We start from the raw sequence: 106,119 nt of genomic DNA on the forward strand, positions 1-106,119 counted from the left end.
CTTTCATTCGTCTTAATATCGACAGACTAGTTCGCTGATTAGTAGGCATAAATTTTAAAAATAATAAATTAAAGATAATTTGATATTAATTTGTTTATGGCGAAAGCATGTGTCGGCAATAAAAATGTTATGTAGCTTAATGCTGTAACCTAAACGTCAGTCTAGAGGTAAAACCAGTGTTATTAATAATTCAGAGCTTCATTTCATTCACATTATAGTTAAGCTTTCACTCATTATTAAGCCTTAACTTAGTTTATCTTCCTATTTAATAATATTTTGGGATCGTGATCGAATCAGTGAAGTTTTTTCTCAAGATCCTGAATTGGAATACGTTATAAAATTTAAGCTTCATCAAAATTGTTAAAGCAGTTTATGAGACAGCCGAATAAGATTGATTTAAAAAGCTGTGGATATAGTTTTGCTATAAATATTCACTTAGAACTCACGTAAAAAATAAACATGTTATTAACTATTAATATATCGGCTCACATATCTAAGAAACATCTAAACAGTACCGTTTACCCAATTGCAATAAAATCGCGTCATGAGAATAGAGAAAACGTTAATGGTTTACGTTGGCCATCGAAAGCGTACAACGTTGTTGTGGAACGGCTTCCAGCTTCACGGTGCAAGACGCGGTCAATGTACGGCAAACTGCCGGACTTACAGGTTGGACATGGGGCAATGGAATCCACGCCCAACAAAAAAGCAACTCGCACTGCCGAGTCCACTGAGAAGTGCGAGCCAACTGCTAAACGGCATAACATCGCCCATATCCCTTCTATACTGCTTTAACTCATGCTTTTACTCACAATTCTCACTTTTTTAATATCCTCGAAACGGAGATTCTTACTATCGGAGACAATTTTGTTTGATACGCCACTATAACTAGTTGAGTTAGTAAATAGCGAACGGACTTCATTGTAGGTAGGTTTATTCCCAAGATGAAAGAAGTTTAGAAAGGAAAGCTTCTTTAATACCAAAAGCTCCTTTGATGTTATTGATGTATATGAAGGGCTATGAGTAATTGGAGTCGGGTGGAAATTTTCTAATGATTTTTTTATCCTTTTCGTTTTAATATTAATCGAAATTTAATTTAATATGCTATAACTTAAATACCTTGTTCTACATCTATGACCTAAAGAGGGGACAAAGAATTTAATATTGGCCAAAACTTGATATGAATCTAAATTCCTCTAATTGTGAAAAGAAAGTAAGAATTACTAAGTAAAGTTTTAACATTTGCTTTGTTATAAAGTAAAATCTTACTTCTTACTAATATTATAAATGCGAATGTTTGGATGGATCGATGTTTGAAGGTATCTCTAGAACGGCTAAACGGATCTTGATTAAACTTGGCACAGATGTATAACATAGTCTGGAGGGACACATAGGCTTCCCTTTGACCTTTTTTTTAAATCCTCGAGGACGGAGTCGCGGGCGAAAGCTAGTCACTTAATAAAGAACTAGATAAAAACAACTAAAAATCGCGAGAAATTTTGTGACCGTTCGTAAAAATTCAAAAATAAAACTTACATAACATTGACCTTCACTCTGATATTAGTGAAATCAAAGCAAATTTAAAACATTTATTCACTGGAGGCTGTAAACGATTTAGTTCCTTTAACATAATATAGACTCAGATGGCCACTTTAAAATTTTACATTAGTTATTCTAATTTATACATGCTAGTTTTGAAACATGAACGTTTATATGAATGTTTTGTTTATAAATAACTAGCTTTTACACGCGACTACGTCCGCGCGGAATAAAAAAGAAAAAAAAAGAAAACTGGGTAAAAATTATCCTATGTCCGTTTCCTGGTTCTAAGCTACCTGCCCACCAATTTTCAGTCAAATCGATTCAGCCGTTCATGAGTTATAAATAGTGTAACTAACACGACTTTCTTTTATATATATAGATGAATAGCAATTTTTAATAATCGTTAAAGGCCGCTGTACACGGGCAGCTTAGCCGCCGTTAAAACATGATGCCAAGAGCACCGCCGGCTTGAAACTATCAATAGCTGCTTGAAGGTAGACTTGTCACTGGCAGCTATAGACTAAAAATTACACTAGTCACATCTAATATGTACTTATTGTAAGACAAATAATTATATTCATATATATAATTTAAAAAAAACTTTAATCAATAGAACATTAACTTGGTAAGGAACTTTGTATTTGTATTCCTTTACCACCATTTCAAAAGAACGATATACAAAAAATATTACGTACTCGTTAATGAAATGAAATACCTACCTAATTAAAATTTGAAATAAAAAGCTAGCTCATTATGACGCTGAAAGCAAAACTTTACAAAATGTTTCTTCTTTCTTTGAAAATGTATTTCTCTCCAGTCCATAGCACGCGCAAACATCCGTTGTGAAAGAAAAGCTACCTGAGTCTCAGAACTTTTCCACTGGTTGTTTTTATAAAATAGCTCCACTTAGTAGCCCATTGGGCGACAGTTAGACTCGCTGAAGAAGCTTTAAGACTTTTGAGCGTTGAAATTTTTAAACGAAATACAATTTTGTAAGACTAAATAATTAGTACAACGACCTGCTTGTAGTTTTCAATAATTGGTGTCGCGTTTACGTTATTCGATTTGTCGCAATAAAATTAAATTACACATTAATAAAAAAAAAATCAGTCCAATTGATAACCTCCTTCTTTTTGAAGTCGGCTAAAAATGGAGTGTCTGTATGTTATATCGGAAAAAATCATATTTCGCACACGTGATGTGTGAACTGTAGAATAACTAAAACCATTTTTTTAATGTATATCAGTCTGTCTGTCTGAATGTTCCGGATAATTATCGGAACGGCTGGACGGATTTTGACGGGAAGATAGCTAATAGCTACTTTTTTAATTCTGCTCTGACGAAGTCTGTGGCAATCGCTAGTTATAACAAAATTAAGAAACCGAAGATTTTTAACGCAAGCACACTTAAGTTAAAACCCCATACAATAATTTCAGCAAACTTCTCCCACAATATTGATAGCTTTGTTGAAACCATATTGATTTAGAGGAATTTTTACTCTTTTTTTTAAACATTTCTAAAAAAGTAAAACTTGAAATAGACCAACAAAAGTTGACTAATCAAATAGTAAGTAAGTACTCTATATAGTATAAATTCCATTTTAAATTGGAAATGTTTTATAGAAATGAACTGAGTTCTCTAGGAATGCATTTTGAATGGATCCGATTGCAAGTAATAAAAGCATCGTTGAGGCTTAAGTGTTTGCTTTGCGCGTCGGTTGACGACAGTACGACAATAGTTCGATTGCGGTTCCGATTCTATCAATTACGGTTGCGTGCCTTTTCCACACTCATTAAGCATTTCACTCTGCTTTGGAATAACAATTATTAACATCTCGATACTTCAAGTGATAGAGATTCAATTTAAATAATTTATCTTCATAATTCTTTCACCAGTGTGTTGTATTTTTTTTTTATGATGACCTCTTGTTCCTTAAGCTGCCTGACTGATTTTTAAGAGTAAGATGTTTTCTATCAATTTTGCCACATTACATAAAAATTTTAAAAATAACAACAAAAGATTTAATTACACGACAAAAAAGATAAAAAAATCTATTGTGGTGAATATTTAAAGAACACTAAAAGGAAACTTTAGAACTAAAAGTTTAATTAAAAATACATTTTCCAACCGGACTGGCCGCAAACCGCACAATTCAGCTTTACACGCCGATTTCATAAAGAAACTTTTATGCTTTGAAATTGAAAGAGTAATTAACAAAATTCGTATCTTTTGAATGAATTATTTTGAACAAATTTTAAAATGTAAATTTGTTGTTTGTTCTATTACAAAATAAAAAAGGAATTATGGACAATAAAAAAAACTAACAAAAAACTGAAAATATATTTTTAGATTTTTTGTATTTGCTTGATTAGGTCCCTGCTATGAACTGTTTCAAATTTCTTTGAAGTCTGGAATAATTTAAGTTTCCTGAATAAAAAAAATACTTACTCGTATAAAAAATAGAAATACTCGAATATCTACAAACATCCTTTCAACATCGATAATGCTACGTGACTGTGATACGACTACGATTGAAAATATCTGTGCAGTATTTAACACAACCACAGGGAAATGCGTCGTCTGTTATAAAGCTCTTTCACAGCCACCTGAAATAATTATTTAATTGCTAAGATACAGTTAACGAAGAAATTAAAATAAGTATAAAGTAGCCAGGAATTTATTTAGTACTAGCTGTACCCGCGACTTCCTTCGTGTGAAATACTGTCTTTAGGTAGCATTTTCATTAATAACGCTAACTATTATACTCTTCCAACCCCTTACAAGCCTATTTACGGATTCAAATGTAACCTATAATTTTTCTCAGGCTCTAGGATATCAGTGTGACAATTTTTATTTAAATCGGTTCAGTAGTTTTGGCATGAAAGCGCGACAAACAGACAGATAGAGTATTAAGGATAAATAACAAGTCAAAGACGAATTTTAACAGACCTAAATTGTTAGAATTCAATAAACTTGAATCACTACAGCGGTAGCTAGTTAATCTGTCGAAACGGCTCATTATATTCAATACACAAAAAATTATAAGACGATTACTACTCAATATTTGCATTCAGGAACCAGTTTAACATACTAGGTATTACTACTAGCTTAACTACTAGGCAGCTACTGTATTGTATTTTACCTAATTTGGTATGTTGATGTTCTAGATATCGATTTTGTAATTATTTAAAAATGAAAAACAAGAGCAAAATAAGCGATGTATATATAGGGTGTCTCAGTAAGAGTGCACTTTTTAAAATTGGAATTTTTTTTTTTCGTACAAGTGGCGAGTCTGAAATTTTACAGTTGTCACCTCTGTTTATTCCGATTATTAAAAAGGTGCGCTTTTCGAAAGAACAACGCGTTATAATTGTGAAAACTTATTACAAAAATGGGAAAAATTACAGTCGAGAAAGTGCACCTAATGCGTCAACCATTCGAAGAGTGATCAAAAAAATGATATGATAATAAGAATCCTTTGCGTCAACGTACCGGTCGGTCTCTGAAAACATTGCTGCTGTAAACGAGAGTGTCGCCGAAAATCCGAAAACATCGTTCTCAACAACTTTAAATTTCACAATTTTTCGAAAAAAGTCATTTTCTCCGATGATCCATATGGATCCATGAATGGCTTTGTGAATACACAAAATGGTCGAATTTGGGACTCATAAAATTCTCATGCAATCCATGAGAAACAAATGCACCCCACAACGAGTAACTGTCTGGTGCAGATTTTGGTCAGGTGGCGTGATTGGACCTTACTTTTTTGAAAATGATGCCGAAATTGCAGTGACTGTGAACGGCATTCGTTACAGGAATATGATAACGGACTCCTTGTGGCCTCAACTGAACGGTATGAATCTGGACAACATGTGGTTTCAGCAGGACGGCGCAACCTGCCACACCGCGAATGAAACAATCGACTTATTGCAGCAACGATTTCCAGAAAACATTATTTCTCGAAATTCTGATGTCAACTGGCCACCAAGATCATGCGATTTTTTTCTTTGGGGTTTTGTGAAATCTCGCGTTTATGCGAATAAACCCCAAACAATTCCTGAACTCTGATCGGAAATCCAACGCGTCATCGGTGAGATACAGCCACATATCTGTGCAAAAGTCATGAAAAGAGTAATGGCCTGTCATCGGAGCCGTGGGGGTCATTTGCCAGATTTTTAATTCCATACTTAATCGGAACATGTCTTCTTTACAATACAATAAAAATATCACAACTCTGTCATAAAATACTTGTTTTTATTTTAAAATGAAAAAGTGCACTCTTACTGAGACACCCTTTAGTTAGGTTGAAAACCCTATTGAAAACAATACATGTGGATTTTAAATGAAAATTGTTGCTCTCCAGGGCGAGGTATGGAGTCAACAAATTTTCGGATATCATTTATTTATTAAAATTAATTTCTTGTCATAGATAAATTTTTACTACGGTATGATATTTTTTCTAATATCAAGTTAATGTTTAGCTTGCTGCTTTAGCAGTGGCACTGGCACGCTACGCTCCAGATTTATTATTAGGCTCGATAGTATAGAGTATCGGTTGTATAATATATTTTGCTTGCAAGCCTCCGTTGGATCGTTAAGCGATAAGAGGGAAAAAGATGCATGGACTCGCCCGCTCCTTCGCGGAAGAGTTTTTTGTGCCACGAATTCCTGGAATGGCGGTCGGCTTTTTTCGCGCCATACTCTTATTACAATGAGATACGCATGCTATTATCGAGCGGTTCCCGAAACGACAATCATTATTATGATCAATCAAATAAAATCTTCCTTTTTTCTTTCTTTTCATCTTTGATTCATGCCCTCTTTAGTTTATTTTGTTTTTAATTTAAGTTCATCTGTATTTTAAATTCGTATTTTCTTAAAATACTGCTATTTCACTGCACAAGCTGTCCTTCAAATTTTCGTATTTTTACGAAATATCTATTTTCATTATTTATTCTTTCATTCCTTTTTAAATAATCTTTCTTAGACTATGTCAATAATATAAACATACTAAATGCATATTAGAATAGGGTACTTTTCTGGGTTATAATATCGGTTACAGTAAGCCTAACCTGCATTTGTGTTAATCGTCATGGTATCGTCATCGTCAATTATGTTCAAATTAGTAGGAGGTTTTTGGTGTACGTTAAGTTCGATACGGCGCTGTCCATATTTTCATACAGATTTTTTCGATGACTATACGATGGCGATTATCACAAATATTCGTGCTAGGCCCATAGTTTCGGAATGTCGGAAGTAGGAAATCTCGACATTGTTCATTAGGCCGAAAATAGGTTAATAACGTTCGAAGTATTCACGTATAAAATTATTATTCATTCGATTTAACAAGCAAATAAATTTACCGTGACAAAATTCACTTATGTAGGACTAGTTGATGCCCGCGACTCCGTCCGCGCGGAATTAAAAAATAAGCTTATTAAGTAGCTTATTTGTTCTTCCAGGCTACGTTTTACATCTGTGCTAAATTTCATCAAGATCTAATGAGCCGTACCGGAGATACCTTTAAACAAACATCCATCCATCCATCACAACATTCTTCGTATTTATAATATTACGGGTAGTAAGATTAAAACCTTAAATATGTCTTTATTATCTTTGAAAAAAAAATGTTACTAATGTAGTTTGTTTAATTTCAGGAATGGTAATGTACGGTAAAATTAAATTAAACAGGAAAATTCTTGATTCTAAATTTTATTTTCAAGAAAAGAACATTTCTACCAAATAATATATCGCCTCACTTCATTATTCTTTTTACTTGTTACGGAGTTTTATTGATTATTAGAGTGTATTTTCCTATGAGTTTATTGGCAATTGTTGCCAGCACCCTACGTGATCGTTCAACTTTGGTTCCGTATCGGTGTCATTGACCTACCACCGTCTGAAATAGATACGCCCTCATAATGTATCGCTGGCCCTCCTTAATACATTAAATATGTTATCTTTGCTAAATTATCTTTATCTAATAAGTATCAAAAATATTTATGTCATATCATAACCCTTAAGACTACAAAATTAAAGGCAAATCTGAGATCACAATGTTTAAAGCAGGTGAAAAACATTTAAATACTGGTTTATTGGAATCAAATCAATCAATATTATATTTCAAATGAATTAAGATATATTTAAATACATTAATTAATTATTTATATTTATATTTAGTACAAAAAACAAAATAAAACCGTTAAGTAAAGTCTCGGGAAATAGTATTAAGAACTCATTTATAGCTATACAAAGCTATTAACATATAATATAGATTGTTCCTAAATCTAAAATCCTAAAAATCCTAAAAAAAAATTTTCAATATCAGTCGCTTAACAAAATTAGTTAGGATTGCTCTTTGATAGCCGGCTGTAATTGGAAATAGATTGGCTAAATTGCGTCTGCATCGACACTTGCGATCGGACCAGGTCTAAACTAATTCGTCAATTAACCCTCGCCTGAGAATATGGACTGTGGCGAGCCGAGAGCCGCGTATTCTCGTACATCGGCAGTGGCCGTCATATCGCGGCTACAACGCGGTCGTGGAGTTCCGCCAGAAGGTGGGTCGCTTGATCTCTCCCGCGGTATTGCAATGCACATCCGGGGCGGTCGATACGGGCGCCGACTTGCGCGGTGCCGTTTCCCCGCGCCGACATCGCACTCCCCTCGCGTCTTGAAAACCCCTGCGAAGCGGCTCTCACATCGATTTGTTCGCTTGATAATTATTTAGCGCGCTTGCGAAAATATATCATCCCGTAGTAAGAAAATGCCTGTAAGAAAATGCTCTACTTACAAGGAATTGCCTCTCCTGCATTAACAAGTCGGCTTTTGCTTGTAACCAGACACTAATGACACAATATACTGTGTTAGTTATAACTACTGTGTTACATGATGCTAATTGAAATATGAAGAAAAATAAAAGTGTTAGATTTAACCCAGTTACCTGAATATGACCTTTTAACCTATGTAACTACTTCCATTTCCATGAAACACTTATAAATACACAAATACGTGTGTGCATCTTTCTCCTAATATTGTAATACTTTACCTTCTACCTCTATTTAAATATTCAAAGACTATATTAATAATTAAATAACTGATGATATGAATCCTCGTATGTGTCATATCTAAGATATACCTAAGTTACATGTTTAGAAAGTACATAAAAAATAAAAAGTGTGAAGAGAAAAATTACACGTGCTGGTAAATTTATTTTATTCATATGCAAAAAAAAAAATTCGCAACGCTAGAGTAGAGCACTACAGTTCACATTAATCCCGCAAACCCACTTTCGAGTCCACTTTTCTCGTAAACCACTAGCGCGCAGCAAACATACAGTAATCCACTTGTAGCTGTATTTAAAAAAAATGTATAACTCTAATTTTACTAAAAACAATCATATACTTTCAACCAGTGGACGCTGATTAAATATTATCAGTCTAATTTCAATAACAGTACTTACGTTATAAATCCCTACTAATAAATCTAATTACATGAAATTTTAATTCAAATAAAGGTTTGAAATATAATTTTCAGACATACATTAGTATCTTTTTAAAGCATAGTCCTTTACGATAGAATTATTAAAACAACATTCCAAGATCATCTCGTATTTAATTTCCCAGGTGACTAAAATCATAGTAATTTCTGATGAATATAAGGCAATTAAAGGCGCGATAGTTTCTGATGAATGCATGACTAATTCGTTAAAATGTACGTCCGTGATGACTGCCACATTTAGAATCCGGAGGTCTCTCGCATAGAAATTAGTTAAGAAAAGGCTTTAAATTGATCACTACCGCGAATTATTATTATTAGTAGTATAAAAAAAAACGTTGAATAAAGTGCGCAAAATGAAGCGCAAGACAACAGTAAAGAGGAAAACAAAAATATTTACATTTCAGTTTATTCTGAGTAATGACATTTTCTAAAACCTTCACAAGTCATTGGAATATTCGGTTAGAAGTGCGCAAAATCAGAAGTTTCTCCTAAATCCCCGGGCGCGGAGGAGCCGACTAATTTTAGACTCTCCAGTGTGGACGGTAAATCGATAACAGTAATATTTAATTAAAATGTAGAACAGTAATATAGTAAACGACACATTCAAAATCAAATTATAATTCATTTCTTATTTCAATCTTACTACAGATTACATGGATGAAATTATTATTTTTTTACAACCTTTGAGTATGTAAAAAATTGTTGTAAAAAGTTTGAGTAATTGCTTTCGAAATTATCGAAATATTTCGAAAAAAGAATTAAAGACGATATAAGTAATAATTTTCTTCTTCTGACGTTATCAATTAATGTAAAACACAGTTTAATAGTTGAGTAAATTTTTGTATTGAATGAAAGCGTTGATATTCCGGTGTGCAATATAAACAATTGGTTTTATTTTCTCTTATAAATACCATCAGCTAAGTGATTGGATGTTTTCAGCTAAAAGCCAATTACTATTCGATAAAATCGTTTGTAAAAGCCGTTCATTCAGCGACTAAAAAAATAAAATAGAACACGACGACAGTTAACGCGATTTAACGCAATGGTGCTTGTTTGCAAACGAGTAAAAGCGAATAAAAATTGACCAAATAGAAGAAGTATAAAGTGCAAACGTTTTAAATTCTCTCCATCTTCAAATATGTATTTAAAAATATTTTGAAATTAATGAAATTATACTGCTTTATTTTACAGTAATATTAACAGAATATACTCGTAGATGACGCTTGTCAACGAAGCTTACAAAACAAATAATTTCATTTAACATAATGTCCAAACGCCTAGAAATATTACGTTAATTACTTTATTCTAAAGATTATTTATCGTACAAACATTTTAGTAGTAGCCAAATTTTAAACGTAAATTTTAAGTACATCACACAAAAGACGTAGGTATGCTAGAATTTTAAAAGCCTCCTTAGAAATTACAAGCATCCTTGAAGAATTAACGAAAGAACGCTTGTAATGTCACGAAAAGGTTAGCGGACAGAGAATCTCTTTTAGACGTTTTCGCTAAAGATGAGACAAACATTTTTTTTAATTTTTTCTCAACCTTACAAAATTAGCTTGTTCAAAAAAACTAATTAATCTAATAATCAGATAGTAGCAATGATAATCGCTACATGTTATAAGGACATTTGTTATTGTAAGTAAAGGACAAATAACAGAAAAGGTCACTTTGAACATTTGTTGCGTCAAAGGACCTGAAAATATTGTTACGAACGTGGGGTACTGGATAGAGACAAATATGGAACCAAAAATCCATAGTCGGTCTCAGTACTAGAATTGTCACCATTTCGCACAATATACGAATGTAGCCCCTCGGCTTTATTTTACGAATGTATTTAAAAATGTTCTTCCGTTGACAGACAGTCAGACACTGTCAGTTCCGCTGCGTCGCCACATTCTTACTTTTCATTAATCTTAATTCTTACTAATATTATGAATGCGATTGTTTAGATGAATGGATGGATTGACGGATGGATGGATGTTATTTTGAAGGTATCTCCGGAACGGCTCAACGGATCTTGATGAAATTTGGCACAGGTATAGAACATAATCTGGAAGAACACATACACATAGGCTACTTATTACGATTTTTAATTCTGTGTGAATGAAACTATTTAAATACGAAGTGCAAGTATTAAGCTCGAACCAACACAAACAATTCATTAACTACGTCTAGACACAAAACCAAATCTCATTTAAGCCGAAATTGAAATTGCGAAATTAATTAGCGTCGATTTTGAAGTCTATAATGGAATTTGCAGTTGAATGGCATTTTTGAAGGGGAACAATGTATTCGTTTAAACTAATACAGGTTCGAGAGGTCGATATGCGGGGAAATGATCATCGAGTGGCGGATTGTAAAATTGAGTTAAATCCGATCATTTGAGTACAATTTTCCGAGTGCTTTCCAATTTAGGTATTGCTTTATTACCAAATGCTTTGAATTCCATTACTGGTCGAGTTTTAATGAACGAAATCAAAAACAAAAATGAATTAAAAAGACCTATTATCAAATAAATACTTCAAAAATAAAATTAATCAATAAAGTTCCATATCATAACATTACAAGAAATTTGAAAACCAAAATACATACACATTCTCTGAACAAAAATTTCAATGACACTAATCTGAGCGAGATTTTGTTTACCTTTTTTTGTAGAAAAACAACGGAGTTGGAGATTGTTCAGCGAATAAAAGAAATAACGTAGTATTTTGATTGTGTTTTATTTTCTGCTTAATTTCAACGCATTAATAAAACACTAGCTTTTACCCGCGACTCCGTCCGCGCGGAATAAAAAATAGAAAACGGGGTAAAAATTATCCTATGTCCGTTTCCTGGTTCTAAGCTACCTGCCCACCAATTTTCAGTCAAATCGATTCAGCCGTTCTTGAGTTATAAATGGTGTAACTAACACGACTTTCTTTTATATACATAGATAAGATTAGCAGGTTATTCAAAATAATCTCAAGCTTTCATGTATTGAAAAGTTGAAGGAGGTTGGAGATTGCGGCAGTGAAAAAGTGATAAGCAATTTTATATCTATGTCCGTTTTATGGTACCTACATGAAATTAATCTATTTATATAAAGTAAATGTATTAATTTAGAAGAGCCAACACATATAAATAACGATATTAAACTCGTCTATTTACGTTACATGTGGTCTGAACTTTGCTTCATATTGTTGGAATTTAAATTTTGCGAGAAATATTCAACATTCACTTGTTTGTGTCGTTTTTAATATCACGAACAAAGAAGTAGAATAACTTGGTTATTATAAAAAAAAAACAACTCAACTCACTTTATTAACACAAAGACGGAGATTTCTGAATGGAAAATGTTTAAATGTACGTAGAAGAGCAGAGAGGCGTGTCAAGACTGATAATAATAATAAGTACACAAAAATGTTATCCCTTAGTTTTTTTTAAAGGAATACGAATACCTCAAATAATTTTAATTGTAGACGGTAAGCAAATATTTTTGGGAAAAAATTACACTATACAAAAATGGTGACGTCTTTATTTTGAACAGGGACAGCGATATTTGACTCATCGTTCGAAAGCAGCAATAACTTTAACCCACAAGAAATGCAGTAAAACTATGCGTCACCCTTCAAATTTGTGGAGCATGTAAGTATCCACCTTTTAAGACTAATATTTGATAGAAAAAAGATACTATACCCAAAACGTAGCAGGTAAAAATGTTGCACATAATATTAAGTTGTTTATGATCATGTTCTTTAGAAAAGCACATTCATCGATTCAGTAGTTAATGATGATGTTGAAGAATCTATGTTATTTAACTTGCCAATACGAAACAGCAAACCCGTATTTTGCTTTTAAATAATGTAACATTTAAATTGTACACTCACAATAATGTAAGTAGGTCATGCCATCGTTACCATGACAACTTAGAACCAGGAAAATAAAACGGTCACGGATGATTTGAATTCGGGGTGATTTTATGTACTGTTTAGTTTCTTTTTTAAATGATTTATACCAAAATGTCGCCTATATGTTGGAATTAATAATCGCTATTTTGGCGAATTCAGATGGTCGCTTGCTACGTTTCACCTTGGGATATAAAAAGAAATAAATAATATTATTAAACAAAATATGAGTATTATTTATCGATGTATACCAAATCATCTTACTGATATTATAAATGCTAATGTATGGATGGATGTTTGTTTCAAGGTATCTCCAAAACAGCTCACTGAATCTTGATGAAATTTGGCATGAATATACATAATATATAACTTAGTCTGGTAGAACACATAGGCTACTAAATAAACTTTATTTTTAATTCCGCACGGACGGTGTCGTGGGCGACAGCTAGTTATTACATGTTTTTGTTTCATTTGGGTTAGACCTATGACTAATGAATTTTTGAAATTGAATTCTCCATTTCACTGATAAAATAAAACTTTGTATGTTTCATGGAATATTTTCTTCACGGACATTTTATATTCGCAAGACAAGGTAAGCCGATTAAAATGAAATTCTCGGAAGAATAGATTGAGAGGATCTCGAGAAATCTTTTTCACATTTAATGCGAAAATTGAATCTAGGAACTCTATAGACTATTAGTTCTGCGATCGAGGCGTAAATGGAAAGTACTTAGAATCTGCATTAAAAGACTAATAGAGCTTTTGCTAAATTATTCTCTAGATCTGAGGGAGCTTGAAAGAAGGGTGCATTGAGTTTTGCTTTTAACCAATAACTTTTTTTTATTGGACTTTAGCAACAGTGGCAAACGAGCAAGTTGATCGCTGATCACCAACCTCTGTATTTTCATTTGCGACCACTACTTTTAATAGAAAAACACTACGAAAAACGCGGATTTCACTTCAAGCCTGTCTTATTTAATATTTTATTTCACCTGTCAAATCGAAAAAAACTATTGCACGAATACCTATTCGTGCAATAGTTTTTTTTATGGGTTCTTACAATGTTTTTAAACTTTAAATATATACTTACGTCAGAAGTCATACTTTTTATTCGTTATCAAACATATAAGCCGCAACCATGCTTCAGAACACTTTCAACAGACTGTATCCTAAACTAGCGGTCGCCTGCGACTTCAACTGTGCAGGAGTAAAATGAAGCCTATATACCATCGACGCGCATTTATCAGAAACCTTTCCGTCAAAATCGATCCAGCCGTTAAAGACCATCCCGGTCACACGGTACACTAGTAGACAACACTTAAAACAATTGATTTTTCGTTGTCAGCAACGAATATACATAATGTAAAAAAAACAAGGTTATTTTAGACTAAAAATAAGTATATCATGGATGATATCGCACTAAAGGGTGTGGATTCAGGATTATGATTTGGGATGGATCGCTTGACCCTTTTTTAGAAGTGTGGTTGTGTATTGTTTTAACAAGGCAAGAAATGTAATACCTGTGTTACGGAATTTCCAAAGAGTAAAATATTGTTGTTTTAAATAAAACGGCTTAACAAGTTACAACCCCTTTATTTCTGTTTACGCCGACAAAGTAGAAAGTAATTATTTTAATATGTACGGTGTGGGTCGTTCAGAAGATTTCGAAACCGGTTTAATGCCCGCTATTGAAAAATACACACGGTCATCGATTAGTAAAACGCCACCAACAACTTAATGCGTTCTTGTGAAGAACACCTATTTTGTAAGTATTATTCACGAGATCACATACAACGGAATATGCGTAAAAAAGGAGACAGCAAAATTTTATTTATTGCATAATAGGTATATTGTAGAAGAAAACGGTTTTCTTCATTATTTTTTATTCACAAACCTATGTTCTAATGTTCTAATCTCAATATTGTAATTGTTTAAAAAGCATATTTTTGCAGTGATTATTCAAGGTAAAAAAAAGTAAAAAAATCTCAACTTACACGTTAACTTTATTTACTCTTTAATTATGATGAAAAAAGGTTTGGATTTTTTTGTGTAATAACCTTTGTTATTTTTTTTTGAAGAGATTTCCATATGTTGCTATCTAACGCTCCTTTAAACATGTTAAAGCTGTAATTTTTTTACCCTTTGACTGTGGGAGTAGGATTACGGGATAATTTACGAAGTCACAAATTAATGAGTTTTTATTTTACATTTTCAATTTAATTCACAAAAATGTATATATTCCATATTTTTATAATTGACGACCAAATCCCAAAGTATTATTTCCACAGTTAAAGCATGGGAGATGACAACTTATAACATGTTGTCATCCCTCTCATTAGATTTGAAAAAAAAAAAAACAAAGACGACAAAACATTATAATACTACATATTTCGGCAGTGGAATTTCATTGTATTCCTAATCCCTTTTTCTTCACGTTCATACTATGTCTATGATTACGTTGGACAACATGGTTCCATCCTTATTTGTTAAAAGAAGACATATAAAGTGTAAACGGTGTAAACGAATTCGCAAATGTTTCACAAGGCAATAGATAAGCGACGAGTGTGGCCAGATTTAAATGGAGTTTCTACTAGTAACTTTTTTAAACACTTCATAATTGACGACGAAATTTGCTTGTGTGGTCAGGTCTAGGTCAACAAAAAAAAAGATGTTTTTTTCTTAATTAATCTTAATTATTTTGATTTTTTTTTTAAATGAAAACTGCTAATTTTCTGTGATGATTGTTTAATTTAAAGCTTAATGGATTTGATCAACCTAAATCTAATTCTTGATGGAGTCAGACATACATAAAGTACTACATTATTGTGTACATTTAGGGAGAATACCAACACCAAAGCGAAAAATAAGAGTATGAGTACTTCATTCTACTAAAATAGTAGAAATTGACCTAGTGTGGCCATACTGTTGTAAGACACGAACCACAGATGCCGTTATTTTATGACAAAGATCGTAAAAACTTTAATCTATTGTTTATTCAGATAGCAATTTTTATGACCTAGTTTTAGAGCGTTATTATAAAATAGAACGATTAATTAATAGTAGTAGTAATAAGAATTAATAACAACCACAATAATATTTCTTCCTTATATTGACAGAAAAAAATAAAAAAGAAAACGTTCATATACATTGTTGGTCGTTTTAACAACATGAGTTTTGAAGATTCTTTAGGTTCCAATCAAAATCCAGCCCTTCTTTAAGTTCTTATAGTCTAAATACGATTCGAACCGGTGAGAGGCGCTGCTGTCGTGGTTGGTTTAGTCAGAATAAATATATAAAACTTAACAAAACGCTAAAATTCAGTTTATAGAGTTTGGTTTATGGTTTTAGTTGTCCCCCGATGTTTTAGGTATGGTTTGGGCTCTTATTTGTTGGATGGGCTTCGTGATTACACAAGGTCCCATCAATTATAATTATTATTATCAAAGCAATCGACTGTTTTTGACGTTGACAGGGGGCGTTAGCGAACTGTCATAATTTAGTTTCAGCTAAGCCCACGGTGCAGATAGCCTTGTCGGTCTGATCAGACTATACCAGACAATACTTGCTATACTCTTTGGTCAATACTGTAACCGTGAAATGTGAACGAAAGTTGGACGGATCGTGCACAGATAAATTATGAAACGCTTATAAATATTTGCGATTTATTGTTTATCTATGACATTTACTCCACTTCGCTGGGAAGCCCATCCGTATTTTGATTTCAAGCAATTTCAAGTGTCTTATTTTATTTAATTTTAGTAATTTAATATAATAGCTTGCTTTATTTACATATTTGAATATGACTTGGGGCTTTGTAACGTGTGGCCCTAACGAGGCACTAGTTGTTTCAGGTAAGTTTTCAAAGACCGCCTAAAAGTAGTTTGTTGTGCTGAGTGCTGGGCATGAGTTTAGTAAAAAATCTTTGTGTAAAAACATATAAATGTTACTAAATTATACACAATTATTGTTTTAATGTTATTTGTAAAATTTACTGTAGCGCATAAGAATGCTTAGGCGAATTTATTAAATTCGAGTAAATTGATACTGCTGTGCACTACATAATATTTTGTATGAAATAACATGATAAATCGTGCTGTATAAACCTTTGCTTTTTTATAATTTTAATTAATAAAGAACAAAAAGTTGATGGTATTAGAAATCAACATCTATCATTAGATTTTTATTAGGCTATGAATATATGATCTGTAATAATTTGCACAATAGTTAATTCAGTTGATGACATAGGGAATTAGTACAATTTATATCACATATTTTTATAGAGATGCTAGGCATAAAACTAATAATGGTTGGGTGTTGACTGTCGCTGGATCTGTTTAAAATTATGCAAGAGCCAATTTTTTATTAGGATGCTGTTACTCCAAGCCACTTCTTGTTCCTGGTGGGCGTGCTTTTGTATGGCCAGCTATACAGCGTGTCCAGAAAATATCACTCAATACAATGACACTTCAAGTTGAGTCACCGACTGTCTACACTAGTCAAGGGGTGCCAATTTCAGTCACCGGAATAGCACAGGTATATTGAAATATTAGATAAAACAACCATAAATACCTAATAATATGTTAAAAGAAAAGCTTTGCAACTGACAGTAAATCTTTAATGATAATACAAACTTAATTATTTAATTAATAAACTTTCAGGTGAAGATTCAAGGTCAGAATGCTGAAATGCTGCTCTCAGCTTGCGAACAATTTCTTGGCAAATCCGAGCAAGAGATTCAACATATAGCCCTCGTAACACTCGAAGGTCACCAGCGCGCTATTATGGGATCTATGACTGTGGAAGAAATTTACAAAGATAGAAAGATATTCTCTAAAAAAGTGAGTTGTTTTCTTAATGTTAATGGTCTTAGTTCAATGTGAACCCCTACGTATTAAATTTATTTTCCACTAGCTTTTACCCGCGACTTCATCCGCGCGGAATAAAAAAATGCACACAAGATAAAAAAGTTCCTATGTCCCATCAATTTTCAGCTAAATCAGTTCGACCGATCTTGAGTTATAAATAGTGTCACTAACACGACTTTCTTTTATATATATATATAGATTTAGGTAGTTTAAAACAGTAACACTATTATTGCATACATTTTTTTCAACATATAAATAATAATTATAAAAACCAAACATACTTCTTAATTATAAAGTATGGCTTAACTTCTTGAAAGACCATATTTTGTTTTATATTGCCAAGATTTTGTTTTTCATTGTTTATATTTGAATAAATTATCTGTATTCAAGGTGTTTGAAGTGGCATCCAGTGATCTGATCAATATGGGAATTACAGTTGTGTCGTATACATTGAAAGACATCAGGGATGAAGAGGTAAATAATGAATTTCTAATACATTGTTGAGAAATGTAGTTACTTTTAAAAATTGTTAAAGTATTGTGATCAGAAAGATATATTTCATAGTTGTAGCCATCATTTATACTGTTTACTAACACTATTAATAATTTAATGTTCATTAATTATTTATGTATATAGACTGTACTTTATTCAATTTTGCACTATGTTATAGATATAGTAAAACACTTTATTCTTCACAATGGTGGCTACTTCTAATTATGATCATATTTTAAGTATTTCAGTAGATTTATTTTTCTTTTAACATGGCCTCAGGGAGCAAAGGTATGTCCCTTTTAAAGAACTAGTGTGTAAATTCATATGTTTTGATGTAACTATGTTTGGTAGATGTTAGTTATCATTCATTTAATTTCATTATAATATTATTCTACTAGTTGGATATAAATCGGAGGTAATATATGATATGACAGGAAAATATTGTAGTTATTTATAGTAGTTGATTGATTTATACTTCAAGTTCATTAAATATTAACACCGCTAGAAGCTAGGCCATCGATTATTACTGTTCTTTACAATGTCGTTTTGTGGTTTAAATCTAATAGTGTATATATTCGTTAATAATATTACACTCTGCTATTTGTATTAATTAACAGTATTGATTTTCGAATATCGCGTATATCACAAAATCAATTTAAGTAGTACTAATAGTAAAAACAATGTGTTATCAAGCATATTTAAAAGTAATTAAAGTTGAAAATTCACTTTTAGAATCATATAAATTGTAAGATAAAATCCCCTGTAACATTGTTTGTGTTATAAATATATTCGAGTTATTTTTTCCCTACTCCTAATATAAAGTATGAATTCATGTAGCTCTATTATCAAACGACATTGAGGCCGAAATGGATCCGGTCGTTAGCTCATCACGTTGTTTAACGCTTAATTGGAACTTACGTCATAATGCGTGTTGTCACACCTTAGACACTTTGACAAAATAAACTACCGTATAAGGGAGTTTTTTACAACTGTGTTCTAGTTGTGACATAAATAATATTAATCTCTGGTATATATTATGCCAGTACAGTAGGACAGTATTGATGGGCTAGCATGGTCTGTATGGGCTTACTGGTACCAGGTGTTTGCATTATATCAATTCTCCCCCAGCAATGATTTTGAGAGCTACTGTACTTGCACAATGTAAACTATAATTCATAAAGCTCATCATCTCAGAGCTTGTATGCATGTATTGCATCGGTGTGCTTATCTCATGCCTTATGTTTGAAATAATAGGTTTTTAATGAAATGTTTGACTAATTCTAAGTTACTTTTTGACTTATCATTTCTTAAACCCACATCTTTTAATATTGTTAATTTTTGTCTTCTCTTGTCAGTGACATCTTTAAATTATTTTATTTATTATTTTAAACATATTCATAGTGTTTTAATTTTAGCTAAGCGCTTCATGAATCTGATCTTAATCCATTTCTAGCTATAATTGAACATGAACGAATAATTATCATTCATCTCTCTTTTCCTTGAAGGCCTCAGGTGATGATGTGAATCCATTCAATATAACATTTCTACATGTTACAGTACCTTAAAATTATTTAGGTAGAGACATCTCTTCTCTTCCTTTGCCTTCTTGCACATATTTGTTAGAATGTAGGCTTTTCCTACAGTCAAATAAATAAGTATTCTGCTCTCATCCATCAATCTTCAAGTAACTCTAAATTTTAAAATACAAGAAATTTTGAATTGTATGAATAAGACAGCACATGGCATGATTTTTAAACTGTGGACTTGTTTGACACACATGTTTGACTTCATTATACAACTTTAGTATTTTTCATATAAGTCGAATAATAGAATAATCAAAGTTTTATTATTGTTATTGTTGTTATAAATAAGTTTTTTTATTGATCTGTTTTATACATATAACGGGAAGTCACAATATGTAAAATTTAGGCTACTTCAGTCCTACCTCATATGATGCTCATTCATTGTGAAAAATACTAAAGATGTGCTAACAATAAACATGTTGAATAAATAATAATAATAATATGGCTGTCGTAAAATAAAATATAATTTGATACAGGGTTACTTAAAAGCGCTGGGTATGGCGAGAACTGCGGAGGTGAAACGAGACGCTCGTATCGGTGAGGCTGAAGCCCAAGCTGAGGCTAAGATAAAAGAAGCAATGGCGGAAGAACAACGGATGGCGGCTCGCTTCCTCAACGACACTGAGATAGCTAAGGCTCAACGAGATTTCGAATTGAAAAAAGCCGCTTACGATGTTGAAGTACAAACTAAAAAGGTAATATATAAAAAAACTATATGACTGATTTTCAATCAGAACATCTCGACAGAATACTAAACGAGTGACACTTAACTCATCACAGATTAGAATGGAATACATACAAACCCACGTACAAAAAACATATATTTTAGTGAATTATATTAGTCTACAACAAACAAGATATTGCTTGGTCATTATCTAAGTAGACTACTTAATTGTATGCCATATTAAATTGTTTATATTAATATTTATTACAGGCTGAAGCTGAAATGGCATACGAACTGCAAGCGGCTAAAACGAAGCAACGCATCAAAGAGGAACAAATGCAAATAGCAGTTGTTGAACGCACCCAAGAGATTAATGTTCAAAAGTGGGAGGTACAGAGACGAGAAAAGGAATTAGAGGCAACTGTGCGCAGGTTAGTTATTCCAAAATCTTTTGGATTAAGGGACTGGTGAAAATTTGAATTTTTTTTTAAATAGCAACAGATATTGACGTCTTTGCCTTTAGTAATCTGATATAATTTGATAAAACTGATAGAAGCTTAGATAAAATACCAGGGAAATTACATTTGTTTAAGTTATCTTGTATTCTTATATCTTTAATATATCTACTATGTTTTATACTGATCAAATTGTTACTTAGAAATTTCGGTATTAAGAGTAACCGAATTTATTGTATTGATTATAAAAGATAAAGATGTTTCCAACTCAATAGTATAATTTTACAGACCTGCGGAGGCAGAGAAGTTTAAACTGGAAAAATTGGCTGAAGCTCATCGTTTGAAGACTGTTCTTGAGGCTGAAGCAGAAGCTGAGGCGGTGAAAGTTCGCGGAGAGGTAATTATTAAGACATAATTAGAGCAACTTAATTCCCGTGGTCCTATTGCACAGATGTCTAGTTTAAGATGAACTATATCTTATATAGTTGATCTAACGATTTGAGGACAACTTACATTGGTAATTAAAACTAACTTCATTTTACCTTAAGGTACCTTAGTAAAGTAGTAATTGAGCCGCTTATTTTGAAAGTGGCCTAACTCCATTTATCTTCAAATCGAGATATTGAAAGTTTTGCGTTTCAATGAATTTAAAAATATACGTATAAGATACTAAGGAGTCATACTGCTTAAGCGTATCTAAGGATGTTAAATTTAAAGTTCCTGTTAAAATAGTGGCAATTATTAAGTAAATAACGTGCGTTTTCTTATCAAGAATGGAGTTGGGCAACTTTCAAAATTAACAGCCAGATTCATTATAAAATTTGAAGGTGCCCAAGTCCATTCAACATAATTTAAGATGTTTCAAATAAAAAAAAAGAATACGGAATTTGTTTTGCATATGTTGAAAACACTTCAGAAACATAATTTATGCGATTCTAAACATTTTCTAATTACATAACATAGAAAATTACAAACATAAATTTATTACAAAACAATTTACTATTCATCTACATTTTGTGCGTGTGAAAGGGATTTGAAAAAATCATGATGTTCTGGTGGTATGTATCGTAATAGGTCAATCATGTCCTTAAATTTTGCTGATGTAACTTGCCTAATATTTTTATACAATGGTGCCTATACAACATTTTCGAACCTTTTTGGTCTACCCCGACGTGGTAATAAATTCAGAACTTTAAAATTTTCATTTTCATTCATGGATGTCTTATAAATAATTTCATATGGTTCATTTCTGACAAAACGCATCCAACATATTTTACTGATTCTCCATCAGAATTTTTTACTCTTTTAAAAATTGCGTCTTCTAATAATTTTGTCGATACAAAATCTTCCTGTCTCATTTCATTTAGAGTAAAGTTATTACCCTTCCGGCACTTTTTAATAATCTTGGGGAACGTACAGTAAATTATTTTTTTTAATGCCATTTCAAAATCTCTATCATTTGGTAAAAACGAATGTCCTGATATTAAAAATTTATGATCTATAATTTCTACATTATTATCCAAAACTTGGACAATTTTCAACCACATTAAAGCTACTTTAATGTTTCTATTTTGCCCGGTGCACATGTCACTGTAAGCTATGATGTGTTTTTCACTTCTTAATTTTTTAATATGTTTTAAGATGCATGAAACAATAACTTGATGTAACTATAAATGGAGTTGGGCCACTTTCAAACTACACGGCTCAGTTATTCAATTAACTCGGAAAACTTATGTGTAAAAAATGTATCTTATTTTTTCTGAATATAAGCAATCTGAAGTGCTTCACTGATAAATAACATGAAGTTGTACATGTAAACATGGTCACCGGCAAAAAATTGAAAAACGGAGTTAGGTCACTTTCAAAATAAACGGCTCAATTGTGTAAAAAAAATTCAAATGTAAAATTAAATTAAATTTTACAAATTAACTTTTTACTGTCTATGAATTGGTCGTTTAAGTTGTGCAGTAAAAAAAAATTCTTTTGATCATGACACGAGACTAAACTTTATTAAGAGTAGGAATAATTGAATTAATCTTTTCTTTTTTGTAGGCTGAAGCATATGCCATTAAAGCTAAGGCAGCAGCGGATGCAGAACAAATGGCTAAAAAGGCTGAGGCGTGGAAGGAGTACGGCTCAGCAGCTATGGTTGATATGATGCTGGAGACATTACCAAAGGTATTTTGAAGTTTTGACATTCTTAATGTAAAATTCAGGTTATTCTAAATTTTACAGATGTATTTTTACAGCAATATTTTGATTGAAACGATATAAATATGGTGCTCAAATGTAATAACATCGATTATAAAGTCTATTGGTTAATAAGACAGAATATTGTTGGTTCCTTTAAAGTAATTATTTGAAGTTTTATAGAAGGGATCATGGTTAAGCACTGGCTTATTGACCTTTAAAAAAATACAATGTGCTTTATTTTGTTTTCTATTAACTTGTATTGTAACCTGTATTTACTCGTATTTTTGACTCTGATAGATAGAGAATGTGAGGGATATGTGTTTATACATGTTTCACAGCAGTCAAAACTCATTGTCACAATTGTTTTTGTACGTATAGGTTGCAGCTGAGGTGGCAGCTCCACTTTCTCAGGCTCGTAAGGTGACTATGGTATCTTGCGGAGGTGGTGAAGTGGGTGCAGCTAAACTGACAGGCGAAGTCCTCACCATCGTCCAATGTATACCGGAGCTGGTGAAAGGAGTCACCGGAGTTGATATCTCCAAGGCCAAGGTAACAATGATTTCACATGAAACAACACATCACACTGACAGTTGAATTCAATGGTAATAAAAATGAGAAATTAAAAAAAAGATTTTTTTTTGTCAATTTTAACACTGAATTACAATTAAATTCATAGAAAATGTGAAAGAAGGCGAGAATTTAATAACCTATGAAAGTCATTGTCTCGTCTCAACGTACCACCTCCATGAGAGAGAATTTCGGGTTAGAGGATAACCTCTATAAGCGAGAGTTTCATTTTGGTACATTGAACTCTCGCTTATCAAAGTTTGATTATATAATTTCTCATTTTTATTAAATTTGACTATACACTTTGCACATATACACTGGTTTTATTTCTTAATGTAGACAATACTTGAAATAATATATTTAAACCTCACTATTCCAAGCAATTAATATGGCTATTTGGAAAATAACATCCTGTATTTTTATTATAACAATTCCAGGATAGCTTTTAAAATCTTCACGTAACATTTTTTATTGTTCACATAGTTTTAAGGGAATACTTCAATTTCATTACAAATTAATCTTGTTTGTATAATAATGTGAGTTTTTGTCTTGTTTCTATGTTATCTTAAACCGTTCATTGTTTATTAATTATTACAATATTTAACCAATTATCATTAGATATTAACATAGTAATTACACATCATATGAACTGTTTTAATTAAATATATTGGCACATATAATATAGTGGGTGTATCTAATGTGAATAATCTGCGTAATTAATATTCGCTTATTGTAGATCGTAACAAAGTTTGATAACGTCTTTTATAAATTTTATTTGGTGTTACATTAAGATTGCCATCTGGTGGTGTTATCATTTAACGAGTTCTAAGATCTATCATCGAATTACAATTTTTTTTCACCCGTATCACCTATACCAATATCTGGAATTAAAAAAATTATTTATATTGGTGAAAAGTTAAATAAACATGTTGAAATGCATTTCAAATCAATTATAACTTAAGAATCAGCTGTGGATTTTTGATGTGAAACATCTATAGACTCACTTGTAAACCGAATTGTTGGCGTCGCGACGCTTGCCGTGGCGACGGGTCGCCACGCTATACTGAGGTATACATCTGCCAGGCGTCCCATGACGGCTCACATTTTTTTTAATTATTGAATTCAATACGTTACTTACGACTATTTCTATCAAGGGAATGAATTCATAGTTTATGTTTTTTTTATATTATACGGTGGCGAACAAACAAGCAGCCACTTGAATTCTTTGAAATAGTGGAGCGACCGCTACCTATAGACATCCGAAATTGCATTTGCGTTGCCTTCCTTATATCGACGGAGGAGAGAACGCACAGAAATATTTCCCCTTCCTACGCATTCCCTCAGTTAAATCCACTTTCTCTTCCTCTCCCTTTCTTACAAAAAAAGGCGGCAAGGGAAAGAGGCGGAATTGCTTTCACTTGAAGCATGTCTTCTGTGTGGTCGTGGTATCGCACTGGGCAAACCGACTCATTCGTGCAAATGTGTTAATTCTATTGCATTATACACATAATAAATTGATGGCTCCTATTAATATTTTCATACTAGCTATCGCCTGCAACTCCGTCTGCGTGGCATTACAAAATTAATAAGTAGTCTACGCGTTTTCCACACTATGTACCACATCTGTGCTAAATTTCATCAAGATTCGTTTAGCAGTTCCGGAGATACCTTCATACAAACATACATCCATCTAAACATTCGCATTTATAATATTAATAAGATTAATATCGTCTACTGTTGCGTCACTACACAAACAGCGATATTATCGTAAATTATTACCATAAATCAAAGTAACACGCATGCACTTTAATCATTACTTTTTGTTTACGAATAAAAAATATTTTCACATCTCATGGTAACGTAATGGTTTAAATTATTAAACACCTAACTATCGGCGTATACGTGACGAATTAAATCAATTTGATTCAGCTCGTTGGTGCCCGACTATCGTTATGTTTTGATAACATTACAGCTTTCTCACGATAACTGTACCTATGTATAATTATGTATATGTTTCAATGATTATCCTAACACGTATATTGCTATTTTCAAATGAGTTAACATACTTAAGAAAAAGGAGGGTTAAATGAGCAAAGTTAGTGCGAAGAACTGAAACGTCGGTTATTAAAATTACATTTATATTCGACTAGCTATCGCCCGTGACTCACGCGGAATTTAAAAAAAAGGTAATAAGTAACCTATGTGTTCATCCAGACTATGTTCTACATCTCTGTCACATTTCATCAAGATCAGGTGAGTCGTTCTGGAGAATATTCTAATGTTTAATCGATTGTTTAATCTCTCAAATAAAAAAATTAATGTAAATTCTGTAAAACAGATGTTGCGTTAAATCTGTACTTTATCTAGCTATTTGAAACGTATAGTACTTGGAGATAGAAGGGAAGCTTGTTGATTGAACTTGAGTATTCAATTATTGACAATTTCCTTTGAGCCATTGACAATTCTCAAGAGCGAATATTCTAGAAAGTTTCCAGAGCATTTTGTATACTGTACACAATGCAAACGATCTATCTACGAACATCTTATGTAACTATCAACTTTAGTCTTTGTTTCGATTCTTTGTTCAATTATAACATTATCTATTTGTAATTCGTGTCTGTTTATCTGCTCTCTAATTTTTTTTCTTCGAATCGTTACTATCTTTGTTTATTTTCGTATTTATGTATAGAGATGATGTAATTATACTAAAAGGTTATATCAACAATGAACGGTTGTAATCATATCGTACACAATGAACGGATTTTAACATTAAACCATTGTAAATGAATCCAATCAATTTAAATTAATTTAGAAAATGAATATATAATGTTGCACTCGGAATAAATCACAAAAAAACATTAATATTTATAAAAGTTTTCACTATTATATAAGAATAGTTTCGGAATTTAATTTGTTTTGATTAATCCGTAGACTTGTGTACGGTTTCCACTGCTTTTAACAAATGCCTCTCATTATAAACAACTGAATTATTGTACACTATATTTTATGTTACTATCATTATTGGTTTGCACGCAAAAAGAGTTTCTTTTCAAGGACAAATATATTTTAATTTACGTAATAGGTAATGGGATTATTAAGTAAGATATAATATTACAGTGGAATCATTATAATTCTAATCTTGTTAGGTCGAAATCCTCAGTAAGTCGAAAAAAAAAATACCGTTCCCTTCTGTTGAACCTTACTTACTTAAATACTCGGTATCTCGAATAAAATGTAATTTATCGACATAGTTATTTATACTCGATAATCTGTATTTCAAAAATCAGACTATATTAAGTCGAAATTAGTCTAAAATAATGACGTGTAACTAGGAATACCCCGTCAAATACTTTATATCCTGAATTTCTTGTTAAACCCTTGACATTCAAGATATCGAGATTTTACTGTATTATTATATCTAAGCTTAAGTGGAAATGCATAATATTTCTAATACACGCCTACACATAATGTCCTGGATTAATAACTACACAAAATTTCTGTATTTTTTGTGTGCTGTACTGTATCATATATCATGCATGTGTTGTACTAATTCATCGCTTCGCTATTAACTGCACGGTGTTGGTTAGGCGCTGTCGGAGCACACGCCCACGCCCACGGCGCGGGGCGACTCCGCGCGCAAACTGCGATAACTGAAGTGGATAACTAGACAAATGCTCATTGAGGCAAGTATAGAAGAAGTCATACTTCTTTGCTAAACCAAAAACTTGGTATTGGAATGTTTTGTACTACAATCATGCATAATGTTATTTTTAATAATGGTAAGTAAGAAGATTATTAGAAATATTATTAAACTAGCGACGCTGTCTGCGCGGAATTAAAAAAAAAACACGTAATAACCAAATTTCATCAAGATCCGTTGTGCCGTTCTAGAGATACCTTCAAACAAACATCCATCCATCCAAACATTGGCATTTATAATAGTAAAATAAATAAAATAGAACAAAATCGCTCTTATATTAACTGAATCACAACTACAAATGTAAATATCTTAGTTTAATTCCTATTCTGAGCAGTATAAAAACAGAAATGTGTCAAATGTTACCTTTAGTTTATCATTTTTTTAACAGATTGAAAGGGGTTTAAAATAAAAATGTATTTCTCTTTTAATATGTCACAAACAATTTTATGATATAGACTCTAGTAAAGAACACATGTAACTATTTTCCCAAAGAAATGAATGTGGATAGTAATTTCCAAACACATAACAATCCAACTCTCGGAATTCATGTTATGAAAATACGATAATTAGATTCTATAAACTATATTATATTTATAATTCCTCAAATCCACATGTACACAATTTTGTCTTCTTTAAGATGTGATATTGTACATACAAATAATTTTATGCACATACGACGTGTAAAACTTTTTGAATTGTCATTTGAACATTAATACAGGTACTAAGTCAATATTGAATAGATCATCCCAGTATTAACCTCAAGAGACATAGCTTTTGATATATTCCAAGAATGCGTAGAGAAAAGATACGCTTTTGTTTATTTGTATATATATATATATATTATCACCATCACCTAAATACAATGCTTGACTATTCCCTTACAATAATTTTATTTTGATTAAGACACAGTTGTATGTTATTAAAGGAACAATTATCTCATTTATGTATGTTTATGTAATGACATATTAAATAGCCAGTAATAGGAAATATATTCCAAGGTAAATGACTGACAATTTGTTACATGTTCGTTCTTCAGATGCCGTCTAACAATGGCTTAAGGTTATAATGACTAACGTTAGCTTCAATAAATGTCTCATATTAAAATACTGATGTGAGGTTCAAGTTTTTAATTAATTGTATTTTTTTGCAGGGTCTTCGCGCCGTCTAACTTCACAGTAAAGGTTTCAGTATCTTCATTCGGTTACCTGCATGTTTTTATAACTCGATATTAGTTTTGTGTGTCAAAATATCGACTTATACTTTAGTTTATAAAGCCGTGGCCATTTATATGTTGATTTTTAATTGCCGTCGAATTTACGCAACAATGTTTTTATATGACGTTATTAATGTAGAAAGCTCCATAAATCGACACCGCCAACACTAGTTTTTGATTACATATAGTCGAATAGCTCGGATACGTTTAAGTCAACAAGGTGCTTGTAGAACTTCATTGTGTAAGTTTTTGGTTCGTGGGCTCTTTGATCTCTGTATAATGCAATTTGTGAATTCCCTCCATTTTTTATAATCGATTTTATTAGGTTTAGAATCTTAATCTAGGTCATCTGTAGCTCTTTTTGTTTAATATCTACTATACAATGTTTGCTTAATGTAATGATATAGTGAAAAGATTTATTTTTAACGAGTAAATCTTAAAACAACGAAATGAATTTATCTATCTCCTGTACTTGAGTGGAAAATTTTACATTTATTAGATACTAGCTAATTAAATAAACCAAATTAAGTGTTCTTCCAGACTACGTTCTATATTTATGTCAAATTTCAGCAAGGTCCATGCAGCCATTTTGGATATATCTTCAAAGAAACATCCATCCATCTAAACATTCGCATTTATAATATTAGTAAGATTTATAAAAGTCAATAAAAAGTTCTTTTTATAAAGCAAATTTCCTTGTAATATCTTAGAGTGTTCTAAACTGCATGGAGATTTCAATTGTTATAGTACAATTGATATTGTTGGCTACTTGAGTAAAGTCAACTGATTATGATTATTCATAATTAAAATCTAGAATTTAAAACGTAGCTTTCGTATGTTAAACTGTCGGATTGCTTAATGTAAGTTAAGCGGTTTACACTGACAGTATATGGAATGTGCTAAATAATGATTTATTTTCAATCATACTTCATACTAATATTATAAACTAGCTTTTACCCGCGACTCCGTCCGCGCGGAATAAAAAAAAATAGAAAACGGGGTAAAAATTATCCTATGTCCTATTCCTGGTTCTAAACTACCTGCCCACCAATTTTCAGTCAAATCGATTCAGCCGTTCTTGAGTTATAAATGGTGTAACTAACACAACTTTCTTTTATATAATATATAAGATATATAAGATGCGAATGTTTAGATGGATGGATGTTTGTTTGAATGTATCTCCTGATTGGCTCAACGGATCTTGATGAAATTCGGCATAGATGTAGAACATAGTCTGGAAGAACACTAAGCCACTAATTTAGTTTTTTTTTTCGATTCCGGAATCGCTGGCGACAGCTAGGAAAACCACAAATTTATATAAACTTTGGAGATCACATAAAGATTATTTTTGTCTAAACTTTACAGTTATGTTGGAATAGTTTACTCGTGTACTTAAACATTAATAAACATTATATAGTAGAATATGATAATATCTAATTGTGGCAATAACTTGTAATCAACTAATTTAGGTGCTTATTGACCAGTTCCGCCGGAGTGCGACACCGAGAATAAAGAGCCCGCGCCCCACACGGCTAACTGATTCCTTGTAATACCTATTCTTAAGATAACTTGATGTGTCAATAGTATTGGTATTTGCAGAGATGTTATTTTCATTGGAAGTTGTAGATGTTTAGAACGGTGTGGACAGACTAGTAAAGTGTAGCGATCGCTGTGTTGGAGCTAATTGTGTACTAATGATGTACATGCATACTCTCTACTTAATGTTTCGACCAATCCGAAATTCGCAAACGTAGATTACAAATGACTGTTATACATGTAAAGAAAGAAAATTATAATCTATATTTTTTTATTTAGCTAAACTGTCATTAGGGTAAATGAAAATATTTGGTGTTCATAAGGGTTTTTCGGTATAGAAATTTGAAATTATTCTAGCGCATTTCTTAGACGTAATGTGGTTGATCTTTACAATTAAAAAAAAATGTTTGATACATATACGTTAGAGTATTTTTTGGATCTAGTGTTGATTGTCAATGATCAAATAGATTTTTTAACTTTCATACCATTACTAGTCAATTTGATTCTTGTTTGTTGTGCGTTTGTATAAACACATGGGTTTTTTCATACATAAGGAGGAGCTGTGACATCAAACAAAACGTATCAAAACCGCAAACATTTGTCTGAGTGTATTATGTATTATATATATGTCGTTTATATACATGCGCTTTCTGCAAATGTTTTTAAATTCGTAATCAATTCGCAATTATAATCTAGCTTTTGCCTTACGTAAATATAAAAAACGACGCCGTCAAATTGTAATTTTACTGCATTTGTGTAACTAACTGTGCACTATGGCTTGTTTTTAAATTTTATTTGTTATCAGTTGCCATAACTTAAGTATTATAGTTTAATGATAATGATTTTTTTTTATTAGATCGATGTTATCTTCGTAGTTTAGCTGCAGCGGTTAAATATCTTCTTTACTGCGCTACGATGTCTGCGTTTATTTTTATATCGTGGAATAATATTGAAAATGTTTTTCTTTCATTGACATTTTTTTATGGACATTGTGATACCCGGTACGTTGAACACACCGCCTACCATATTCCGGGATATAAAAGACCTTTTTATAGGTCTTGCCGTCTCCGTCTACCCAGGTTAGGTTGCAAGACCTGAAAGTTTTTATTAATGAGTTAAGTGGAAAAAAATAGTTAAGGATTTATTTACTCTTTATTTACATTTTTTATTATTTTAAGCTGTATGTAAAGCAAAAATTATTTTTAATTTATTAATCTTAATTAAAATATTCACTCGATTATTTACCAGAAAGAATGATAAAATAAACGCGTGAAACTAAAGTTACAAATAAAAATCTTAAATGTTTGTAATCGACGTATTAAGCAATATTTTTGTTAGCAAGTAGTTGTTAAGTAATATTAAATACAACTTTGTAATTTTGACTTGAAAACAATGCAACAGTTTTAACCTAGTCCACATAAATGCAACAATGTGTGTGACAAGTTTTATACGCATAATGGCGAACTAACGTTGGCACATCACATTAATCTTTCTTTCTGAGTGAATCACAATTTTCAATGTATGTACGTGTATTGGCATGATTTTTATTAATGTATATTCAATAAAAAAATTAAACTTGTATGGTTTTTTATTCAAAGATGTCATATAAAACAAACTACATATTGTCAAAGACGTTAATATAAGATTTTAAGTTCCGCTTATTAATATCAAACTTAGTTTTAGCGCAAACTCAGTTACCTTGTTGAAAGCAACTCTAATGCACTTTAAAGAATACATATGAGAACGATTTTACATACCGGAAACTCCCTATTACTATTTAGGACATCGTAGGATGAGGAGACCAGCTTACAATGTCGACGCACAGAGACGACGTGCCTAGTGGCTGGACCGCGGTCGCACCAGTGGAAATAGAATACGCAATTTCGTATAGAAGGTAACCACACGTATTCCCTAATTGGATCTTCTAAGCTGGAGCTAAGATTGAACAAAGAACACTTTTTTGAACTATTTTGTTGAGAATACTCAACAAACAAGTCAGAATCTAGGGCTAGTTGTATAATTACTTGTTACGAAAAACCAGATGAAATGAAATCTAAAAAACATGTATAACAAGATGGTAATAATCAAAGGAATCTCTATAAACATTGGCGATAAGAAACCTCTCGCTACACTTCGATTGCGTTTCAGATGAAAGTTTTAATAACTCAGATATGGTTAATATTACTAATATTTTGAATCTACAATTCCATATAATCTTAGTTTGGTCCTTATTAATTTAAATTAGACCAGTGGCCGAATTAAACCATCAAGATATGATGATATATAGAGGTCACCTCGTAACCTCCATCGTGCTAATGTTTTCAGCCTTGGTCAGTTGAACGCTTAATATATTTGCGACCTTAGGTTATCTGTGAAATGTAAACGGCTAATTCTAGAACGAAACAGTGGTATTACTATTTAGTAAAGTTTTAATCCTTTGTGCGTAAAGATATCAACCTCCGGTTTCTTTTATTTTTTTTATTCCATATTAACAAGTTTTAACTAGTACCTGTTAGTTTTTTAGACTTCCCAGGGAATAGGTATAAGGTTATCTGCCATAAATGTAATATTAAACTCTGAAGAAGGCGCTTTTGTATTTCTGGGTCAGTTCTAATGGTTATCATTGGTTTCTGCAATTGAGAGTAAATTAAAAGAAAAACATTATAACAAAGTTTTTATTAAAGTATGAATGTAATTGTAAATATGGCGTTTTCTATTACAATTTAGGTAAACAAACTACATTTTGACCTTAAACATTACAATGATGAGATCGACTACATCAATATTCTTTATTAAAATTTGTCTGTAATATTTGTTGTATTGATATTTAATTGCGAAGTCGTTCAGTCTAATTCAGTATGAATTAAAACTGATTTTTTCATCACCGGGCTTCATACTTGTTCAATTTCGCGAAGAAGTAATCTTTACGCCATGTACCTGAAAACAGAAATCACATTATATTCTAGAGTCATTTCATTTCGAATATATTTTCAATAATTGTTTTTTTTAAATTAACAGCCGTATTCTGTAATAAAACCCCACATTTAGTATAATTTTATATACCTAACTTAATTATATATTTATTATTAAAATAAAGCAAAAAGATATACAAAATTTGAAGATAAAAAATGAAACTGAAGTCTGTTAAGTAAACTCGAAAAGTTTGAGCGAAGCGTAAAAAAGCAAAGCCTGTGAGTTAAGAAGCAGGTATTTTGCGCGGTAACCGCGAGTCTACTGTATGTATATGTACGTGTACAAAACGTACAGAATGAGAACCATGACTATTTTGATATACATGTGTTCAGGCAATGAAAACTTACGTTTAGATTAAGTAACTTGTTTACAAATATTAGCATAGTTTAATGAGATAAAACAAAGGTTACTTTATCTGATCATAATAAAAAATGGATATGAAATTTTGTGACCGAAACACGCAAATTACGGTATTTTATATTTTAGTACTACATCAGAACTTTACACTTCAATTTAACTAAAAAAAAAAAACATTATAGTATTAAAACTAGAATTGTTACTGAAACTAAAAGTAATCAATAAATGTAAAACTATTGAACACGATTTTCTCTTGGAATTACAATAAGGTAAAATATATTCTACGAATAATACTTTAAACTTCTGCTTAACTAAAATAACTGTTATTTATTGTTCAATGTAATTTTAACTAAATAAAGACATGGTGTTTATTTACTTACATAAATATGAAGCTAACAAAAATGCTGAAATAAACAATTAGCTAATTTAAATAATTATTTTTAAAACTTAAACAATTAATGTTAACTGTAATTATAAAAAATAAATTGCTTTGGAATTCCGTCACCATAAATTAATACGAATTTCAACTAACCTTACCCTATAAATAGAGACGATTTCATCCCCAGCCAGAGAATCATACTGCAATAATACGCTGCATATTATTTTTAATAACATTTTAAATCTAATTATTAAAACATTCAACAATTTTGATGATATAATTTAATACTATTTCTAAATAAAAAATCATTATACTGTTCTTAAAAAAGGTGATTCTCAATTCTTTAAAAATATCACTTATTGTATGATCAATGAAAGCAAAGCTAAAACTAAAATATATTTCGTATATCACTATGTAAATATTTTAATGGAAGAAGCATATACGATTATTTTAATCTAGATGTAGGAAGGTATGTATGCAATATATATTTATTTCACTACCTACATTACCAGGAAGTTTATTGTTGTGATTTTTTTAACATATATGTAAGTTAAAGCCCTCTATTTACTAACTTAAATAGACAAAAAGTTCACTAAATCCACCAAACGTTACGTTAAATATTAATACAACAATATTAATTTTATTCAACAACTTTTGGTTCTACATACTAAAGATTTACAATTTTATTAAATTTTTATTCTACATTAAATGTAATATAAAATGAAATAAATAAATTATTAGAATTAACACAATCATAAGATTCAATAATTATTTTAACTATCGTATTAAATAAACGTTAACACATACTTGTAGCACACAGTCGCGAAAATAAGATATAAAGCAACGAGTATAGCACTATCCAAACTTAATGGCGATTCGCAATTTCATACATTCAGTTTCGCTCATTTTCCTCTGCATACAGTAGTGGGCTTACCTGGTACCCATTTCTAGGTAGATGGAAAGACGCATCGCAACTAACCACGAGTCGCAAAAAAGTTTGAATCTTGTAATAACGTAGGTTACACTATACAACGAAATGTACCAAATCCATAAGGATTTCATATCAAATTTAACATCGCTTCGGTTTAAGGTTCGCTTTCGCAGCTGTGTGCAACTGGCGTAAAGTAACAATGGGTCGTTAATTTGTTTGGATTGTCCAAATGAAGACACTGACGTCGCATTATACTCCAAGAAATATAAACACGCGTGTTATAACGTAAGTAAATTCTTTGAAACCAAATGGGGTAAAGAAAGAACTTGATATTAATTTTTGTGTAAACTAGTAACTATTTATCACAAAAATGCACAAAAGCACTAATTTAATATTTATTTCAAATAATTTTCTAGAATTTAGCATTACCGAATAAGTTTTTAAACGTACTGTACCTATAAAACAAATGTGATGATGCATTTTTAATATTAATAAATTCCTAAGAATAATTATGATCAGTTATGAAGGGACATGCATTAGGAATGGACTGATCAGCTTTGTAAAAATGACCATGATAAAGTGATCACCCCCGGCAACATCATAAACACTAGTCAATAATGGGAAATTAATAGCAACAATATTGTTGAAAAACTAAGTAAAAAAAATCTTTTCGTATGTTGCACAAGAATATGTTTTCCTTCTAACTTGAATAGCCATGTTTGCACAATTCCACTGGACTTAGCTTCAGTAATACTAGAACTATAAAAGATTTCATAAATATATCAAATGTATATAAAATACAAAGTATTTGTTTTTCCTCAAATTACATCAAACAACTTTGTGTGACCATAAAATCTGCTTATTAAGAATATTAACATTGATTTATTGAAATATATGCTGTTCCAAATAAATAACAAAACAAAAAAAAATCCTTAAATTTTTTGTAATATTTTGTTATTTAATAGTATATTGAAACATTAATACTTAATCAAGTACACTTGACATTATCTTGATTTGGAACAGCATAATCATAAAAAAGTCGGCTTTCCTTCTCAAATCTGTACCATGTTCAAAAATAGTCAAACATGTTGCACACTTAATATTTATATCAAAAAATAGATTGGTACTTTTGTTTCTAATATTATTTTCCTAATATACTTATATATAATATTGCTTATAAACATGCATAGACTAATTTTTCATTGGCGACTTGATCGGGTTAATTTATGAAAAGTTAATACTGAGATCATATTTTAAATTCAATTTCCATTTTTTACTAATTCATGACTTATCTCTAAGTATTTATTCAATTTTAATATAATCCTAAAGGCACTGTTTCATGTGTAAATCTTTAAAGGGATCTTTATTTTTATAGACATCACATGTGTTTGGATTTCATAAAAAATTGACAAGAAATTACAAATAATTGATCTATTTGATATTGATAGAATAATAATAGATGGAATAAAAATATAACTACAATGGCAGTTGGCAATATATCACATTGTGAGAACTCTATAGGTACACTTTGTAAATAGAGATTAGTATTATTTTCTAAAATCATAAAATGCTCTATTGGTTGTATTTTTGAAGTCAGTTACGAAGGCACTTCAACACATAGGAACCGTAACTATTTTTTTAGGTTATATTTATCTAATATATAAAATTCTCGTGTCACAGTTTTCGTCACCGTACTCCTCCGAAACGGCTTGACCGATTCTCATGAAATTTTGTGAGCATATTCAGTAGGTCTGAGAATCGGCCAACATCTATTTTTCTATCTATCAAAAGTCAATCATCTATCATCAAAACATCTATAAAAAGTCAGAATAAAGTGTTCTTCAACTTGTAAAATTACTTTCGTTGTTTTAATTTTGTAAATGACTATATGTCTAAATATTACCACTAAAGTAGGCATGCATGAAGGCACGAATTCTTGAATCTCCGATGTGTTATTTAGAATTACGATTTATGCTGGAGAAATTAAAAATTGTTGAAAATTAAAGTTAAAACCGATGAACTTCTTAACAACATGTATCTTAATTTTAACTTTAGCTTAAGCTAGATGACCAAGTCGTCAATATTAAATCAGTCTATGCAAAATAATGTCTTCGTAATTGTGAAATTCCACTACCAAAACACTTGCATTAACACTCCTGTTCTATCTTTTCCTTAACATGTATAACATAATGTTTTATTATAAGTGTGTTAACAGTGGAAATCCACAGTTACACCTATTTAACACTTTATATTTTGCTATATATTACGTCCCTCTAATACATACAAAAGAAAATAACTATAAAATAAATGCCTATGCAATAGTTACTATTAATACAAATTTACACCTAAATAGCATAATTTTTACCTTTAATGTATTTTTTATAATGGAATTAAATTATATTATTTGTATATTATCTATATTATAGCTTTTTTAAATAGTAGTTATTGCTTTTGTTTCATTTCACTAAACTTTACACCAAAATTATTTTGAATACTCTATTGTAATATATCATAATAATGGATTTGGCAGTATTAGGACAGGAACTTATTTAGTTAATTCCTCATGGCAAGTAGAGTGTTGTTGGAGATATTTATTTTTAAACATCGTCAATACTTCAAATGTTTGTGATTTTTGTGACTTAACATTTAGCACATCTAAATGCTTTTAAACTGTGAAATACAGACTCTGTGCTGTAGTTTGATGTACCAATTTTATGTATGGATATAATTAGATTGTGTAAAAAATTATCTAACCTTAGCAAGAGACATAAATACTACAATAATGCAATAAATCATGGAAGAGCAGAGGAAAAGTAGACACAAAAGTTTAAAATTGTTATCATAAGACTAGATTGAATAACGGATAGATTATTTTGTTATCACGAACATTTAGATTGTTATGAAAAACAATTCTTCAACTGTTGTGACAATTATTATTGTCAACATCAGAATTATTAGCAAGTGATTTACCTTGGTATTTAATTCTCACTATTATGTTGAAGTATCTACATCCCCAAACTATTTTGGACAAATGAACTGTTACCTCAGACCCCCAGAAGAAGACAGAGTGAGAATTAGCAATGCTTCAAGTTCGATATCAACCCCAAGGGGTCGGTTTCGACCCCTTTGGTATCCCTGATCTACATAATGTAAAAAGTATATGAAATCACACACTACATGTTAAAAATATGCAACATAATGCAATGATCTTGTTATAAAAATTTTGCTCACTAGATAATAGTTGTGCCCATGTAAATGAAATATTAGCAGAGTACCCAATGTATTATTTATACGTAAATTAAATTTTAGCCCATCCATGCTTGTAGTGACGTTTCCTGTGGAAACGCTTAGAAATGAAGAATTTAACAACTAAAATAAGAATAGTAAAAGATAATAAGTACAGGAGGCTTAACATTCCAATATCCAAGTCGGAGAATGGGCTCACTGCCGATGCGCTGGATCTTGCAATCCGTTGACCCTCTTGTATATTATCTGCTCCATATACCCTCTGCAAATACTCATAAACAGCAGGTAAATTCCAAGCACCTCTTGAAAGCCTGCACTCGGGACATTTTAATGTACTTGGATATTGAATTTTCGGATGTTCTGGATCTTCAGTTAGATCACCAGCTAATCTTAAATTAACTTCATTATGAGAAATCCACAGCCAAAGTATTGCTTTATCATTTTCTTTTACATTAAAAAGTCGATTCCTTGTTGCCATTGCTTGGAAGTGCTCAGCACATTCAGTGCAGCCGAAGAAGTATTTCACATAGCCATGCATAGCTGTTAAAACGTTAGGACCTTGGACTCCCGGTTTGTTTGCCGCATTCACTGTCAGAGTGTGAAATAATGTCCAAAGTCCACATGTGTAGCCTCGGTATTTAGGCTGGCTTCCTTTGCACCCAATATAATCCAAATCTGTAGAGTATACAGGTGCATGTGTATTTTCTAGTCTTTTAACCAAATCATACACCTCACTGCCGCCCCATTCACTTTTTGTTCGAAGAGTTTTGGCTAAATCCTCAGTGTAACTTTTAAGATTGCCTTTGAACGGAAATGCAACTAAGAGTATATCCAAAAAGTTTAAGAGAGCTTGTAGTTCTTCTGCCTTCAAAGTCTTATGTCTCGTTATTTCAGTGTGGAATATTGTCTTTAGAGTTTTTTCTAAGTCACTATAGTAAACTACATCAGAATTAGATCGTTTCAGTTTCTCTTCAGAATTAGAGTACAAATTATTGTCCTTTATATCAATATCTGACACTGGGAATGCATAGTTTTTAGATCTCAAGAAAGTATTTATAGCTTTTAGTAAATTTAATTTTGTTGGAAGTTTTGGAGTTAATGGAGTAGGTTCTAATGTAGCTCTTACAGCAACAAGACCTGGGAAGTGAGTAACACCTGCTATGTTTGCCAGTTCACAATTATCAAAGACTCTTTTAACTCTAACTTTCTTGTAGGAAGATATGTCCAAGGCAAGTTCTGAGCCTATAGTAGAGTTTGCATTTTCAAATACAAGGAATGTGTAGATCACATCATTTGGCACATCACTTAGTGCAGAAGCGTATGTGGCATAAGATGCAATTCCAAGTGGTGGGGCAAATGCTAAACGTCCCATACTTTGCTCTGATTGCAGTTTGACAATAAGTTGTGATTTTAACTTTTCAGCTGAATCTGTGGATTCAAAACGTTCACCCACATTTGCATTTCCTTTAACATAATTCTCGTGTAAGTATCTAAACGATGGGTATGCCATTATTTCAAATTGTCTGCATATTTCATTATTTTCATCAACAGAACAATCTAAAACAGCTAATTGTATAACATTCTTCCATGACACTATATCTGCAGCGAAACTCTTAAATTTCGGAGCAAAAGCTCTGCAGTGTCCGCAGTAACTATTATAAAATTCCACGAGTAATGAATGTTTTTGACCATAAACTCTTCTATCAAAATTTTTTCGTGTTAATATAATAACATGGTCCGACTTACTATACAAGCCCTGTTCATCAACATCTCCATTGTCAGATATGACTGCACTTTTCACTGGATCATTAAGAATTATGATATACAGTAAAAGTAAAAGCAAACGCTTCATTGTTTTTATTTCCCGGACAAAACATGCACCGAAAGGCGACGCGGTTTTTAAAGAGGCGGAATACACCTACAAACAGTGAAACACGACTGGCTTTAATAGATTAATTTAAACTTTTACTTTATTATGCATTCAAATACGTCACAACGAATCGTAAGTAGTAATGGTAACTGCCTAAAAATTTACATGGTTTCGTTTCGCAATCAATAATCACTTGCGTTGATGTCTATAAACTGTCAACATGACAGTTAATGTCAGAAATTTACTGTCAAACGTCTGAAAACCTTAATTTTTTAAAAGAAATGTGCTACACATAGTCGCAAAAGTAAATAGATATTTTAGTAAGTAGTAAATAAAAAATATAATGAATATAAGACAAATAAAAAAACTTATCTACTTCTAACTACTTTCACTTTTATTTTAAATGATAAGTCAGAATTTTTTTTTAATTTCTGTAGTGACAACACTTTCAACTCATATCAGCCCGCCACGCCAGCCCGCGAAATTTAAAGATTGATATAACTTTGGATTAAACGCAAGATGTTTTAAGAATCATTAAAATAAAATTATGGCTTCAAAATTGACATCTGAAACTAAATTATAGAACTTTGCCCGGCACTTGCGTACTGAAAAATTAAAGGATAAAAACATTCGGTAGTCCACACGCATTTGTGGAACTTGGCATTTTGCCGAAACTTATAGTGCAGTAAAAAGAAAGGATATTTTTTTGTATATATTTAAGAAGGTTTTGAATTTCACGTGCATTTTATGAAACAATCATTTGACACTAATCATTTTGATGTCATACTCTTTAGCAACAGTCACATTTAAATATCTTATTTTTGTTTTTTTTTTACATTAATCGATTATAAAGATTGGTGATTATGTTCCACAGCCATCCTACATCAATATTTTGTATAATTGCTACAGAATTCTGCGAAAGATTTTCTTTCTGTGGACTCAGGAGTAAGTTGGTTTAAAACTGTCACAGGTTTGATGAATCACTTGTTATATAGTAATTCTCTGTTCACAGTTCCGTTTTATCTCGTTCTTCAACATGTTTTTTTTTTCTTTATTAATCAATGTAATATTTTTGACTCGATTCATGTTTTTTTTGAATGAGCAAGTTTGAGTAAATGGTATTATGTATTATAATAACGAAACAAAGAGCTAGTTCATTATCATTTTTTACAGCTATATTGTCACTATATTTGAGAAATGTATTGTGTCTGCATGAGAATGCTGCTACCGTAGTGTATCATATATTTATAATGATGTGCTATACAATGCCGTTGATGGGTGCAATTTTAGCTGATAATTTTATAGGACGATACAGGTATGAAGATTGTTTCTTTTATTATTATTTTATTTATAAAATATTTTAAATCCCACTCAAAATCATGTTCTCACTTAATTCTCAATCAAAAAATCAATATAACAACACAATTACAAAACAACATACACAATTAAAAAATCGCGATTTTTTAATTGTGTATGTTGTAATTTCATACTACAAAATAGTTTTCAATCCACGATCTGAGTTCGTCCTCACCAAAGCTCTAATCATGAAAAAAATATATTGCCTCATCGAGGCTTAACTAAAGAATTATTAAAAAAGTGTATGACATGATTTATATGTTTCAGAGTAATTTTATATTTCTCAATAATATATTTGATTGGAACAATTTTGACATGTTTCTCTGCCATACCACCGTTAATGTTACCAGCTACGTAAGTTCTACAACATTTTCATTTAAGATTTTAATTTCTTTTTTATTCTTGCCACCACGGAAAACTACAATTTAAATCTGGTCAGATATAATATCGACTATTGATATAGTAATTACAACAGTCTGTAATGGTCATGTTTATATTCTGCGTTAAATTTATATATATTCTATACGGGCCTGCCATAAATTTTATCAGGGTTTTGTCAAGCAATTTTATATTTTAGGTATACTTCAATGATCGGCCTAGCATTAATCGCTACTGGAACTGGGGGCATTAAACCTTGCGTGGCAGCGTTTGGGGGTGATCAGGTGTGTTAATATTTAAACGTTGTATACGGCCTTCTTCATATTAGGAGAATATTATTTAAATTTTACTAATATTTTTTGTAATTACTCCACCAAGTTTTAAGCTATGATGTAATTCACGGGTATAGTCGATTGGCGGAATTCGAACATATGACCTCATAAGTCAAGTTATTTAATCATACTACGATGAGATGGATGAATATATATACAGGAGTTGTAACGGAAATATCAAAGCAGGAAATCCATACTACAAAGATTAGACATTATAACATGTTGAAACATATCTCACATCATATGCTGGATGCATCATACGCACAAAGGTGAATTAGAGCGACTAGTCCAGTGTAAATAATGCTGATTGGTCTTTAGTCTCTATGATGGAAATCTCACCCACATGCACATGTGGATTTGCATTCACGGATTAAAATGTTTTAATTTGTTTTAATGTCTGTAGGACGTTCTATTAACAGTTGGTCGGTTTGTAGTTCTAGAACTAGTATATACTTAAGAATATTATAAAATGTATATGTGTTGGAAGTAAAGGAATCTGTAACGCAACCTGCTTGCAAAAATTTTATACTAGAAAGAGGCAAACGAACGCATGCGAACGCGAAGCACGTCACTCGAAGCTAATGACGAGCCCTTATAAAATTTGAATCTAATTATATATCCAATCATGGTTTGTCCAGCCAGCCCATTGTAATCTAAGAGCTTATCGGTTCACATTCACTATATCTGATCAATGTTCTACGTTAAACCATTGAAATTTGTCGTTCAATGAAGTAAGTGATCAGTAAGATTTCGCTTACAGTTTCGTTTACCTGAGGACAATCAGAGGCTGCAAAGTTTCTTCTCGACGTTCTACTGTACTGTGAACCTTGGTGGCTTCATGGGCATGGTGGTGACACCAGCGCTGCGTCGTAGTGTCATGTGCTTCGGCGATGACGCCTGCTATGCCCTCGGCTTTGGATTCCCTGCACTTCTAGTCCTTGTATCTATAAGTGAGAACGGTTTTTACTAAGTGTTATAATAAGCGAATATCTTATAGTTCACATAAATATTTTGCAATCATTATTATAATTAGGATCCCCTGTCCTATGTGACCTAATGATGTTATTATGAGTTTTTTAAGGAAAAATGAAGCAGTCAAGTACTTACTCGGATCGGCTCTTTTTAGCCGACTTCAAAAAGAAGGAGGTTATCAATTCGACTGTATTTTTTTTTTAGTCCGCATCTACCGTTGTGCGATATCAAAACTGGTTTATTATTATTATGTATACATTTTACAATCGCTATCTTTTCAGTTATATTTATCGCTGGAAAACCTTGGTACAGAATAAAACAGCCTCGCGAAAATGTTACATTAAAATTTGCAGCATGTGCGTGGGTAAGTTGTATTGTTTTTTTTTAATTAATTTTAGGCTATTATTAGGCTTTTATTTGACCTTTCGTTATTTTTATCCAACTGAACCGAAGGTGCCAGTGACCGCCATTATTTGTTGTGGGTATTTTTTTTTCTTGTAATAAAAACTATAACTATCATGTATAAAAATATGTGCCCAAAATTGAAGCCAGGCAATTTGTTATCAATTAATACAAGCCTGGTGCATTTTAGTGTTGGCACGCTGCCAAATGTGAAAGACGAAACTTTAACAGCAAATAAAAAGTTTATTCTATAGCACCTGCTACCATTCTTACTTGCATTTTATCGATTTTAGATTTAGGTCTAAATATAAATTGGTATCCTCATACCTATCAAAATATTTTTTTTTCTTCTCTAATTTTAAATTTTTGACGTAAAGCAAAAACTTAAGGAATATCTTTAATAAACATGCGATTTGATTAAGGAATTTACTTGAAGTTGACTATAATTTGAAGTTATGATGTATTGCTGTTATTATTTGCTGCTTTTCTAAACCAACAACATGGGACGATGAAGAAGAGAAAAGTTCTTCAAGTAAACACTACTATAGAGTATAAATTCGCTAGCTGTGACTAAATAAATGCCTAAACTGTGTTTTTTAGTTTTTTTAATAAGTTAATTATTAGTAATTTAGTTCATTTAATAAGTTTTGATTATGCAAAATCATGCAACCAGAGAGGGACTTAACGAAACATTTGAATCATTTTATAATAAAAGTTGCCATAGAACTTATTTTCTATTGATATCTATTTAATTTATTCTTTGACTTTGTCTAGGCTGAATACACTGTGGTTATATTTTGTCAGCCGGTTTTAATTTGTAGTTGATGTTTTTCTTATTTTATTTGTAGTATGCGTGTAGAAAGCGATTGCGTCACGACCCTAATACAGATGGACCTCCCTTGGATCACTGGCTCGACTACTCAGCTGAAAAGTACGGTCAAAAACTGGTCTCCGATATGAAGGTGGTTTGCTCCATCTTGTATCTTTATCTGCCGGTACCAATTTTTTGGTCGCTTTTCGATCAACAGGTGATCATGAGTATTTTTCTAATTTTGAAAATTATTCTTTTTATATATAGAATTTCTTCGCCATTTTGTTAAAAATTAAACATGATAATCTTTTAAATTTATTCGATAAATTACCAAGACAAAAATGTATACCAGATAATTACCCCAAACCCGCTCAAAAAAAATTCTATTGTCTCACCTTTAAAAACGTACCTTTAGTGTTTTTAAATGCTTTCTTTTTCATCTCAGCCATGTAACGCCCACTGCTGGGCATAGGCCTCCAAAGATCGCCACGATGATCGGTCCTGTGCAACCCGCATCCAGGATTAAAATTCTTTCATGGTCATTATTAGGGTTCCCGCTGGACATTTCAAGCATCAAGACTACGCAGTGAAGTATTCGGTATGACGCTGATGCCGGATCAGTTGCAAGTGATGAATCCAGCTATGGTGTTGGTAATGATACCGGTGTGTTCCGGCGGAGTCTGGCCGATACTACCTGATCTGCCGCCATTACAGAAGATGTTTATTGGTGGTATGTTAGCTGCTATGGCATTCGTGTCCGCTGGGATATTACAAATTGGTATTGAGGTAAGATAGTGCCATAAATATATCTGTTTTATCATACAAGTTTTAAAAGCGACAAATTTTTATAATTAACGATTAATTATAATGATTATATAAATTATTGTACCAGTTATAAAATACCTACCTCAATATTATTTCTTTCAATTATCATGTTTTAAAGAAGAAAAATATTATAGAATATTTTGTAATTTCATATAATGAAAATACCAAGCAACGATCAGACAATAATTTTGCTGATTATTTCTTTTTAGTGTTTTAAACTTTTAGGGTTGATTGCTCATAATAAATCGATAGGCGTTTTAAAATGCTGATTACCTTTATAAGTTTACTAGTTTGTGCCCGCAATTTAAAAAGAGTGAAAAGTATCTCATGTGTTACTTGAAACTAAGATCTGTACTTGTGCCAAATTTCAATATTATATACTAACATCCATCCATCCATCTATCATTATCCTTCCAAAAAAATCCTTCCTAGCGTTCAACATTACAAGTACCAGGCCACGATCAAACTGGGTTGGTTGTTCTGAACACGCTGGGCTGCCCTGTTGAGATAGCGGTGCGCGGTGAAGGAATCGCCCCTGTGGAGACCCACGGAACTGCTCTCACCTCGCCCCTCCCGCACCGCAACCTCGGTCTGACAGCGACCTGCCCATATCACTGCGCTGGAAGAATTATAAAGCAACACGTGGTCAAAGCTGAGCTACACACCGTTGCTGGCATGGTATGTTCCACCATCAAACAGTTTTTCTTCATGTATGTCTTCGCAAATTGGTGTAACTCCAACTAAGTGGAAATCCATTCCACTGCCGCAACACTTGTACTGATATATGTTGTTGCCCTTTTTTTTAAAGAGAATGTGTGAACAATTATCATTGCGATTTAAACCCTAATTAAGCATAAGCTTTGCGAAAGATAGCGAATTCTGCTTACCTCAGTAAGATTAGAAATTCCGAGTTTAGTTTATTTAAAGAAACTATGGTTGCAGATTGCATTAGGTTAATGTGTTACTTCAAAAGTAGAATTGTTTAGGAAACATTAAAAAATTGTAAAGAAACTTAAGTTGATAAACGTTGTTACATTATTAACCAATGATAAGTACTTAAGTTTTCACGATGTTAACGTCTTATATTATATAAATGCAATAGGGAATTCGTGGAAAGTGAAACTTTCTGTTCTAGTGGTTGTAAATTTGTTACCAACCGAATTGCTTTTGATTCGATTCGACAACAAATTGTTAGCTTGTTAGTGGTAAGCTTTGTTCAGAACTATAGCTTTGGTCCAATTTGGGTATTGGCGTTTGAAGTTATTGTACAATTATTTTCAGTTTATGCCTGTGATTGTTGGTCAGAATTCTGACGATCAAATAAGATTATACTTCATGGATCCAAATAAATTCGGAAAGTCCTTAACGGGAAAACCGAAACTGAAGTGAGTATCCCAAATTTGACAAGGTAACTATCGCTCTTTCATATAACAGTAATTACTGACAGCTTTTATAGAGGAAGATATCATAAGACCTAAATATCTTGTTAGTTCAGGCCGCTTGAATAAGTTTTTTAATTTTATTTTTTATTTAAACTTTTATATTGGATAATCTAGCATTTATATATCTTAAGGTTTCTAAAGCGAATTTCCATCAACCCAACAATACTGGTTTCTCTCTTTTGTTTTCGATTTGACTGACGTGAACAAGTAATCTCTAAGCGTTCCTATTGACGTTTCTCTTCTTTCTTCTTTCTTCTGTTTCCCAAAACAGATAGAGGTGTGTAACATGCATACAAGATATTTGCAACCATGTAAATAGTATTGTACTCTTTTTTACACATGATGTGGTGCTTAACGCAGAAATAGAGGGCAAAAGGGTATCTTCGAATTGTAGTGGTGAGAATTTTATTATTTGCGGACGGATGTATCAGCGATATATTGCTGTTGCAAACAGCGCCACCTGTTTAGAATTTTCGGGTGGCGTTCAACGGATAGCAATTACTATGTGCTATAACCGTTTGAATTGTTCTTGTTCAGGGTTGTCTACGTGGGAGACACGGGACCAAATAAGAATGTCTCGATTACTGTGGAAACGGACAAAAGATTGAATGATATATACTACGTGTCCGATGCTCCAGTCGATCACATCGGTGAATCTGCCTATATGTGTCTACAGCCGGGGAAGTGAGTTATTCTTATACCGTAATTATAAAAACACCACACTAATAAAAGAGACACTCATTGAATAGATCACAATTGAAAATTTTCGCATGTCAGGAACAAAATGATCTCTTTTACCCGACGTGCCAAAATAAGCGCCGAGTTTTTATATGTTTTGAATCAACATATGTTTTAAATCCATAAATCTTCGAGAATATTTATTTTCCTTTACTCTTGAATTGCAAAAGGTAAATAAATTGCGTTACACCAGATAAGGAAATGAAGAAGAAAATTCTAGCGCTAACGTAAAATAAGATGAAAACGAATAGACGTCGACGAGTAAGTTAATATGCATGCTTCTGTTTATAAAAGCTTCTTTGAATTTTACAACTAAAAGTTCAGTTAGTTTAGATATAAAGATGAAGAAGTTATATGTCGAGAACTTAAATAATATTAAACGAGAGACATAGAAAGTTGTTAATATTATTAAAGAGCTTTGGGATTTAAATTTACTAAAATTTTACTTCAATTTAAGCTTCAACCGTCTAAGAGCGATGTTAAAATTGTGTAGTACGGTAAAGTGGATTAAGAAAATATTTACATGGCTTATTTATTATTAATGATTTGTTTCTTAGGAGATTTTCAAAGTCGTGTTCTTAATAAAAAAACGAATTATAGTTGTTGATTTTAGTCACACCTGAAGTTAAATAGTCATGTAGTAACGAAATGACTCGTGTCGACGATTTAAAGTTGTGTGTACAGAGCGCGGTACTCGTGACGCAACTATACAATTTTAGTTTCGACGATTTACGTTGCTTTGTGTACTAAGGACCTAACTGTGACACTAGTCTTTATACATATTGTTATCAGTCATATTAGCTTTGAGAAAAAAGATTTAACAATATTTAATACTGCAGTCGAAACACAAAGTGAAAGAAGCCTTTGTTATTCGATATTTCTTTGTTTTAGTTTGTTTTTAACTATTTTCCATAAAGTCTCATCATTACACAAACTAGTTACACGTTATTTTAAAAAATAAGATTCCTCCTGATTTCCTACAAATATTTAGAACTTCTTAAGGAAAATAGTAAAGTAATAGTAAAATATATTGATGATAATAATGTACTGTTTAGATTTAAATGGCACGCGTCTAGTGCAAGTGGTGAGTTATCTGGTTCTGGTGAGGGTTACGTTCGAGCTGGTGGTGTGTATGTTCTCTGTTTGCGAGAACGATTGGGACGATTGGATGCTGCAGTACTACATGCACCAAATCCACCGAATGAATTACACCTCGCGTGGATCGTACCACAATATCTCTTAGTCTCTATAGCGGAAATCATGTTTGCTGTCTCAGGATTGGAATTTTCCTTCACTCAGGTATTGTTGTTAATTTAATTTCTTTGTATAAATGAATCTAGATTAGCGAGAAATTTCTATAAGCGAGAGGCATTGTGAGGTCCATGCGAACGACCTCTATAAGTGGGAAACTCCGGTAAGAGAGAAATATCTACAGGCGAGAAAAACATCGCGGACTCTTGCATATCTAGATTCGACTGTGTAATATTTTGGCGAATATGATTTTTGATAGGAATAGAATTTCGTCGTTTACATGTTATACTTAGTTGGTAGTATTTTGTACTCTTGAACATTACGCATTTGTATTTTAGGCACCAAAAAGCATGAAAACAATAACAATAGCGGCGTGGTATGTTTCGGTGGCGTTCGGAAACTTGATCGTGATTTTGATTGCGCAGACAAAAATATTTGAATCTAGAGTAAGATTGGATTTTGCCTTTTTTATTATTGTAACAATTATAATAAAATGTGTTTATAAAGGGAATTTTGTGACGGAGAAATATGTTTTAAACAGACATGTTTTACCTAATTTGTTTTTAAAAGGAACAAAGGATAGACTTATATTAAGAAGAAATTGTGATAAGTGACATACAAAATTAACTTGTTTTGTAAATCTCTGTAAAATTAAGGTACTGTATTTCGGAAGGAATTCTTTAAGCAGTCATTACCTTCACGGCGCGGCGACTTCAACAGGTTCACGATACACGAACCACAGTTTGCAGTTGCCGTGCTGCGGCAACCTTTATTTGTTAAATGTCTGTTTTGACTACTTGAATCTATCAGTGTACGGCGGCATTAAAAATTGTGTTAATTTAGGCTTCGGAATTCTTTGTTTACGCCGCTGCCCTGGCGATTGCAATGTTAATATTCTGGCGCATGGCTCAAGGGTACAACGCGAGAGATATTGAAGTCGACGCATCGTCCACTGAAAGTCGTCCACTTCTCAGACATAAGTCAAGGGTGAGTACAGTAAAATAATTTTTAATTGAATTCCTACATTCTCACATACATCGTATAGCGAAGTGTCTTAGTGAATATTATAATTTGTCTGTAGAACAAGTTTTCGACCGAAGTTATTTCGTAGAAATGGCGAATAAGGGTCTTCAACTGTACATATTTGTCTATTTCACCAATATGTAAATAAATTGGAATTAGATAATAAAATATTCCAGTGCAATGCATTATTTTAGAGTTTGCATGAGTCATTGTAGCATTACAATGTTTATTTGCACCAACTGTCCGAGAAATTGGATTCTATAGAGGTCCGGTTATCAAATTGCAGAGTTGCGTTCGTTAGCAAACAGAGTACACTCTATAATTCAACATGACCTGTTTCCTCACATGTCAACCCGTATAGTACCAAATATCCCTGTAATTTTCAATTTAACAATAGCGTTGATTTTTTGTTTTTTGCGTAGTTATATTTAAAATTAGCATTTCTACTTTAGGCAAAATCACAAAGACAACACATTTAAGTTCTTAAGTCCTTTATGTTCTAAGTCTAATCCGTCTTAAGTATTGTAAATCTACACTTGAACAAGTCTATAAAACAACATTAATGAGACGACTAATCTTAATAATTTGTATTTTATAAATTACTTGAAGATAAATGTATTAATAAAATATCAAAAGTTCTCGCTCAGTGGGCCTAGTACCAATATTTGTGCTAATTGCTTTTGTATCGTCAACTTGATTTATATCGAAACTAGTATAGTGTGTATTTTTGGTGTACTTTACGACCGATAGCGGACGGCGGCGGCGCTGTACAAATGTTAATACAAATTTTATAGATGGCGATTGTCACAAATATTCTTGCTAGGTCCACGGTCTTTTTTCTGTATTTTCACGTATACCCTGAAAAGATATTAAAATATATATTGTACAGATAATCTCGGTGCATTCGTTGTCATCTACAAGTGCTCGGGCGTACGGGGTACGCGCACAAGATCGTCAGCCGAGTATGTGGCCGCCGCGTGCCGCCGTCCGCCTCGCCACGCCGAGCAGTGGCGACATGCGAGTCACCACTCTTGCGAAAGATTAAAGAATACATCTCTGCAATTGAAAACAGTAGAAATTATGCAACAAGCAATATTTATTGCAAACGCTAAAGTGCTCTGAAAACTTTTTGTCAAACCTTTTCTGTTTTACAAATTATTTGGCTAATGTATATAAGAATACGTTGGTCAAATTTAGTCCTATGATTGCCTACTACCTCAGCAGGTACAATATATATATATATATATATATATATATATATATATATATATTATAACCATATATATATATATTGTGGTTATAATAGACATGAAAGAAGGATTTCATGTTTATTCTAATGATAGAGATCGATGATAACAGTTTAAAATATATTGATATACAATTAATTTCCCGTAGCGACGAGACGGGGTCATGTAGACATTTCCTTCAAGAAGCATTTCGTAGCAATAGAGAATAAGCTCTTTGCTGCGAAAGCTTTTCTTTAAATAGACAATTAAAAATTACATCGGTTTAGTTGTTTTTGAGTTTTTAGCCAGAAGAATTATTTAATCATGATATTATTATAGATAAGTACTCATTGTTCATAACACTTTTACCTAAGTTACAACATCAATTAAAAGTATGTCTCAATAACAAAAACCGCGGCAACCTACCTTGGTACGTAGATACACCCACCACTTATTTTCGTTACAAAATACCAAACAATCTAAAACATTTAAGAACCCAATAGTCGATAAATAAAGAAATTAAATTACCAGTAATTTATTTTGCAGAAATGTTTTTAAATTAAATAATTTTGCTTTCGAATTTAAGTACTGATGTTTTATTAAATTTTTACAAATATAAAAATAGCACAAGCCCCATGAAAATTGTTAAAATAGTACCACACTATTCACGTCAATAAGTAATAGGTTATCAAGTTGATTGATTATATTGGTTAATGCGGGCAACTAAGTAAAATGTCATATACATAGGTAAATACGTTTCATTCGGTTGGTCGTATTACAAGTGTAAGTTTTATTTTAATATTGTTATGTCATATTGTAACAGTCGCTTGTAATTTTGTGTTGTATTGTATAATTAATATTTTTTTATTCTTCAAATAATTGTTTTTATTTTTAAATGAACTTAAATTGTAAATGATTTTCATTTTTACCACATCTAAATGGTACTTAATTTATTGATTTTTATTATAAGTTTATTAAAATATTTATTGATTAAATAATTAATATCAATTTAGTTTTATTAATTAAACCAATTTTTTTTACTCATATTTGAAATGAGAAAATAGTGTTCTGATAGTTGGAATATAGACTTAATGGAGTCCACTAAAAAACATGTTTACCTTCATACCCTACGTAAAAAATAATATTTTTAATAACGTTATAACGTTCAATTTCATCTAAATTTCTCTATAATTTAAATCATAATTATATTAAATCTATGGATTCATCAATCAATCAGACAATTAGTTATCTTTGTCAAGACCATATAGATTTATTTCGTGCAATACATTTTCAATAAAAAACCAAGTCAATCTAGAAGCATTTCGTTGAAAGATGCCAATTAAGTCTGCAATGGTAGTCTGGACTATTTGTAAGTCGACAGCTTATTTCTATTTTTTTATTCGTATTACATTGAAGTAAATTACGATCCGATTCAACGTAGAATTTTCTGTTCGATTCTAATATTAGAAAAAATATGAAATAACTAAGAGCGAACCAATTTAATTTCTCATTTTTCTATTTTTCAATTTAATTTTGTAGAGTAAATATCAGTATTGCTGCTGATTAGTTTGTCAAAAGCTTTGAACTATTTTAATATTCGTCGAAAAGATTTCTTCGTTTTTATTTTATTTTCCACTAGCTTTTACCCGCGACTCCGTCCGCGCGGAATAAAAAATAGAAAACGGAGTAAAAATTATCCTATGTCCGTTTCCTGGTTCTAAGCTACCTGCCCATCAATTTTCAGTCAAATCGATTCAGCCATTCAGCAGATAAGATTAGCCTATTTCATTAATTGTGGAGGCGTTAATATAAGAACAAAAACTTAATGTATAAAAAACAATCTCAAACAAAATGCACTCAAAAGTACCATAAAAAACAATCTCAAACAAAATGCACTAAAAAGAAACAAAATAATGACATGAAAACTTCTTTCTTTCTTTCTTCTCTCTTTCAAAAACCCTCTAAACTCTAAAGAAAGTTCTGAAAGAAAGAAAGAAAGAAGTTTTCATGTCATTATTTTGTTTCTTTTTAGTGCATTTTGTTTGAGATTGTTTTTTATGGTACTTTTGAATGCATTTTGTTTGAAATTGTTTTTTATGGTACTTTTGAATGCATTTTGTTTGAAATTGTTTTTTTATGTTACTTTTGAGTGCATTTTGTTTGAGATTGTTTTTTATGGTACAGTCAGCTTCATAAATATAGTGGCAGTCAAGATATCCAAATATATAGGAACACCTAAAGTGATCAATTATATAAGTACAACCAAAGTCATCAAATTAATTGAAGCATCCACTCTGCTCAAAAACATCGGAGCGTTCACATCGTCATATATATGAGTACATTCAAAGTGCCCATAATTATAGTAACAGACAGAGCGTCAATAGTAACGAAGCACCGAAAGTATGCAAAAATATCGTAACATTAGACAAAATTGAACTCTATCTCTATTCACTTAAGATACACTTTGAAATATACTACTTCTGTTAAATTCATTTGACATTTTATAATCAAAACATTTTTTTGCTATTTACTACAAGTTTACGTCCCGCATGACAGATACTAGATAGATAAGCAATATCAAATTTTAATTTGTCACCATATATGCCAGTTTGGCCTTACGGCTTAACTGTTCGCTGTAATACGCAGTTTTAGCGATTCGAATCCCAAACTTTTTTTTACATTTTTTAAGGTTTTTAATTTTATTATCAAAGCGTTATATAAAGTTGAACTTTATCGCAACAATTATTGGTTACAATAGTAGTCGAATACGACATCTTTAAAAATTAAGGAACCACAATATTCCTTGTCCCTTTTTTTAACCGAGTCGTCATTAGCATGTTTTTTATTGTTCACGTTTGTTATTGTAAGTTTCGTCATTTAATTCCGCGCGGACTATGTCACTGGCGACATCGAATACGTGTAATAAATCTATGCTTGGAAAATTCTACTGCAACCGGACTGAAGATACCTAACAGTAAGAGAAAAATATTTTGATACAAATTATCAATTAATTTAACACAATTTGTATACTTTCAAAGTGTATTTCAAGGATATGGATATACGAGTAGAATTCAATTTCAATGACCGCAATGACAAGTGAAAACACTCTCCGCCCACTCGCTCTATTCCGAGATGGCCGAACCTAATCGTTATTAATTTTATATAAATATTTAATACCCCAAAAATAAAATTTTAAAATTTTTTTTGTTAAGTAAAAAACATATTCTAAGTACATTACCAGATTTTTCCTTTTCATTAAAAAAACAAGCTCTATATGTGATTGATAATATTGAAAAATAAAAACCTTGTAAGCCTGGGATTCGAACCATTAAACTTACGTACTGCGGCGAAAATAGTAAAACACTGAAACTAGCACATATTGTGACAGAGTAAAATTTGATATTACTTACTAGCTTTTACCCGCGACTTCGTCCGCGCGGATTAAAAAAAATGCTCACAAGATAAAAAGTTCCTATGTCCGTCTCCTAGTTCTAAGCTATCTCCCCATCAATTTTCAGCTAAATCAGTTTGACCGATCTTGAGTTATAAACAGTGTAACTAACACGAGTTTCTTTTATATATATATATATAGATTAGGTATCTGTCATGTATCGTCAATTTATAAATTTTAAACTTTATAATAATAAGAAGAAAAATGTTGGGTTGTCCGATAAGTTCGTGCCATTTTTAAGGGAAGTTTTAAAGGCCCTTAAGTTTTAGAATACGTCTTTTAAATTATATTTGTTCGATTTTATTGCAAAACGTCTTATGTATTTCGGCAAAAATTAAGTGAATCAGTTTTTATAAAACTGATAGAAAAGAACGAATCGTGTCCTACCATTTGTCAAAATATGGCTGAAGTTATCCTCGTTTAGTATGTACTAGCTTTTACCCGCGACTCCGTCCGCGCGGAATAAAAAATAGAAAACGGGGTAAAAATTATCCTATGTCCGTTTCCTCGTTCTAAGCTACCTGCCCACCAATTTTCAGTCAAATCGATTCAGCCGTTCTTGAGTTATAAATAGTGTAACTAACACGACTTTCTTTTATATATATAGATGTGTTATCTAAACATGTCATATGTTTTCAATAATTGTAATATATTCGGGTCTATTCTAAGCTACCTATTAAAAATCGGAACGAACTTATTAGACAACCTATTATGTTGATACAAAGCGTCAAATGAATTTAACAGAAGTAGTATATTTCAAAGTGTATCTTAAGTGAATAGAGATAGAGTTCAATTTTGTCTAATGTTACGATATTTTTGCATACTTTCGGTGCTTCGTTACTATTGACGCTCTGTCTGTTACTATAATTATGGGCACTTTGAATGTACTCATATATATGACGATGTGAACGCTTCGATCTTTTTGAGCAGAGTGGATGCTTCAATTAATTTGATGACTTTGGTTGTACTTATATAATTGATCACTTTAGGTGTTCCTATATATTTGGATATCTTGACTGCCACTATATTTATGAAGCTGACTGTACTTTTGAATGCATTTTGTTTGAAATTGTTTTTTTATGTTACTTTTGAGTGCATTTTGTTTGAGATTGTTTTTTTTTGAAGTCGGCTATTTTTTTTTCTTAAAATTTTTGTTTATTTCACAATTTTTAGTGAATTTGAAGTTCAATTACAAATTTCCTTAATACGTATAAGGACATAAATAAGACAAATAAAGAAAAGGACTTTCCTATTTAATATGTGTGTACTTCTATTCAATAACTAATTTAGAATGCACCAGAAAATCACTTATCGTTTAAACAATGAAATAATTATCAAAATCGGTATACAAATTGAAAATTACCGAACTAATACATCGTAGCGTGCCTTTAATTTTGTCCAGCCGCGCGCCGCACTAGCATTTTTCGAATGCGCGTAGTTTTTAATTATTTAATATCTCCCAAACTATTGATCAGAATTACATATTTTAAAGGCTAATGTAATCTGCATTTAATACTCTAGCCATCAAACATATTTATTTGGATAAGGATTCATATCGAATATAATATAATAGCGCCGTAAGTTTACGACGCTGTTTTTCGTGTGCATTTTAATCGAAGTTTGTTCACAATAACATGGTTTTTGTGAGACATCCATAGATGATAGATATATGCCACCTGAGACTTTTATTTAGCAAATTTAAGGATCTATAATTACTCCATACATCATTTTAATGTAGGTCATATAGTTTAACCTACGTAAGCCCAGAAAGCAAATTTGTGCTATTCATTGTAACGCGATGTAGCATTTTTCGTTTCCGCGTAATTTTATTCTTACGATATCTCCTAAACTATTAGACAGAATGATATAGTTTCAATTGCAAATATAATCTACATTAAATTCTCTTGATAATGAACATTAAATTATTCAAACTTTCGTGAGACATTATCACTAACTTATATAGAAACGGCTAAAACACTCACGTATATATATCCGGTGTCGTCACCGACTAGTTTCGAGCCCTACGGGGGCTCTTCATCAGGGTGAGTGGGATTGGTATTATTTCGCGGACGCGGCCCGTCGCTCACTGACGGTCGGTGACGACACCGGATATATATACGTGAGTGTTTTAGCCGTTTCTATATAAGTTAGTGATAATGAACATATTTATTTACATAAGGGTTAATACTGAACTTGAATAATAGCGTCGGAAATAGGGCATGAATTTAATTAATGTTTCGTAAAGAAAAAAATGGTTATTGTGAGAAAACTATAAAAGATAGATATATGCTATCGCGGACTTTTATTTAGCACATTTAAAGAGCTACAATTCGCCATACATCATTTTGATGTAGGTCTTATAGTTTAGCCTACGTAAGCGCTGAAAGCAAAAATGTCCCTAATTTCCGCAACAAATTTTGAAGCTATATTCAAATTCTACTATTCTTCTAGTTATTTAAAAAAAAAAAAACAAAAAAATGGGACACACCTGCAAGCACTTCCTTTCGTTTAAAATATTTTTTATCAAAATCGGACCACCAGGGGCGGAGATTCGCGGTAACACACCTAAAAAAAAAAAAAAAGTCAGTCGAATTGATAACCTCCTTCTTTTTGAAGTCGGCTAAAAATGCATCAAATGAAATGTTATCTTTAGCGTTCTAATAGTCCGTCCAAATAGCGTCCAAATATTGTAAAGTGAACTTATGTTCATTTCTGAGTGTTGCAAACCCTGAAATTTTAGTTTTAACTATAATATTTAATAAACAAACTTAGTCAAGTAGTAGCAATCAAAATGAAAATTCGGTTTATCTTTTGATTTTAAGGGCTAGCAGTGAAATGCTATGTACAGTCAGCTTCATAAATATAGTGGCAGTCAAGATATCCAAATATATAGGAACACCTAAAGTGATCAAATATATAAGTACAACCAAAGTCATCAAATTAATTGAAGCATCCACTATGCTCAAAAAGATCGAAGCGTTCACGTCGTCATATATATGAGTACATTCAAAGTGCCCATAATTATAGTAACAGACAGAGCGTCAATAGTAACGAAGCACCGAAAGTATGCAAAAATATCGTAACATTAGACAAAATTGAACTCTATCTCTATTCACTTAAGATACACTTTGAAATATACTACTTCTGTTAAATTCATTTGACATTTTATAATCAAAACATTTTTTTGCTATTTACTACAAGTTTACGTCCCGCATGACAGATACTAGATAGATAAGCAATATCAAATTTTAATTTGTCACCATATATGCCAGTTTGGCCTTACGGCTTAACTGTTCGCTGTCATACGCAGTTTTGGCGATTCGAATCCCAAACTTTTTTTTACATTTTTTAAGGTTTTTAATTTTATTATCAAAGCGTTATATAAAATTGAACTTTATCGCAACAATTATTGGTTACAATAGTAGTCGAATACGACATCTTTAAAAATTAAGGAACCACAATATTCCTTGTCCCTTTTTTTAACCGAGTCGTCATTAGCATGTTTTTTTATTGTTCACGTTTGTTATTGTAAGTTTCGTCATTTAATTCCGCACGGACTAAGTCACAGGCGACATCGAATACGTGTAATAAATCTATGCTTGGAAAATTCTACTGCAACCGGACTGAAGATACCTAACAGTAAGAGAAAAATATTTTGATACAAATTGTCAATTAATTTAACACAATTTGTATACTTTCAAAGTGTATTTTAAGGATATGGATATACGAGTAGAATTCAATTTCAATGACCGCAATGACAAGTGAAAACACTCTCCGCCCACTCACTTTATTCCGAGATGGCCGAACCTAATCGTTATTAATTTTATATAAATATTTAATACCCCAAAAATAAAAATTTAAAATTGTTTTTGTTAAGTAAAAAACATATTCTAAGTACATTACCAGATTTTTCCTTTTCATTAAAAAAAACAAGCTCTATATGTGATTGATAATATTGAAAAATAAAAACCTTGTAAGCCTGGGATTCGAACCATTAAACTTACGTACTGCGGCGAAAATAGTAAAACACTGAAACTAGCACATATTGTGACAGAGTAAAATTTGATATTACTTACTAGCTTTTACCCGCGACTTCGTCCGCGCGGAATAAAAAAAATGCTCACAATATAAAAAGTTGTCTCCTAGTTCTAAGCTATCTCCCCATCAATTTTCAGCTAAATCAGTTTGACCGATCTTGAGTTATAAACAGTGTAACTAACACGACTTTCTTTTATATATATATAGATTAGGTATCTGTCATGTATCGTCAATTTATAAATTTTAAACTTTTTAATAATACTAGCGACCCGCCCCGGCTTCGCACGGGTGCAATGCAAAATATACCTACTACAGAATAAATGCACAATTTATTTAAGGTACTTAAATGGATAAGGATTAATGCTGTATTGTTTAAAATCACTTCGTAAAAGAATAAAAATGGTTATGCTGGGTTATCCCTAAGAGATAGACATATACCATCGCGGACTTTTTTGTTGAACTTTTTAAGGTGAACAATACTGTAGTACATTATTTTGGTCTATCTCGTAGGGTTCAGCCAGCGTTTGCAATATAAGCGCAAAAAAACGTGCTTATTTACGACATCACATTAGAAAACTTTAAATTTATCAGTGTTTCTCTACTATATTATGCATTTATTATACATACAAACCTTCCTTAAGAATCACTCTATCTATTAAAAAAAACCGCGTCAAAATCCGTTGCGTAGTTTTAAAGATCTAAGCATACATACGGACACACAGCGAAAGCGACTTTGTTTTATACTATGTATTGAAGAAGAAAAATGTTGGGTTGTCCGATAAGTTCGTGCCCATTTTTAAGGGAAGTTTTAAAGGCCCTTAAGTTTTGGAATACGTCTTTTAAATTATATTTGTTCGATTTTATTGCAAAACGTCTTATGTATTTCGGCAAAAATTAAGTGAATCAGTTTTTATAAAACTGATAGAAAAGAACGAATCGTTTCCTACCATTTGTCAAAATATGGCTGAAGTTATCCTCGTTTAGTATGTACTAGCTTTTACCCGCGACTCCGTCCGCGCGAAATTAAAAATAGAAAACGGGGTAAAAATTATCCTATGTCCGTTTCCTGGTTCTAAGCTACCTGCCCACCAATTTTCAGTCAAATCGATTCAGCCGTTCTTGAGTTATAAATAGTGTAACTAACACAACTTTCTTTTATATATATAAGATATAGATGTGTTATCTAAACATGTCATATGTTTTCAATAATTTTAATATATTCGGGTCTATTCTAAGCTACCTATTAAAAATCGGAACGAACTTATTAGACAACCTATTATGTTGATACAAAGCGTCAAATGAATTTAACAGAAGTAGTATATTTCAAAGTGTATCTTAAGTGAATAGAGATAGAGTTCAATTTTGTCTAATGTTACGATATTTTTGCATACTTTCGGTGCTTCGTTACTATTGACGCTCTGTCTGTTACTATAATTATGGGCACTTTGAATGTACTCATATATATGACGACGTGAACGCTTCGATCTTTTTGAGCATAGTGGATGCTTCAATTAATTTGATGACTTTGGTTGTACTTATATATTTGATCACTTTAGGTGTTCCTATATATTTGGATATCTTGACTGCCACTATATTTATGAAGCTGACTGTACGTGTTAGAAAAATTTCTACTGCTTTCTATAAGCACGTTTATTATTAATAAAATTTGGCAACCATTTGTATGCTGACGTTAATCTTTTTATGTTTTCTTCTTCCATCTATTATATCTGCCTATATGCAATCCTGCCTCATATAGAAAAACTGCTAAACATAAAAATACGACACGCAGCACTGTTTGTGGATTTGGTAGGAATGTAAAAATGCTCCTTGTTTGATTTACTGTCTAAACTAGTCTTTTTTAAAACTGTTTTTTTTTCTGTACAATCGCAACGAACATTCGATACCGTGATCACGTATTGCTTTATCCAGTTGGAAGGTTTTCTATATTCATTTTACGGCGCTAGAATTGTTTTATAATATTTGAATGAAAAAAGAGTCAAAATATACAATTAAATTTAATGAATTAGTTTTATGTTTCGATTAAAATGAATGGTTAAGTGAATTTTAAAAACATATATAATATTTTTTATTCTGAATAGTTTTCTAGTCTAGTTCTAGTTAATGACTATGTTCGCACACTGTTCCCGGCTTATTATTGTATGTTTAATGTTTATGAATTTAAACTGTTTCATATAAACGATCTTTGCAATGTTAGTTTGCATCATTAGTAAACATAAATGTAATACTCCAACCAAATAAAGATATTGAAGCTGCAATAATTCGCATTAAGCTGAAAATAGGTATAAATGTTTAGAACACCATTATATGTGAACTCGAAAATCTTACTAATGTTGTAAATGCGAAAGTTTAGATGGATGAATGTTTGTTAGAAACTATCTCCAAAATCTGTGGCAAATTTCATCGGATCTTGATGAAATTTGGCACAGATGTAGACCATAGTCTGGAAGAACACTCAGGGTACAACTATGTGAACTTAATGCGAATTATTGAAGTTTCACTACCTAGATTTCGATTAATTAGAATAGACTATAAATAAAACATTTATTTCCTAAGTCGATTAAAGTAATCAATTGAAAAATCGTGTCCGTAACTGGTAAGTATATTCGGAGATGTAGGAGAAAGGATGCGGTAAAACCGTACCATATAAATTACTAAGTTCTGCCTACCCCTCAAAGTCACGACTTAAAAACGGGCAATATAAAAATAATAGTAAGTAATGTATTATTTTATTTTCCTTAATTGGCCTCTACTTTTACGATTTCAAAATTGTATTTGCTCCATATTGAATGCGGCCTAGGAGTGGTTTACATCCCTGAATACTGCTCGTTATTGAACTTCGGGCCTCTAAAAGCTCACATGAAATTCCTTGCCAGCCCAATACTACACCGATAGTTTTTAGTTCAACTTATATTTTTAGCGTCCATATAACAACGATGGACTATGGTTGTTACAGTTTTTAAGTAGACTAGCAAAATTTTATCACTTTTCATCGTTGTATCTACGTTATATTCTATTCATTTAAAAAGTAAATTACGTGCTGTTACTTGTACGAGTATTTCCCTTTTAAGGTACATAGTCTTAAGACATGCAATGGCTCTCTAGTCGGTTGTCTATACTTACAAATAAATATAATTGGCGTGTTAATTAACTTATATATTGAGGATATCCTCATATAAATACAGCATACTATATACTTTAAGTATATAATACTTATATAAGTACAAGAATCATCACGTATTCTGTTTTATTTTACTATTACGCATTTCATTGCAGTAATTGTTGTTGATAATGCAATAGGAAAAGATATAAGTTTTTCAGGAAGTATTTCAGAAGCGAGTTACGGAAATCTATTTGAAAGTGCCGGATACCCTAATATTGGGGACATACCACTATTGAATAGAAAAGTAAGTTTAATAATTATCTATATACCTGTATACGATGTAACAATAAATAATATATATATTTATATATGATTTTTATATATTTTTTTCGTTTCTTAACTTATATTTCTCACCAAAAACAAACCAAAGTTAAATGTCGAAACTACTATCTTTAAAGTTAAATTACCAATGGTTTATTCTTATATCGATATATTTTCTACTAGTTTACTACGAGAAGGCAACGTTAAAGGAAACGGAATCTGCTTGCATTTTTAATGAGAGGATTATAGTTGCTTTAGAAATTGCAATTTTTCCCAGCGAAATTTCCAGGAGAATATGCTTTTTGTTATGCTGTTATTTATAATAACAGATAAAATATTTTGTGGAGGTTGAATGATATTGGAAACTAACGGTTAAAAACGTCCAAACATTTTTATTTAAAATCTTTAGATTGTACAAAACAGATTGTGCCGTGGCCGTGTTTGAGTAAAAAAATACGTCGACGCGAACTATTTTAGTAACGACTGTTTCACCAGTGGAACAGCACAGTAAATAAAATAAATAAACAATACCTTTTGAATCAACAAACAAACCTGGTATTGGCTATTCGATTTCCATTACATTTATTGAACTTTAATCTTTAATCCTATATTTAAATGCAAATTAATTTTGCCAGCACAGTTTTAGAGAATTATCTTATTAAACCACGTTGTTACTAAGCGTTTAAATGTCCATAACACTTTGTAGATATTCAAAGGAGTTCGAGTTTCTGTACAAGAACACCCTTACGTTGTAAGTGTCCGAAGATTGCTCAGCCATTACCTGACAGGATCGCTTTTGACCAGGAAATTGGTCATTACTGTGGCACACCCTCTCTTCAAGTGAGTGTTAATTAACAGTAAGAAGTAAAAATAATTAATAAAAAAATAAAAAAATTTCAATCCGATTATGTAGTCTCTAGTAACAGGGATTAAGGTACCTAAGACTTAAATTCGTACTAATAGACGCAACATCTTTTGTTCGTTCCACAATTTAACATCTTACTAATATTATATAATTGCGAATGTTTGGATGGATGGATGGATGTTTGTTTGAAGGGATCTCCGGAACGGCTCAACGGATCTTGATAAAATTTGGCATATATGTAGAGCATACTAAAGACAGTAAAGTTTTTTTTATTCTAGTTATGATATAAAATCAGTTATATTAAATAACTAGCTATTGGCCGCGACTCCGTCTGTGCGAAATAAAAAAAAAAACTTAATTAGTAGCCTATGTGTTCTTCCAGACTGTGTTTTACATCTATGGCAAATTTCAATCAAACATCCATCCATCCATCCATCTAAACATTCGCATTTATAATATTGAGTAAGATATTATATGATTATTAGGATCTACCATTACAATAAGTTTACAAGATATAAGTATAAATTTGATAGCAAGTTGATTACTTACTACAGTTTGTGTTGTGATGCTTAAGCTTAGTAAAGTTAACACGAAACTTAGTTCCACTTGATTTAACTTCCATAGGAATACTCAATTACTGTCGGTTTAACTAAGTATGTCTATAGTTGGTTAGCTAATTACATAACTGCATCCAACTCAAACATCGGTTTGCAAGATCCAAGAATATTGCTATCAGGGATTCGGATTAACAGTAAGTCAATTAAATAACACATTGAATTTTACACAAAATAGTAAAATAGTGTAATTCAAAGAATTTTCAAACTTTTTGCTGAACTATTTGCAAAATGGATTGTCATACATTTTGATATTTTTTATTGTCATTGATATTTTAAATCAGTTGAAATACAATATTTAAAACTCAATTTAGATTTTTTAAACTTCGTAATGCCACGTATAGTTTTAAGTTGCCTTCACTTAGCTAGATCACGTACTCGTATGTGAAATCGTTTCTCATTCCAAGGTATACGTATCGGGAAAGCAGTTGCCAACTTTTTAAATACAATGTAAAAGTATCGGTAAAATTTAAAGAATACGCAAATGGATTACGCGAGACTAACCGATCTATTAGTTTTTATAAAATACTAGCTTTTACCCGCGACTCCGTCCGCGCGGAATAAAAAAAAAATAGAAAACGGGGTAAAAATTATCCTATGTCCGTTTCCTGGTTCTAAGCTACTTACCCACCAATTTTCAGTCAAATAGATTCAGCCGTTCTTGAGTTATAAATGGTGTAACTAACACAACTTTCTTTTATATATATAAGATTTGTTTTTTACCCATTTCAATTTATTGACGAAAGGACGACCAGGACGATAACGGTACTTTATAACTAGAAGATTTTGCTACTATCCCGTTGATACTTCGACAATCAGATTGATTGAAATATTTGAGCTTTTTTTTTACTTTGGAGAAACTGAAAATATTCTTTTCTTATTCTTCTTTTTATTATTAAGTCAAAATTGATCAAACTATGTATTTCTATTGTCCGCAGTGTTCCCATATATGAACTAGGAGTAGTCGCTGGACAGACTTATTCCGACCGAGGAACTACTTTAAGAAGCGTAATCCTCGTCATCTTGCACGAGGAGTTCGACCCGTACACACTGAATGCTGACGTGGCTCTTCTAAGACTATACGAAGAATTCGTTTTTAGGTAATTATGGATACAATATTTATATAGCATTTTAAAACTAGCACAACAACCTAGATTTTCTCTACTTCATTTGTCACTCAATTTTAAACGGTTTATCGCACCAGAATATGTTTAAAAGTTGCAATTGCTCTACAACTTTTCATATCTTACTAATATTATAAATGCGAAGTTTATATGGATGGATGGAGAGGTGTTAGTTCGACGGTATCTCCAGAACGGCTCAACCGATCTTGAAATTTGGCAAACATGTTGGACATATTTGACAAAATGTCATAGGACATTTCTTAAGTTTTTTTTTATTCCAAGCGAACGGAGTCGTAGACGGCAGCTAGTAGATTATATCCATTGAAATTATTTGAGCAATAAGATTTGCTTTGGCAGTTTCGGCATATTTAATGAATAAATTATGACAGGGTGACAAAGATTAAGTTGTGTAAATGAAAGACATTGGTGATAGTGGTTGCTGACGTTGCTTGCTACGTGGAAGGTAAGTATTTTGTTAGAGATGATAGAATAGGTTACGAGGTACTTACAAATGTTAACATTGGAGGAGCCAATTTGCGAGCAGCGAGAACCGAGAAATCGTTAAAACTTTTTTCGGTGTACATCAACTTGAATATACTCCGATCCTTGCATATTCGACTCGTTCAAATTTCTGTTGTAATCCTTGAAATGAAGTGGAAATTCATTTCAAAGTAAAATTAAGATTTATTTTCTATTGCACTTTAATAAATGTGTATTATGTATTAAATCAGATTTAATTACGAATATACGCAATATGTTCTTTGTTTTTTATGTGTTGGCTATTCTGATCTGAAAAATCTTGATATAAGTATTAAAAAAAGAAATAGATAAAAGGATTTCTTTCTGCGCAAATTAATTACGGCACCTAACAGGTGTATAGATAATTTTGGAGATTAAAAATGGAATTCTTTATCTCTTAAAATGTCTTTGTCCCGCCAAAATGGAACAAGAAGCTTCGTCTGCATTGTTTGTAATGACAATGTCTTTCGAAAAATACAGCCCTTTTTTCATTAGCACCGTCTTTAAAATCCTAACCACTATTGTATGTCTTACTTTGACACTAGTCATTGTATAGACCGACAAATTCATGATCCGGTAAGCAAAATTGAGACTAAATTATATAAGCTCATTTTATTATATCACCCCCCGGCAATATTCAAACGTGTCACAACATCCTTGTGTGTCAGTTATCAGAACATTTTCCCAGGACAGGACATTTTCACAAATCCTTATGCACCAAGAGCACGAACGAACGCGTTGATCTCTAGGCTACTAGGGAATGTTCCCAAAAATAGGTGGTCGCTTGATCCTTTGGGACCTTACCGTCTTAATCTTACTAATATTATAAATGCGAATGTTTAGATGGATGGATGGATGGATGTTTGAAGGTATCTTCAGAACGACTGTATTCTTCAGACTTCAGATCACGAGGTACAAATGTAGAACATAGTCTGGAAGAACACATAGGCTTATAAAGTTTTTTTGTTAATTCCGCGCGGACGGAGTCGCGGGCGACAACTAGTGTAAAATAAATATAAAGTCTAAATTGTTTGATGGCACATCTATGACCTCATTAAACATTTCTTTAGAAATATCGAACGTTAGTACGAAAAGGTTCGCCATCCTTGGCATAGAGTGGATACTTATTAATAACTAGCGGTCGTCCGCGACATCGTCGGCGCAGAGTTAAAAGAAAATAAAAAGGAGTCTTCAACATGCCGGTGTGCATCAGTTACCTTACCGTCTGTCCCATTAAAATCGGTCCTGCCGTTCTAGAGATTAACCGGTCAAAACGCGACCTTGCGGACAGACATATAGACAGAAATTATAAAAATAGTTCTTCTTTATCAGCAATGGAAATACATCAAGTGTATAAAACATCATTTTCTCTCGACATTACATACAGACACACCAATTTTATAATTATGTATAGATAAAAATATTGTTTTTCTTATTTTCAACCTACAGATCAGCTCAGCTCTATATTTTTCCGTCGACTAATTGGCATTTATTTCCTTCGCCGAATTTTATATATAGCTTCGATATTATTCTGTGTCTGTTATTAAATCAAGAAATATAAAAAATCGTTACATACGACCTCATGTACCTATCGTGTGTTAGAATACTAACGGTAGTATAATTTAACACTAAGCTTTTAAGCTCATATTCGATTTTACATTATCTGTGCTTGTAGTTTCGTTTTCCTATGTTTTACAGAACGATTTCGGTTATAGGAGGTACTAAGTCTGATTGGTTACAAATATAAATACTGAGTATATTTACTATTTGTTTTTATGAACATAGCAAATATAAATATGTAAATATAATTTTTATATTTCAGAATATCCGTAAAGCCAATTGCTTTAATCGCCCCGTCGTCAAATCTAAACGATGAAAGGGCTTTCGTTACTGGCTGGGGAAGGTGCGATCTCACGGTACTAATTTTAACATTTAATCAGTTTAACAGATTATTTCATAGCTTTGTGCATATTCTTATATGTATAACTAGAAATTGTAGCTAATGGTTAATAATATCTGTATACAGCCAAAGTTATATACTACATGGAGAGATTTCTATCGAAGAAAAAAAAATCAAGTCTATCTATCATCTATCAAGTATAAAAATAAAAAAATAATATTTCTACATGTAGTTCTTGATGAGAAACTTTTAGATTGCAAAATAATAATATTTACAATTTGTCCAAAATAACATTTATTGCCTGTCCTGTTATGTTTCCATTTTAGTACCGCAACAGTCGCGGTTTTCATTTCAACTAAAACCTTTGCATTGTATTTATATTTCTACCGAATTCATTTGTTATTTAATTAAAATATTGAAATGGAAACGGTTTGATAATTTAGACTATCTCAATAATATAGTAAACGTAAATAAATAAACTTTAATAACTGTTCAGTTTATAGAAAGACAGTTACAATGTTACGTAGACAATAACAATCCAACCTTTCAGTTAAAACTGAAAGTGTGTACTCTGGTTTGCCGTTTATGGAATACTAGCTGTCGCACGCGACTTCGTCCGCGCGGAATTTAAAAAAAAACATGATAAGTAGTCTATGTGTTCTTCCAGACCATGTTCTACATCCGTACCAAATTTCATCGAGACCTTTTCAGCCGTTCCGGAGATACCATCAAACAAACATACATCAATTCACCTAAACGTTCGAATTTATAATATTAGTAAGATAGTGCGTTGTGGTAAGTTCGGCATTCGGGTACATTTCTTAATGATTTCCACATTACGCGCGACGAATTTGTTCCAATACACCCTGCAGTAGCCAGTAACTTAGGAAAAAGAAAGATATTTTTGTAGTATTAAATACATTTCCTTAGTTTAAATTTAGGGAACAAGAGAGAAATCAGTTAAATTAAAGTAATTTTTAGTTACTGTCTAAACTTACAACTTGATGGTCTAATTGTGATTATACTCATTAAAAAAAATCTAAAATTTACACACACGCAAAGCAAAAAGTAAGAGTTAATTAAATTTAAAATTATACATGTAATTACTTTTAATTTGCACAACATTTAAATTATATATACAAAATTGAGAAAAAAAGTCTTAGCAACTTCCTTTAAACTGATATAAAATCCATCCGGAATTACCCCAACGCACCTCACCTTAAGTAGCTCTATTCACGTTGATATAATTAATTAATTCCAAGCCACGATTGTTAATGAAGTCGAGTATGCCGTGACAGGCTATTAACATGTCACTTCAAGCCAATATTGTTCCCGATGTAACCAACAACACATCATGTATAGAATGTGGTAGCTTTGTAAGCTCAGCTTTAGTATTCAATACAGAGCTTTTAATACAAGACTAAATTGAAAAAGCCACTTGTAAATGTCGTGAAAATAGAACCATCATTATTATAACATATTTTACTCGTTGTTTTTCACTGCTAATAAAGCTGTAAAATACATATTTTTATCTTTTATATATAAGATAAGTATGTTAGTAGTTGTATATATTTTAATTTCTAATCCTGTTTACATTATTTGTATAGTTTTGTTCGTATTTTTTCTAATCCCATGATTAATAAATAAATAAAATAATAAGTAAATTTTAAAGGGGAAAGAATTATGCTTGCCGCGCTCCACAAAGTTTTTTCCGGACGAGAAAATTGATCCAATGATGAGAACAATCTCGTTCGTTATAACGTCACCTAATTATTACTGCGAGGGATACGAACGTGTGAGTTTTCAAGTAATTTATTTTTATTTCTACATTTATATTCAAGTCGTATAAATTTTAATAAAACATGTAAAGTTATAGAATTAAGTGTTTGTTTCTTGTATTAGTAGAGTTGACAATAGAACAAAGCCTTTCATGATATTTCATTAATTTTATTTGTCTCTTAAATTTTACGATTTACTAATTTTTCCTTTATTTCTTTTTGTATTTTATATGTATTTACACTCTGTATTATTATGATAATGTAACGTTTTGTTATCTGGGCAATTGATTGGGCAATTAATGCTGGTACATTTGAATTTATGAAAAGTTTTTGGAAGGTAGTCGGGCACACAGTACAATCAAAACTCAGCCGTGGGATTGCAGCTGTCCGCACCATATTAAAAATCTGTGTTTTATTTCTCTACTCATCGCTGCCATCCTACAAGTAGAATGCTACCTTTAAATGGGTTATATACAATTAGACAATTACGGATTATGGTATAAAATTTTTTGAAAACAATTGGAACAAACTGTAACTATATTTTTCCACACGGTCAATGGGAAAATAAACAGTGACATGTAGAATATAATCTCTAAGACAATAAGTGCAATATGGGCAAAATTTTTCAAAGGAAATTTCTTTAAAATTCCTTATCGTCAGTCTTCACTGCTGGAACAACTGTGCAAAACATATTGTTGTCTCTTTTATTTTCAAAGAGAATGGGAAAGAGAAAAATATGTTCAAACACGGTTATGATTCTCTGTAGTAACACATGAGAACCACAATATTTTAGTACCATCTTAATTATTTTTCCTATTTGTTGTGGAAACTCTGTTAATACTACTTTTTCAATTTAACTTTATAATTGACACAGAAGATCTTATATTTCCAGTACTCTCCGTCTGATGGAGTGTTTTCTTGTAACTTTCTCTTGGTCTTATTGGATTAAAACAATAATTCGTAGGAAAATAGTTTATATTCTATAATTAATTATAACTGATATTCTACATACTGGTTGATAATAATTTAAATTTTTGTCAAAGGCGATATTTTGTAATATTAAAAAAAATTAAAATGTTTAATTTACTTGAATAAACATCAATTAAGTGCCGAAAAACTGTTTCTCATTTTCCATTTTAAGCATTTAGATGTTTAAAAAAACATACACCGAAAGAACGAAAAGGAAAATCAAATTAATTTAATATTAAATCAAAATGTAATTATGAATTGTATTAGTACTTTGTAATAAATGAAATGTAGTTCAATCTTTAATATTAAAAGCCACATCATTATATGTTTTAATGCTATCATTTTCGATGGTTTGAATTTACGGCTATTAATTGATGATGATAAATTGTTTTACTTAATTTTAACATATCTGTTGTTAATATTTTGATAGATTTTATGCATAAGGTACTTATACATACATACATTTAAAAAAAACTTTTGTGCTTTTCGTTTTTTTTCTAAATAAGATCCTGAAATAAATATGGGTCTTGACAGAAAGACAGACGGACGGACAACAAAGTGCTGTAAAAGCTTTTTTTCCTTTCGATGTGCAGAACCCTAAAAAAAAAATGAATACAGTCGAAACTAGATAATCGAGAACTGCATAACAGACAAACTTATTTAAGCGAGTCATATTCCGGTCCCGAGGAACAACCTTCACATGCGAGAAACTTGGGATAAAAACCTCTAACTATAAGCGATAAAAATATCGCTTGCCCAGGTTTGAAAGATACCTAGGGTTATTAACACTTCATCAGACACGATGACCACATTAGTATCTGATGTGAGGTCGTCCCTTTCATATGTGTACCTATATATCAGAAATTCTTTTTACCAAGACGTGGCCATATCTCAATGATTATTATCAGTTCTTCTAAAGAGGCGGTTTAACAATTGGTATTTCGTTATAATTCTGTAAGTTCCATGGTAACATTTATTCCACGAATCTCTTAACGAATATTACTTTACTTTTGTATCGTGAAATATTTTTCTTCTTACTAATCCAGTAATTCGAATATTGTAAAAACCTTAGATGAAATTTTATAATTCTTATTTTTATTTTAATTTACTAACTGATTTTATAGGAATGTACTAAGTATATCAATACAGTGTTAGTTTTTCTCGGGTCGAATTTTATAATTTATTACTTTCCACATGATGTAATAAAGAATGTATATCTTAGTAATATTATAAACTAGCTTTTTCCCGCGACTTCGTCCGCGCGGAATAAAAAAAAATAGAAAACTGGGTAAAAATTATCCTATGTCCTTTTCCTGGTTCTAAGCTACCTGCCCACCAATTTTCAGTCACATCGATTCAGCCGTTCTTGAGTTATAAATAGTGTAACTAACACGACTTTCTTTTATATGTATAGAGATGCGAATGTTTAGAGGGATGGATGTTTGTTTGAAGAGATTTTCGAAACAGCTCAACGGATCTTAATTAAATTTGGTACAGATGTAGAACATAGTCTGGAAGATCACATAGATTACTTATTACGTTTTTTCTTAATTCCAAGCAAAGAAGAAGAATTAAATTTCCATGGTTTTTAATTTCATTTAGAATATTTTGGAATACCCAAAAAGGTATAATTATGGCCACAACTGTGTCAAGCACAAGCATCACCAAAACAGTTAGCCTAGCACGATTATTTGTGATAATCGCCTTCGTATCGTTGTCGTCAGTTATCTAAATTAGGATGCGATTATTGGTGCACTCTACGCCCGATATTTGAATACTTTGTCGAAAATTTTGTCTGTGACGATTGAATGGCGATTGTCACAAGCATTCGTGCTAGGTCCACAGATCAACATAATTTCTACACGATGTCACTAACAGCACTTAAAGATTGGTTCAAGAAATACGGTCGAAATACACTTAAGTAATTGAATTGAAAATTGCATTTCGATTTCCGTTCCGCTCACAGTGTTACTTAGCAGCAGATAATTTAATTTGTAGTCTATCGGTTGTTCACTTCTAGACACCTATAATCTGATTCTTTATTTATAAGTAGGTTATAATTAAAAACATCACTCTGTTGCTATTATAAAATTTATTAAACTTTGTTTGACAACATTATTAGAAACATAGTTACCGTCCTCCGTCAATCAAAGTTAGGCAACGTATCTACATTTGCGTAAGTCTATTGGTAGTGGTCGCTTCGGTATTTCAGTTAAACCAAAAAGCCGCTTGGTGTCGTATCACCTCATACTATAAAAAAACAAAGGGAATAAAGCAAAAAAAGCAAAAAAAATTCTATGCTTTTGATGTGTCGCTATTCTTTTTGTACTCTCGCAATGAATTAATTCCCTTTGTTTAACCGAAGTACTTTATTATATCACTAGCTCTCACCCGCGACTCAGTTCGCGCAGAAATAAAAAAAACTTGATTAGTAGCCTATGTGTTCATCCAGACTATGTTCTACATCCAAGCCAAATTTCATCCAGATCTGTCCATCAATTCAACTCAACGTTTTCATTTATAATATTAGTAAAATTATATAATTACACCGTTTCATTTGTCTTTTTTATAATTTAAATGACAGATTGACTATAAGCCTATGACTCTGTGGAAGATTTCTAACCGAAAACTCATGCTGTTAATTCTTTACGACGAAAAACGTTCCTCTTTAAAACTAGTAAAAATAAACAATTATAGTTGATATTTATGAAGTTAGTGTGACTAGATTATCTTATATAGATATGAAAATATGTCGCCGTATGTAATTTGTGCTGGGTCGACCCTATGAAGGAATAAAGGCACGATGAGGAGTTGATATTACTAACATGTTAGAAATTATTTCAGCATGAAACACGTCTGAAACCGGGCATGATGTGCCTGGGAATAGCCCGTGAGGAGAACGCTGTGACCCCATGTCTGGCCGTGCCGGGTGCTCCGCTTGTCATCGACGGTCACCTCGCTGGTTTACAGTCATGGGGTTTCGGCTGCGGCTACCAAAACGATCTGCCTTTAATCTACACAGATATGCGCCATTTCCAACCGTAAGCATTAGATTTACTAACCACTCATGCACGTAATTAACATGGGTATGCAGAGTTTACAGTTTGGCGCGATTTCGGTCGCTTCTCTGCCTAATTTGTAAGGCTAACGCTCTTTGAATACTAATTCTAACATTTTTACTTAGTATGCTACTACTCGTTTTTCGTGTAAAATGTTGTTTTTGTTTTATTTATTATCGATATAAAAAGAATGTTATAAATAAATTGTACTTTATAAAGCTAATCTAAAGTATACATTTCATTTATGTTGACTCATAACCAGATACAACAATACAATACACAGAAAACACAACACACTAATAGCAAAATTAAAACCACAATAGCTTCATTTTCTGTTTAATTAATTTTCTTTTCACGTAAACTCTACCAAATTTTAGTAAATGCAAGTGAAATTAATTTACAAGGGAAACATAAATTTGCATCTAAATACGCAATGCAAGCACAGATTTTATGAAAACACATCTTGTTAATTGTAGCCCAGAAAATGTATATATATATATATATATATAAATATATGTATATGGTATGATATTTTATCATTATCGTAACAGTATGTTGTCTGAATGTTTATCTTTCATTTTTTTTTCGCCCAGGTATAATAATGCCTTAATAGATTACTAACGAACAATTATTTTTCCCTCAGATGGATTCTACACAATGTGCCAATTCTACGAAATCTAACTCAATACAATTTGACAGAAATGTTTCAAGCTACAAGAGCTTACAGCCTTTCAAAGTGGCTCACTTTAACAAGAGAAAACTTCGAACCGTTGACTCTTACGTTTGCCGACAAACCGATACTACAATCAGATTTGGACAAGGAGCTGGCAAAGCTAAAAGGAACGGTTTTTGACATTAGAGATTTTATATATTCCGGTGAATTTCATTTATTAAAAAGTGAAATTTTTGAAAATATAAGAAACAGCTCCAACCATGAAATTAGAAATATCAGTAGCGTCTTTATGTCTATCACAACTAAACCCTTTTTAAATAAAGACAAATTCAATGATGAAGATGATTCTTCAGATTTTGAAGATATTAAAAATTCTACAACAAAATTAAATACCAATGAGTCTGATACAGATGAATCACAGTACAACAATGTCAAGTTACAGGAGTTTTATATTTAAAGTTATTTTTATCACATTACAATATTTTTATGCTTTTGTGTGTTTAGCAATTATTTATATCTATTAAATTCTGCTATTCTGATTTTGTTTTATCTCAATGTGTGAATGAGGCAAAAAAGAATTAAGAATGGTATTGGTTATATAAATAAAACATCAATATATGCTTGATTAATATATTTGGTTTTAATCCATTGGTTATTTTCTACAATATCGGTTATGGTAAAGTGAGAGCCGAGTCGTCGTCTTAAACCGTATTCATTTTACTGAATTAGTGATTGATATAAGCGACAAAAACATTAATGAAAAGTATTTCAACAAAAGTTATACACAAAATTTAATAATCGTAATATGACACAAACTTAATGTTAACAAAACATACTTTTTTTTTCAATTTAAATCCTTAATTAAAAATTTAGAATACTAAATATATATTACTAGAATGTATTTCTAAATTTAAAAATAAACAAATGGCGTTCAACAGTCTTCCTTTTAAGTGCCAATGGCACAACTTAAATACCTGCAATACTAGTAATAATATAAACAAAGAATAATAAAGTAATTAATAGACACTTATTTCTGTCATCTAATGGAATGTAAGCTGACATCGAATATCCTTACGGAATATTGAAACTTTTACCTTACCTAATGATTGAGTAATATTGAATTAATGCATCTAATGCCTAAGATCCAAAAATCCATAATTCTAAGTACTTATATTAATAATAATAATTTCATTTCTGTGTTAAAATTAATTGAACAATAAATATTTTTAAGAGGAAACTTTTTAAACAGATTTGAAATCATTTGGACAAATTAAAATTTTATTTGTATTGTTAAAACTTCATCAGTTATGTGATTATTTCCGGAAGTTGACATAAAACAATGAAAGAAGTTAAAGTGAAAATACAGTTTTAAATACACCAGCGGTCCTGAACACGATACTAAAGATTTATAAATAAGCAGTAGACTTTGGAATATTCTACTGGCAAAGATAAGATATACTCGTATTTACCATCGTCTATTAGTTTATCTTTGGTATATTTTGAATATAATATCGTTAGGGCTAATATAATTATATGTTCCCCGATCTAAACCTTTATGATTGTTTATACTCAGGGAATAGAGGTATGGCGTTTAAACACAGCCGTGCATGAGCGAGCGGCGGAACAAGCGCATCTCGCTTGTAGCCACAGCGATCCACTCGTTCTTAGCAGCGTCGAACCAGGTCAGGCCAAGGGTGTATTTCCCGTTGATGTTTACGTGCTGGCAGTGAGAGAACCACCAACCTCCCTCATAGTTACCAGCGCAGTGGGTGTTGGAAATGTCGCGATCGCGATCAATCGTCGAGAATTCCATATGATTTTGGTATTCAAAAGCATCGCTAGCGTTGCCGCTGAAACCACTGATCTCAAGAGCGTAGCCAGAATCCGCGTTACCCACAAAGAAGTTTTTGTATTCAGCATACCAGACTCCTCCATAGATGTCAGTCATATCAATGCGCATGGATGAACAGTTGTCCTGGGTGAGCCGATGCATAGATTCAAGACCGATCCAGTATTCGGAAGCGGGATTGCCAAAACCATTGACGTATTCAACGAATTTTCTGTTGAATTCGACACTGCCATTGTATCGACGTTGGAGGAGAGTTGTTCCATTCTCACACCAGGTGTCGACGGGAGCGTGACCAGGATGAATCAAGTAATCGCCAGCTTGACCGGACACTCCAGAGCAATCCTTGGGCAGCTGGTTTACCAGGTCTTCGTATTCCCGTTCAACGGGTTGCAATTCCTTGACTTCGCCCATGATTTCCGGAAGAGAAATAGTAGTTTGGTTGGCCTCGATATTGTTGGCTTCACTCTGTGATAGAAACAATGATCAGCAATTTTTGAATTATAAAAAATATTAATACAGCATATAAGAAACATTTTGAAAATTAAGAAAAGTCTTCTAACCTTTAGAATGTGATCGTTAAGACGATAGAAATGTTGCTTGGATCGGCCCTCGAGGGCAACAATGGAGTCGTTGAGCTTCTTCATCTCGAGGCGGTCCATCTCAGCGCGGTCGATGGTGTTGCTCACGCTCACAGCAATCGCTTTCACGGATTGGCGCAGGTTTTCCTGATCTTCCTTTAGATAGGATGACTGAGCGTTGAGCTATAAAAAGGAACAATTAGAATTTCAGAAGTTCTAGTTTTAAAATTACCAACAACAATAAATCTGTTTTAAAAGTTGTAGCTAAGACTAAAATACTCACTTGAGCAAAGTTGACGTCTAATTTAGAAATTTCTTTGCGGAAATCTGGGATTGTTTTGTCGACCTTATTTTCAATACTTTCAACGTCTTCACGTAGTTCCAACATTGATGAGTGAACTTTATCCAAATCCATAACTTTTTGGGTTATGTTGATAAGATCGGTGCGCAGAAATTTGCTTTCGACTTCAAGAAAATCAACTTTAGTAGTAATTAGGTTCCAGTTGGGTTCTTCGAAGCGATCGAGACGGCGTTGTACGTCGAGAATTTGTGTCTGGAGACTTTGTTGGGACTCGTCAAGTTGTTGTTGAGTGCGCGCCAATCTAGAAATCTGAGTGTGCACCATCTTATTGTTTACCAACTTGTTGCGCCCAGCCTTATTGTGCCGCAGCTTGCGACGCGAGTGGCGTATTTCATGCGGGGCCAAAACTTCGTTGTCAGAATTCATATCCATTTCCTGCATCTGTTTAGCTTTGATCTGTAACAAAGTATAAAAAATGAACTTTTTCTTTTATGTTATGATTAAATATGTTATGTTATTGAAATCAATAACAATTTATTTTTATACGAACAAGTAAAGATTCAAAACTAATCAAAAGCAAAAGCAGCTCAGACGAGTCATTTCGTTTTGTCAAATTTTTATATCTATCTATATATATAAAAGAAAGTTGTGTTAGTTACACCATTTATAACTCAAGAACGGCTGAATCGATTTGACTGAAAATTGGTGGGCAGGTAGCTTAGAACCAGGAAAGGACATAGGATAAATTTTACCCCGTTTTCTACTTTTTTTATTCCGCGCGGACGGAGTCGGAGTAGTTAAAGTATAAAAACCAGGCTAAACTTTGCTAAATGATACATTTAGTGCAGAATAGTATGGATTCATTTCAATATTGCACTACGTACAGTTCAAATCGCTGTTCCGTTTTAAAGCCGTGGCAAAAGTTGAAAAGTTCACTGGAAATGAAACAGGAACTCAAAAGGAAGTTCGCTCTGTAATGAACATTGTGACGGGAAGTAGAGGGTGAACAGTCGTAGCCTTCGAGAATCCTCGCTCACCGACTGCCACGTCCTTATTAACTTTCGAAGTAACTATTCCTTGTTAATTAACTGTGTAACGTACTCTAACTAATCATGTCAAAATCTATAATAAAATAAATCTATTGAATTTCACCAAGAGACAATTTCGTTTGACTGGTAAATTACTTTACTATATTTCAATTCAAAGAAGCTGTTACGTCCTAACTTTTAATTGAAGAAAACTACTCAGATGTTTTAATTACAGGGCAAGTTAAGATATTAAAAGGATTCGCTGCGACGACCTCTTTTTTGAGATTTAAGTCTCTGCTTTCTGAATTTGCAAAGATACATTTAATAGGTCTATAAATGGTTGGTATTTACGGTCCGTAATTTATATGAGCTGTGAGCCATCTGCTTGCAACGTTGCCGTTGCAATTATGCCGCCAAGGAACAGGTTTCTCCAGGAGGCTGCGATCCTCAATGCTGTCGCCTTGAGATGCGCACTTTTGATATTCACAATTTTTTTAATGAATTTCGCAAACAATTTACGCTTTGATACATTCCTAGCACACTATCATATAATATAACTGATCAAGACCTTTGGCATGTTAGAAGATATTACTCTTTTTAAATTGCGATAGTTTCAAGAGTGCACTTTCCTAAGGTTTCTTAGACCAAAACCTCTTTATAAAACATATCGTCATCCTTTTCATAATGTTTGACAAAACAGAGATAACAATATGTCTTAAACGGAGATTGAGATCTCAGACACCCACGGTTATTTATTTAGTAAAAAATTAACGTTTTTAATTCAAAACATGTAGAAAATAAATTCGGTAAGTAGTGACTATTATAAAAATGTAAAAAAAAATAACTGGTTGGTACAGATACATAAAATTTAAGATTAAAATACATTTAAAAAACATCAAATATTTGAAAGTAGAAGTAGCATGTAGCGTTCGATATTGGAAGTATATTCGTGTCGCGTCTGTCTCGGGCGCCTGACCAGGTGCGCGGGCGCAGAGATGTGAGCGTCCAATTGCCTCTATCTACCTATACATCTTTAATATATGCATATACTGCGGCAGGTGGTCCCTCCACTCCGATAAAATATATTTAATGCTGGGTAAGCATTCGCTATCCGGTTTGCAATATGGATGTCTGGTACTCTTATGATAAAAAAAAAAATTCTAAAAGTTTATGTTAATTGGTATCGATGATGATATTTTTAATGTATATTATTACTTAGATTTACAATGCTAGCTAACTTTGATTTTATCCTAATAAAAAAATCCGTAAGCATACTGAGTCGGCAATGTAAAAGGGCAGTTCAAAAATGATTTAATTATTACGGCTTTATCAACAGTCTAAATGCGGTTAAAAGATCAATTGTGACACAGAGCGGTGCCATTAATGGACCGTTACAAGCAATAAGTCAAGTTACTCTTAAGATCATAAACAAATGCATGAATTTTAACAAAATCGAGTTCTGTGGTACTAACATCGAATGGAATATTTTGTTATTTTATTTTCAGGCAAGCTATATAAAATACTAACTGGTATTTGGTTGCTGTAAGCTCGTACATCGGACAACATCCGTTGCTATTCGAAATTCATCCGCCAGAACAAGACAAAAGGGCCGCGAACACCGCGAACATATTCACAACCGTGGAAACCGGACTTAGGGTTCACACTGCACTTATGCTATTCACACGAGGACAGAACAGCGAGGCAATGTAGTAGGGCAGTGCAGTGCTGATATTATTTGAATGCATATAATGGCCAAGAATTTCAAATATACCCTATTTTTCTTAAAGAGTATGATAGGGATGATCAAACAATAAAGTGTTTTACTCTTTTGTCCGCGTGTAAAATCGATATTGGACTCTTTCAATTATAAAATATAAAAAGTATCTGATTTTTAAACATACTACACTACAACACACAACTACTTATAATTAACCAAATATTCTTTTACCAATATAAAGTTTTCCTTTCGAGTGAGCCAGTCTATAATATTATTTTCTAAGTTTTGTTTTAAATAAAAGATCCGATGAAACTTGACATTTTTTTTAAATCTCCAAGGATGGATTCGCGGGAGACAGCTAGTTTAATAAATAGGTAGTTCTCGTAACTTTTATAACGTAAATAGAGCTAGCAATTGTTATCTTTAAACAGATGAAGCCACTTCACCATCAATCAAACTCAACCTAGATACATTGAAAAACACTCAGATACAATTAAAATATTCCGAGCTATAAATTAATCCAAGTTTTATATCTTGACAACCATTGAATTTGTAATATTATTATCTCCTAGATTTACTGTTTAAGATGACAGTAGTCTATTACTTTTCGGAATAAAAATATTCTCGAAGTGATTATTTTATCGTTCATGTTCTATGAATGAAAATCTAAAAGGTCGGTCGCATAGCCTAGTAACTCTATGGCTCAATCTTCTAACTTTACAGACTCGAGACTTGTCCGCCCGAAGGTGGCAGATGTGAGCTATTTTTAAAATCGTTTTTATTCTTCAACGCTTAGTTCCATATTTCACTTTTTTGCGTTTGCCCCCTATACTCATAATTAACAGCATGTTTGTGCACAATGTGCAAATGTTTACATTATTACAATGTGTATATTTTGAAGTTTTATATGCGACATTTAGGTGATTATAAGAAAATACGGGTTAGTTTATCTATTCCTCCTGAAATATAACCCCAATGTGTGATAGATGTCCAAGTATACCGTTTATGAAAATTCTAACAATTTTTGTAGTTTTGTACAACAACATAAACAATTATTATTATAGACTATATATATATAACTGCATATTTACGTAGAGCAATGAGTTGTAGTTATATTACTGTTGATATGTTTATAAAATAATTTAATTATAATAGTAATAAAATTCAATTTTCAGTCAACTATAACCGCTAAGGGTTATAGATCTAGGGTAATAGATAGACTCACTCGAAAATTGATGATGGTAGGTTAAAATAAATTCTGGACGAATAGGTGGGCAATTTTTTTGTATCGCCCCATCAATAATGGTCGACTTAACAAAGGTTTCTTTATCAATACCGTCGAAAGCAACTCATTGGGCGACGTACCTTTGTGTCGGAACATATCTCGTTTCAAATGCAATTCGAAATTCGCTGTATATTGTCAGAAATGTTTAAATATGTCGAAATTTCCGATGTAATTCTAAGAAACTTACAAAGCGATTTAAAATGTCCATTGACCATATTATAAGAACTTGTGAATAAAAACATTCCATAGAGTTTTTTATGAATCACATCAATAGAATGATAGTAGTTAGAATTTGAAACCCAATTTTTTTTTGACTATCCTAACATCGTAGTTATGTCAAGTTAACATGTAGATATTAATTAAACTATAATTTAAAGAACTTCTTCAGAACTCGCTTTAATTATTAATATTTAGTTTTGGTTTTTCTATTAATTTACTTATCGTAGTAAAATTATAATGTCACACTTATCAGGCAATGTCAGCCATTAAATTAAATAAATGCTGACGTTTTTTTTTTTTCTAATCTTTTGAGTATTTTATATACATTTATAAAAAAAGAAAATTGTTTTATGAAGTGCAAAATATGTGCGCAAGTTTGCGGTAAAAGATTGACCGTCGAATTATTAATTACTGCCGCGGATTGGATTTCGTTCAATGCATCGTACGGTGTGAGGTCTAAATTTTTTGCCTCGGACAAAAGGTCGGTGTCGATTGGAGGGTTCCCACAGGCACTCCAAAAGACTTTCTCACGACCTCTGTTCAATGTTCACTTACCCGTTTTACTTCAGATTAAAATTTTAATTTTTAAACGAAAATTAACAAATTGCACACAAATAGATATCGTGTATGTATGTATGTATGTGTGAATATTGTAATGTATAGTATAGGTATAGTATATGGGGGATTACATTAAGTTAGCGCATGAACCGCTCGAACTTAATTAAACTTGATTAAACTGGAAGCGAAATTATAGTTGGCTATCCAATTCAATTCCTGTAGAGAAGATAACCAACCATTCGTGTTATTGCAATCAACACATACAAATACAATTTCGAATAATTATATTCAATACCATGAAATATTATATATTGGTTAAAGAAATATTTATCAAGGGTTTACCTTTATATGAAGTATTTGTTACTGCGGATTGAATCAGTTTTTCTAAAAGACTTGTGCTTACACGAATACTTCAAAAATGAAATAAACATTAATCAAACAATATCAAAATAAGAGTTCTAATCATTTTCGCTTATCTGCGATGTAGGTATCATATTATTTTTAAACCGTTTAGCCGATGTTATAATCACAATAGCAATCGAAGAATGTAATTGTTTAGATGAAGATCGAATAGTTTTTTTTCGAATAATTATTTTTAGATCGATCTCAATCGTTGGGATATTGTCAGTTAATTACAATTAATTTAATATTAATAATACAATTATTATATTATAACGGCAATTGACGTCGATAAGGTTTAATTTATATGAACATTGTCCGATATATTTTATTGAGGCCCATCCCCGGTGGCCGGTAGGCGGCTATTTGCTCGGCATCATATTGTTCAGTCGCTGAATGGAACTTCCGTAACACAAGATTGCACAGGTGGATGTGCAACTTCAATTAAACCAGTTTTTGAAGCGTGAATAATAACTACATGTCTTTTACGTGTCATCTGAATTTTATTAAACATAAAACAATGATTGTAATGAAATATTTAAAATTCAAAATGAATTTTTAAAGGCAAATTATGATGATGGAGGAAATATTTTTTTTTACGAATATGTAAGGCAAAATCTGGTTTGTGTCTACCCCATTATGCTTCGGTTTGATGCTTACGAGAGGGTTACGCCAGTAAGCATATTGACCGGTAAAAAGTCGCAGGAAAAACGGTTAGTGACCGTTGCACTCATGCACCGTGAAGAGGGTTCTCACCTGTTATTTCGAATTATCAAGCTATAATCAACCTTATTGTGATAGTAATAAAACTCTTCAAGTCACAATCGACTTGGATTTATTAAAACCGTCTATGAAGAATGTTCTTCATAGCATTATTAATTTGTTATAACAATAGAAAATATTGCTATATAATTTAGTTTATATAATACCATATCTATGTAATTTAATATCCTTATAAAATGATTAAGAACAATAAATGAACAAAAACATTATTTATGTAAAAATATTTTTTAATAAAAGTATAACTATTATTGCCAAAGGACAAAAAGTATATAAAAAAAATAAAATCCATATACATTTCAAAATACGAGTACTTTCATATTTTTGAACTGAAACTGAAACGTTACTCTGGAATTGATACAGAACATTGGAATAGTACGCGACAGTGCAATGAAAATTCCATTCATACTAAACCGTATTAATAAACAGAATAAATCCCATTTTAACTTTCATGTTATAGTTACGTTACTTTTAAACACGTTTCATACTTATATTATAAACTAGCTTTTACCCGCGACTCTGTCCGCGCGGAATAAAAAATAGAAAACGGGGTAAAAATTATCCATGTCCGTTTCCTGGTTCTAAGCTACCTGCCCACCAATTTTCAGTCAAAACGATTCAGCCGTTCTTGAGTTATAAATAGTGTAACTAACACGACTTTCTTTTATATATATAGATGCGAATGTTTAGCTGAATGAATGTTTGTTATTATGTATATCTCGAGAAAAGTTAAACGGATCTCGTTGAAATTCGATTAAGATGAAGAGTATAGTCTGGAAGAACACATGCACTACTAAATAAGATTTATTTTTAAGTCTTACGGTGTAGCCGTCCACAGCTTGTTACGTAATAATTTAATGCCATCTCAGAAAAATAACTATTATTATATTACTAGACTCAATAAGTTTGAAATAAATTGTTCGTTTTTCAATAAAGTTGAATAAAGTTTCAAAAGTGTTTAAAAATGTAAGAAGCTCTCTTCGGTGCTTGCCTTTCTTGTTAAAAATTTAAAAAGTATTCTGCAACGTAGTCTTTACCAGTACGTAGCTACATTTATTTATAAATGTAATATTGTTATAAACTAAACAGAAATCAAAGTCTCTAATTAAAATCATGCTGTTAGAAGTGAGTATCAGTTATATAGTTATCGATTGCTATTAATAACCTTTTAACCTAAACGAAATACAAATGTTAGGACTAACTTGAGTCTGTGTTTGTTTTCTAACAAGAAACTACTTGAAATTTTTTTTTCGTTTTCAATCAATAACTAAAGGAAATAACAGTAAAATATAATCCATTCGCAATATCAAGACCAGGGATTATTTTTTTTTTAAGTTATAGGTTTAAGGAAATGTAACATTTCTTTTAAAATGAAAATAGCCAAAAAGCCTTTTAAACATACAATAACTTATTTTATTAATTTAAAATAAATTAATAAAATAAACCGACATTAACAACATAATGTATAGTTGTGTAAATAGGAACACGTTTCTCCATAGTCCAGGCGTATGCATGAGTTGCCTCTGTAGCGTAGCTGCCTTGAATCACAGGGCTTTTAAACGGGGCTTTAACTAAATTATTTCATAGCTGTGTTCACAACACGAGTGCAGAGAGTCGGGGGGAGAGGCACCGTTTCCTCCTCATTTCCGGTACTCGGGGTCACATAAAGGCGAACTTGGTGTTGCCTTTGAAAGTTCGCTTGCTTTAATGATAATAAGAATCTTAATTACAGCCCCTTAATGACGTTGTTAAATTATAATGGAATAACCGTAAAATGCAAGGAAGGTTGCGCTTAAGTGAAATAAACTATGTTGTATTGGCTCAAAGACATCACGTTCCTCGATCGCAAGTCGAGTGTTACCTTAACATCTCGAGAGACCACTTGAACTTATATAAAGTGGTTCGAAATAAGTATAATTTTATTCTCACTTCAAAACAAATTTAAAAATGTTATAAATTTTCCAATTATAAGACGTATTATTGGTGATTTAATTTTTGTTTGGAATTTAGTTCATCGCCACAAATATTCTATACCCAATAGAATAATTACAGTTTTCCCAATAACGTATAATAACATTTAAATCATCTTGTAACTTAATATTCATAAATAGAATAGACAAAAGCTTAGCTTCCAATTTTGATATTGTTTGAACCGTATGCTATATACTATCGAATATGTTTAAATACCTTTCAACATAATTAATGCAACATTATAACAAAAGACGTTACATGTAGCGCAAAATTTCAGTACATTTCTCAAATTACTATAAGAACAAATTGGTACCCCACGTACATATCAGTCGCACCATTTGTATTAATACATATCGTCATCCCTTTCATTGTCTTTTTCAACTTTTTTTTAACATAGACGAAATTATTTGATACACATTTTACTTCAATCTTTGCTATAAACTTTTTTTAGAAATATATTTAAATGTAACTGTGTGAGTACTTTTGTATAAAAAGGTTTTAATAACATTATTGTTTGATGGTAGAAAAATTAATTTAATTAATAACTGTTATCAATTAATGTTGATTTTTTAATTTTCTTTTTAAATTTTAACCTTTCATCATATTAGTGATCTGCCTGTATGTGGTGAAATCATAAATTTAAAAATGGTAAGTAACCGACCTAGATAAATGAAAATCAATGTTACCGTACATTACATCTTAGAAATCTGAGGTTTTATTTGTGCCAATAATCAAAGATTTCTCCCTGTACTGAATTGAATGATTGACTGACCGCGTCTCCGCAGGCTATTAGTAAATATTTATTCCAATACTGTGTCCACATTCTCATTTTGTACGTATATTTGAGTATAGGTTTCATTTTCCATATTTTCATTTCATATTATTCTTTCATATTCGGAATTTGTATCGAAACCTATTAAATTTTAATAAAAAAAAAAAATGGCGAGTATCCACTGTCGTCTTTGAGAAAATCATTATTAAGTTTTTTTTTTTTATCAAATTTGCATTCCTGTAACAAGTACTTAAAAGAAATTTAATATTTTTAAAGAAATCTCACCAAGGGTTTCGACTGGTGAGTCGCCTGTACAAAATTTTTGTGTTATCTGTTTTTATTACGTGAATGAGAAGAATGAAAATATGTTTTTACCAGTGGCAGTGGATAGTATGAAATTAACTTACCTCTTTAGCCAGTTTGGCATGGTTTGACTTGACTTCGGCCAACATCGAGCGGAACTGTTGACTTTCATATTTGAGGCGGCTAACATTGCTGTCCAGTTTATCGACGCGAGCCTCGTGCGTGCGAGCCAGCTGAGCCAGGTCCGATGTTTCCATCAATGCTTGTTTTAACTAAAAAAAAATTAACTATAGTTTTTTTTTAAAGAAAAAGTCAAAAAAGCGGGTTAGATTGTCAAATTATTAACACTATCATTATTGCTTATTTCTACTTTTATTTTGACAAATTTAATGATAAATAAAAAAAGAATGCATTAAAATATTGTACAACATATTACGTTGTCATCCAAGAAATTTTCTATTACAAAGTTTGTGTGTGCACGTCGTTGCCAACAGGTGATTCCGACAGCGCAATATGCGTATACGTAATGTAATTTAAACTAGATTTTGAGACTGAAACTTTCATCTTCACTCAATATTTTGTTCGATAAAAAACAAAAAACCAAAATTGCATTGGGCCAAGTAGGTCACAAATACGTTAGCGCCGAACGCAGTTAGCAAGAAGTTGATTTTTTTTATGATAAAAACGCTGACTTTAAAAAATTGTTAAAAACTGTAAGAGTAAAAGTTATAATTAAATTAAATATTAAATTATTTTTCAGTGCTACACAAAATTAGGTAACTGGCGCACTCATAGTCTAAAATAAGGGAATTTTTAAATGACTACTATTAATAAAAATAAAAATGTGCTTACCTCGTTTCGAATGACGTGAAGGTGTCGCAAAAGCTTTGAGTTGTTGAGGCTCTGAGACATTTCCTTCATCTCGAGTCGCAGCTCGTCCATCGAGGTCTTGGCCCACTGCAGTGTCAGCTGTTCGTTACGCTCATGGTTGTCCGTAGACTGCGCCGGCTTCGCTCTGGTAAAATAGTTACAATTATTATACATTTATTTAAATCTAACGCAATGATAGTCTTGAGATTCATCAATTTAATGTTGGATATTTTATGTAAATGTACTCAATTCTATTTAAAGAGAAGCTTATGCATGCGATACAATTATTTGTTGTACAATTATTTCTTCAAAGATTTTTTAGTAAAACAACATTAGGCCTAAACCAATTTTGGAGCGTGTTCCGTAAACAGACCACTACCAAAGAGTAAACATGGGTCGTGATCTAAAGTAGATGCAACCATTACACTTTAATTAAGTTGGGTGATGTTAAAAAAGCTTAACAGCTGGTCGCACTGGTTGTTTCATTTCAACCTACAAATCGTTAAAAGCTGGCATATATTGATAACGCACGCATAAGCGAGACACGGGCACAGTACGTTTAATCAACGCTTCCTATCAAACTATTCAACAGACTATCGAAAGTGCATCGAGGCGTGGCCTGGCGTGAATAATTTCTCTCTTTGAATAGCGTAATTCGATGAAGCTTTGTCAAACGGGGAATTGGCTAGACGGATTTACCACGCAGCATTCTATCATCCCTTGTGTGTAACTTGTTTGGTGAATTCTCGTTAGAACTGAACTGGCGAGAGAGATATTTGATACTCTATTTCTACTTAAATGTAAAACGAATCGTTCAGAAGTATTTTCACACCTGATACAAAATAATAATTTATTTTCTGTCGACAATGAAATCGGCGTTCAAACATTAAGTTAAAGTGCATCTGTTGGAGATAAATACAAGAAAGAGCTAAACGATCTCGTAAATTGTACAGAAATTCGTAATGCAGCAGAACCGAACTCGATCTCGTTACCGCGACCAAGTTAAATACAAACTTGCTTAAGATAACGATGGTTCGCTCTGCAACACGAGTTGGTGTCTTAGCTCCAACTTCGACTGAATCAGTTTAACCCTTTTGACCTGTATTATTTGATAACTGAATAATGATACCCTTTATTCTCTATTCTACCACAGTCATATACTTTAATCAGAAACGTCCTAATTCAAGAAAACTTTGTTCATGGTGAAACAGATTAAATACTCTTTGCTTCGTGATACCAGTTACAAAATTAGCTTTGTATTTTCTCAAACGATCTAACTCGTCGTAACCAGAGAACTGATATAAATGTATTTATGCAAGGAGGTAAAGTTTTGTTAATATGTTAATCACGTTCAGTGCTATTACGTTTTTTCGTACGCAAGTGGACCCATTGCCGAGAAAGTGGAACTGGATATGTTATTAATTAAAATCAATGTGTTAGCCAGAAAATCGTTTATACATTTAAAAATACCAATTTATCTTCTAAGTCTTGCGATCGTAAATTTAATTTAAATTCTTGAGACTACATTTTCGGTATTAATATAATATCGTGATATGCAACAAGATTACAATGGACTCGCGACTGTCATAGTTGAAACCACAATATTCAACAATTCTATGTAATTTCGAGGCAAATCTATGTATTTGAAAGTTTAATATTAGCTAACTTAGTTCTAAATGTAGGTAGTCACGTAACGAGGAGATTTAACAATATTGTAGTTAGAACAGGAACACCGGAAGTGACTCTATGCATGAGTGCGCAATGGTCTTGTTCCATGAACCATCCCCTGCCTAAATTAGCGCTTAGCTATTTACACTTTACCCACTCTAGCTAGTGGGTCTATTTTAATTGCATGAGCGCGTTTAAATTATTATCAAAATACAAACTGGAACATTTTAAGACATCTATATGTATAAAAGAAAGTCGTGTTAGTTACACTATTTATAACTCAAGAACGGCTGAATCAATTTGACTGAAAATTGGTAGGCAGGTAGCTTAGAACCAGGAAACGGACATAGGATAATTTTTACCCCGTTTTCTATTTTTTTTCCGCGCGGACGGAGTCGCGGGAAAAGGCTAGTTTCGTATAAAAAAACTAGTCTTAATATATAATAGAAAAAGTGCTAACATGTATTAATTACTTATGTGCGTTCCACACAGAAGACAATCTCGTAATGCGTTCCTTCTTTCTTTGTTCCTTTTAGTACCGTCGAGTCGCGCCGTCGACTCTTAATGAAGAGTAAATTCATTAAAAGTAAAATAAAAAAATGAACCGCAGTCTCGAGACAAACTCAATATAATTTCTTATACTCGTAGCACAGCAATGAGGCCACGAAATATTTAAATGAGGACGAGTATTAACCCACACAAGATTTTGAAACAAGAAATACTAAATCAGAGAATTTATTTTCACTAAATGCAAGTGTTTTTAAAATCAGATACACGTGTAAGAATGCATTTGTTACATTTCATATGCATTCTCGTTGGAAAGGAATCTCGACTGCTATAATTAAAACAGAGCTTGTACAAAGACAGAGCTTTTTAGAGTGCATAACCTCGACTGGCACAGCATCAAAAGAATCCCACTATATTGGAAAACTTCAGTACTCAACAGAGGGATAGTCAAAGGCGTTGCAGCTTTACAAGCCGGCGCGTGCCTCTTCGTTGTTATTTTATCACAGGGCGTATAGTAGTTTTGTATGAGTAGCCGTTTAATATGCAACTAGTCCATATTTATATTTCGAATGCCAAACGCAGCACTTAAAAAAGGCTAGCTTATGTTTTGCATGTTACGTAGTTAAGGAAAATATTATCATTTAATAAATTGTAATCTTTTGTTACGTAACAGATTTACATTTTAGAAGAATACACTCCTACAACATTATGTACATACTTATTAATATAACGAGATATAGCGTCTAAATTAACATTCTTAGTTGACAGGAAAAATATATTTTATAATTATTTAGGGGGCACCAAAGAAAGTATGCAAGAAAAGTGATAGAGATAGTGGGATAGAAAACATACTACTTATAAGGTAAAAAAGGTTTTTTGGGGTAAAAAGGGTGATTTAGTTCAAATCCAAATAAATACATCTGAAAGATCTGTGTCATCCCGTTCAATATTGTTTCATGTATAGCTAAATTGTTAAAAATGAAACTAGCAGTAATCGTATCCTCTCTACCGCAGTGGAAGTGTAATCTAATGAAGTTATGTAGTGCAGGGTATAACATCCACGTTGTGATGTTAATTTTGGTGTAACTAGTGTTCATAGATACGGTAATGTAATTCAAATTCATGGTCGCGTGCGGTATATTATTAAAATTTAAATTAACAAACTAATGCAAGCAATTTGCTTTGGCTGTCACCGTTTCTATTAACAATTAACGTATAAATGATTTTTGGTGAACATTTATCTATTATAAAATAACGTAGGTAAACTTAACAAATAATGGCGAAAATAAATAATGATCATATTCTAAAACTCATTGCATATTAGTTCTGAATATTTTTTATGATAAAATGTGAGTTACCTTCACATATCTTCTTTACGATAGAGGTTTATTTACATGCAAAATATCTAAGCAAATAAAAATTACCTCCACAAGTTATCACACTCAAAACAAGTTCTTTCTTATAGAGTCCTCATATAAAATTATCGTATGGAGTTTAAAAAAATAGTAACTGGAAAGTTTTTTTAAATGTGAACAAAATAGATTTCTTTAAAATTGCAAATTTACCGCCGATTCATTAAAAAATCTAAATATTTATTTAGATAGTAGTTAAATATTAATTCATTTTAATACACCCTGTTAAGGTAAAGTTCCATCTAATTGTGTAAAGGTAAGAAATAAAGTTGAATAGTTTCTAAAGGCAGATGTAACGCCATGTGTTCGCTGGCGGCATTAGAAAAAACACGGAGCTTTAAAATAGTCTTTATAACATCGACTTCAAATTCCAAACGAGGTAAGGAATCGGTGTGTAGAGAAAAAATCTATATGCTTAGTTACCTAAATCTTGAGTTTTATTGCTGGCACTTAAGACCGATTTTCCTAAAGTTGAGTTACGCGGTGGCCTAAAAAAAAAACAAACGTTGGCCAAATGTCGTCAAATTAAATGCATCGTAGCACCTGCTCTTTGTATTAGACGTTAGAAAAAAATCAGAGACCGGCACCGCCAACTGACCGACGTGTCTCATACACGTTTCGGTAGAAAGTGGTTTGGTTTATTAATAATTAATTGAATTCGTTATCATACTAAATTGGATCGGTTCGCTCGATCGAATTAAACCATAATCTTAAATAATAATTTGAACAGTTTTTGTTTAGCGACTGTTAACGTTCGATTGAAAAAGGTTGATAAAGTTAACCAAAAACATTATTATTTATAGAAGCAATTATTTTAATATAGAAGTCACTGATACAGCGGCGGGGTCTTTTATATCTCTTCTATCATCTGTACAAAAAACGACAGTTTTTTTATTACGATATCCTCAGTTCGTAAGAAAATAAAAGCTGAACTTTAACAATCCAAGTCTTCGATTAAGAAATTTTAATTAGATAATGCGGTCGGTTGCATTTTCAAGTAAAATTTATGGATAAGGTTTTGATATGTCTGATTCAGATAAACATATAGTTTTTAACACATTGAATATTAGTACTTTTATACATAGTAATTAAATAGTAAATTATAATAGTAATATATTATAATAGTTCAAGTTGTGATAGAAAAAATTTAAGAATAACTTGAGGTAAAAACTATATCATGTTACGTCACGTTATATTTTTTTATAGAACAACTGTTTTCTTCTATGAATGTTTTTTTTCCTGCGCACGCGCGCCATTTGCTAGGTACCTACCGGATGTGGGCTCGCGGCACATTATTTCCGGTCGGGATATAAATAAACATCCCATTAAAGCCAGATGTTCACCCCCATTGCTACTATTACGTGGACCCCTTGATTTTATTTCTATAAATTTACCCCTTCGACAGTCACCTTCGACAGTCAAGACTAGTTATCTTTTAATTTATTTTTTGTTGTGATCTTAAAGACTTAAGACTTGACATCAAGTTTTATAAATTCATTATGATTTTTTTTTATTTATTACTTTAAACTTAGTTTTAAACTAGCATAGCTATATTTTATACTATTATTTTACTGCCGTCATCCCTAATTCTCTTAAAAAAATTAAGGTTATCTTTTTATAGAGGATGACGGAACGTTATTTATTGGAATATTATTAATAATTATATTAGCAGTTAACTGATAGAAGACGGCGCAGGAAAGGCGGAGTCGGAGACCAAGAAAAACATTGAGTCGCCAACGTAACTTAATTAATTATATTAGCAGTTAAGTTTATTTCAAATGGAAAAAATACAAAATAAAATGTACCGTTTTATTAACAATTTTCATTATTAAGGTTCTGTTTGGAATCTGGTAAAATTCATTTCACTCTTGTATAGAACCATATTTATTCATATAAAGAAGTAAAATAAACAACAGTAATTTTTTTTTTCATAGACAAATGTAGTAAGAATAATAAGAAAACTTTTGCTGTGATGACATTCGTTTTTGATACCATTGTTAGTCAATGTCAATTTTAAAATACACCTACATAGAGTACAGAATTACAATATTATATTTAGCGAAATCTATCTTCTATTCATATAAAAGAAAGTCGTGTTAGTTACACTATTTAAAACTCAAGATCGGTCGAACTGATTTAGCAGAAAATTGATGGGGAGGTAGCTTAGAACTAGGAGACGGACATAGGAACTTTTTTATCTTGTGTGCATTTTTTTTTATTCCGCGTAGACGAAGTCGCGGGTAAAAGCTAGTTTCGTATAAAAGTACAATATGTCTATTCGAATGACATATGTCGTCTTCATAACTAACTATAACTTCATAACTATCAAAGGTCAGATAACAGAAAATCTTATCATTAAAAAACTTATCGCTTTGGTAAATTAGAAATAGTTGTCTAAACTAAAATTGCTCAGAGCATTTTATTTATGTTAACGAAAACAAATATCGTGTTGAAAGAGAACTTATATGAGGACACTGAATTAAAAAAGTAATTTATTTCTATTCATTTGTCTCGAACAACAAAGGTTTCATAAGCACTCTCAGTGGCATACAACTGTTTTACAAAATGTTACTTTCAAAATGATGCGCTGTAGGGACAACTCTAAACACATGAATTAATACAAGTCCCAGCGGTTTGCAACAAAAGCTCAACGCTTATCTTTTCAACGGAGCTATTTTGGTATTTAATGACTTCGCTATTTGCAAGGTATACCATTGTTCTGTATTTTTTACCTGCTTACTACGTTAATTGTGCGTATCTTTTTTACTATATTTTATGCTTATTTTTTATTTCATCTCATAAATTTTTGTTTTTAGCATTATGACATAATTACAAACAGACTGATCTTAGATTAATCAAATGAATTTAAAAACATGGATTAATAAAGATATGACATTACCGTAACTTTCTTAGACACGAGACGACTAAATACCCGTATAAAAAACCGGTCTAATTCATAAAATATCATAAGGTTTAAGTTTTTAATATATTTAAATCATTGTGAAACACTTCAATGAGTTAATAATAAATAAATTAAAAACTTTACCCTTACGTTTAAACGACCGACGCATACGTGCTTTTTCATACGTGCATAAATTTCTTATCAAAGTTAAATTTGAACTAAATGAATTGAAGTAGGTTTAACCTAATATTATAAATTATAGAAATACTACCCTCTAACGGCACAACGTCGACGTTCAAAGGCGAATTTTAGTTGGAGAGAAATACTTATCAAGCTTTAATATTTATTTGAAGCAGATTACGTTTCGGTCGTTTAATAATTGAAACCTTTAATAATGAAAAAAATACACAAACCTTTTTATATTAACATTAATTTACCATGGGTTGCTGAGCCTAAATTCTCTGTATAAAACATATCGTCATCCCTGCCATTATCTTTGAGAAAACAGAGATAGCAAGATGTTTTATATGGAGATTTTGGTCTCAGAAACCCGCGGTTAGACTAAAATGGAATTAAATATCTGAGCCGGTGAGAATGGCGCCGCTGTCGCGATTAGTGCTGTCATAAAACTTGTAAAACCTACGCATGGGCATATAAAATGGTGTAAATGAAAAATCATGACACGACAGATACAGAACGAAAAGATTTTTGTGAAACTTTTTTGACATTGACAGATTTGCGCAAATGGGCTGTCATAATATAATTCGACTTATGCCTACCGTGTAAAACATCCTTGAAAGTCTATTATTATAGAACATTAGCAGATCTTCTGAAATTCATTTAACACTTCTTGTAACTTGTTTTGTTTTTAAATCCCCTCGGACGGACTCACAGGCGACAACTTGTCCTTATAATAATTAAAATATTTTAACTAAGTAATGGGAAATCACCAAAAAAACACAAAGTAAGCTCTTTGAATAACAAATAGAATTTACATGACATATGAGAATCTGTGATCTGCAACAAAACCGTTGAGATAAATAGACATGATATTGAAAATTTTATCACTTCGACAAAATGCAAAAGTAGTCCGTGAAATACCCAGTACTTGGTGTACGCTTGAGCAATCGTACTTCGTCTTTGAAAAATTCACTGACACGCTTTTCTTAAATTTTCTGAATGAGATTGCCCCTCTTCTTTCTAATAGCAAAAAAATCTAGTGTTTTTGTGAAATTATCGCCCAGAAAATCGGAGACACTATTTGTATTTATTTAAGAAATGTTCGAAGTACAAGAGTTAAATGTCGCAGTGGTTATGACAAAGCTGGTCTTTAAAATCTGCAATACTTCTCTGTGGTCCATCCTAGATAAATTCTAGAAAACAAGGGATGAAGCGTTCCGTTGATACGACCCGTTTCCTGAGTGGCTCTTGTTTCTTGTCAAAGCTTTTCTGACACCCAACTTTAAAATTATGACACGTCTTGCGAGAATTCAGAGCGAGCGACGGGCAAACGACGTGAGTTAAGCCCCTACTGTAGCCAACATCTTGCATTTATCGACAGAATCGTTAAACTGTTAATACATATTAAGTTAGTAACATATTTCATCAGTAATTTCTAACATGTCATGCTTTAAATGTCACGTACACGATATTTTTTTGTCAAAATTGCCGGATCATAATTTTCATTAAACATTAAAAAATTGTCACACAATGCCTCATACTATCAAATAATTTGACAAACAAGTGACATTAAAAAAAGGACTTCTTAGGCTTATACTGTATTACCTAGCAACACTTAAATTGTAATAGCCTAAACTAAATAAAAGTAAAAAGTTGTTATTATAAAATATAATATCCCGTAAGTAGTCGAAGTGTAAATCAAAACACTTATAGACATAAAATGTTCAATACACAGTTGCTGGAACTATGAAAAGAATACAATAATGTACTCGTAATAACAAAGGAAACGGGCTCCAAAACATGTCTTTATCAAACCCTTCAATCAGAATTAAACTCAGGGGACAGCACCGCTGACCGTCACCAGGTATCGCTAAATAAAATATCACGTTAAATTATTTTACAGTCCATATAGTTAGTTCGAAGACTGTAACTATTGTACAAAAAAGCGCCAGACTATTTAACTAAAAATATATATAGAATTAACGCATTATGTAAAATACGTTTTTTTTTCTTTTAATATTGTGGTTCATAATCCTTTGATGATGAAATATTGTTCTTGAACGCGCGAAATAATCGTCAATGCGTCGCCCGAAACTTGAATAAATGGACTACATGTGTGCAATAAAATTAAATTTGTATGCAAAATCCGGCGAAAACAAACGTTCGTTAAAAACTTAATCGCATTAAAAATTGTCCACGACATTTTGTGAATTAAGGTTTTATATTTAAAAAAATAATTATATGTATAATATAATATATATAAATAAGAAAGTGAATTCTTTACAATGATTTTAACGATTACAGAATAATTTACATACGCTAACGTTTAAAATTAACATTTCTTTAAATGATAATTTTACACAGATGCATTTATAAATCTCAAAGTTAACTATTTGACATGCCTATATTATAATATTTGATTAACGCTTTCATTGCCATCAATCATTTATCCGGTAATCAAATTCGTAGATCCGAAAACAATTACTCCTAATTTAATTTGGTTTCAAGCAGCATTAAAACTTACAACCGTGGACTAAACTCTTGAGCAGATAAATTACACGATTATTCGATTATTATAAAAATTTAACTTTTTATACAATCTTATAAAATTAATTTAAAAAGTTTAGTAATATGAAGCTTTTAGAAACAGCTTAAGTACTTTGGACTGTCACTTCGGAAAGCTCCTGACTTGCTGGGCATAAAAAATAATTTCGGATAAAATTTTCAATTCTCCTCCGTGTAGTTAATATTCAATTTTGTTAGTTTTATTGATACTACATAAATATTAAATCATAAAAACTAGAAGAATATGAATTGATTTAAAATAAATCAGAAGGGGCGTTTAGGTCGCAGTAAACAATAAATATTGGTAAAAGTAAATTGGTTTCTCCAAAATCGCCTTATTTCAGGGAAACATACAATTTGAAGAAATAATATTTTGATGAAACTCCCGATGGAATCTAAGCGAGAAACAATTGAACAATGCGCGCTCTATTTGCTTAATTATATTCGAATAGTTTTTGTTAACTATACATTTAAAATACGTTTAAAACAAAAAAAGTGTCATAAACAATAATTACGCTTATCTTACTAATATTATAAATGCGAATATTTAGATGCGTGGATGGATATTTGTTTAAAGGTGTCTCCGAAACGGCTCATCTGATTTTGAAAAATGTTGCACAAATGTAGAACATAGTCTGGAAGAACACATAGGCTACTTATTACGTTATTTTTAATTCCGCTTGAACGGAGTAGCGGGCGACAGCTAGTATTAAAATAAATCTGAAAATCTTTGAATGCTGGATTTATAAAAAAAGAACAAACTCGCAGGGGCTTGTTAAAATTTCGCTGCGATTAATTAATAGCTTTTCAAATAAAACTAATACGCACAGCATCAAACACAAACAAAAAAATTAAACAAGCCCAGCAAAAGTTGCAATTTTGTAATTGCATAAACGTTTTGGTATAATTACTATTATATATTGCCAAAAATCCAACACACAAATTTAATGAAAACTTAAAACTAAGTTAACTTACTTGAGTTCCTCAATTTCCTTCTGAAGACGGGTGACATCATTGAGATGGGAAGCCTTCAGGATCTCGATCTGCTCCGCCATGGCTTGTAACTCTTGCTTGACATTAATCTTGGCGCCATTCACAGAAATTAAAAATATAAAGTTCATCAAAGATAAAACACCAATGTTTAAGCACTTCATTTTCGTGCAAGTTATAAGGCGCGGGCGAGAGTGAGACACTGCGCGCGCGTCCGCTCCAAACAGTGTCCAGTGCGGGAATGACTGTTCGCAGGGCCGCCCTACCTTAATACATTCGACTGTGTGGTGCAGATGTGCACGATCAACAGTTGTCCAGAGAAGCCCGATTCCCTTGTGAGCGTGTTTTTCAGGCACACATTGTCAATTCACACGGCTTATGTAATATACGCTGCTTTTGCATTTAGTTACTGATACAGTTCTATGCAGGCTTCTTTTTTTCTTTGTGCGGCATATTTTTCACATAAATGTTGAATTCTCTCACAATTAATAGATTGTTTATAACATTTATTACTATCGCATACTTTAACTTCAGAAGGATGTACCGAGCCTCCATCATACTTTCCTAAAGAAATGATTAACTAAATCTTATGTTTGTTTTAGCCCGTCGTCGATCGTAAGTATTGTTACGGCATACGAGAATAGCAATATATATATTATGGTTTCTAAATTAAAATATAGTTTTCTACTTACCTTTTCAAAAAGACTTTTGAATCAGTTTGACCAAAAGAAACTTTTTTTTTCCGTCTGAGGCGAGGTTATTGTTTGTCGCTGCATGTAAATATGATTTTATGTATTTTACTGTACTACGATACTGTAGCTGTCTCAAGTATAACATAGAGTAGTTTCGACCCTTGTCAATATTAATTTACACAGCAAATTGTTGAACGGTTTTCAAATTCAGTTTGTAATTAATAGGACCTTGTGATTGAAAGCAATGATAGCTCTTGTTTTATAATTACAATAAGCTTAAAAAAAATTAAATTTGAGATCAGTACTTAAAGCGTTTAACTTTTAAAATTTTAAAACGATAAGGTTCATATAACAGGTAAATATAAAAAAATATTTTGTATTTAAAACTACTTAAGAGGAAAATGTATTAAAATTTTCGTGGAATGGAAAATACATAAAAAAGGTCAGTCTTATTAGTTAACAAGTAGCTTTTAATGCATTTATCGCAGCATAAAGACTTCAATAGCCGGAACAAGAAAATTCGTGGCGTCGTGGAAATTGTTTAAAATTTGCAGGAAAAGAAGTACTTTAACAACTTTTTTTTTTTAATTCAAACATTTTTTCCTACTATGAAGAGATTTCGTTGTTGAATATAATACATGCAAAATGACGTAGAAGATCGTAGTCAGAATAGTAAATACTTACTTCAAGTTTGCACTTTGCCAAAACACCATTCACCGTACCATGTTATTACGTCATTTTTTTCCATGAGAATAAAATTGGTTACATGTTTTATATGTGTGTTTCGACACTATACAAAAATATAAAAATTCATTCCTATCATTATCTCTGACAAAACAGAAATAGCAATAAGTTTTAAACTGAGATTTTGGTCTCAGAAGACAATTTGCTTTTCCGATTATCTTATTACAAATATAACGTTTCAATTCTCTACCTTCTTGAAAATTACATTTAGATTTAAAATGATTGTTTTTTGTGTATTATTTCTTTCTACATTAAATAAATAAGCTTGCAATATTTTTGAATTTTTGCAATATATAAAAATACTAGCTTTTACCCGCGACTCCGTCCGCGCGGAATAAAAAAATAGAAAACGGGGTAAAAATTATCCTATGTCTTTTTCCTGGTTCTAAGCTACCTGCCCACCAATTTTCAGTCAAATCGATTCAGCCGTTCTTGAGTTATAAATGGCGTAACTAACACAACTTTCTTTTATATATTTTTTATTAAAATGGTAATATGGATAAAAGTAAAACAAATACCAGCGAATCAATATAACAATGGATACCCAGCATAATTTTCTTTTTGGATAGTCGCTTTGTTGGATTAGAAAAGAATATTTTATTTTAAAAATTTGTCTAAGGCTTGGTGTGAAACTGTCTGTGTAACTGTTTGAAGCTGCTCAAAGCGTAGTGTAGCAATCTGGTAAAATCCCCTGATTCCGTCTAAGCTTTGCTTTTATTCGAGTTTTAAAATTTATACGTTGGTATATTTTTCTGATCCTATAATAGCATCGAAATTTTCAATAACAAGCTTCGAGATTGTTAGTGAGCATTTTTTCTAGTTCATATATGTACGATGAACAAGGTCACGAGAATGTTCGCGTAGTAATTTTATTAAATCCGGTACGATCAATCGAACGTTGCGATGCCCGGGTACTGGATTAAAAAACAGCTTAATAATAAAACGAGCATGAGAGATTTAAATTTAATAGATTTTATTTTCATAACATAAGTTTGTGTTTGCCTTCACCAATCTGTTCAACATGTTTTATAGTTAACCACCTAACGAAGTTTGTTCGTGGAACAGTTACGGGGCACTTACATATATCGTAACGTAGAGATAAAGCCTTGTTACTTCATAGGAAACCTTTAAATTATTTTGTTAAATAAATTAAACATGTTTGTGTTTAAAAACATGGAATAAACTCGGATACAATTTTTCACTAATTAGTTCGTGCATTTAACTTTAATTAAATATATATACAAAAACGAATTCCGGGTAATCGTAAATTTTATTATTTTACGTTTAAATAATTTCAATTTACGAGTGCGAAAATAAAATAATAAAAATTTCAATTTTAACTGAACTCTGATGTTGACTTAATTTTATTACAGTAAATGCCTATGTGTTCTTCCAGACTATGTTCTACATACATCTATGCCAAATATCACTACATTTAAATTTTCGGCTTTATAATATTAGTAAGAAAATAGCCAGCTTCTTATCAGTTTAGCGATAGTATGGTAATTTAAAAAAATTAAATATAAGATTAGATTTTGAGCGACGTTGCGACCCCTGGATGCAATGGGAGTTATTGAGGCGCGAAGTGGCCGCGCTACTCCGTCAACGACTCACAAACCTTCGGAATAACATTACGTCTCGACGGGACGGGAGCCTGCGACTGACAGTCCCGTAATTTCCTATTTCTCCATACTCAGACGGATTTTTTGCTGATTCGTATTAAATTAACGCCAGATGCAAATCAAACTATGCAAAACTTTTGATTGTCTGTCTATATTTTTCGTCTTTTATTAGAAATATTTAAAAAATATATAAATTTTCGTTTTGTAATATATTTTCTTGACACATTTTAGAAAATGAGCTTCAAATTTTCTATCATTATTTCTCTTACTCAATAGTCAACAACTTCACTAATCCTTCTAAAATGAAACACAATTTAAATTCCGTTGAAATCAAATATGAATTTCAGCGTTACAAGTCGACGAGTTATTTGCACAGGCTTATCAACACTGGTCCCAGCTGACCGCACAGTACATTAAAATATATGAAAACGTATTCTGTTTTTAAAACAACTACCAAATATTGAAACTGCTAGGATATAAAGGCAACAAATTGTAAAGTTTTCAATTGATAGGTTCTTTAACCACAACTATTACCATTCCGATATTTTAATAGCTGTTATTATTTTGCACAATATTTGTTTGACCACATTGTTAAATATGGCTGACTTTCTTGATATCTTTGGACTCTCAGTTATCCTGGTTCGGCTGTATTTTAATACGTGAGGCGAAAACTTTGTATATCCCTTTTTAAGTAAATTGCTCGAACGAATGATCATGAAAATAATAACAGCTATGGTTGTCGTAGAAAAGTACATAAAGCTATTTTAAAGCAAAATTACTACCAGTAGTTTACTCGTATAAATGTGTTTTCATATTAACGGTGGTTATTAGAATCTCTCGGCGCTAAAAGCTACTACAGATCCGTTGTGTATTTTACTTTACTATCGTGCAAATGGAATGTGAGTAGTTTCCACCATTCGGAGAGTTGCAATCGATCACGATGCATCATCATTTATGCTTTAGATATGTAACTCTGACTAGCTGAAGCTGAAAATGTAACTCGAAAGGATTAAAATCTAATATATAAAATTCTCGTGTCACAGTTTTCGTTCCCGTACTCCTCCGAAACGGCTTGACCGATTCTCATGAAATTTTGTCAGCATATTCAGTAGGTCTGAGAATCGGCCAACATCTATTTTTCATATTTTTTTTAACTGCGCACGGACGGAGTCGCGGGCGACAGCTAGTATACTATAAATATAGTACTTAATACATTAAGTACTTTAATATTTTTCTTTTAATTTAGAACAATCAAAATTAAATTGTAAATCGAAGTACTTGTTACACAGATAATGATATCAGTTTTTATACGCTCTTACGTGGGCAACCAGATGTTGACATCTGCGCAGGATATCATAATGTTATTAGTCTGCAGAAAGGCGGTCACCTGTTCTCCCCTTCCCGAAGCTAGGGAAGTTCAAGCGATACGATCGTAAAGGAACAATCATAATACACCTGGATCCTAAAACCGATAATTTACGAAAGTCAACGTAGACAGCTACACTTGAAAAAATATTCAAACTGATGAACAATCTGCACTACATGCTTCTGTCCATGTATAAATGTAATATTCAGATTAATTAACAAATACAAGTACTGTATAAATTCATGAATCGAAAAAACGTGGATTTTTTTTTTATTACAAAAAGATAACCATGTTCTAACAAAAACTTAAAGCATATAAAAATAGAGTATTAGAGTATTTTAAATATTTAAGCTTTTCAATTCCAACTTGATCAGTTAAAAGCCGTGTCAAAAATTCACAATAAACATTTCGCATTTAAATTACATCTCAGAGCAAACATCGCTAAATTCATTTGTGCTTCACAATTTTGTTTGTAGTATGATGCTCTTTTATCTAGAATACTCGTACTCGTATATCAAAGGCAAATACCAGTTGTCGCTTACAAACAAATAATAAAAAAGTTTAGTCACAGGCTTCAGAAAGGTTTGGATTTATTAATTTGATAATGCACAAGCTCCCTTTGACACTGATATAACTGAAACGAAAAACTTTACACAAAGCTAGAAACGTTTGAACTTTGAACAAAACGTGAGATAAAAATTACATGTTGTTTGAATATGACTGAGATTTTATTAAATCCTTTTTTAAATCGCGTGCAGCAAAAGTTTTTTTCTTCATATTGTAAAGTTATCTTCGACTTTAACGTACTACGGTTTGCCGTTTTTTGCATCAAAAGCTTTTGTGAAATACGCGGAATTTGTAGTCACTCGCTTTTATTTTTTTTTTATTTCAAACGACTATATTAAAATGTTGTTGTATATATTACGATAATCGCATCAAGTTTATATTATTTCTATTGAAAATCGATCAGTATTTGAATGTTTATAAAACTTGGAAAATATTACGAGTGAATATATATTATTATTATTATATTATATAAGGAATAACAGCGTTACCTAATTTTTAATTATCAAACTTAAAATTAGTCTTCTTTATATAAATATATATTCAGTATATTGAGTAATGTCTCAAAAACACTCAGAAGATGAGTTTCTTGGCACAAAAAACATCGCGCTTCGGCGGAACAGCGACGTCTCTTTGTAAAAGCAGCAACTACGGAGTTGGGAACTAAGTATTGAAATCGGGTCTGTTAATGCATAAATGAATTAATGCAGCTACTTTTAACCTTCATTAAGATTTACAAAGTACAGTGGTGTTTAACAAATGATTTAGGTAACATAACGTAAGGAATATGATTTAGGAATAAAATTATGTTAAATGAAATTGAATATAAGGAATTATATATATTATTAAAAGTTCCTTACTTTTGCATGTCTATGACATCAAATTTAATATTATTTCATCTGACCAAATACGTCGAAGTATAAATTATCTTAATCGGAGTGAACGTAATTTTTTTTAAATAACTTTTTAACGATTTACGATACTTAAAATATAAAAATCTTAACTTGTACAATACCAGTCAGCCAGTCAGCCAGTCAGCCAGTCAGCCAGTCAGCCAGATACACTTTATTCTTTAAAAATAAAAATTTCGTCTCATTTCAAAAAAATTGTACGACTGGTATTACGTAAGTTTTTGTTTTGTTTTAGGTCAGCGCTTTAGGGCAGTGACCTTATTTTCATTCTGTAGTGACTTAGTAAGCTTTTTTTAAATTTAAATTTAGTCTATTCACATATACTTTTGGAAAAGTGTAAAATCAATTGGAACTATTTTAATGACCTTTTAATTCATATTTATAATTATAATTTGACGGAAGTTAAATTAAGAATCCTAATCTTTTAAATTCAATGCCAAGTCTATTTAAGCTAGGAGAGTCCTGCTACCCGAGTTTGAACTAATGCACACAAAAAGTGTAAAAATTTAAATGAAAGTGGAAAAATGAAACGCGCAATAAGAGAATTATGTTCTATTTTTGTGCGTCTCCTCCTTCGTCGATTGGTAGGCAGCACATCTGCAATTGCAATGTCTATGGGCAGCGGTCGCTTCGCCATTTCGGCGAATTCATGTGGCCGCTAGCTCGTTTGCCACCTTGTAAATTAAAAAAAGAAAAGTAAACTACTTAATAAACGTTATTATACTGCTAAACACAGAAAAACTTTTTATTACTACCAACACAACAAAAAAGTCGAGCCACTACATTTAAATATAGTGTTTAAAATTTTTAAACACGAAAACACATATAGATAGTTTAAATGCAACAGATTTTTGTCTCAAAACGTTTTTATGTACTTTTTAGCACTGGCTATAATTACCTTAAGTTTTAAAATCTCCGAATTGCCCCCCTCTAAATCCAAATGTCCCCCAGTACCTTAATGTTATGCAGTTATGGAAAAAAAGTATTTTACTAGAAATATTTTGGACTAGCTGTCGCTAGTGAATCCGTCCACGCGGAATTAAAAAAATGCAACAAGAATAGCATATGTATTTTCCCAGACTATGTTCTACATCTACGTCATATTTCATCAAGATCCATTGAGCTGTTTCGGAAATACCTTCAAACAAACATCCATCTAAAATTTCGCATTTATAAATTAATATTAATTATTATTTATATATTAATAAGATAGATTTAGGGCATCGTTCAGTTAATACTTTATTTGAACAAGATAAAGTATTTGACAAAGACTAGTAGTTACCCGTGACTTGGTCCGTGTAGAATAAAAATAAAACTTAACCAATACTTAAACAAACCTATAGCACCCAAGAATAATTATCTTCCCAGCAATGAAAGATTTTTTGAAATCTATTCAGTAGTTTCTTAGCCAATTAAATGCAAACAAACAAACAATTAAATCTGTACTGTTTATAATTTTACTATAGATAACCAGCATCAGTTACGGTGACCGTGAAAGGATCGTGGTGCAAAATGGCCGAAGGTTATATTAGATAATAAAATCCATTGTGTCTCACAAGAGTAGCGCCGGAAGTGAGTTAATGATTTCCACTCAGCGTTAAATACACCAATTGTAACTTATTTTAGTCGGACATCTTTAATCACTCCAACAATATTTTACTCAGTTATATGTTAGTCAAAGATACAGTAGTACGCGAACTGAGAAATATTAAAATAGAAATAGATTATTATTTACTATCATTATCCATTGATGCATCACTTCTAAGGAGTTTAGTCGATGTAAATTTACAGAATAATATATATATTAACTTGCAGTATCCCATTGGACGCTTTGAAGATATTCTAGGAAGAGCGATTGAGGCAGTACAGAGGCAGTACAAATAGTGGACGAGGTTCAACCGTACTGGAACTAAAATTCCTCTACATATTATGTATGCTAAGCTCATGTGAAATTGTAATAACCCTAGTTATTTATGTGCTCCCTACAGTTTAATTTTACTTTGCAAGTACATTTCATTCTATATTTTCTTCATCAAAAATATATGAAGTTTTGAAATGAGTTGGCCATCATTGCTCATAATTCTTTTATTCGATAAGAAATATCATATTTTTAATTACATCATAGAAACTGCAGCTCTGTGAAACAAGCCGTGGCTTTTTGCTTTTATTGTTTACTAAAACATAGAGTAACATACATAAATAAAAAATACTGTCGAATTGATAACCTCCTTCTTTTTGAAGTCGGCTAAAAAAGTAATACCTGAATTTAAACAATGTATAGCTAGGCTTTAGCTCAGCTGTTGACTTTATGATATTGGAAGTTGTTTTCATTCTACGGATTAGATTTAAAGGTTGTTGATTGTCATTTTTTCCAAAGTCCGATTATGGGGCCTAGTGGATCGGTTAAAAATTATTGAATACATTCTTAACCGACCGAATTAATACGAGTACCTCTACTAAAAATAAAAAATATATATTTGGGTAACATTTTGCAAAAATTTAAAAATAAATTTTCCTTCAGGTGAAGTGAAAAAAAGCCCGCCGGGTACGTTTAGATAAATTGCTTTGTCGCAATGGACTTCAGCACCTGTCCTTTCGGTCTGAATAGTACCAATTGAAAAGTGGGCTGTAACTACTTTATTTATGTCTATTACTAATCTTCCGCTTAGTGCAACACGGTCATAAGACGTTTGAAGTCTTTATTGTTTTATTGTGAAACTATTAATAGATTTTTATCAGTAAAAGTTTTCAAGAAACCAGGAGCTAATTGATTACCGTGGCTTCCCAACATTAACAGAGCAGGTATAGCTGCATTCCATCTTAAACATAAAAGTAGAAAGGAAGTTGTGAGTTTGTTTAATTTAAACTAGTGTGAACAAAAGTAATTTTATACTTCACAATTTATTATAATAACCACTACTCTATGATCTAGAGGTACATAGATGTATAATAAGTACAGGCTGATTATAAGAGATAAAGGCGTTCAATGTTTAATAAAAAAAAATCTAAAATATAGGATGTAACCGTCACAGTCGTTCAACTCTATTCAGTCAAACATTGATAACGCATACGTTACATCGGAATATGCACGTAACATTTTGTGTACTATATTTTTATTTGAAAACTGAAATTGGTTTCCGAAACTTACCTACAAATATTGAAGCTATGTCTATCTTGAATTGGATCAAATCATGGATTGCAATTAAGTATTTTATCCCGACACAGTGTTTTTAACGATCGAAATCTTTTAACTAAAATCCAAATTCATCAAATACACGAAAAATCTTTTGGCATTTAGCTTAAATAGAATCGTATTTACTATTTTTATTAACGCATAAAACACATTTATAAGACCTATGTGCAACCTTTCTATTTAGACGCATCACTAAATAGCGCCACGTTATTAGGATATAGCAACACATTGTAATTCGTATATTTGGGAACACTGTGGTCTCTATTTATTCAGTGCATCTAACGTTCATTCCGTTTGTGGTCAACAGATACATTTCGAGCTTTGGTGAATAATGATTGACATTTAACAATGATAGATACGCAATCATTTTACTTATTTAGAATGCACACCATCAATACTCCATTGAAATTACATTAACGTAAGTTACTAGAAATTCATATAATGATTATTTTAAATTTTCATCCATTCCTCGTATCCTAACTTTTTAATCGTTATCCCAAAGTGGAAGTTCGGAATCACGTCACCATTGAATGGAAAACTGCCTTGGACAACTTGTTCCAGCTCTATTATTATTTTTGTCATAAAAGTATCATATTAATAATCTGATATTAGATAAATCAATTTTTATGATTATTAAATTAATTTTGGCGACTTAAAAGTTTTACTATTCCTTAGTATCCTGTACCTTCAAAAATCTCAACAAATAACGTTGTAATTCTCTATTTCTCTTTAAAAGCTAAACTCTTTATATCTATATTAAAGACATTTGTTCATTTTTTTTTTCATTCCAGTTGTTTTTATTCATGTTTACACTTGAAAAAAGTATGAGAGGAACTTCATAATACAATACAATGCAACACAGTTTAATTGCTTGTTTAATGGCACAGTTGTTCTAATTTTCAATTAAAACTGTTGTTCAGGCTACACTTGTAACTGGTTTGAATGAAGAAAATGCTAATATTTGATATTTGCTTTATACGAGTATTCTTTAATCATCATCATTATGACCATCATATCATGTAAATA

General features: G+C 31.8%; 5 protein-coding genes across 7 annotated transcripts; 3 read left to right on the forward strand and 2 right to left on the reverse strand.

Annotated features, from left to right (window-relative positions):
* The first annotated feature begins 14,678 nt into the window (after window positions 1-14,678).
* Window positions 14,679-29,202, forward strand: LOC106720066 (flotillin-1). 3 transcript variants are annotated; one of them, XM_014514645.2, is made up of 11 exons: window positions 14,679-14,700; window positions 17,302-17,468; window positions 17,594-17,773; window positions 18,191-18,274; window positions 20,352-20,570; window positions 20,810-20,970; window positions 21,283-21,391; window positions 23,047-23,172; window positions 23,566-23,736; window positions 27,342-27,437; window positions 28,605-29,202. In XM_014514645.2, the coding sequence occupies exons 2-10, from the start codon at window positions 17,394-17,396 to the stop codon at window positions 27,402-27,404; spliced, it is 1,188 nt and encodes a 395-aa protein (XP_014370131.2). In that variant the 5' UTR covers window positions 14,679-14,700; window positions 17,302-17,393; the 3' UTR covers window positions 27,405-27,437; window positions 28,605-29,202. The 3 variants fall into 3 exon arrangements, with proteins under 3 accessions (XP_014370131.2, XP_014370129.2, XP_014370130.2); XM_014514643.2 differs by lacking the exon at window positions 14,679-14,700 and adding an exon at window positions 16,561-16,786; XM_014514644.2 differs by lacking the exons at window positions 14,679-14,700; window positions 27,342-27,437 and adding an exon at window positions 16,563-16,786.
* Window positions 29,203-33,083: 3,881 nt separating this feature from the next.
* LOC106720035 (sulfhydryl oxidase 1) lies at window positions 33,084-40,167 on the reverse strand. The gene is made up of 2 exons (XM_014514587.2): window positions 38,245-40,167; window positions 33,084-33,140 (listed from the first exon to the last, which is right to left on the reverse strand). The coding sequence occupies exons 1-2, from the start codon at window positions 39,939-39,941 to the stop codon at window positions 33,128-33,130; spliced, it is 1,710 nt and encodes a 569-aa protein (XP_014370073.2). The 5' UTR covers window positions 39,942-40,167; the 3' UTR covers window positions 33,084-33,127.
* Window positions 40,168-40,822: 655 nt separating this feature from the next.
* LOC106719765 (solute carrier family 15 member 1) lies at window positions 40,823-50,534 on the forward strand. The gene is made up of 15 exons (XM_014514207.2): window positions 40,823-40,904; window positions 41,133-41,274; window positions 41,583-41,669; window positions 41,893-41,977; window positions 42,786-42,975; window positions 43,279-43,361; window positions 44,248-44,427; window positions 44,760-44,996; window positions 45,468-45,713; window positions 46,317-46,420; window positions 47,015-47,161; window positions 48,271-48,514; window positions 48,805-48,912; window positions 49,310-49,453; window positions 50,379-50,534. Exons 1-15 carry the CDS (start codon window positions 40,823-40,825, stop codon window positions 50,532-50,534), a joined length of 2,235 nt encoding a protein of 744 aa, XP_014369693.2.
* Window positions 50,535-61,310: 10,776 nt separating this feature from the next.
* Window positions 61,311-73,604, forward strand: LOC106719766 (trypsin epsilon). The gene is made up of 8 exons (XM_045686103.1): window positions 61,311-61,326; window positions 61,499-61,629; window positions 62,353-62,486; window positions 64,064-64,225; window positions 66,591-66,684; window positions 68,341-68,463; window positions 72,260-72,456; window positions 73,118-73,604. Exons 1-8 carry the CDS (start codon window positions 61,311-61,313, stop codon window positions 73,602-73,604), a joined length of 1,344 nt encoding a protein of 447 aa, XP_045542059.1.
* A 928-nt stretch (window positions 73,605-74,532) lies between these two features.
* Window positions 74,533-96,269, reverse strand: LOC106719870 (protein scabrous). Its single transcript, XM_014514339.2, has 6 exons — window positions 95,987-96,269; window positions 85,760-85,922; window positions 85,012-85,179; window positions 75,858-76,331; window positions 75,557-75,757; window positions 74,533-75,461 (listed from the first exon to the last, which is right to left on the reverse strand). The coding sequence occupies exons 1-6, from the start codon at window positions 96,163-96,165 to the stop codon at window positions 74,739-74,741; spliced, it is 1,908 nt and encodes a 635-aa protein (XP_014369825.2). The 5' UTR covers window positions 96,166-96,269; the 3' UTR covers window positions 74,533-74,738.
* Window positions 96,270-106,119: the final 9,850 nt, after the last annotated feature.

The sequence above is a fragment of the Papilio machaon genome, chromosome Z (genome assembly GCF_912999745.1).
Source record: "Papilio machaon chromosome Z, ilPapMach1.1, whole genome shotgun sequence".
In the NCBI taxonomy this organism is placed as follows: Eukaryota; Metazoa; Arthropoda; class Insecta; order Lepidoptera; family Papilionidae; genus Papilio; species Papilio machaon.

Coding starts and splice junctions, on each gene's coding strand:
- LOC106719765 (XM_014514207.2), top strand. CDS start 40,823: ATGTTCCACAGCCATCCTACATCAATATTTTGTATAATTGCTACAGAA. Junction 41,978..42,785: donor CAGCGTTTGGGGGTGATCAG/GTGTGTTAATAT, acceptor TTTCGCTTACAG/TTTCGTTTACCTGAGGACAA. Junction 45,714..46,316: donor TACACACCGTTGCTGGCATG/GTATGTTCCACC, acceptor AATTATTTTCAG/TTTATGCCTGTGATTGTTGG.
- LOC106719870 (XM_014514339.2), bottom strand. CDS start 96,165: ATGAAGTGCTTAAACATTGGTGTTTTATCTTTGATGAACTTTATATTT. Junction 75,758..75,857: donor TAGACGTCAACTTTGCTCAA/GTGAGTATTTTA, acceptor TCCTTTTTATAG/CTCAACGCTCAGTCATCCTA. Junction 75,462..75,556: donor TTAACGATCACATTCTAAAG/GTTAGAAGACTT, acceptor TTTCTATCACAG/AGTGAAGCCAACAATATCGA.
- LOC106720066 (XM_014514643.2), top strand. CDS start 16,735: ATGACTTGGGGCTTTGTAACGTGTGGCCCTAACGAGGCACTAGTTGTT. Junction 16,787..17,301: donor CGAGGCACTAGTTGTTTCAG/GTAAGTTTTCAA, acceptor ATTTTTTATTAG/GATGCTGTTACTCCAAGCCA. Junction 23,737..27,341: donor TTGATATCTCCAAGGCCAAG/GTAACAATGATT, acceptor GGTGTTGGTTAG/GCGCTGTCGGAGCACACGCC.
- LOC106719766 (XM_045686103.1), top strand. Junction 61,630..62,352: donor TACCACTATTGAATAGAAAA/GTAAGTTTAATA, acceptor AACACTTTGTAG/ATATTCAAAGGAGTTCGAGT. Junction 68,464..72,259: donor ACTGCGAGGGATACGAACGT/GTGAGTTTTCAA, acceptor AAATTATTTCAG/CATGAAACACGTCTGAAACC.
- LOC106720035 (XM_014514587.2), bottom strand. CDS start 39,941: ATGAAGCGTTTGCTTTTACTTTTACTGTATATCATAATTCTTAATGAT.